The sequence below is a fragment of the Pseudorca crassidens genome, chromosome 14, assembly GCF_039906515.1.
Source record: "Pseudorca crassidens isolate mPseCra1 chromosome 14, mPseCra1.hap1, whole genome shotgun sequence".
NCBI lineage: Eukaryota > Metazoa > Chordata > Mammalia > Artiodactyla > Delphinidae > Pseudorca > Pseudorca crassidens.
In genome coordinates, this window is record NC_090309.1 from 1,203,365 (window position 1) to 1,318,134 (window position 114,770).

The following is a 114,770-nucleotide window of genomic DNA, read 5'->3' on the forward strand; positions in this document are numbered from 1 at the left end:
GAGGATAATCTCTGTGAGTCTTCAGGATGATTTCCTCTGTGTATCAGTTTTCTGTCCTACGCCCCGAGCTCTACCCAGACCTCTGGCTACGTCACTCACCTTTGATGGCAAGAGAGCTCTCTGGGTGCGGGAACTATGGCAGCTAAAGTGTGTGTACATACACTTCTAGAAGGGGGACTTTTAACATATTAAGAAAACAGAACGATGACACGCTCTAACCTTGTTCCCACATGAACGCCAATTTATTCCAAAGAATTTTCCTAAAACATTTTTACAAAACGTAACTCCAGGCTCATTAACCCTGAAAATTCCATCGTGTACATTAGTACCACCTTAGCTGAATGGAAAAAATCCACATTCCACAGCTTCTACAGGTTCCATTTTAAAGGTTAAAAGAATTTTTCCATTTTTCATGATAAATGATGCTACTCATAACTTTACTTGGTCGTTACTTTGGTGATTTTTACAGTCTTACAAGTAGCAACACATAGGTAATACCTATAAATAATAATGAGCCAGCCTAAGGGTTTGTACTGGCGGCCAGGGAGCTGCATTTTGTTAAACCCAAATTGAACAGAGTTGAATTCAGGTTAATACAGAGAAATGCGTGCTCTGGATGTGTCGTCCTTTGTATTTCTTGAAGCATCAGATGAACTGTAAAGAGTTCAAAGAGCTTCTTATTACTCCTGTAAGAGAATGAGCACATTAATTTAATTACACACTTAGGAACAGTGAGAGATACGTTATGTGTAAGTGTGGGGAAATGGATAACTAAAGGATTAACATGCCAAGACAAACAAAATAGCTTGTATGAAATAGGCCTAAAGTGGAAAAGTATTCAAGGAGAAAAGAGGATATTTTATCATCCTGAAACGTGCACCCTATTCACTACTGGAGCGGACTTTTCCCTCACAGCCGGAAACAGTGAAATACTTGACCACCTTATTTTAAGTAAGCTGGGCTTTCTAACGCAGCAGAATATTACCTGGCCTCTTGACTTGGCTCCAAAATACCTTTGCAACCATCCTCTGTAGAGTGACCAATCAGTAACTTCACTTTCGATCAGTGAGAATGACACCTGGTAGCATATTTCCCATTTCCTTGTGTACATCCATCTGTTTGCCTCTCCAGTAACCCAAGTGACCACCACCCGATACAGAAGGGTTTACAGATTTACCCTGAGACTTGCTTGGGCGTCAACTTCTCCCAACTCCTCATTCAAGCTTCGTTCTAGTTCTTCATCTACGTCTGAAATGAACATGGACTACAAAACAGATTGCCAGCCGTAAAGCACTCTGGCCCAAGGACACAGTTGCACTGGGCACTACTTCAACAAAGCCCAGGGATTAAGAGCTGAGAAGGAATTAAACCTAAGTGACGCCACTGCAGCCTTGTGCCACCACAGAGGGTAAACTGGCAACAGGCCTCCTCGAGAATTTACTGATTACAAATCGAGACGATCACAGCCAGTCGGCCTGCAGGCAAAGGAAGACAACGAACTGACAAGTTTAGCTGATACCAGAGCTCAACTCATAAGTTGGTGAGTTGCGTATGAGGTTACAATTTGACAATAATTCCCTACAGTGCGGTACGGTGTGCGACACCAAACAGAAGAGACGGACCTGCGGTCACACAACCACAAGGAATTTCAGGATGCGTTGTATTCACCATCCCTGCATGCTGAGGCCTGGCGAGACACCCAGGTTCGCTGCCATGGAAGTCACAGGCGAGGGGATGGGGGCGGGGCGGGCAGAGGAGCTGAACCAGCCCAGCGCTGCACTGTCATAAAAACGCAACGGACAGAAGGTGCTCAGAGGTGCCTCAAGGGAAACACTGGCATATACAAGACTCCAGGAAAACACGGCTTAAAGCCTATGTCCTTTTTTTATAATTTATAAACTGGTTTTACCGATGTGTGCATTGGGGAAAGAATATGAAAAGAAAGCCCTCAATTCTTGCAATAAAACCAAACCAGTGGCAGTAGCATGCCCATAAGAGTTTGTTACCAGCATCATTTAAAATCTTTTCTGCCTGATTCATTCTCTTCCCTAAACTCACTGCAGTCAATAATAAGGATCTACAAAATAGATTGTTTTATTCTCTCCCTTATTTTCACCTGTTGTGTCGCAGAACACCAGTGTGCAGGAAGCTGTTCGAGGGTTCACTCTGTCCCTAAGCGTGTGGTCTTGGATCAGTGTTAATATTCTACACACTTACTGGAAACTTTGATTTAGTCATCACAGTTGAGCCACTACAGGATTCGGAAACATCTAAATGACCACAGTAAGATACGTCCTAACAAAAAATGTGAGAAACACGAAATTCTTACTTGATTTTGGACAGTTTCTGTAGGATGATGCTGAGCTTCTCTAGGATGTGGAGGTCGAGCTTCGGGCCCCGGAGCAGCACCGAGCAGGTTCGGAAGAAGAGGGAGCAGCTGCATACCTGCAGGAAGGGCTGCAGGAACCCTGCGAGACAGGCAGGTCTGCGGTGAGGGGCCAGAGCGCCTGCGGATGGGCTCACCAACACTGAACTGGGTGTTCATTCTTTCCCCTCCTAAACTATGGGGAAAGTACCATCATTTGAAGAATTAAAATACTACTGGCTCTTGTTGAACGATGCAAACCGAAGGTAAGACCATTTCCCCTGGTGTCAAACTTCCATTAAGCGGAATCTAGAAGAAAGTCCGTAAGAGGAGGCTGTTTAAATACTTAGCAGTAAGAAATTCTGTTGGGGTAGTAATTCTTTAAAAACCCTAAATTTAAGAATTTCATTTATGTGCTAATGACAACTTACATAATCGCTGAATAGGAAAAAACTTTTTAAAGCATAAAAGCAAAAGTGGGAAAGATTCATAAAAGAAAAGATTGAAAAATTTTATAAGGTAAAAAACTTTAAATGTCTATGTAAAAGAAATGAGAACAAATTAAAAGGCGAAAGCTCTAAAAAACAAAACAAAAGGGAAATGCCAAACTTGGTGGGGCGGGAGTTGGGGGCAGAAATCTCCTCGTAATATATTTGCCAGAAGAATTGATATTTTACTATAAAAAGAGCTCCTATAAATCACTAAGAAAAATATGGACCTAATATTGTTAGAAATGAGCAAAGGGTGCAAGCAAGCAACTCACAACAGAACAAAAGCAGTAACAACATTCAGCTCAGTGCTGGTGTAGTGAGACAACTGCAATTTGCCAGATTCCTATGAAGAGACTGAAGTGTGATATCCTTTGACTCTGACAGAGACGTATACAAAGGTGCATGAAAAAGAGCCCCTGTAAAGTCTGTAACCGTGGAAACTGAGAGCTCCACTGAACAAAACTGTGTGAAAATGCTTTCCAAGGTGTAAGTCACTTAATTTGTAATTAGGGAAGCTTGGACAGAAACAAAAATCATACAATAACATTAAACTGTGGCCTTTAAAACAGTTAAATTCCCCTGTAAAACTCAGGGGCTCCCAAAATGGAGACAGAACTTTATTTCCAGCACAAATCAGTGACTAAAGGACGTAAGAATAAGAGAAGTCTGCGCTCATCATTCTTTTTGAGCACATAAGCACAGCCGGAAAGACTCTATGCCAGTATTTTGATGGTGTACTGAGGAAAATAAACTATTAAGTGGTGAAACTGGCAAACCCCAAAATAACAGTCGGAGGAATGTTCTGGTAACAGGAAGTGAAAGCTGGTGCATGGAATCAAGGTTTGCACGGGACCCCGCGGTGAGAAGCTGGAGGGGAAATGCACACCTCCCCACGGGAGCCCACCAAGTGTCTACATGTGTTTCGATCTCAGACACACAGACACTTTCTGAAGAATGAACTTTAGGTTACGAGTATGGTGCACATAATCTGCAAATATATTAAAAATACACCCAGAGTTCAAGCAGCTTCGTTAAGCAATTGTACACCTTCCTCGGTTCAGATCCTGAGACCCGTGGTGCAAGTCACTCTCAACCGGAAGGCTGACCACTGCACAGCTGACGAGTGAGGTCTGGGGAGAGGGACAGCCCCCAGTCACTGCCGGAGCCACCTCGGGGGGTTCTCAACACTGCCACAGGCCACAGTATCAATGCTTTCCATTTAAGAGCCCGCAAAACACCTAAGCAAGTTATGATAGTTGTTTGTAAATTGCAAAAGTGTAAGAGAGTGCATCTCCCTTTATTTTGCTTTACTTTATGTGTAAATCAGGTCCTGGCATGAATAAAACACAGATATTTACAAGTAAGCACTTCCAAATAAAAGTGAACTTCCTTGTATGACCTCTGTAATGGAAAAAGGCCAAGACCAGGCAAAGAGTTTAATATACCCACATATTTTAAAAGTAAAGCTTATAAAGGTCTTTTAGAAGCAGAAGAGGTTCACTGGCCTGACTTCCAATCTCTCTTCTGACCTGTGAGACAGACATCAAACAAGAGAAAGGAAACGCAAAGATTCATATATGCATTCGGTTAGGTTTACCTATAAAAGGTGAAACAATATAGTCAACATTTTCTTCAGTACTACCGTGTTTAAATTAATTATATATTTTTTAAGCTTAGAAGAATTTCAATTTGAATACACGTGGCCAGTACGAGAGAGGAAAAGAAGAACCAAAGGCCCAAAAGGCCAGGTGACTCCTCTTCTAAACTTCCCTGATGTCTTCACTGATTAAAATGGGAAGATCAAAGTGCTTGAGAGAATTTCTCTCCCCAACACCTAGTCATATGGATCAAAAATTGTAAAACAAATGAAACAAAAAACCTCATTTACAAAAACCAAACCCACACACAGACAAAGGAAGGGGAGAAGTCCTCGTCACGACCTTAAAACTGGCAGCAGGCAGCCCAGGACAGAAGCATGAAGTTCCAGAGCAGGGCCTGAGCCCACCTCGATGCCCCTCTTCCGCAAGACACGGGGGAGGGGACACAACCTCGGGAATTCTCACCAACCCCCCCCCCAAACCTGCAGAGGAGCCACTGCCGCCTCTTCACTCCTCTGACAGGGAATCAACTGAAAACAAAGTCCCAGAGCGAACTGTACTGGGAACCAGCTGAAGCCAAGAGAATTTCTCTATGGGAACAGGACACCCACGCCTCCCACTAACTAGGTTAAATGAACCCAAACGAGATAGTTTAGCAGAATCTGAGAAGTGAGAACACAGCCCTGAGAATCTGGCAAAGAGCACGTCACCACCAGAGCCACCGGCTACAGGAAAGAACGGATACATTAGGGAAAAGGGCTTTCAAACTGTGGCACGGAAGGGAGAGAAAACCTGGGCTGGGACGAATGGTAGGCAGAGTGTGGAAGGCCCACCCCGTCCACGAGGACAGGGAACCAGAGTCATCAGAGACAGATGAACCGGTTTGCAAGGCAGAAATAGAGACAGATGTAGAGAACAAATGTATGGACACCAAGGGGGGAAAGCAGGGGGGTTGGTGGTGGGATGAATTGGGAGATTGGGATTGACATGTATACACTAATACGTATAAAATAGATTTAAAAAGAGACAGCACGTCAACTCGGTGAGCATGTTATAGCAATCAATCAACCACTCAGTCAATCAACCAATCAATCAGAAAGGGATATAGCACACACAAGGCAGAGTCAAACCTAAAAGAAAACACAAAAACAGAACAGTTTTCCGTAAGAGTTCTGAGGTCTCAGTTAACCTAATAACAAGGCTAGTCAATAAAATAAGAAAGAAAAGATGATAAACAGGATTTAAGAGAGAGAGAATCAAAACACCACCATTAAAGAAGTAATAAATTAAAACATCAAGAAACCGAAAGGACAGAGCTGAAAATTAGATTACTATCATAACAATCCGATCATCACAGAGAATGAAAACAAAAAAGAAAGGACCAGAAAGAAGCCAAGATATGGAAAACCATCAAAAAAGATCCATGAGGACAACTGGTGTTCCTAATGATATAAAGTTAATAAAAGAAAAAGATTACATATTATGTTATATGTGAAATGCTAAGTGGACACAGAACTGGACCTGCAGATCCAACGAGCACAACAGCAACCCAGGCAACATCCAAGGGCTACACCGTGGGCTTGAGGGAGGAAGCAGCTATCAACCACCCAGGAGAGCAGCAGGGCACCACTGCTGGGAAGGCCGGGCTGCCCTCTGGCCTCTCGAGACAGCCGCGAAGCACCACGTGCGACCCAGCATGAGCACTCAGACGGGACCTCCTTGAGTGTAGGCGCCCCGGCAGCGCTTCCAACACAACACGAAGCAGCCTCCACAGCACCTCCTAAACTGGGGGGTGCACACAGGCGAGGGAGCAAGATTAAGAGATCGTTCAGGGACTTCCCTGGTGGCGCAGTGGCTAAGAATCCGCCTGCCAGTGCAGGGGACACGGGTTCGAGCCCTGGTCCAGGAAGATCCCACTTGCCGCGGAGAAACTGAGCCCATGCACCACAGCTACTGAGCCTGCGCTCTAGAGCCCGCAAGCCACAACTACTAAGCCTGCGCTGTAGAGCCCGCGAGCCACAACTACTGAGCCTGCGAGCCACAACTACTGAAGCCCGCGCGCCTAGAGCCCATGCTCCATAACAAGAGAAGCCACCGCAGTGAGAAGCCCGCACATCGCAACGAAGAGTAGCCCCCGCTCGCCGCAACTAGAGAAAGCCAGCGGGCAACAACAAAGACCCAGTGCAGCCAAAAATAAATAAAATTAATTAATTAAAAAAAAGAGATCATTGAGAATTAAGAACAGAAATGCAGAGGTTGCAGTCAAAGGACTAATCCTGAGCGCTGAATGTGATTAAATGTAAAACTAATATAAAGCAAAGTAAGAAGAAGAAACTAGCATGAAGCAAATGTGCAGATTCTGCCGTCACAGGAAAGATACAAACTAAACGGCCGGGAAGTGGAGGTGGGGAGAAGGAAAGAGCGGTGGTGCCAGTGCCCACCTTCCACGGCTGGGTGTCAGCACTGCCTAAACCGAGCGGTGCAACCAACAGGGCACACTTAAAAATGGTTAAAATGAGAGATTTTATGTTGTATATATTTTACAATAAAAAAGGTAAAAATAGACAGACTCGATGTTTTTCACCTTCTTTCTTTCTTTCTTTTTTTTTTTTTTGCGGTACGCAGGCCTCTCACTGTTGTGGCCTCTCCCATTGCGGAGCACAGGCTCCGGACGCGCAGGCTCAGCGGCCATGGCTCACAGGCCCAGCCGCTCCGCGGCATGTGGGATCTTCCCGGACCGGGGCACGAACCCACGTCCCCTGCATCGGCAGGCGGACTCTCAACCACTGCGCCACCAGGGAAGCCCTCACCTTATTTCTTAACAGAAGAAGCTTGTGATCATTTTTGACCCAACTCTGCTTCATTTTTCCTGTTAGATTAAGCACGTCTCACTAAATAACGTGTGTAATGAGCCCCCTGTGTTACAGCATCTCCACCTGCCACCCACCCACCCGCCCCCCTCCTCCAAGGACACACGCACAGGACGGTGTCTGCAATTACATCCACCGAACACTGATGATGGGTATTTCCAAATGACAAGGTTTCTGGGGATTTTTTGGGAAAAAACACTTAATGCTCTCTACAGTTCTGCCTTGCTTGAATGGTTTTTTTTTTTTTTTTGAGTACTGAAAGTTCATTTATATTTAATTTTCAAATTGTGGTGAAACATGCGTAACATAAAATTTACCATTTTGACCATTTATAAAAGTGTAGTCTTTGTTAGTGTGAAGTGCATTCACGCCGTTGGGCAAACATCCCCCGACCCCCCCGCCCCGAGCTCTTCATCTTCCCCAGCTGACTCTGTCACCGTGAAACACCAGCCACCCCTCCAGCCTTTGCCCCCACCATCCTACTTCCTGTCTCTATACATCTGATGATTCTAGGGCTCTCACGTGAGTGGAATCATACAGGATTTATCCTTCTGTATCTGGCTTATTGCACTGAGCACAATGTCCTCAAGGCTCATCTAAGGCGTGGCAGGTGCCAGCACTTCCTTCCTTTTTAAGGCTGAGTAATATTCCATTGTGTGCAGACCACACTTTCTCTTGCTGCCTTCAAGATTCTCTGTCGTTGACTTTTGACAGTTTAACATCATGTGTCTCCGTGTGGGTCTGTCTCTCTGGGTTTACCCTGAACTTCACTGAGCTTTGGCATTTGCTTAGCTTCTTAGATTTGTAAAACCATGTCTTTCCTCAAATTGGTAAGCCTTCAGCCCTAGTTTTTCATATCACCTTCGTGAATTCTCTTAGCCGGATCTTCTGGATAACTCGCTGCAGCTTCTACACCAGCACTTGCTGCTTCCTCTCGCTCTTTCATGTTACGGAGGCAGCTTCTTTCCTGCAACCTCATGAACCGACCTCGCCGGCTTCAGACTTTTCTCCTGCAGCTTCCTCACGTCTCTCAGCCTTCAAGAACTGAAGAGTCAGGGCCTTGCTCTGGATTAGACTTTGGCTTAAGGGAACGCTGTGGCTGGTTTCATCTTCTGTCCAGACACGGAGACTCTCTGCAATCAGCAAGAAGGCTATTTTGCTTTCTTATCATTCCTGTGTTCACTGAAGTAGCACTTTTAATTTCCTTCAAGAGCTTTTCCTTTGCACTCACAGCTCGGCTAAGTGTTTGTTTCAAGAAGCCTGCCTTTAGGCCTATCTTGGCTTCCGACATGCCTTCCTCACTAAGCTTCATCATTTCTAGCTTTTGATTTAAAGTGAGAGACGTGTGAGTCTTCCTTTCACTTGAACACTTTGAGCCACTGTAGGGTATTAACTGGCCTAACTTCAATACTGTTGTGTGTCAGGGAACAGCGGCCGGCAGAACAGTCAGAACACACACATTATTAAGTTCACCATCTTCTAAGGGTGCAGTTCATGACCCCCCCCCAAACCATTACAAGAGTAACATCAAAGACCACTGATCACAGATCACCACAACAAATATAATAATAATGAAAAAGTGTGAAACACTGTGAGAATTACCAAAATGTGACACAGAGACAGGAAGTGAGCAAATGCTGGGGGAAAAATGGTGCCAACCGGCTTGCTCAAGGCAGCGTCACCACAAACCTTCAGTATGTTTAAAAAAAAAAAAGTACTTGGAAAAAGCACAATAGAGCAGGGTGTGCTTGCAAATGCACATATTTTTGGATACGAAGACTTTTTGGCTTTTTGCCAGTTTCCAAATTTCTATTACTTTTATAATAAAAGTAAATTATACTTGAAAAAAACGAGGTGTGCGAAATGTACTCAAACACATTGTTGCCATTCAGGTGTGTCACCTTGGACAAGACGGCTTCTGGGGCACACAAGAGAATAAACTAACAATACAAACACAAACTTAAATGTTCCATTCAAACTACGTCTGACAAGAAGAGGAAAGTATTCTTTAAAATAAAGTAACACTCATGTCCTTACACAGCTAAACCCAGATAAGTAACAGCTTTTACCACTGACAGGAAGAAAAAAAAGAAACCACCGAGTAGTTTTCTAAAAGCACATTGCTCAGGTATTGTATGATTTACATTCACGCCCGAAACAGATCATCAGAAGCCCTCAATCTAAAAATAACAGTGTGCTCACAATACGTATGTTCAGGTAAATCAACGCACAGCCCTCAATTTACACTCAAGGAAACGCGTCACAGCAGCTTTCAAAGAACTCTGCCTGCATAGCTAAGGGCAGCCCTCACGCCTGGGGAGCAGCGGGGCTGGGCAGAGAAGGGACCCTGCGGCCACAGGGGCCCAGGACGGACGGAGCTCCTACCGCTTCTCCACCTCCGCACCGAGGACCAGTCTTCTTGAACTTGCCACCCAGCGCCGGGAACCCAGTACACTTTCCCCAAATACTGTCACGACAGTCAGTAAACAAGGCGGCCACCAGACTAGGTGGCTCCAGTCCCCCCAGGTCACAGCCCACCAGACAGAGCAGAACCCAACCAGAATCTGAGAAACCGAACTCAAGAACAACGATCCTAACAGCCAAATAAGGCAAACATTATATTAGACACAAATACACAGGTGCTTCGCTTTGCTTCTGTGTCTTGCCTACAAAGCCCCTGCCTGAGGCCGGCCACCGGGCACCCGGCCTCGCGCACTCACTCCCAGGCTCAGGTCCCGTCTGTGGGCTCCGCTTCCTGAAAGGTATAATCAGAAATGCAACACAGGGAAAAGGAGCAGCTCCACGTGAAAAGGAATGACCGAAGCTAAATGCTGCTTCTTACAAGTCGAGAGCTCACCTGGGGTCCAAACAACAAGACAGCCAAAGCGAACCAGAGCACCCGGGCTCGGCACCCCCGTCCGTATCCAGGCTAGGTGAGGGGCCACCGCCCGCAAGTCAGAAGAGCGCGCTACCCCAGCACGACCGCCGGAGGGAACCGGGTCCCCACCCCCCCTGCAGGTGGGGACGTGTCTGAGGGCCCCGCTCCCTCCCAGCCTCAGGGACAACACGGGACACAGAGCGCAGAGAGAGGCGCGAGGACGGGAGTGACGCCGCAGAACGAATCCACACAACCGGGGCCCCCTGGAAACTGCGCCGATTTCGTGCAAATGTGGACGAAGGGTCAGGGGTGGGACTAAAGACGCTACCACACAGCATTTAGGGTATAAGAGGCACCAGGGCCTGACCCGCAGAGTCACACTGTCAGAAGAGATGTAACACTCACTGGATTCCACTGTCATCTGCAGCAGGCTGTCGACGACGCAGGACAGCAGCCCTTTGCTGGAAATCTTCAGGTGGCTCAGCACCACCGGGACAGCCTGGTACTCCAGGAACAGGCTCTTCCCTTCATCCGCCTTCAAGTCCAGACACAGAGAGTCAAACGCCTGCGCCAGGTAGTCGGCTGAAAGACAGGGCGTCAAACAGCGGCTGCGTCAGTGGTCCAGCTGGTAACGGACGCGGACGGCAGGAAGGGAACACCGCCACTTCCATGGATCCAAGAGGAAAGGAAAAACTGAACGACCAGAGGCGACAGGCTGAAGGCCAACGGGGAGGGACATTACATTATGACAGGGCAAAAGTCGTTCAGAATTTCCCTACTGTAACGCTTAAGTCACAATAAACACCGTTCCTTCTTTACATCAAGAAAGAAAACGATGGATGCTTAATAGGAAACACCACAAGGAATGTTGGTCCCCGTATCTGACTGTAACTACCGCGTGCGTCCACAGATCTCAACAGCATTAGCACCGTGATCTTGACAACGCTCCTGAGATTACATTTTCTTGCTACTGCTGCCACACGGTCACCTGTTTCAAAATTCAAGTTCATACAAATGTGCTCAGTGGGTTTTAAACCAGGGTTTCTGCCCTCTGATCCAGACCAAACAGGAGCCCCTCAAAGAGCCTCAGGAGACTGACCCGCCCGGAGTCTCCTGCGATGCCTCCACCGTGACAAATGGCTGGAGATCCGACCACAGCCGACGCAGGGACGGCACCTGCGGTCAGGAGCCCTGGAACGTTCTCCAAGATGTTCCATGGGTGACTGGGAAGCACTGATGTGACCGGGATCAACGCAGATGAGTTAAGATACTTCAACGGCTACAACGGTTTACACCGTGCTTTCAAATGTGCAAGAACATTCCAGTTTTCTAAAACTCTTTCAACACACTATTCGAAGCAACAGAAACTGTTCATGCTGTTCACGCACTAGTGAGTTAATTTTTCTGCTGAAAAGTTCTGTTTAAAGAAGGCTCAGAAGTGTTGTGAAACACACTGAAAATATGACAGGATCACCACTAAATTCCTGTCCTCTGGCCTCAGGTTTTGTCTCTTCTTTGCTGTCCATGCTACGCAAACTAAAGAAATAATTAGAGCCCTAATTACTAAGAATGAGAAGCTGCTGGGACTTCCCTGATGGCGCAGTGGTTAGGAATTCGCCTGCCAATGCAGGGGACACGGGTTCGAGCCCTGGTCCAGGAAGATCCCACATGCCGTAGAGCAGCTAAGCCTGTGCGCCACAACTACTGAGCCTGCGCCCTAGAGCCCGTGAGCCACAACTACTGAGCCCGCATGCCACAACTACTGAAGCCCACGCACCTAGAGCCTGTGCTCCGCAACAAGAGAAGCCACCGCACCGCAACGAAAGTGGCCCCCGCTCACCGCAGCTAGAGAAAGCCTGTGCGCAGCAACGAAGACCCAACACAGCCAAAAATAAATAAATAAATTTATTAAGAAAGAAGAATGAGAAGCTGGGAATAACCTGTGTGAAATTAAAACACGTGAATGAATTTTTAGAACTTAAGATCTGTGCCTCTGCGTCAATTTATAACACACTTCATCTTTACTTCTGGTAGCATCTGGCCCAAGGCACACTACTGCACTTAACTTCCGAGCTTCACAGAGCACTGCAAAGCGACCGTGTATGTAGGTCGGCAAAGCTGCAGCTGCTCTCCGGAGCTGCCGTGCTGAGGCAGGAGAGCGCTGACGGCCGCTCCCGGGTACAAGCACCACTACGCGTGCTGCCCTGCTGCATCTGACGCCAAGTCCTCTCCCTTCTCACTCGGCATTGCCTCAGATTAAACAGGCCGAAGGCTGCACGATACAGCAGGTTTGCAAACTTAAAAAGTAGTCCTTTATTAATTTGGAGGGGATACAAAGATGGTGTTTGGTTATTTTATTTTTATTTTTTTCGGTACGCGGGCCTCTCACTGTTGTGGCCTCTCCCGTTGCGGAGCACAGGCTCCGGACGCGCAGGCTCAGTGGCCATGGCTCACGGGCCCAGCCGCTCCGCGGCATGTGGGATCTTCCCAGACCGGGGCACGAACCCGTGTCCCCTGCATCGGCAGGCGGACTCCCAATCACTACGCCACCAGGGAAGCCCTGGTTATTTTTTTAAAGTGGTCTAATCTTTCGAGGGGAAATTAAAAGTTACCTCCTTACTTTAATTTCCCGAATAATGAAGATTTCCTAAAAACCAATTTAACCTCTAAAAGAGTATTCTAAAAAAGTTTAGTTACCAACTGTGCCAAACCTGGTTTCTTTCTATACACATGCTGTACTACTGAGTGTTTAAGAAACGTCCCGACGTTCAACAAGACCACGTTTTAGTCCTGATCAGAGGCCATCGGTGGGCGACGGCCGGCTCAAGGATCGGATCGGATCGAGTCTCGGCAGTGACTCCGCCTCTGCGGCCGGGCCCACCTGGGACTGTGACCGCAGAAGGCGGCAGAGACCTCCAGCCCAGCAGCCCCTGGTGCGGTGTAGACAGGTGCAGGCGAGGGGCCACATGGGGGAGGAGCCCAGCCCAGCCCAGCCTCCCAGCGGAGCTGAGCCCAAAGAACCAAGTGTTTACGTGGTCCATTTGAGCAGCGACAGAAACCCAACGGCATCCAACAGATCGATTCTGTCTCAGGGGAAACCAACCCTGAGCGGTTTAATAACAGCAAACAGCAATGACGGCCACAAGGAGAGTGGCTAGCGTACTGCTTAGGGGCCTGCTGGACGCCAGAACGCCGCGGTGCAAACACAGAAACGGGAGGGGCCCACGCTGCACATCACTGACGGGGCTGAGCCTGTGGCTGCAGAGCTGAGCTCTCACCTGCCGGTCATGCTGCCGCCTCCCCAGGCCAAGCCTTCCTGCCCCGGAGCACGGCAGTCACACCCCGCACCCCTCTAAGGCTGAGGGGTGACAGCATAATCACAAACACACAAACCTGTGTAGGTCGCGGGCCGAGAGCGGGTAGGGCAGGCCTACAGAACAAGCCCTGACGCACACATTAAGTCCAACAGGAGAAGGCTGTCCCTAAGACAGGTAATCCCATCACGTAAGATTCTTATCACTTCTTCTAATGCTCGTATCTTTACACGGATCAAGTGTAAAGATCAAGTGTGCATGCACAGAGAGTTGTATTAAAATGTTTCACGCTGATTCCCACACCTATGCAGTATCATTGTTGATGACGCATGACATTTCTCTGTCCTCGAGAAAGATCTGGCTCCCTTACAGTTTGTTCTTCTGTAAAAATGACAACCCCACGTCCCTTCTCAGGTTCCTGTGGGGAGGAACCCTGAAACCACCGAGTGTGGCTAGAAAAAGACCGGCAACAGCACGAGAACCCACCCACTTTCTCCACCAGCGCAGACAGCACACCAGCAACCTGGGACTTCGTTCCCTTTTGAACTGTTTCCTTACAACAAGTCTTATTAAACGTTAGCATACATCTTGGTGGCTCCTGAAACCAGAATGCACTTCAAAAGTGATCCTAAACTACAGCGCGATCAAAGCTGTACATGTCCCCTCCGGTGGCACATTCCCCGATCACTTCGCTTTGTGTGACGGGTCTGAGGTCGCAGCTCACAGTGAATGTCAGAGAGCCGCACAGCAGTGACGGAGGGCGCAGGCTTAGCCTCCACGTATCACCTGCAGGACGGGGGTGAGAGAATGCTGCCCCCTCGCCACCCTGCTGGAAGGGTCGGAGCAGCCAGTATGCGGCGCTTAGCCCAGGACAGCAGGCACTGTGTAGGTGTCTGCTATTACTACCTCTGATGGTCTCGGGGAGTCACACTGGAGGGTCAAGAGGTGGGCTTTAGAAAGAGCTGAGCTGAACCACGCTGTCAAACACTGCTGTGTGGCCCCGGCACAAAGGTCTAGGCTCTGTGACCTAAGAACCACTCAAATGGGGATAACCATGTTCAGACAACATACAAAGGGCTTGACATGACAGTGTCAAATCCACACCAACGATCACTACCTGCGTCGATTCTCAGGAACAATCTACCCACACTGTCCAGTCAGTGGAACAGGAAATCACCTTACAGACCCACATATTTTGGGGTTATTAAGCATTTAATATTATGTGTATCATCCAACACATCTATTCTCCATTGTCTCTACTAAATTTACCGATATTGTAACAGACACTTCTATTTTATAAGTAGGAGATGTCCTCTCACCAAGTCTACTGTTTAATTTAAGAGCTTTTCTTACGCTTACTTTTTTACTTTTCCCGGAACTTGCTGCAGCGCGTGGCAAGACAGCGTGTGCCTCAATCCCCTTTCCCCACACTTGCACCACCGCCCTTAACGGCGCTTCCTAGGTGCCCTCCTGCTCTCCTGGCTCTTCCTCGGCTTTCTGGCTGAGACCCAACGGCCCCCTTCCAGTCCTCAGGACCTCTCTGGGGCACCTGACAAGTGAAGGCTGACAGGGGACCAGGGGACCAGCTCCACAGGGGCTGGCTTATGATTCCATGTTCTTAAAAAACTGACTTGGACCAGGAAGCAATCAAATTCATTAATTCAGTAAGTGCACACGAAGTGCCAGTTGTGTGACAATTCGGGACTATTTTCCTATTATAAGGTTTTATATCAATATTACTCATTTTTATTATTACACATCACAGTTGTTTTACAATCTGCGAAGGCAAAGCCTCCGCCCCAGGGCTGCTATTTCACTTGTTTCCTTTAAATTAGCACACTCACTGCAAATATTCTTTCAAATAAACTTTTCTACTACTCTCTCAGCTTACACAAACCATACTGGAATTTTAATTGGTACCATTAGATGCAGCCACCTGGGGTGTCTTATAGATTCTAATAATACTCTTGGTCTTCCCGGGTAAGAAGAACGAAAGTCCTTTATTGCTGCCCTTTAACTTCGGCGATAATCTTTATCAACCTGTTCATTCACCCATTATTTACCAAATCTTTACTTATGTCCTGTTGTATTTCACAACAGATGAGGTTTTACAGATCCCATGTTAGATTAATATCCACATTTTTTACATTATTTTGTTTTGCTTACATGAACAAGATCTCTTTTTTTCACACATTACAGCTGCTTGTTACTGATGGTCACGGTAGTTACGCTCTAGTCACGACAGCAGTCAAAATCAACGGACTTTTGTGAATTTCCTCTGGAGCCCGTTTTCTGAAACCCAGATTAGGCCTTAGACCACTTGGGCTGCTGTAACACAATGCCAGAGACTGGACGGCTGGGAAAGGACAGAAGGTCCTGCTCGCAGCTCTGGGAGTCTGGGGTCGAGGTGCTGCTGGTTTGGCATCTGGCGAGGGCCCTCCTCCCCCTTCACGGTCTTCTTGCTGTGTCCTCGCGTGGTGGAGGCCTGAGGGAGCTCTGTGGGGTCTTGTTCATCTGGGTACCACCCTCACGACCTGAGCGCCTCCCAAAGGCCCATCTCCTGACACCACCTCCCTGGGGATTAGGGTCTCCTCAGGTGAACTTTGAGGGGGACACACATTCAGACCACAGCATACTGATCTCTCAGCCAGTTTCTCTGACTGTCAGACTTACACAGAGTACCCATGAGTTACCAGTTTTCTCTATTCCTTTCCAAGGTTCATTCCCACTTGTTTAAGGTCACCACAGGTGGTCAGCACGGCCAATACTGTGCTGCACAGAAGGGGGACAGGAGGCACCGAATCCCTTCCTGCTTATTTCTCCTTTCCATTCGCTCCATCGGTAATGAATACCACTTTGTATCAAATGACGCTATCATGTATGCTGACATGCGGTGGACTCTGGCTTGGCTAATACCCCTTCTCACAAACAACCTTTCAGGCAGTTACCACCCTATCTGTTAAGAAAATAAGAGTCACAGTTTGGTTTTTCCCTTAAATTCCTTATAATCAGGAGAATATACTTCAGAGAAAGTAGGCAAAATAATTGACCACCACTGCGCACTTAAAAAAACAACCAACCAGACTGAGTTATATAATTTAACAGGGAAGGAAGAAAGATGGTCTATTTATTGTTTGACTACATTGGTATCACTCACCTTAACACAAATTCTCATATTTAATAATCCAAAAAAGATAACTACTTATAGCTGTATATCAAAACTGTACTAAAAACGGCCAACTTTGATGGAAACATTTTTTTTTTTTGGCTATGCGGCATGCAGGACCTTAGTTCCCCGACCAGGGACCGAACCTGCGCCCCCTGCAGTGGAAGCGCGGGGACTTAACCACTGGACTACCAGGGAAGTCCCTGAAGGAAACATTTTTAATGCATTCATTTCCTCGTTCCCTCGTATACATCAAGCACCAGGCTGGGTGCAGGGTGTACAGTGGGCAACAAGGCGGTAAACTTACACACGAGTGTGGGGGCTGAGAAACCTTTTCTGTGAAGGGCCACGTAACAACTTTATAGGCTCTGGAGGGCAGGCTGTCTCTGTTGCCAGCTACTCAGCTCTGTTGTTATATGGCAAAAACAGAGACAACAGGAAACAAATGAACATAACTGTGTTCAAATAAAACTTTATTGACAAAACAGGTGGTGGGCCACATTTGGCCCATGGGCTCTAGTCCGCCAGGCCCTGCTCTAGTGGGAATCAGTAAACTATTAATAGCAATCTCAATACCACGCGGGAAACGCAAGGGCAGTGGCAGCAAAGGTTGCTATGGGCACGTGATCTAAGAGCATCAACAAGGGCCTCTGGGAGGGGCAACAAAGCCAACCCACCACTCATTTTTCTCAAATTCAGCAATTAAAGTAGTTTCTAACAGTGGGTCACAAGTATAAAACAACTTAAAAGCTCATTCTGAAAATGTAAAATATATTCAACTATAGTGTAAGAACTGCTCCACTACGGAGGATTCTCTTCTGGTTACTGACAAGAGATTATACCACAAGCACATCTGAAAGCTTACCTTGTGTGACTGTTTTGAGAACAATTAGAGTTGATAAAAATCTCAGTGGTAAACTGGAGCTCTTAAAGAAAGCAGCTGTCTTTGGTTTACTCTCCCCAGAATGCTCGAAAGAATTACCCTGAAGGCCCTTGGTCACTACTCCTTTGAATATGTCTTCACCCAGTCGCCTCAATGTTGACGTCATAGTCGAATGCTGTTAAAAACATGTACTGTCTTAGTACACTTACTCAGGTTCAGAAAATATGTATTTCAAATACTACAATCCAATATATGAACTAAAAATAAGCCAATCTTTTGCTAACTAAAAACAGATCAAATGGAGCTGGAAATATGCAAGACTGGAAAGCAGTAATTTTATAATCAACTTTAAAAAAATATTTATACTACATATTCCTCTAAAAGAAATGGGTACAACTAAGAAATGAGAAACAGTAATTTCCAAAGAATTAAATTAGGAGAAGCACTATGACAAGATTCCATTTCAAAACATCTAAGAGCAGATCGTGAGAGAGCTCTGGCACAGAGCAGTCAAAGGAACAAGGAGAGGCTTGTGGGGTCTGGGCTGCCCGCCTCCACCACTGCCGAAGAGCCCAGCATCCCCCAGTGCCCGCTCACACTGATCATCTAGCGCCTCGCTGTTTCACAGCCCAGTCAGATGGTAAATGTCACCACGATTGCGATACATTTTATCCATTTCAGAAGAAAAAAATGCTGGGTTAGAATCATGGACAATTCTCAGGGCGAATCAACTCAAACAAGAAAATGAGCAAAACAGAAATGATGGCATATTAACTCCCTCTAAAACAACACAGGCTCTGACGGTTTTCCACAAATACGGTAAGAAGCCAACACAGGAAAAGCATTCAAACTGCTGCAGATGGGAGTGCTGAAGCCACACTCAGAAATAACTTAAAATTCCCTTTGTTATAAACCCGTATCACTGACTTTTGTAACGGCTTCCCCCATCTTCTGAGGATTTCTGACCCATCTGTACCCAGATAAGCACTGATCTTGCAATGTGGATAAAAAGCATCAGCTCTAGAATTTCTGCACATAAAATCAGAGGCAGATATACTGAGATTTTATGAGTGTCAGAGGCCAACTGATGTGGTGAGTCGCACAAGCAGTGCCACCTAATTCACATATATCATCAATAAGCTTTTGATATCATTAGGAAGAGATAATACATTTGTGCTTTAAAGCCTCAGCGTGAAAAGGTAATAGAAGAAAATATTTCAAAATCCTACTCAGAATAATGCATTAGGAAGACAGGATTAAGGGAATTTTGCTTATGTCTAAAAATAAGCTTTTTGTTTTCCTAAACGTGTGTTGATACTACTTCCCTCTAAGTGGAAACAGAAGAGAAACCAAAGTCTCTGCTGAAGAACGTGATGTCTCACGCACCTGTGCTCAGTGCGGCTCAGGACCCGCCTACGGGGGTCGCTCGCCCCAGGACTTCACCCATATTTTATAGGACAGGTTGCCTTCTCTACTATAAGGCAAAAAACATGTCAAAAACAACTTTGACCCGCCCCCCAGGTTAACAAACTTTTTAAAGTAGAAAATAAGATTTCTGGCCACAAGACTGAGCAGGTATTACCTCCCCCAGTCTTCCTGCTCTGAAGACAACTAAACCCCCTGGACATTGTACAGAAAACAAACACCAGATGACTGAAAGGCGGACAGAAGAAAGCAGGCTGGCTGGGGCCCCAAACACCCAATACGGCTTCAGACTTCCCAGATCTGGAGCCGAAAAAGCGGCCACCAAAGGATAGAGAATGCCCACCCTAACGCCAAGCGCTGATCTCTGGCCACAGGGCGGCAAAGGGCAGACCTGCGAGACAAAAAACGTGCAGACAAGACTGCGCTCCAGCCAAACACCACAGAACAGCCCGTGGCCCAGCCCCCCAAAGCCAGCAAGGTCGTCAGGAAGGCGGGGACTCCCACCCCCGCCAGGCGGAACGGCAGCGTCGGCGGAGGCCACGTGGGAGCCGTGAGGCGCCCCCAGCCCCACGCCCACCGCCTCCCATGGCCACACCGGCTGGCGGGGAACCAGGGCTTTGACTGAGGAGGCCCCTCGTCTGCAGAGCAGCGCCAGCCAGGCGAGACAAAATGTTTACTAACATCCGGAGTCTCGTGACACAGTGCCGGGATGTCCAGTTTCCAACAGAGAATCACTAATCACACCAGAAGGACCTCAAACTGAATGAAAAAGGAAAACCAGTACTTGCCAACACCAACATGACAAACACGCTAGAGGAGCTGTGACGAAATGAGAGATTACAGACATTTTTGAAACAAATGAAGAAAAAAACAGAAAATCTCATCAAAGAAAAACAAAGTCTAACCAAAGAAAATGTAAAGAAGAACCAAATAGAAATTTCATAACTGAAGCCACGACGACCAGGACAAGCCCTCAGTGAGCTGCCTGAGCAGCAGAGCAGAGAGCAGAGGGAAGGGCCAGCGAAGTGGGAAACACAAGAACAGAGACTGCCCAATCTGAGCAGAAAGGGGAACAAAAGAAGAGACTCGAGAAGCTGAGGGACCGTCACAAAAGCTGTGACAGCAACAACAATCAGAGCCCTGGAAGGAACAGCTGAAGGGGCGGCGGCTGGAAGCCATTTGCAGAGGTTGAGGCAGCTGAGCAAGCCCCAAGGAGGACAGACCCAGAGACCAACGAGACACAGCGCAGCCAAGCTCATGAAAACTGAAGAAAGGGAACAAAACCAAAAGCAGTGTCAGAGAAATGAACATACACGGGAAAGCAATTCAAATGGCAGCAGACTTCTTAACAGAAACCACAGAAACTGACTAGAAGGAATTGGCACAACATTTTTCAAATGCTGCAAGAAGAGAACTGTCATGCCCAAATCTGAAATCCAGTGAAAATATGCTTTAGAAATGATGGGGAAATCAGAGCATTCTAAGATGAAGGAAAAGCTTCTGCACAGCAACGGAAACCGTAAACAAGATGAAAAGACAACCCTCAGAATGCGAGAAAATATTTGCAAACGAAGCAACCCACAAGGGATTAACCTCCAAAATATATAGACAGCTCAGCAACTCAAGAGCAAAAAAACAAACAACCCAATCAAAAAATGGACAGAAGATCTGAATAGACATTTCTCCAAAGAAGACATACAGATGGTCAAAAGACACACGAAAAGATGCCCAACATCGTTAATTATTAGAGAAATGCAAATCAAAACTACATTGAGGTATCATGTCACACCGGTCAAAATGACCATCCTCAAAAAATCTACAAACAATAAATGCTGGAGAGGGTATGGAGAAAAGGGAAGCTTCTAACACTGTTGGTGGGAATGTAAATTGGTACAGCCACTGTGGAGAACAGTATGGAGGTTCCTTAAAAAACTAAAAATAGAGCTACCATATGACCCAGCAATCCCACTACTGGGCATATATCCCGAGAAAACCACAATTCAAAAAGACACATGCACCCCAGTCTTCACTGCAGCACTATTTACAATAGCCAGCACATGGAAACAACCTAAGTGTCCACTGACAGAAGAATGTGGTATATGTATATACAATGGAATACTGCTCAGCCATAAAAAGGGATGAAATCATGCCATTTGTAGCAACATGGGTGGACCTGGAGATCATCACACTAAATGAAGTAAGTCAGACAAAGAAGAACAAATATCATATGATATCGCTTACATGTAGAATCTAAAAAAAAAAATGATACAAATGAACTTACTTACAAAACAGAAACAGACTCACTGACTTAGAAAACGAACTTATGGTTACCAAAGGGGAAAGGCTGGGGGAATAAACTGGGAGTTTGGGATTAGCATATACATACTACTACATATAAAACAGATAAACAATAAGGACCTACTGTATAGCATAGGGAACTCTGCTCAATCTTCTGTAATAACCTAAATGGGAAAAGAACTTTAAAAGGAACAGATACATGTATACGTAGAACTGAATCACTATGCTGTACACATGACAATAACACAACACTGTTAATCAACTATACTCCAACATAAAATAAAAATTACATTAAAAAAAAAAAAAAAAAGACAAGACAGTTTGTCATCAGACTGCCTAAGGGAAGCTCTCCAAACAGGAGAGACGGAAGAAGGAGCTTTGAGACATCGGGAAGGAAGAGCACGGTGAGCTCAAACACAGGTGAGCAGACAGACTTCCCTGCTCATCTTGAGGCATGTTCGACAGCTGAAGCAAAAGTGGTAACACTGTGCAGTGTTAGATTTGTCCTCAAGAAAACTACTTTACCAGAGCCTAACCTACTGGAGTTTTATCGGAGTCCAATCAGCCTAGGGGAAGGGAAATGACACCCAACTCCAGTGAACTCTACGCTCCTGCCCCACCTCAGGGGCAGAAGACCCGAGAAGCACCTGTGAAGTTCACAGGCCAGGGACACGCGCTCCCTGGAAGACTGAGACCTGATCACACAGCCAGAGCACTCCCCTCCACACACCTGCCACCACAGCACTGAAGGCCTATCTGCAGCAGCTCCGGGGCACAGTGCGGCACGTCCAGGTAGCAAGGAAGACACGAGGCACACAAAAGGCAAAGCACAGTTTGAAAAGCCAGAGCAAGCAACAGAATCAGACCCGAATACGGTAGGAATGCTGGAATAATCAGACTGGGAATTTGAAACAACTATGATTAACATGCCAAGAGCTCTAATGGAAAAAGGAGACAACACAAAAGAACAGACGGATAAAATAGGCAGAGAGATGAAATTCTGAGAAAGAACCAAAAGGAACACTAGAGATGAAAACCACTGAGAATGGAGAAGAGCTTTGCTGGGCTCATTAGTGGAATCTACGGGGCTTCAGAAACAACCTCTGAGCTTGATGATACCTTCTACAGAAACTTCAGAAACTAAAAAGCAAAGAGAGGGACTTCCCTGATGGCGCAGTGGTTGAGAATCTGCCTGCCAATGCAGGGGACACGGGTTCGAGCCCTGGTCCGGGAAGATCCCACATGCTGCGGAGCAACTAAGCCCGTGAGCCACAACTACTGAGCCCGTGTGCCACAACTACAGAAGCTCACGTGCCCAGAGCCTGTGCTCCGCAACGAGAGAAGCCACCACAATGAGAAGCCCATGCACCGCAACGAAGAGCAGACACTGCTCACCGCAACTAGAGAAAGCCCGTGTGCAGCAACGAAGACTCAACGCAGCCACCCCTGCCAAAAAAAAAAAAAAGCAAAGAGAAAAAAAAAGACTGAAAAAATGGAACAGACTATACAAAAATTATGGGACAACTACAAAAAGTGTGACATACAGGTAAGGGGAATACCAGAAGGAAAAGAGAAAAAGAAACAGAGTACTTGAAGCAACAATAATGACTTGAGAATCTCCCTCAAATTAATGTCAGAAACAAAAACACAGAACCAGGAAGCTCAGAGAACACCAACTAGGATAAGTAGCAAAAGAAAAAATAAAACAAAACACTACACCAAAGTGTATCATAAACTACAGAAAATAAAAGCTAGGGACTTCCCTGGTGATGCAGTGGTTAAGACTGTGCACTTCCACCGCAGGGGGCACAGATTCAATTCCAGGTGGGGGAAGTAAGATCCCACATGTCGCGCAGCTGGAAAAAAGAAAGGAAAGAAAAGCTAATGAAAAGAATCCTAATAGAAGCCAGAGGAGAAAACAGCTCACCTATAGCAGAGCAAAGATAAGAATTACATCGAGGTTCTCTTCAAAAACCACATAAGCACGAAGAGAGCAGAAGGAAATATTTAAACTGTTGAGGGAAAAAACCCCGCCAACTTAGAATTCTATATACTGCAAAATTATCCACCAGAAATGAAGCGGAAATAAAGATTTTCTCAGATCAACAAAAACTGAAGGAATTTGTTACCAGTAGACCTGTCTTGCAAGAAATACTAACAAAAATTCTTTAGAGAGAAGGAAATTATATATCTTGGGAAACTTGGATGTGCATAAAGTAAGAGCATTAGGGAAGGAAGAAGTGCAGGTAAAATAAAAACACTTATTTTTCTTATTCTTAATTGGTCTAACAGATAACAGTTTGTTGAAAATAATAGCAACAATGTATTCGATTATGTATGCATGTGTGTGTTTATATGTGCATGTGTGTATAACATATATACACACGTGTGTGCGCTTACGTATAGGGGTAATGAATGACAGCAATGAAACACAGAAGGAAAGAATTAGGAATATTTTGTTCTAATAAGGTACTCAACCACTAAAAAAAGTTAAAAAAGTAGTACAATTGACATGCTAAAAAGGATGGAAAGTAGACTATCATATGTCCAGTTAAAGCCACAAAAGAAAGGAAAAGAGCAGAAGAACAAAGAACAATGTCAACAAACAGAAAACTGACAACTTGGGTAAATATTAACCGAACAGTATCAATAATCACTCTAAATAACAACAGTCAAAACACATCAAATACAAGAGACTGTAACAGAAGATCCCTATACACTGTGTACAAGAAACCCACTTTAAATCTAAAGGCACATACAGATTAAAAGTATTCAACAAATGGATAAAGAAAGATATACCATGCTGACAGTAATCACAAGAAAGCTGGAAGAGCTTTGAAATCTTACTTTCAGACAAAACAGGCTTCAGAGCAGGGAAAGTTACCAGGGACAGGAGGGGCATCACATAGTGATGAATGGGTCAATTCTCCAAGAGGGTGTAACAACACCTTGGGTACGGTGATCACTTTTTAGATACAACACCAAAGGCACGATCCGTGAAAAATAACTGATAAGCTGGACTTCTGCAAAAGTGTGTGCAAAAGACACATCTGATACAAGACTGTTATCCAAATATACAAAGAACTCTAAAAACTCAGCAATAAGAGAATACACAACCCAATTAGAAAGTGCACAAAGGACCTGGACACCTCACCAAAGAAGATATACAGACGTCAGGCAAACATAAGATGCTCCACATCATATGTCATCAGGGAGACGCAAATTAAAACCACCGTGAGATACTGCTACACACTATTAGAAGGGCCAAAACCCAGAACACAAACAACACTGAGTGCCGGCGAGGATGTGAAGCAACAGGAACTCTCATCACTGCTGGTGGGAATGCAGAATAGCGCAGCCACTTTGGAAGACAGCTTGTAGTTGCTTAAAAAAAAAAAAAGTATATTCTTACCATACTATCCAATAATCATGCTCCTTGATATTTACCCAAAGGAGTTGAAAACTTATATCCACACAGAAACCTGCACATGGATGTGATAGCAACTTTATTCATAATTGCCAAAACTTGGAAGCAACCAACATATCTGTCAGTAGGTGATGGACAGATAAACTGTGGTCTATCCAGGCAATGGAATATTATTCAGGGCTAAAAAGAAAAGGGTTATCAAGCCATGAAAAGACAGGGAGGAACCTTAAACACATATGACTAGGTGAAAGAAGCCAATCTGAAAAGGGTACACACTGTATGGTTCCAGCTCTATGACATTCTGGAAAAGGCAAAACTCTGCAGACAGTAAATGGACTGGTGGTTTCCAGGAGTCAGGGGTTGGGGGAAGGCAAGAATAGGCACAACACAGAGGATTTTTAGGGCAAACGATTTTTTGTATCAAATTATTCTGTACAATGACGGTTACATGCCCTGATACATTTGTCAAAACCCAGAGAACGTACAACACCGAGACTGACCCTGATGTGAACCTCACACTGTGGGTGATGATGACGTGCACGTGCAGATCCATCGACTGTGACAAAGGTCCCATCTGGTGGGACGCTGGTAGTGAGGAGGCTGTGCATGTGTGGGGGCAGGGGTTTACGGAAACACTCTGTGCTCCATTTCGCTGTGAACCTAAATTCGCTCTAAAAAATAAAATCTATATATTAAAAAAGCAACATAAGAAACCTTCATGGTGATGAAACTCTTCTGTTACCTTGACTATAGCCATGTCAGTATCACGGTTGTGGTACTGCAACTAGTTTTGGAGTATGTCACCTTTGCGGAAATGGAAACAAGTGATCGCTCTGTTATTTCTTATGAATACAAGTGAATCTACAACTATCTCAAAATAAAAAGCTTAATTTTTAAAAAAGTACTTGCAATTAGACAATTGTTAAAACTGAAATGTTAAAAACCCATCAGTAAATGTTGACCAAACGAATGGGAGAGTGGCAAGAATGCTACTTTTCACTAGAAAGTGGGTGCAGGCTGGCAGTGCACACAGAGTGGTGCTGAGTGGCGATCTGAAGACAAGAACAGAGTACAAATTATCTGAAGAAAAATGAGAAGACTCTTCTGGAAGGAAGATAAAACAAAGTTTCACTCAATTCTGTGAGTCTAGCCTTTTGAGGCTGAGAGCAAGCATTCAGCCGACCTTTCTCAGAAACCATCACGTGAACAGCAAAATCAACAGTGACATTAACCGACCAGCTAATTTCTATAACTTTGGTGAGACACATAGTTAAGGTCAACTGTGTGTATGTGTGTGTATGTGCTTGCACGTGTGCACGCGCACACGTGCTCACGTACTCGCTCATGTGCGCCACGAAGGCAAAATATTTAGGAAATCCTCAGAAAGCCATTTTCCCTAAACCTCAACCATCCCACTACTTAACCACCAGTCCTGCACTTACTAGTTTAGCCGTGTGCTTCCTGAGCTCCACAGGACCAAGAGTAAGCTACCCGAGCACTAATTTGTTTTTCTCCATTTTTAACCAAATGAAAGCTGTAACAGCATTTATCAATACTAACTGGGAAAGTAACATTTTACAAACCTACTACAACTCATAGCACAATTGGTTATATATGCACGTCATATTTGGATTAAATAACCCTTACGTGAGCTGGTAACACCTAGCCTTCATTTTATAAGATGCTGGAATAATTTTCCCTCTTTGATTAGGTTATCCTAATAATCACTGTTCCATTTAGCTAGTGTGTGTTTACTGGCATAAAGACAAAAAACCAATTTCTGTTACCTTCAGAAGAATATGAAAAACTATAAAATAAATAATGAGGCGGGGGGCGGGCAGTTGGTTTCAACAATAACCTAACGCAGTGAAACTCCTTATTACACAATTCTGAAACTCAAAAGCAATGTTACACCCTGAATCCGATCTACAGCATTGAGAAATAGGATAGTAAAAGAGGAAAGAAGAGAAAGTGGTGAACAAAGCAATGGAGGCGAGGAAAAGTCCCGAAACAGAACAGGACGTGTGGGGAAAGCTGTGCGAGAGTAAGATCAAGAGCAAAAGGGTTGTACTTGCAGACAGACTCCCGTTCACCAGTTACCTGTGTTCCGGCATCGAGCTGCCTTAGAGACCAATATATAAACTTTACAAAAGGCTCGTGAAGCTTGGCATTCACAAAAGGCATCCACTGTAGCTGCTCTGTCATCACAGGCAAAAGCTAAAGATAAAATGATGGAAAATACAAAAACACACACTATTTTTAGATGCCTGAAATCAATTACCACAATTTTCCAAAAATTATCTTTTTCCAAAAGAAAAAAAAGAGTTCTCTAACAAAAAATCTTCACTTTAAAACCGTACGTAACACAATAAGGAAATATGTACTTGAAACATTACGTGTCTACGCCCTTGACCCAGCAATGGCACATCTAGGATTTTAAGACTAACCTATAAAAACACACCCTGAATCTTAAATGGTTAAATAAACTTATGGTGCATATATAACCATTAAAAATGATAATGGCATCTATATTTATTGCCATGGCATATTCTGGGGTTATAAAAGCAGGTTACAAAAAGTGTAATAAGATTCCACTTACATAAAATATGTCTGTATGAATTTATATTGAAAGAGATAAGATATTTTTAAAAAATATTAACAGTGAGATTTCAGTAACTGAAGTGATATTTACTTTCCTCTTTATATGCCTGTCTTTCATAAATATCTTAATTAATGTCAACTTATAAAAATAATGCAAATCTTTAAAAAAGGTATTTATGAACGCTGCTTCAACAGTATGTCATTTTGCTGAAAGATTAAGACCATAGCGATACATTCTAGTTCTGTGAAAAATGCCAGTGGTAGTTTGATAGGGATTGCATTGAATCTGTAGATGGCTTTGGGTAGTATAGTCATTCCACAATGTTGATTCTTCCAACCCAAGAACATGGTATATCTCTCCATCTGTTGGTATCATCTTTAATTTCTTTCACCAGTGTCTTATAGTTTTCTGAATACAGGTCTTTTGTCTCCTTAGGTAGGTTTATTCCTAGGTATTTTATTCTTCTTGTTGCAATGGTAAATGGGAGTGTTTCCTTAATTTCTCTTTCAGATTTTTCATCATTAGTGTATAGGAATGCAAGAGATTTCTGTGCATTAATTTTGTATCCTGCTACTTTACCAAATTCACTGATTAGCTCTAGTAGTTTTCTGGTGGCATCTTTAGGATTCTCTATGTATAGTATCATGTCACCTGCAAACAGTGACAGCTTTACTTCTTCTTTTCCGATTTGGATTCCTTTTCTTTCTTTTCCTTCTCTGATTGCTGTGGCTAAAACTTCCAAAACTATGTTGAATAATAGTGGTGAGAGTGGGGAACCTTGTCTTGTTCCTGATCTTAGTGGAAATGGTTTCAGTTTTTCACCATGGAGGACGATGCTGGCTGTGGGTTTGTCATATATGGCCTTTATTATGTTGAGGAAAGTTCCCTCTATGCCTACTTTCTGCAGGGTTTTTAAATTGAGTTATTTGTAGTGAGGTTGATGGACTTAGAGTGTGTCATACAGGGTGAAGTAAGTCAGAAAGAGAAAGACAAATACCGTAGGCTAACACATATATATGGAATCTAAGGGGAAAAAAATGTCATGAAGAACCTAGGGTAAGACGGGAATAAAGACACAGACCTACTAGAGAATAGACTTGAGGATATGGGGAGGGGGAAGGGTAAGCTGTGACAAAGTGAGAGAGTGGCATGGACATATATACACTACCAAACATAAAACAGATAGCTAGTGGGAAGCAGCCGCATAGCGCAGGGAGATCAGCTCGGTGCTTTGTGACCGCCTGGAGGGGTGGGATAGGGAGGGTGGGAGGGAGGGAGATGCAAGAGGGAAGAGATATGGGAACATATGTATATGTATAACTGAGTCACTCTGTTATAAAGCAGAAACTAGCACACCATTGTAAAGCAATTATACTCCAATAAAGATGTAAAAAAAACATGGCAAGAAAAGAATGTTTGAAAAAAAATAATAATAAAAGCTAGGATATAGAACCATATGTAATTGGACCCCAGATGTGATAAATAAGGTATAAAGATAAACCTCTGAGTCTGGGAGGACATATATGACCTACGCACTCCTCCGGAAACACCCCACCCTGGCTTCTGTGTCACCAACTTCTCCAGCGACACCCAGCTCTCCTCTACTTCTCGGGCCACTACCATTCTCTCCTGCTGGCTGGTCCTCATTCACCTGACCATTAAATACCGGAGTTCCTCGACTCAGTGCTAGCCAGTCCGGACTCACAACCCCCATGTCCACACGCCCAGCTCGGGCCTCTCCGCAGAGCCCCAGCCCCCGGAGCCACACCTACACCCACACCCACACCCACACACGCACTCCAGTGTCTGCAACTCAACTCATCTAAAACTACCTTACCGACAGTGGAAGCTCAAACCCAGATCTCGTGTAGTATTTCCTACTTGCAGTGAACGCGACCAACGTTCATCCCGGTGCAAAGTCAGGAGCCTGGGTGCCAACCCTGGGAGCCCACCTTTTATACGGGATCCATCACCAGTCTCGTCAATCTTCCCCCCTAAACATTCTCTAGACGGCCCATTTCCAGCTCACAGCCACACTGTCCTTCCCCTGAACCACCTGCGTTTCCTAAGTGTCCTCCAGACCCACTCTTGCATCTCTTCGACCCTCTTGCCGCATCACAGAAGACACGACCCTTTCAAAGCATAAACCTGATGCTATTTTCTCCTGAAAGCTCTTCATTAATTTCCTCCTAGTCTTAGTTATTTTCTAGAATGAAATTTCAAGCAAAACTGAAAAGTTACAGACATCCGAAATTGAGTACTTTTGTGGATGAACAGAATTTGATAACCACCTACTCTGTTAAGGTCATAGTCACAGGAACATTTTGTATTCTTAATTCCCCCACCCTTAAATTACAGTATTTAAAACTGGTGAGGAAGGAAAGTCTTCCGTTGCAGAGAGAAATCTTTCAACTGGGACCACACATAGGTATACAAGATAAAGTACACAGAACTATGTATAAAGTGCTTCTGTCACAAACAAAGTACATAACACGGGGAAGCACGCAGGAAAATCAGAAGTGTGAGGTTACCTGGGGAAGGGAAGTGAGGGGAGGGGGAGGAGGCGGAGTGTCCCAGGTCTACGGACCCAGGGGACGCCAGGAGCAAGAGCGCCTCGTGCGGGCCTGGTGTCCTTCCTGCCTTTCACGGCGGCGGTGGTGAATTTGCCGGTAATCGTTTTAGTGAGATATAATTCACACACCATACGAGTCACCCATGTAAAGGGTACAACTCAGTGATTCTCAGTATATTCAGCGAGTTGTGAAACCATCGTGAGAATCCGTTTGAGAACATTTCCATCACCCTCCCCCCCAAGAACCCTAACCGTTAGCAGGCATCTCAGCATCCTGTCCTCACAACCACTCGGCTACTTTCTCTACACTGATCTACACGGTTCCAGGACTTTCATATAAATGGAATCACACAATATGTGGTCTTTTGTGACTTGCTTCTTTCACTTCCAGTATTTTCAAACTTCACTCACGCTGTAGTATGCATGGATACCTCATCCCCTTTTACCACCAAGTTACATTCCACAATCTACATACACCATTTTACTGAGCCACCTGTCAGCTGACGGGCATCTGGGCTGGCTCCACGTGTTGGCTATCGTGCGTCATGCTGCCATGAACATTCGCGTATGAATCTATGTGCGCACACGTCTGCGTTTCTCTTGAGTACACGCCTCAGAGTGGAGCAGCGGACTCGTTTGGTAAATCCACGTTTCACCTTCCAGGAACTGCCGGGCTATTTTCCAAAGTTCCTACTACACCTTTTTACATTTTCACCAGCAGCGCACGAGAGTTCCGATTTCTTCACATCTTCGTCGATGCTTGAGATTCTCTGGCTCTTTTATTTTAGCCATCCCAGGGGGTGTGAAGTGACAAAACAAAGGGACCCGGATTTGCATTCCCCAAATCACTAACGTTGCTGAGCCTCGTCGGACACGCCTATCGACCATTTGGGTGAGTGTTAGAGAACCGTCTATTCAGGTGCACTGAGCATTTTCAATCAGGCTGTCTTTAATTACTAAGTTGTAAGGTCTTTTTGTTTAAATACTCAAGATGGAAGTCCCTTATCAGATCTGATTTGAAAAATATTTTTTCCATTCATTGGGTTGCCTTTGACTCTCACGATAGTATAGTTTGAAGCATAAAAGTTTAAAAAAAAGTTTTGACTCAAACTTCACTTTTTTTTTTTTTTTTGCGGTACGCGGGCCTCTCCCACAGTGGCCTCTCCCATTGCAGAGCACAGGCTCCGGACGCGCAGGCTCAGCGGCCATGGCTCACGGGCCCAGCCGCTCTGCGGCATGTGGGATCCTCCCGGACCGGGGCACGAACCCGTGTCCCCTGCATCGGCAGGTGGACTCTCAACCCCTGTGGCACCAGGGAAGCCCCCTCTTCCTCATCTTCAAAGCCACTGAGGATGCGAGGATGCACTGAGTGTCTCACCTACTCTTCTGCCTCTTTTGTCTGGCCTGAAGTGCTCACGTGATTACTGGACCCACCCAGATCATCCTGATTAATCTCTACTTGAGGGTCAGCTGATTAGTAACCTTAATTTACTTTTTCCATGTAAATGTGACACATTGACAGGTTCCAGGGCTTAGGTTATGAACATCTCCGGGGCCATTATCCTGCCTAGCACAAAAAGCATTTAGAAGAAGCTTTTTAGGTAAGGATGAAAACCGGAAATAATTTCCTCAAATGAAACCCTGGCCTGTATTTATTAATTCGTTAAACCAAACAAACAACTTTAGATATCCACTCTTCAGAGTTTTAATGTATTTCTTGTAGAATGCAACCGTCAATCTCTAATGACAATTTATACTGACTGGAAATCCTGAGTATCGATATCCAAATTAACGTCTGTAATTTAAGAAAATGGTCATTGCTCTTTGTTAATGAGAAGCCCCTTGAAAATACTATTTAATCCTTCATGACAAAAGGCAAAATAAAATTATTTTAGTGGGATTTGGATCCTAAAATGATGTGTATCAGGAATTGTTCCTATCACTGATTATCTGCCTAACTCTGATACACAATTATTTTGCCATTTTTGGAGTAGGTTTTCAATTTCTGGTCTGCCTTTAAAAAGAAATTTCCATCATGTTACAAAAAATATAAGTATGAATTAATTTTTTTTTAGTATGAATTAATTTGAATTAAGTCTGAAATGAATCTTTTTAGAACTATTGGTATAATCGACTTTCTATCAAAAATACTTTCAATATTTTTTCTCTTGTAAAATGTACCACTCTTTCAATCTTCGTGTCTACTGAGTCATATATTTCAAATTAAAAAACAAACCTTCACACACTTCCCCTGAATATCATTTCTCTGAGAAGCAAATGTGGGTAGTGCCTTTTCACCATCCATTCCAGATTCTTCATGTTTCAATCTGCTAAGGTGATGATCCGAAATCCAGTCCATGAAGACAGTTAAAAGTTCATAAACTTGTCCATTAAGTGGTACCTATATGCAAAAAAACTAAATCAAGCACTTCTTTCAATTCACAGCCTCCTAAAACTTCAAAGGCAAGTTTTAAATTTGGTAAGTGATTATGGCATAATTTATCTAAAACACTAAAACATGTATTGGATGACAAATCTTCTCCAAATGAAAGAAATTCCAAATCAAATATCTCTAATTAATATTAGAAACATGTTAAATGCTGGTTGACAGAAGGGGAGAAACCCACCATAACAAGGAAACTGAAAGAACTGCACCTTATAACCAAAAGAGAGAATTTTCATTAAAATTCTTTACCCAAGTTTGATAATGGAGAAGAGTAAAATTGGCCTTAACTCAAGAGCATGAGCCACCATAACTAACAGATTTGAACAAATTTAAAGGTCTCAAAAGCTAAACAATTTCCACGATGAAACTTCATATCTTCTTTTTCCTTTACACCGTAACATTCTATAAATAGGGTATGAAAAATTTTTCCTGGAAATCCTGTTCTCTGAGAGTCCACCAAAATGGGAGGAAAACAAGAGCAAACTGCCATGAAAAAGCTATAAATTCAACTAAGCTGATTTCCGTGTTCCTTCAAATCACTTTCAGTCACTTCAATTCAACATTTATCACACACTTCAACGGGAGCTATGCTAGATTTAATTTTAGACAGAGAAATACAAAAGCAAATTAATAAAAAGGCAAAATTAAGCAGACAGCAATCCACAAAAACAGAATCAGATGAATGAAAACAAAGTTATACTATTCTGACCAAGAGTCACTTTTAACCTTCTCAATTTTCTTCAAATAGGAACTTTTGATGAAAACTGCAATCATCTTGACTAACCTGAGTATAAATCTCCACTTTTTCCAATTTACTTTATTATTTGTTTTTAATTAAAAAATTTTTTTCATGGGACTTCCCTGGTGGCGCAGTGGTTGGGAATCTGCCTGCCAATGCAGGGGACACGGGTTTGAGCCCGGGTCTGGGAAGATCCTACATGCCGCGGAGCAACTAAGCCTGTGCGCCACAACTACTGAGCCTGTGCTCTAGAGCCCGTGAGCCACAACTACTGAGCCTGCATGCCACAACTACTGAAGCCCGCATGCCTAGAGCCTGTGCTCTGCAACAACAGAAGCCACTGCAGCGAGAAGCCCGTGCTCCGCAACAAAGAGTAGGCCCTGCTCGCCGCAACTAGAGAAAGCCCACGCGCAGCAACAAAGACCCAATGCAGCCAAAAAGAAAATAAACTAATTAATTAAAAAAATTTTTTTTTCCACAGCCAGCATCCATGACAGGAAAAAGGAGGTGGGGGAGTTAAGTACGATCTGTTCCAACCACTAAACCCTCTGCGCACAGCCGGGGCCTGGTAGAGGTGAGGGCAGGCGGGGCGGCCACAGGCTAGGGCAGCCCCGTTGGGAGTGCAACGTGGGGCCCAGGAGGGGTCCCTGCAGGTCAGAAGGGGCCCCTGGGCCTGGAGCCCCCGGGAGAGCCACGCGGCCGGTGCTGCCACCCTTGCTGTGACTGCCGTGCTCCTCCTGGACGAGACGCGGAGGCCGGGCCAGCGATGCTGTGGGCTTGGCTCCCTATCCGCCCCACGTCGACAGTCCGCCCCGAGATGACCTCCCACCGCAGGTGCCGGAGGGGACACAGGCCGGGTCCTCTGTGCTCTCGGCAGCACGGCCCAGAGCCGCGGCACCTCCCTGCTGACACCCCGCAGCACCGCCAAGCGGGGGCCCCAAGAGCTTGGCACAAGCAGCTCCCCCAGGCCTGGCCCTGCGGACGGACGAGGTCCCCGGCCTTCCGTCGAGGAGGTCCCGTGCGTGGACCCCTGCGCAGGGCTGGAGCGCGGCGGCTCCTGCTTGATCCGCGCCGGCCCGTCACAGGCCAGACGGTGCCCGTCCCACGGCAGCTCCTGCCTCTGCTGCTGGGGCTCCCGTTGCCATCCTTAAACAAGGCCATCCGCCCAGTTCACTTTATGAAAAACTACAGCATTTATCAAAACCACTGAAGCCCAGTGAGGTATCACTACCCACCCACTGCAAAGGTCAAAATAAGAAAGACTGAAAACACCAAATGTTTTTTGGTGCCATAAAAGCTGACAGCAAACTTTTTAGCCAAGTTGTCACACACATTGCTGGCAGGAGTATGCATGGCGTGACCACTCTGGAAAACTGGCAGTTGCCCCCCAAATTAAATATACCTCTACCTTATGACCCAGAAATTCCAGTCTTGGCTATATTTCCAAGAGGAATGAAAATACATGTCTCTAAAAAGCCTTATACATGAATATCCTTAGCAGCTAAACGTTTTGTTTTGTTTTTGCAAACAAAAGCATATCTGAAATATTATAGCAATACTTTTCTACAAAGAAATTATCACAGTGAATCCTTTCACACTAGGAAGAATGTTTGCTAAAGGGGAAAAAAAATAAGGAAGAGAAAAATGTCCTGGCATTCCAATGGAGAAATCATATCATACCTTATGAGGTTTTGAAACTGGTACTTTTTCCTGTTTTAAACTTTTTGCTTCGTGAGCGGCGTGGGGATTTCCTTTCAATCTCTGTATTGTCATAAACTCATACTTCCTCTGTGACAGTACATATCCGTGAATTAAAAGAAAATTATATTAAAAGTGAGAAAGTCCAAAGGCAGTCATTTTAAATTTCACTTGTGTCTCAAGAGAAGAGCAGGTACCTTACCTGTAAATTATCTAAACGAGCTTGAACTCTCTTAGCCTGAACCTCCAACTTCCTGTTTTCTTCACTTACTTCATTTAACTAAGGTAGGAAAACATTAGATATTTCAATAGAAACCTCAAGCCAGTTTCCTACTGAAGTTTTCCCAGTGTACCATCTTATCTAGTCTGTGTTACCAAGCAACATAACGTAACAGACAGAGGTAGCGTCCATGATTAAAGATCACAGCTAAAACCACCATTTGGTCCTAAAACATTAAGAGTTTCTAAGAAAGTTTACTTCATTCTATGAAAAATGTGCAAGTCTCCTAACATCTTACACGTATACATTTTAATAGGAAACGTCTTTTAGTTGAACTTTTTATTGAAGTATAATGTAAGTACAGAAAAGTGTACCAATCATTAAATATCACCATAACGAATTACTGCGATTGGAGTAAATGTATCTGTTAATTTAGGAAAACTGACATCTTTACCATATTGAGTCTTCTCATCCCTGAACATAACATAGCCTTCAACTTACTTCGGTCCTCTTTAGTTGCTTTTAATTAACATTTTGCACCCCTCAGTATGCATGTTTTATACATGTATAATCTCTTTAGATTTATTCCTGGATAGCCAATGCTTTTTGATGCTACTACCCATAGTAGCTTTCAATAAACATTCACTACTTGATTATTGTTGATATACAGAAATACACTTGATATTTCATATACTGAACTTATACCCAAAGATTCTCCTAAATTTGTTTAATTCTAATAACTTGTCTGTATGCTCACTTGGATACTTACTACATCTGTGCATAATCATGTCATCGGAGGATAATTCTTATTTCTTCCTTCCCGACCCTGACTTTCCTCTCCTCACTGCACTGACCAGGACTTCAGCACAAAGTTCAACAAAACAGTTAACAGTGAGCACCTTTATCTTGTTCTGATCTCAAGGGAAAAGATTTCAATAACGTACATTAAGTGTGATTCAGAAGTTGGTTTTTTTTTTTTTTTTTTGTAGGTACTCTATGAGAATTAAGTTCTCTTCTATTACTAGTTATTATCTTTGGGCTGGTGCTGAATTTTAAATCAAGGAATTATACGATTTTTCTCCTTTTATCAGATGATGTGTTAATTTTCAAATGATAAATGACCCTGTATTCCTGGACCAAGTCCACTGAGTTGTATTATACTTTTTGTGTACCTCTGGATTCAATTTGCTGATATTAAAAATTTTTGCATCTGTACTCATGGGAGACTGGCTTGCATTTTTTTTTTTTCTTGTAATGTTCTTGACAGGTTTCGTTTCAAGGTTATGCTGGCCTCATACAACAAGAAAGGGAGCATTTCTCTTTTTCTGTTTATGTAAATAAGGTACATGATATTTCCTCCTTAAAAGTTAGCCAATAGTCTTATGCTCCTTCTTTGAAGGTAAGGTGTCTTATTTTTCTCTGATTTTATCTTTATCTAAAATCTTCATGTCTTAAAATAGCGTGCTTATATGGTTTTCCTCAATATTTACCCTGCTTAGGGTTCACAGAATTTCTTAGAATCTACAGGTTGGCATCTTTCACCAGCTTTGGATATCACCTCTTCACATATTACATTTTTGCCTTATTAACTACTTTTGGAACTCCCGTGTTAAACTTCTTCATTATGTCCCACATGCCTCTCTTGTGAATTTTCCAACCTTTCCCCACTCCTATCAATAGGTTCAAACTCGTAATAATGCACACTTCCCGTCACCACACACTCATCAAACACACGCAAGATTATCAAGGATTATATCCACCTAAGAGACAGGTATGGGCAACAATGCACCTATACTAGCAGTTAAAGAAACCCTTCTCAAAAAAGAGCGCTCGCCTGAGACTGTGATGGGAAAAGGCAGTCTCTCCAGGATAAGGAGGCTTCCAGACAACCGTGAGTCAAGTTCACACGCTAATTGTGGGAGGTTAGACCTGATTCAGAGAAGCCAGGTCATCAGGTGAAGTGAGAAATGGGGGACCTAGTTATCACTGCCAAGGGGAAAGGTCGTAACAAGTAGTGAAGAGCACACAGCTAGCCAAGGGATTCCAGGAGCCCAGTTCTCTCTCAGAGTACGAGCTCACCAACATGTTGGAACCCACGAAGTTCCCCAGCCCAAGGCCTTAACCACTAAAGTGACGAGCTTCACCTGCTTCTGCTCATCTATGCGTCCCTCCCCACGAACACACACAATCACTCTCCTGTCCCTCTTCCACAGAGCCCGTCACTTTCACGTCTTTCAGGCAAAAACTGGCAAAGGGAAGTGAAAAAAAAAAGTACAACTCCTAAGAATTTGGTGTAACTTGAGTATTATTAAGCACGGAGCTAAACCACAGTACTTACAAACGTAAGGGTAGTGCACCGTGACACAGTGGGCGTGAGCTCACACTCCACTTACACACGTAAGGGCAGTGCACTGTGACACAGTGGGCGTGAGCTCACACTCCACTTACACACGTAAGGGCAGCGCACCGTGACACAGTGGGCATGAGCTCACACTCCCCAGCACAGGATCAACACATCACAGACACTCCAAAAACAAAGAGTGGTGTGTTACAGCAGGTGCAAGAACAGCACAAAGCTACAAACCAGCACCTAAAGTACCCAGGTTAGCAGGTTTTCTTTTGCTTGTTTTTAATCTAGTCATTGCTCTTAATAGTTTAAAAAATTTCAAGTTGTCAAACGTCTCAGCTGGTTGTCAGAACAGATGATGAGAAACCAAGAGCTTAATAATACTTTATTTATATTTGGAAGTATTTTATAATAAAGGTAACAAATAAAGATAATCAAGGTTTTCTCTAGCCAGAATATGTTCTAAGATTTTGACTTACAATTTGTTAATCTATATAGTTCTAAGAATGTCTTAGAATCTAATATAGATGAAATAGGTCTTACCTGTTTTTTTAAGCTATCATTCAATTCTTTCAATGCATCAAAAGAGGACCTTAGCCTCCTGCTTTCTTTATTTCTTTCCTTAAGAACTTCAGTTAAGCGCTCAACTTCTGCGTCGTGTTGCTAGGAGGGAAAAAGTACAGATTCTATGTCACTAATGCCACTGAACATAAATTAATTAAAAATTAAAACTCCTTGAATCACATGGACTTTAATCAGTGTATTTAAGCATAACGACTAATAATGCAAATGATTTATAAAAACTGTATAATCAACCAAACTAATAACAAAACATTAAAAGCATATGTTAAGTACCTATTAAAACATATTACACAAATTAATTAGCAATAAGGCTACTTTCTGTTTCTGCTCAGAAAAATCCACAACAGAAACACACTGAAATAATTTCTATTTGACATCATGGAATGATAAAACAATGAAGGATTTCTGATCCTTTTCAGAGACTAGTTAATTATTCATAGCTTTGTGAATTAAAATTTAAGGTTTAAATTACCCTTGTGGAGTAGAAGTAATATTCCACAGAACAAACTAATTTCTTGTTCTCATAAATTAGCTAAAATTGTACATCTCAAGAAACTTAAATACATAATAAAATTTCCTGAGACCCAAACTATTCGACTTTCCTTAACCAGTTTTATAAATGATTAAAATCAATTTCCCCTCTAATTCCATTTAAATGAGAGCACTTTTAGATTTAAATTGTGAATACTTATAGTTTCTTTCACCTTTTACTCTCAAATTGATGCGTAATGTATTAAAACAAGCAAGTTTCCACAGGAAATCAAGAAACTGAGTTAATTTCCTTCTTTCAAGTAATCATCTAGTTCCCATTAAAATAAAGCAGTTAGCTTTATACTTATTACAAGTAGCATACAAATCCAAAGAGCAAAATATCAAGGCTAAAACTGGATGGAGAGCGCTGAGAATCCAAGCATTCATTCTTTTGCCCTGTTTAAAAATCCAAGCTTGTGAAAAAAGTTAGCTTTATGCAACTTTATTACATTAAATGACTCCTTAAATAACTTAGGATATGGTCACATATACTATATGTATTTTAAAAATTAGATTAACATTCTCACTGTACAAATCTTCCACCTCCAGAAGAGATTAAAAATGTATGACGTGGGTTCCATTTCCAGAGGGATAAGCCCCACTGCACTCTGCCTCTCTTACGGATTACAACTAATTACAACTAAAAACCATACACAAAACACAAAAAGCAACTACCTAAGGAATGTCAAAGGGAAACAAAGCAGGGAATAGTAGAAAGGAGGGAAAACCTGGAGAAGAAACCACCAAGGGGCGGAAGTTTCCTGGGTTTCATTTTCCCTTGCAGTCTTGCCCCAGGGCAGGCCCCAGACACTGCTAATTGGAGAGAAACTGCTTTTCAGGGCTGGGAAACCAGGAAGAGGGAACCCCAGGAGCCAAGGACTGTGCTCAAATCTGGATCAGCCCTGAGCTGGCGAAAGCAGCAGAGCAAAGGGGCAGAGACAGGAGTTCAGTTTAGAAACAGCCCCACTGTGTGTAGGCACCTTAAAGACCCAGAGCATCACAGCAAAGGCTGAGAACCCCCAGCGGTGCCTGCATGACAGGCTCCAGAGCAACAGCACAGGCTTTGGAAACCGAGCGAGGGGGCACAGCCCACACGGTGAGAAAACACTCAGCCTCAACCCACTGGGCTCACTGCTTCAGAAATGAACACATACAACCAACATTCTCCAGAGTGTTATGAAAGGATCCAGAATCTATACAAAATTAATAATATCCAAAAGGTCCCAAAGACAATCCCAAACTCACCGCACATACAAAAAACCAGAAGAATGTGATTAGGTTTCAAGAAAAATGCCAACCCTTAGGTGATCTAGAGTGGTATTTTTAACTGAATTCCAAATGCCAATGAATGCAAATGGAAAGACAGAAATTCTCATGAGAAAAATTGAAAATAATTGGAAAATTTAGAACTTTAAAATGCCAGAAATAAAACAATTCTCTAGACAAGATCAACTGCAACATGGAAATGAAAGAAGAAACTGTGATCCCGTGATCAAATCTGAAGGGTGCACAAGAAAAGGACTGGAGAGAGGAACAGACTCAGAAACCTGCGGGGTGACAGCAAAGTGGGAGGGGGGGAGGGTGCTTGCTGGGGGGTGCGGGGAGGTGGGGGGGACGGATAGCTACGAGGAGCACGTGGGAACCCTGGGGGCCGGGACTACTCTTTTTCTTGATCACGGCGCCCATCGCGAGACTGCATGCGCTTTCAAAACAAATAGTAAATTCTCTTCTATATAAGTTGCACGTATAGTAACCCATCTCTCGATAGGAAACAAAGAACAATACCGTACAACCTACCTGACAGTCTCGATAAAAATATTTAATCTGAATATAAACATTAGGAAACAATCAGGCAAATACAGAGTAAGACACACTCTTTAAGACTACAGGCCAAAAGTCTTCAAAGAAAAGCCTCAGAAAAAGCAAAAATGGTGACGTGGATTGCTCTAGATGCAGAGAAACCAATGAGATTTGCCTGCATTTTGTCTAGTTCCTTGATCAGAGAACAAAACAAAAAGCAATAAAAGACAATTTGGGGACCCACTGGGAAAGTGAGCGTGGACTGTGAATGTATTTTAAGTTAAATTATATAATTAGCATGCATTTCCTGTTCAACGCTGGTGTGGAGAACACCCTCATTTCTGAGGCAATTCACAGCACAGAAGAAGGACTTAGGGTGCTGGGTCTTGATTTTTGCAACCCACCTTCAACTGGTCCAGGAAAAATGTGAGGGCGGGAAGGCTGAGCAAATGTGCAAATGCGAACGAGTAGGGAGCCCAAACCAGAGGAGGTGGGCCCTGCCCGCTAAAGTCAGCGCCATGCGCTTACCTCCTTCAAGGTCTGGAACCTTGTAAGAACCTCTTCTTTGACACCTTTAATTTTATTCAAGGCACTTTCATGTCTGAAAAGCAGCTCTTCTCTCTCAGCCAGAAAACGTTCTCGCTTTTGAAGCTCTTCAGCAAATTGCTGTTGTGCTGCAGTTCCACACTGCATAGAAAGGGCAGAGTTTAGTGTTTTTCAGAAGCACACGTACCAGCGGTACAAGTGAGTCTCATTCATTGAGATGGCAGCTCAATCGAACGGCGTTTCGGACGCATGGGAACCAAGTGAGCGCAGATGCAGCAACAACCAGACCGGCGTGCAGGTAACCCTGTACTTTGCAGGATCCACCAGTGAGATTCCACTGCAAGGACTCGAGAGAATTTGGGGCGCAAGCAAGGTGAGCACCGCGGAGCTCCCCGCGCCCGCCGGGATGCCCGCCACCCCTCCCCTTCCCATCGCCTGGGATGCCCTCCAGCCACCTTCCCTGCCCCGATGCCAGCTGAGCTCCCCTGGAGAAAGCCTCATACCTGAAGAGGCACTCCCGTGCGGCCCAGAGATCCTCTCCCACCTCCCCGCATTCCCCACGGTGCCTATGCAAACCTTCTCCACCCTCCACCCCGAATCCATCACCTCCTCCAGCCTCTGTGCAGGCAGCCGGTCTCTGCCTTCACGGGGGAACAGAAGAGAGCGCGAGGACGCAGCCTTACAAAGGGAGGCCGGCCTCCCACTGCCTCTGCCTCCTGGGGAGACTGCTGCCACTCAGTGCTCTATTATTTCCAACACTCCCATCGCATCAGAAATGAAATCTCTCTGGATCCCGCCCACTGGCCTCCCCTCCTCACAAACTTCTTTAAAATGTTGTCTACGTTTGCTGAGCCCTCTTGACATCCCAGTCACTCCTCGATGTACTGATACTTTCATCTGGCCTCAATCCACGTCCCCTACTGAACCAGCTGCCCAATCACTGAACCCGCAGGTCCCGCTCCAGCCCTGGTTTCACGCATCGCACACTCTGGTCCCCTCCTTCCTCGCCTCCCTGACACCACCTCCTCCGGGTCCCCTTTCCCCGCCACGGGCTCTACTCCCTCCACTGCCCTTCAATTACTGCTGCTCCTCAAGACTGGGGATTAAGCTGCTTTCTTCCTCCATACTTTCTCTGCTTGGTTCCATCCACCCAGGGGCTAAAAGCACTGCGCACGCAACTCACTGTTTCCAAACTGCGGTGCTCGGCTCTTTCTCCCAAGCTCCAGACTCAAGTCCACACTGCCTACTAACATCTCCACCTGTGTGCTTTCAGGTGGCACAAAATACTCATGTCCAAAATTGAAATCAATTAGCCATCAGGGGAATGCAAATCAAAACCACGAGACAGCACTTCACATCCACTAGGATGGCTAGAATCAAAAAGACAGAGAAAAACTGGAACCCCTGTGCAGCACTGGTGGGATGTAAAATGGTGCAGTCGTTTTGGAAAACAGTTTGACAGGTCCTCAAAAAGTGAGACATGGGCTTCCCTGGTGGCGCATGGTTGAGAGTCCGCCTGCCGATGCAGGGGACGCAGGTCCGTGCCCCGGTCCGGGAGGATCCCACATGCCGCGGAGCGGCTGGGCCCGTGAGCCATGGCCGCTGAGCCTGTGCTCCGCAACGGGAGAGTCCACAACAGTGAGAGGCCCGCGTACCGCAAAAAAAAAAATATATATATATATATATATTTATATGTGTATATATATATATATATATACACACACATATATTTCCAACTAGAAGAATTTCAAACAGAAATTGTCATTACATATACTTCTGCTTCCTTCTGTACTCCCACATAGTGGATGCTTGAGAAAGACGTGAATTACATCCTTTAGAGACAAAGAAGATAAAGGCCACTGTTCTGAATTCTGGTGAGAGCTGACAGGAGAACTTTTTACATATAGGTATTTAAAACAATGAATCTAGAACACCTACTTCAAAAAGCATACTTTACTAGCAAATTCTGTTTTATTTCTTCAGTAAGGATGGGATGGAAATAAACACTTAACTAACACAAAACGAAACAACTGTGTTCGTGTTTCCTCAATGTTCGGCGCTGACAACATCAACATTTCCGGACCCTCGGTTCGGCCTGAGGGCTCACCTGCAGTTTCTGGTGTATCTGGAGTAACTCATCGTAGATCTGGTTGACCTGACGTGGAAGCACACCCTGCTTGTTTGAGGCTCTGGACGCTGGGGAGCTGACACGTTTCAAAGGAGACTCACTAGCGTCACTGCAACAGTCAGTCCAGTTCCTTGAATCTGAGGCCAAATTAGTTGGTTCAGCAACTGCTAAGAAAATTAAACTTAAATTAAAAACTTAATTTATAGTTTTACGTATCCTCATAGTATTGTTAAAAAGTTTCAAGGACTATATGCAGAGAGAAAGAATGATATAGCAAACAGTGAACATTTAGAAAATTTGGATGAAGGCCACACAGGAATTCTTTGTGGTCTTTTTGCAACTTCTCTGTAAATCTGAGATTACTCCAAAAATGAGTGCGCGAAAGCACTTATGGATTAACTACCTAGGCCAAGAAATGGAAAGTTACCTCAGAAACTCCGGAGCACATTCCCTTCTCTCCCTTACACCAAATTAACCGCTAACCCAAATACAGTGCTCATCATTGTTTCACTTCTTTTTAATTTTTACTACTTATGTTTAAAAAATTATTTGTTTTGCCTGTCTTTAAACTTTATATAACGTCTGTAGTTAAATAATCATATAATTACACAACCTCTATAACCTCCCCCGTTAAATAACGCGTTCCTGTATTAACGATGGCGGCAGGTTCACCACCCTCCACTGCTTCACCTGTGCTGTGTTTTTTGCACACGGACACCTGAGCAGTGCTGCCTGCACAGAGGCCAGGCGGCCCTGCACCTGGCTCCTGGCGCCCACGGTGAGCACTCCCCTAGGGCACACGATCAGCAGCAACGCTGCAGGGTTGCCGGGTACACGTGCAGAGTCAACTGCATGGTGCCCAAAGCTAACCAGCTCCCCTGACAGCAGTGGAGGGCGAGGTCCTCCTGCTTAGCTCCTCGCCAGCATTGAGCTATCAGAACTCACGCTCTGCTAATCCTGAGCACAGTGGTTTTCCCTTGCATTGGCCTCCAGCTGGGGCAGCGCCCCGGCTTTAAGAAGGGCTCTCCCACAGTACTCCCCGTCTTGGACAGACTGGGGAGCCAAGACAAAAAGTAGGAACGTTTAAAAAGGAAAACGTCTCCCTTCCCTCACTCAGCAGACGCCCTTCAAGGGGAGACACCCTCTTCGGGCTCCCGTCCCCCCAGCACCGGCCTGAAGACTCCTTAGTTCTGTCAGCCTTTACACACACTCAGCACTTGTTCAGTGGTCATCTGTGGGAAAATCCACCGCACAGCAGGAAACACAAGCCGGCAGTATTCTTCATGCTCCTCGCACACTGAGACGAATGATGAAGAGGACGGAGCAGCGAGTGTCCTGTGTGTGCGGGAGACACAGAGGCTCCCAGGGGCAGCTCGGTCCTGCAGCCAACAGGGGAGGGCACCACCCCAGCTGCCTCTTTCCCTGAAATCCTGGCAAAACTAGGATAGGCAGCCAGGTACACAGAGAGCAACTACTGGCTCAGGGCCAAAGGAAGCCAGACCTCAAGTGATCTGGACTATTTTCCTAAAATGTTTAAGGAATAGCCACCTACTACCATAATTTTACTCACTTCCTAACAAATACTGACATGAAAAAGAACTGAAGAAATTATAAAAATATTCAGTTGATTATTAAGCGCTTTTGATAAACTCTGAGAGTGTACAAATTCTACTGGAAAATCATGAAGTTTATTTTTTCTTCTCCTTTAGCTTAATGACAAGCGCAGTAACAAGCTCATGGCTTACAAAAATCCAGGACACAGAAATACAGACCCCTGAGAACCAGGGTTATTACTATGGGGTAAGCTTTATGTGCCCTACTCGACAGAGTTACTGTTTAAATGACTGTTCCAAAATGAGTATTTCTCTTACCTTTGTTTATCTGTTTAAAAGACTGCTTGTTTATTTCGGAGGTACTAACCCTATGATCATTCCCAATGAACTCTTCTTCTGTTTCCCGTTGTTTTAAATCTTGAAAAGAATCCAGTTCCTCATCTAGGCTTTAAAAAAAATTCTATCACAGCATTCTGGAAGATTTCTATAGCATTTAAAGCAGGTGAGACTGCTTTTCACATATTAACAGCGTAACAACTGTGAAAAACGTAACAAGTAAACATGTTTAAAAAAGCAAAAGGAAAAAATGTAAAGTACCGATCACTGATGCTGAAAACTCACTACAAAGATCCTTCTACACATTCAAACAGGCTCAACTGCAAACTGCACACCCTGTGGATGCTCCACACTCCTCCTCCTGACCCTGGATGCTGCTGTGCGGCAGATCTGACAGGCACTGCTTTCTCTAATTGTAACTAAGAGAAATAGTGTTGAAGGTGAGAAAACGGAACCCTGAAGTTCAATTAACTGACAGGTGACATAACCAGCAAAAGGTGAAGCAGAACTAGAATCCCAGGTATTCTCTCCAAAAAGATCATCTGAACGTTGACATTTCCAGACCAGTGCTGTTCAAAGAGAATATACTGCAAGTCACAAAAGATAATTTAAAATTTGGGGCAATTCCCTGGCAGTCCAGTGGTTAAGACTCTGTGCTCTCACTGTCAACAGCCCGGGGTTCAATCCCCAGTCGGGGAACTAAGATCTCGCAAGCCCCTCGGTGCCGCAAGAAGAAAAAACAAAATTCTAACAGCCACATTGAAAACATAAAAAGACATGAAATTTTAACAATATGCTATATTTAACCCAGTATATCTAAGACACTGTCATTTTAACATACAATCGATATATATATATATATATATATATATATATATATATTTTTTTTTTTTTTTTTTTTTTTTTTTGTGGTACGCGGGCCTCTCAGTGCTGTGGCCTCTCCCGTTGCGGAGCACAGGCTCCGGACGCGCAGGCTCAGCGGCCATGGCTCACGGGCCCAGCCGCTTCGCGGCATGTGGGATCTTCCCAAATCGGGGCACGAACCCGCGTCCCCTGCATCAGCAGGCGGACTCTCAACCACTGCGCCACAGGAGAAGCCCAATCAATATTTTAAAATAAGACATTTTACATTCTTTTATCCATCTTTAAAATCAGCTGTGTATTTTATACTCACAGCACATCTCAATTCAGACCAGCCCCATCTCAAGAATTCAACAGACACCTGCAGCCTGTGCTGGGCAGCTCTACGACTCCACCCTAGATCACAACTAGGGACTGTGGAAAAACTGTCCAATGTTAGAAATATTCACAGTCCACAAGCCTCAACTTGTAACTTGAAATTACACCCAGACTGCTTACCTTAAAGATGATAAAACCATCAGTTAAATATATGAAAATAATTTCCATGAATTCATAATTAACTTCCAGCAATTTTCTCTTTCCTTCCTCTATATTCGATCAACGCCATGTCCAAATCTTGACTCCAGATCAACTAGGTGACTTTGTGAGCGCCAAAGGAAACAGCAGTAACAGTAATGATGATAAACAGCGGTGCATCTGAGTGCTTCTCTACATACTGAACACTGTTCTAAGTCCTTTACATGGATTAATTCGTTTAATCAGAGAATGAAGCAATTCAAGCTCCAAAATATCGATCACGTTAACAGATACTTTAGGCACAACTTTCTTTTTTTCTCTCCACAATACCCCAACGTTTCATTTTGTATACATACACATCTTTATGGTTTAACGTTATTTCAAAATGTCTGCTCCCTCTCCATACCTAAGCACTTCCTTCTGCCACATATTTTTGACATTAACAGTATTCAACTTAGAACTTTATTTCACCTTAGCTTCCATTGTTTTTACAGTGGTTTTATCCAGAGTAAAATCTCTTCTGCAAAACTGCTGACCCCTCACAGCCCAGCACCACATCATACATATACTGTAGGCATTGATACCAGCTCCCTGGGCTGACTTCTTCCATCTCTCTCTCTGCTACCTGGAACACAGTGCTCACCACACCAGGAGACACAACGACACCGACTGAGTTAATACCGCTGCCTAACAAACTTATACTCATTTTTACCCTAATTCCTTATTTAATTAAAAAAAACAGGGGGAGCTTCCCTGGTGGCGCAGTGGTTGAGAGTCCGCCTGCCGATGCATGGGACGCGGGTTCGTGCCCCAGTCCGGGAAGATCCCACATGCCGCGGAGCGGCTGGGCCCGTGAGCCATGGCCGCTGAGCCTGCGCGTCCGGAGCCTGTGCTCCGCAACGGGAGAGGCCGCAACCAAGAGCGAGAGGCCCGCGTATCACCAAAAAAAAAAAAAAAAAGGGAGGTGGGGAGCAAGGTCTTCATTTGGGTCCTGGATGAAGAGCCATCTATCACACAGTGTAAGTAACTGCATTATGCCAGCAAACACGATGCTAGGTTTGTGCTTTTATCAAATTCTCAGTAACAATCACTCAGTTTCTCCAACCACTCAGCAGGCTCCTCTCAGAGAAAAGCAAACACACAGGCAGCCCCTGACCCTCCTTAGTTTCCCGAGATGCCCAGGGAGGCCCGAGCAGGACTCGGGCTACCTTGCCATCTGACGGTCCCACGCTTGAGGGCACCACGGGGGGATGCGGGGCCGCGCCTCCTCTCATCAGAGTAACATCTCAGCGACGGACCAGCTTCATCTCCACGTGAGCAGAAACCGAAGTCCTCTGTGAACAGGAAAGACGACTGCAGAGGCTGCTCACTAAGGTTAGATATCAACGACCTCATTCTCGACCCCGAAACGTAGGAGAACAAAGCTACGTACCGATTTCCTTCCTGTCTCCCTAATGCAGACTTCTAGAAAACAGGCATCAAGTCAGCTCTTCAAACAGCACTGCCGTTCATCACCGCCCCCCACCCCCCGCACGTGACGCCGTCAACGACGCGGGGAAGCAAGCAGAGCAGGTGCCTCTAACCCTGTTCTATGGGTCGGTACCTAAGGACCGCAGGCGGTAGGCGAACGCCCCGAACGTTCAGAATCCGCCCTCCTTCCACCTCGTCACGACATCCCGCCAGTGCCGAAACGTTCAACACTTTATTTCTCCCCTTTATGCACTTCAAGCATTAAACGCTGCGCAATAAACTACATCTCCTGCGGTGAAAAAAGGAGCGAGCGCCTCCCCAGCCGCGCGGACACCCGGCCCGCCACCCTACCTGGGGTGCAGGGAGGCCGCCGTCGCCACTCCACCACGTCCGGCCGCCGGCGCCCGGGCTGAAAGAGAGCGACGGAGCAGTGACCGGGGCGGGCCGGGCCGCCCGGCGCCCCCGCCCCGCACAACCGGCCTGATCCCGGGTCCCCAGCCCGGCGCAGCGCCCCCTCCCTGCCGCCCCGACACGCGCGCCGGGTCCGCGCACAGAGGCGGCCACCGCGGATCCACCAGGCCGGGCGCCCGCACCTTTCGGCTTGAAACCGGCTCGGACCCCCCGCTATGGGGCGGGACCGAGGCGGTTCCAACCCGCACGCAAGTCACAGCCGGGAACGCCTGCCACGCATCTACGCGCTGACGCGCACGGTCCCTCCCGCTCCCGATGCCCGCCGAAAGCACCCTCCTCACGAGTGCACGCACGCCGCCGCCGCCAGGGGCCCTGCCTCGCGCCCACGCTCCGACCCGCAGATCCGGCGACCCGCGGACTTGGCATGCGCCGACAGGCAGGGCAGGACCTCACCTCGGCGGGGCAGCCGCCCCATACGCCGTAGCGCCTTTTGAGGCGCTCCACCATCAGGTCCTGCCCGGGCGGCTTCACCACCCTCGGCTCCATGGCCGCGGCCGCCGTCGTCTCCCTGGCAACGGCGCGCGGCCGGGCGGGGCGGGCGCAGCGGATTTGCGCCGTGACGCACGGCGCGCCGCGCCGCCGACGTCTCCCCGACAAAAGCGCGGCCGCTGGCGCAGGTCCGTGCTCGCGGGCCGTGGGGGCGCGTTGCGGGCCGGTGCGCGGGTCTCTCCTGTTTTCCTTTCCTTCCCGAGGGTCGCGCCGAGGGGCAGCCCGCGCGGGTCCGTCTCATAAGCGCTCGAACCCATCGGAAGCAGCTGTGAGACACTAATCTTGGAGAAGTCGGTTTCGGCCAAAGCATCCGTTACCAAGCTTGTGAGTCCACAGTTGTAATCTTTAGGGCGCCTCCGAGTGCCTCCCGCAGCCTGGAATCCCTCGGGAAGCGCCCGGAAACCCGCATGCATTCACCCACCCACTCCCCGCCCCCCGCATACACACACACGCAAACACTCCCACACTCGGAGGGTCGGGGCCGTCCGCCGCTCCCGGCACACGGACCCCACATGACCCTCGCACTACAGGCGGTCAGCAGGTGCTGTCCCAGGACTGCCTGTTTCCAAACCCCAAACGGCGCGACAGCCCCACTGCCTCACTACCCGAAATGAGGCGGCTCCGCTGGAAAGAACCCCGGAGGGCAGAAGGCACCGCCGGCAGTGGTTGGAATACGCAAAACGTGCTCTCCCGGGGTGCTCTGTGGTGCCACACGAGTAAGCTGATGAGAACGTGCCCCCTTTTTCTGTCGAACTTTTGACACTAGCCATTTCCAAGTAAGTTTTCAGTGTATACCCAACTGGAAAACAGTCCTCTCCTTGGGAGCTCTGGAAATTAGGTGGCAGTTTAAGTTTACGGATCTTTTATCTCCTTACTTTGGTTCCAGAATGAAAAAACAACTAGATGCACAAGTAATGAATATTTTAAATGTCATGGCTGTTAACAATTGTCACTTTATTTTTGCTACAAAATTCACCAGAAAAAGGTACTGCAACAATCTAGTATAAACCAAATCTTTAACCAAAGAACATGGTATAGATAGACCTTTTTAAAATACTCATACTTTATCACAATAACTGCAAGGAAAAATTCAAGTTCTATCAGAACCAAATGCAGTTTGAGGTAGTAGAAACAGATGACAGGTTTTTTAAAAAGTCTAAATACTCAACTTACTTAAAATGTAAAAATTAATTTAATACCTTGGGAAGAGCACAGGAAGCTACATAACATTTTAAGGAAAGAAGGTACTCTGTTAGCTATACAGGAGGTGCAAGAATTTATAGAAGAGCACTTTGGTTAAGTCTCTACCCTCTGGCTCTACCCACTCACAAGTGAATCTTTATTCATAAATGAGCACACCAATAGTGAAAATTACCAAATATATTCCAAATCTGAAATAAAAACTATCCAAGTCATGGTCCCTTTATCCAAACAGTAAGTATATCCATGCAGGAAGTCTAATATCTTAGAAGAAACTAAAATTGCATATATCATATTCCTTCAATAGTTTGAGAAGGTCTATTGCTTTTAACAAGATCAGTATTACTCCATTTTAATACAAATATGTCAGGAGTACATAAACACAAGTACACCTGAAATACACCAGTGTTTAAACTTTTATTTCACACCATGCAAGGTCAATTATAACACATTAAAAAGTGACAACAGCTATAAGCTGCAATTTTATATTTATACATTGGAAATGTCCATTTTCAAAAGCTGAACATAATTACCATGTTGTCATAACAGCTAGGCTTCAATTCAACTGTTTATACAGGTAAAATCTACTATGAAAAACAATGATTTTATATCTGTCCACATTCTGTGATAACAATTCTTCGACTAACAGACCCTTCAGGAGAACCAAAGGATTCAATCTTTTTCACAGTATCCATGCCATCTTTAACAAACCCAAATACTACATGCTTAAAGTCCAAATGCTCTGCTTTTTTCAGTGTTATGAAAAATTGAGAATTATTGGTATCCTGGCCTCGATTGGCCATGGATAGTAAGCCAGGACTGGTATGTTTCACATCAAAATTTTCATCTTCAAATTTATCTCCATAAATGGACCGTCCTCCTGTTCCATCGTGTTTGGTGATATCTCCCCCCTGAAAAAAGATTTCAATTAACAGGAATCCCAAATAAAATGTTACAAATACATACAGAACTAACCACTAAAGGGTAGGTCCTCAACACCCAGCTTCTTTGAGAACGCAGTCTGAAAACTAAGAAACACCCACTTGTGAAAGAAGACAAACAATGAAAAGGTCTTTTTCCCACCCTTGATTTCCAGCAGGTTCAAGGCATTAAAAATACGAACCGTTTTAGGCTGAAAGTTCTTGTGGGGACAGAAGCTGGGGCTGTGGAAATGCTAAAGAAGTCTAAAGAAAATCGTAAGTAAGGAGAAACACCCAAATTCCCCAAGTTGGTGTGCTGCACTTTTTCTAGACACCCATTGTGATGTACACTTAAGACTTACTTGGCAAACAAAATTTGGAATCACTCTGTGAAAAATGGAGTTCTTGAAACCAAAGCCCTTCTCTCCAGTGCACAGTGCTCTGAAGTTCTCAGCAGTTTGAGGAACAATGTTTGAAAATAATTCCATGGTTATACGTCCCAGAGGCTCATCATCTGCGCAAACATCAAAAAACACCACAGGATTTGTCTCCTTTGCTCTCGGTGATACCTGTTCTTCCTGGGGTTTCAATAAATTCTGTTGACATTCTTCAAATTTTTTCTTAAAACCATCAGCCATTTCTTTAGTTTTAAATCTCACTGCAAGCTGTTCCACTTTGGCTTCTCCATCTATTAAACAACAAACAACACAGTGACCTTTGTGTTATAATAACTGTTATAAATTGTTTTATGTATTTGTTATCAATTTTAGAAAAATCCCCAAACCGGAAAGTAGCATTTGAGTGTAGAGCTCACCAGCATAATCTGAGGCAGTCCAAACTAAAGCATTGTTGGAAACATTCAAGGGTTTCAGTTCCATTGTTTTGGTGATGACGTGGTTTGCACACACTTTGAGCACCTGGTCTCTTCTCATCAGGACCCGGTAGTAATTCTTCATCGTGTGCCAGAGGATCTTCATGTCTCCAACCCCACGCTCCTTCCACTGACTGGCCTCTCGATCCCACCTGTAAAGTTTGGCTCTCTCTTTAAATAAAATTTCTTCATCTTCTTCTCCAGATTTTACTTCTACCTGTGACAGGACATGAAATTATCTCTAAGATGCTGCTTATAAAATATTCCATAACAAATTCCAAGATCCAAATTCCTTAAGACACTGGCATGAACAGAATTTGAAAACAGTTAACATCCTAGGATTACAAATACATCTGATTTGGATGAGGCAGGAAAAATCTGTCATTACACATTTTCCCCTTATGTAACATTCTTCCTCATTTTGGAAACTAAATACATTCTTTTACAAGAGAGGTTTCAAAAAAATGCTTGTTCTTAAATATTATCTACTGATTGAGGTTGAAACTGATAAAAGTAATTTGCCTAAAACAACATTCTTGTCCAGAAAAAGTACAATTTACTTTTTATTGAAAGGACTGTGGCAAACATGAGATTAGATGTTGGTTGGGTTTTTTTCTTTTGCCCCTAGAATTACGTTACTGAAAACAAACATGCAAAAATTAAGTTCTTCCCAAGGATTTCATATAGAATTTACCAAATAACATTTGTATGTAAATTTCTTTAAAAAGACTATTTGAGGGCTTCCCTGGTGGTGCAGTGGTTGAGAGTCCGCCTGCCGATGCAGGGGACACGGGTTCGTGCCCCGGTCCAGGAGGATCCCACATGCTGCAGAGCAGCTGGGCCCGTAAGCCGTGGCCGCTGAGCCTGCGTGTCCGGAGCCTGTGCTCCGCAACGGGAGAGGCCACAGCAGTGAGAGGCCCGCATACCGCAAAAAAAAAAAAAAAAAAAAAAGACTATTTGAACTTAAAGGCTGAACTTCTAATAAAGAGCTTCCATTTGAAACGGTCAATGTTCTGAAAGAAATGCAAACAAGGCCAAGCCCTACAAATCAAGCCCATGTCAAGTTTTAAACTTAAAATGTGAAGTTATTAGTAAGGTTTTCACTCTTTAATATTTACCTCTGGTAATGACACTATTGGTTCAAAATGGATATCTTCATTATGAACTACCTCTTCATCACTACCATCTTCATCTTCGCCAACTTTACTGGTTGACTGTGCTCCGAACACAGCTGCTCCAGTGTTTGCCCACTGGAAATTTTTATCTGATGAATAAATTAGGATACTTAAACAGTGGTATCTATTTTAATAAGCTCTTAATCCCAGTTAGATTACTTTATGAATGAATCTAATTTCCAATGATGTAACATACTTCTAATAAAAATGTTTAAACTTGTACTATTCTGGCAGATTAAACTCATGTGGTGAGTACACAGGACTTTTAGTAACATTTATGTCTAGATATACAGATAGGGTCTAGGATCATCTGAGCCTTAGGTCTTCATGATACTGAACTACAGAAGAACTTTCAGTAATGAAGCAGGTTCTTAATTAAAAGTACATACTTTGAAACTCTGAAAACCCAGCTCAGCTCCAAAGGTAGTTCATTTCATAAAACATTCTATCACATGAAAAATATAACTTTTGAACCTAAAAATGTTCTCAAAGAAGCCAAATCTGCTACTTCCATATTAGCCGAAGCAGACTAAACATGTTTATAACTTCTCTACCTCAACTTCCTCCTAAGGTAACTAGAGCTGGAGCTTAAACTTCTTGGCCAGGTGGCACTGCAGCCTTGGGAGAAGCTGACCCCCACTGTCTTCAAGCAATACTAGGCTTAACTTAGTTAAGGGGTGAAAAGGCTCCCCACTCCCACGCAGAGGAACAAAGACTTTTACTCCCCCTCACGGAGAAGGTGAAAACTAAAAGCTTCTTCATCCGCATCTCGAATGTGAGGACCCAGCCTGCTAATACATTCCCCACTATCCTAGAGGAAAGAAACCTCTCAACTCTTCATCACTTGCTGACAAAATCACTGCTCTCTAAACCTACATCTGATGCAAAAACTCAGGAGAAGGCAAAAATGTCACGGATCAGTTAAAAACAGCACCCTGAAGAAAGAACAAAATTAGTGTCTAAAGCAGTAACTCCTAAGTGAGGTTTAATGGGGAGAAAAAATTGGAAAAAAGAAAAAAATTATTAAGAAGATACAGCAAAAGAATGCTCTGAAACAAGAAGAGCACAATCTCAGGTTGTGTGGGGGGCTTCCTGAGAACAGTAACCACAGATCTACATGATACACAGGCGTAGGGCTCAAAAATAACTGGCTCAGGAACTCCCAAGCAGAAAAAAATTTTAAATTACCCCAATACCCTGAGAGGTATGGCAGAAAGTCTCAAAATTCCTCTGAAGCAATGGTTCTTAACACTGGGTGCATATTAAAATCACACCAACAGCTTCTGTAAAATACCAGTGCCTGGGCCGCAGGCCCAGAGAGCCCAACATAACTATCAGGTGTTTCTTTTTTCTTTAAAAAGCTCCCAAGAAATTCTAATATGAAGCCAAGAGTTGAAAACCACTGTTCTAAAGGGACAGGAGAAAGAACTTATACAGTAAGAGTATAAAGATGTGCACATCAGTAATATCAACTTAACAACAACTGTGTTCTAGATAATAGTACCTAGGAAGCTTCCACTCTGAGTCCGGGTTTAATGAAAACATTACAGAATCTCAAGGAAATAAGATAAAACGTCAAATCACGGACAAAGGGGAGCAGCAGATAAACATGTGTTCCTTGTGTTCTCTTAGTTTCCATATGAAATATTACACAAAAGACAGGGAGTGACTGACAGACCTGCCTGTGAAGAGGACTTTCAGGAGAAGACAGGAAAAAAAAGGAACAAAAGAAAACATGAAACAAAAATAAAATGAACAGATGAAGAAAAAGTAATCACCACAGAAATAACACATAACAGAAGAGGAGGAAAGGATTAAAAAAAAAAGACTCCTCGTAGCTTAAAACCAACCAAAACAAAAAGTTTAAGATCAAAAAGGTCCACACAATGCCAGAAATAAGTTTAAAAAACAAAAAAACATTCTGGTGAAACTGATTACCTTAAAAAAAAAAAATTAAATCCCACAAGCTCTTAATCAAAGAAGGCAAGATGAAATTCTAAAATATTAAAAAAACTTATAGTAGTGTGAAAATTCCCCATGAAAAGCTATGCAATTGATTCCAGGGGAATTTAGCTTCAAAATGCTACTCTGTGCTCACGAGCACAGTCTAAATTAAATAAAGCAGGCATTTAACACGCAAGAAAACCAATGATAATTTAAAGGAAAGTAATGACAAAAGCTGAAGATAAATAAAAAACATAAACAAAAGAACTGATAAAACCAAAAGCTACTTCTTTGAAAAGACAAAGCACAAATTCCTGTGAGATCTAAGAACAAAACAAGAAATGTAGTTTAAAAAAGAGCTTGGTAAATAATCTCATGGAAAAAGGAGTGAACGTCAGCAAATAATACTCAGGGCGAGCCTCCCACGTGGCATGAGTCTTGCCTACCTCACACTTCATTGTACAGTACTGATGGAGTACTTTGAAAAAGGTATACCAAGTATCAAGCAACCTAACACATCAATTTTTATTTGGCTTTTTATTTGTGGATAATTATACCTACTATACACTGTTGTATCTGTTGACCTATGACCCTGTGACTTCAGGCTACTTATTAATAAAAATAAAGCAACCTGACATCAGTGAAGCTATGAATTCCAACATAACGTAGCATCTGAAGGTAATTTCTAAAAGTTTTATATGGGTTTCCATAAATGACAGGAACTGTTCTGTTTTTTTTTTTGCTGATTGGCTAAACCCAGTGTTAGTGAAACAAGTAAAAATATGTGAGAGGGAATTCTGAATTAGATTATCATGTAAGTATGTATCTTCAACAAAATTTATTTGACAGTTCAAGCATCTTGTTCAATTTAGGTGGTGCTATAATCAGATACATGTAAGCTACCTTAAGAATGAGAAAATATGCTAATTTTTTCAAGCTTCTGAAACAAGGAAAAGGATTATTTTCTACAAATGATACCCAAATGGACCAAAAACAGAAAAAAATCACTGGAAAAGGTGGGAAAGCTCACCAGTTATAAATGAGCACAACCCTTATATTAAAAAGCACAATCAAGGATATTGCAAAAATAAAAAACTGCAAAATCATCTCCTTAAAAATTACTGATGCACATATCTTGAAATATTAGTAAATCAAAAGTATAACTAAAAGAACAATGTGCCAATCCCAAGGTTATTCCAAAACTGGAGTGACGGTTCTGCATTTCAGGATGGGGAAGGCTAGCACCATGAGTTACAATGAATGACGAGAAAATTCTTATGGTTATATTAATAATAGCAAAAATAACAATAAAACAGAAGCCCTTCCTTTATTACAACACTAGACAGCTGGAGTGCAGGGCTGGGGAAACAAATGGCCAGGTGAGTGACAAAGGGCTTGCTCCCCCCAGGTGTGCATATTTCTGTAATACAATCATTAAAACCGCTCCTCCTGATCTTACCTTTGGACCCAAAAGCAAAATCCCCAGAATTACTGGAAGCCAAGTCTGCAAATGACAGCCCTGTGCTACTTCCAAATCCAAATGAAACTGTTTTGCTTTCCACTGGCAAAAGGAAAAGAGCAATTTAATATTTCATTTAATACATGTTGAACATCAAAGCTTTACTCAGGACCCAAAGAGAATGGGGGTAGGACCTGCTGTACTACTGAGAGGTATGGGGTGGGATGGGGTGTGGAACATTTATAATCTGGTTATCTCTCTGAAGAAAACTTATAAAAGACATCCAAGTTCTGAGCTTCTTCATTGTTATTACGTTTTCAGGTACTATTCTCAATGCAGAATATACCAAGAGCATACCCAAAATCATTTTTTAAAAATGAGATGTAGATCTATGCTAAATCAGATAGAGAGCTATACAGTTTCTGCTTTACACAATCTAATATAATCTAAAACATTCATTCAAAGGCAGGATTTCAGGAAATAGCTAAAGATTTTTTGTATTCTCAATTGTAAAAAATAAGCTCATAAAAGCGAAATATTTCATGCCCCTTTATAAATCTCAAATTTTGTTTTAAGAAAGGGAGTTTCTGGATTTGCATTTAAAAGTCTATCGTCTCAAAATCACAGGTGTACCTTATGTAGTAATGCATGCCTAGAAGGTTTTTATAAACATGTATCAAATTGTACCTTGGCTTGTAGAATCTGCATCATTTTCCTTTCTAGTACATAAATCCACAGGTTTATCGACAGCTTCAGAAGAAATAGGTGGTGAACTAATACATTTGGTAGTAAACTCTGGTTCTTCAGATTTACACAAAAATGGTAGAGTCACTTTACTGCCATCCGTACACACACTGTCAGCTGTGCTAGTTATGCCCTCATTCTGGGATTTCTGCAAAGAGGAAGTAACAAATAACTATGACATTAAGTACTGATTGACAAAAAGGATCATATACCCTATTTTAAAAGAAACCGAGGACTTGGAGTTCTGGACAAAATGGAGTAAGCACACTTTTCTCTCTCCCACTCCAACTTTCATCCTACCTCTCCCAGCACCTACAGCTGAATTGGACTGAAACAGATAAAGCGACTAGAAGAAGCCTCTGAAAAGTGGATGAAAGCAGAAGGATTAAAAATCTCAAGACATGGGACTTCCCTGGTGGCGCAGTGGTTAAGAATCCACCTGCCAATGCAGGGGACACGGGTTCGAGCCCTGGTCTGGGAAGATCCCACGTGCCACGGAGCAACTAAGCCCATGCACCACAACTACTGAGCCTGTGCTCTGGAGCCTGTGAGACACAACTGCTGAGCCCACATGCCACAACTACTGAGCCCACATGCCACAACTACTGAAGCCCTAGCGCCTAGAGCCTGTGCTCCGCAACAAGAGAAGCCACCGCAACGAGAAGCCTGCGTACCACAAGGAAGAGTAGCCCCTGCTCACTGCAACTAGAGAAAGCCCGTGCGCAGCAATAAAGACCCAACACAGCCAAAAAATATATATATATATGTATATATTTATATATGGCCCACTGGTGAGGAGCAATGGCTGAGATGTAGGTGGCAGCCAGGCCTGGTGATGAGACCACGGACAACTTGGCCTCCACGGGCCAGCCCGTCGGGGTCCCCGCACCACAGCCGGAACCCAAGGAGGTGCTGGCCTGAGCCATGTGCCCCCGTACACACTGCTGGGGCGTGGGGGCACCTCCAGGCCACATGGCCCATCATCCACAGCTGCCTGCCCCCAGCCAATGAGGGCAGTCCCTGCCTCCTGGACACAACCTCCTCCCAAACCCCTGCGGCAACCATGGGTTCTGGAAATGGACTAGGCTGAGCCGACGAGGTCGTGCCTGGGCCCCTTTCCTGACCTGCTTCCTACCTGCCTACAGTGGGTGTCACAACAAGAAAGTACTAAACCTGGAGGAAGAGGGTTTCTGGCCAGAACTGCTGGATGGTGGCAAGAGATTTGAGATTTTTCTCTGACTGTCCCCCAGTTTTACAGAAAAAGAAAGCCCCTCACTATGGTAGATGGTCCCCAGGTGTAAAGACTACTGGAGAGACAGGCAAAGTGACCATCTGAAATTCTGGCCTTACCAAATTCACTTTCAATCAAGACACCACAAACTTCCCCCTTCCTAAGAGCCATCTCATTAGAAGATGTATTTATAGTAAACTTCTGTTTTTAACTTAGGAAAAAGAGAAAGAAAAAAGAACAAAAAAGACTCTCAAGACCTGAGAGGTAATCTTGGTGAGAACCCTGCGGGAAATTTTTCCTGCCCCCACCCACTAACCCACATCCCAGGCAGGGTACCAGAGCTGTCCAAAACTGCAGCTGCCGACGGCACAGATGGAAAAGGGTCCAAGAAAAGTCAACTCTCCTTGGCCGAGGGTGGGGAATGTCATGAAATGATCCGTGTGCTGAATGATCAGAAAAACTTTGAAAAGCTCTTCTAACAATGTTCCAAAAAAGGACAAATACTCTTAAGACAAATGAAAAGATAGGTGTCAGGCAAAAAAATATAAAGCACAAAAGAAAATCAAATGGGACTTCACAACTTAAAAATACAATAACAGAAATAAAAATATTTACAGAATGCTCCATCCAACTGCAGCAGTATACATGTTCCTCTCAAGCACGCATGAACATTTATGAAGAAAGACCACATTCTAGGCCATAAAACAAACTTCAGCAAGTTCAAAAGAACAGAAACCATACAAAGTATATTCTCAGTCCATAGTGGAATTAAACTAGAAATCACTAACAGAAATATAGCTGAAAAAGAATCTCCAAATATCTGGAGATTAAACAACACATTTTTAATACACATGTCAAAGTCTCTGGACACATTAAAAATACTATGAACTAAATAGAAGTGAAACTACAGCTTACCAAAATTTGTGGAATGCCAACAAAAGCAAGGAAGGGGAACTTTGTAGCACTAAATGCATATATTAAAAAGAAGATCTAAAATCGATAAACCTTCACCTTAAAAAACTAGAGAAAAAAGACCAGTATAAACGGAAGGCACAAAGAACTAAAGAAATAATGAAAAGCAGAGCAGAAATCAATAAAACAGAGAAAAATTAACAAGATAAAAAATGGATTCTTTGAAAAGGTCAATAAAATTTGATAAACCTCTAGTCAAGCTCACCAAGAAAACAAAATAGATGACATAAATGACTAATATCAGAAATGAAACAGGAGCTATCAACACTGATCCATGGACATTAAACGGGTAATAAATTTCAATGAACTTCACAAACACTGTTATGCCCACAAATTTGATAATGTATAGGAAATGGACCAACCAATTCCTCAAAAGACACAACCTACCAAAACTGACATAAGAAATAGATAATGTGAATGGGCCTATATTTATTAAAGAAAATGTACCATCAATTAATGTCCTTCCAAAAAAATAATGATAGTAAGTACCAGGCCCAGATGGTTTCAGTAGTAAATTCTATCAAACATTTAAGAAAGAAGTATTACCAATTCCTACACTGTGTTCCAGGAAACAGAAACAGAGGGAACACTCCCTAACAAAGTACGTGAAGCAAAAACTGATAGGAGAAAAACAAACATGCTCAGCAACACTCCTCTCAATAATCAATAGAACGAGCAGAAAAAAATTAGCAAGGATAGACTGGACTTGCACAACACAGTATCAACTGATTCGATCTATTTAGAAACCTGTTTTCCCTGCAGAAACAATAACGAATGAACTGTGGTACGTCCTCACAAGGGAATACCACCCAGTGACAGAAAGAAACACACTAACACTACACACAGTAACTGGGCCAAATCTCAAAGGCATTATGCTTTTGAGCATAATGAGTGAGTGTAAAAAGCTAGTATCAAAGGTTACACAAAGTATGATTCCATTCATGCTAGTCTGGGAAAGGCAAAAACGTAGAAACTCAGAAAACAGATCCGCAGTTACCAGAGGTTCCGAGCGGGGGAGGATCTGAACCGAAAGGGACAGTAGGAAGGAATTCTTTGGGCTGTTGGAACGGTTCTGTACACTGCCTGCCTGTGGTGGGGATTACAAGAATCCAGGCATGTGTAAGAACTCACAGAAAATACACACACAGGGAAAAGTGAATTTTCCTTATGTAAAATTTAAAAATTAATACAAATGAAAAAATCATTATTTCTTAATGACTGAAGCCCAAGAAAACAGTCCATTCTGTTCGTGTCAAATGATTTAGGCTAACACAGCAGTATTATTCATAATAGCCAAGAAGAAGAAACAACCCAAATGACCATCAACAGATGAACGGGTAAACAAAATGTGGTATGTTCATACACTGAAATATTATTCGGCCATAAAAGGAACGAAATACAGATAAATGCTACAATGTGGATATACCTCAAAAACTTACTAAGTAAAAGAAGACAGACACAAAGGACCACACATTATTATTTGTTTATATGAAATGTCAGAATAGGCAAATCTACAAAGCACATCATTGGTTATTCCAGGCCTAGAGAAGACGGGTGGAAATGGGGAAGGGTGGTGACTGCTAGAGGTTAACAGGGCTTCTTTTTGGGATGATGAAAATGTTCTAAAACTGACTGTGGTAAATATACAAAAACCAACTGAGTTGTACATTTTAAAATGGGTGAATCATATCACAATTAACGTTACCCAAAAAATGTAGGCTAGATTACTTGGGAGAGGGGAGTGCGTAATCCAGCGCCTAATACATTCGCCACCTAAGAGTCCATGAATGAACAACTCTTGTAGACAAATCAAATACCGTATCCCCAATGCTGAGCACAGTGCCAGCTCACACTAAGCACTTACACATACAGTACACTTAGGTGTTTTATGCAGGGGATGCCTATCTGAAGATCTCGCATAGTCCAAGATGAATCTGAGTGTAAAACAGGAAGGGTGCATCCTAAGAGGATGTATATCTACACCCATTACACAGCACATTTCAGCTTTAATGGTTGTTAGTTCTCTGTTTCGTCTCTGTGTATTAAAGGGTGCTCTCCAAAATTACAATTCATCTTGGCAATTTTTTTTCAACCCTTATAATGATTTATCACGTTTAATTTCTGTACCAAAGGTATTTCTGAACAGCTCTTAGGACCGCTATTTAATGAACATTATGAGAGTGTTACAGGATATTTTACAAAAAGATTTTAAGTTATAACAATGATAACACAATAGTCACTCAAATAAGCCATTTCAACGCCTATAAACAGCACAGTTCACAAAAAACTGACAGAAGGTACCAAGTCCTGTGTGCACCACAGGTGGGAAAAGAATAAACAATGTACAATTCAGTCGGTGCATCAGCATAGAGATTATTTTTCAGTGTTCTAAGTTTTGAAAAACATAAATTTTAAATAAATAATTAGTTTTAAGTTTTGCACACAAAAGAGTGAGGCCAAATTTAAAATGCATTGTTTCAATTTGCATAACCCAACTTTATATTATGACTGTCCTGTATTTGCTGAATGAAAGACTGGATGCTAAAGCCTCCAGCAGGGAATTCCCTGGTGGTGCAGTGGTTAAGAATCTGCCTGCCAATGCAGGGGACAAAGGTTCGAGCCCTGGTCCGGGAAGATCCCACATGCTGCGGAGCAACTAAGCCCGTGCGCCACAACTACGGAGCCTGCGCGCCCAGAGCCCAGGCTCCACAATGAGAAGCCACCGCAATGAGAAGCCCGCGCACCGCAATGAAGAGTAGCCCCCGCTCGCTGAAACTAGAGAAAGCCCGTGCGCAGCAATGAAGACCAAACGCAGCCAAAAAAATTTTTTTAATAAATATTTAAATAAATAAAGCCTCCAGCAGCAGCAATTAGAGAAGATGATTAAGAAATATTGCATATTGTGTACTTCCACTGAGTCCAGGGAAACTGCTAAGGGATTTAAAATATACTTCAGATTTAGTATAGCAAGGCCGCTGATGGAAAAACTTCAGATAGGGCTTCCACAAATCTACTTGGTTATAAAAAAGGAAGTAATGTCTTTACATTAGCTGATGGCCACTAGCTATACGTGCACCGATGAATAAGCTGAAGCCTGTGGAACAGGCGGCATATCCTAGGTGGACAGCTAAAAAAGCAGGCCACCTAGACTCCTCAGAGTCAGACAGACAGTAAAGGGTAGTAAGTCTCCTACAGACTCAGGCCACGTGTTGGGCCACGTTTCTCTCTACCCACGTATCCTTTAAATAAAACACTGCATTCGTAACTAACTCCAGGACTCTGTTTCATTTTAACCATCTTTCCAACAATTTTTAAAAAACAGTATTTCTTGAGAGGCAAGGAACCATTCTGAATATGTCAAAATTAAGACTGTAAACAATTACAAGACAGGGACCTTGTCTTCTAGTTTCTGTGGAATACAAATTAAGACACCAAGGTGTTGATAGCTACTAAAATGACTACACCTGAGCTAAGAAAGTAACCAAATCACAAAGTTATTGGCAAAGCAAGGTATATAGGTCAGGGGAACTAAGTTTCAAATGCTGCTATTTCCTATCCACCCTGCCCACTCCACAATCAGTTAACTTGCAGAGAAAATGAACTACGTAACACCGTTCTTTGCAGGGCGTAGACCTTCTTAGGGACATCTGCACCGCCATGCTGCTGCCCTGACTCCCCAAGCCCAGCACACGCACCGGTTGCAGGGGTGCCTCCGGTCCTCCGGGCAGAACACGAGTCCTCCTCCTCTGGCCAGAGTTGCCTGAGGTGTCCGACCGCTTGCCAGACACACCCCATTATTACCACGTGGTGAGGACCCTCTAGCTTATCGCGTCAACAGAGGCAACTGGGCCAGAAGGAGCACACAGAGACGGTCTTACTTGAGCTTCCTGAACTTTGTGAAGCTCCGATTGAAAGTCTTCCCCACTTCCATTGTCCTCATCAGTGTCACTGCAGACTCCACAAAAAAATGTAGGTGGAAGCTTTAACGTATCTGCTTTTGCCTTTTCTTCAACTGTTGGTTTCTTTTCCCAAACAATAATGCATTCTTTCTCATTATCTGAAAATCCCATACAACACAAGGAAAAGCAAGTTAAGACGAAAGTAGATGAAGTCCAACTACTCCACAAACAATGGCCCTCAGTGTCATCTACAGATTATAGACCCAAATAACAAGACCCTGGATGCTGATGGAGAACCACCACCACCGGGAGCACAATGTTTTTCACTTCACGTTATTTTTAAATATTTAAAGTCACCAAGGCAAAACTGGTAATTACAGAGGTGACCAGATTGCAAGATTCCTTTTAAACAGAAACTTTTTAAAAAACATTGTAACTAGTAATTTTACTGTTACATACCTGTTAGATTTTCTTCTAACGGTCTACGTTTTTCTGAGTCATCCAAATACAGTTTTCCATTAAGCTTCTTGACAGCTGTGTCGAAATCTTCATCTTAAAGTATAATTTGATTAAATAAAAGAACTTCCAGTAAATTTCAGGAGATTTTCCAGCCAGGAATCTAGGAAAATTATCTCCAACTTCACACTTTCCCTTACTCCCCACATCCAAATAGCAACCAACTTTGCCTATTCCACACCCCGAACGCCTTGTCTGAGCTGCTCTGGCATTCTGGCTCCCCCTCCCATCTCCACTTCCCACAACCCAGTCCTCCACACCACTGCCCAACTGTCCTGCTGAGATTATTCTGAGCACGTAACTCCCCTGCTTGAAAACTTGGACAGGGCCCACAGAGCTTTCCCCAATAAGACCCTGTCTCTGCCTCACAGTTCCCCCACCCCCCTGAGACCCCAGGGAAATGAGAATTGCTTTCAGTCCCCTCAAAATGCCTGCCCTGTTCACGGCAGCCACCCAGGGAATGCTAATAAATGAATGCAGCTCTTTCAGTCGTGACGTCCACTGACTGCTCACACATACATTTAGGCTCAATACCGGCCTGCAGGGCAGCAGGGGTGGGCTCCAGGAAGCAGGCTGAAAGCAATTTCATCACCCCACTCACTACGAGGACCGTGAGCAGAACGCTTTAAAGAAACAGGAGACTTACCGTCCTCCTCCTCTTCGCTGACGTAGTCTGGCCTGTTCTTGTAACAGAAGAAAGTGGGAGGAAGCTGAAGTTTGCTTGCAAGAGCTTTTTGCTCAGGGGTCGGGGTCAGCTCATACACAATGAGAACATCGTCATCTGAGGGAAGATCTTCAGGCTTTTTCTTCTCTTCCACTGTAAGACAAATCAAAAAAATTGATAAAGACAAGGTGTTAAGTAATTAATTAATGTCAATATTCTAACTGAAAATAAAAATCATGGAACTTAATCAGCATGCTGATAAAAACACACATACTTTGATTTGGACACAGCTCATAATAACCATGAATTAGAATTAGAAGCCCGAGGTAATGTTCTATCAAAAACCCTTAGAGGACACAGAATCTACTTAATAACCAAAAAAAAAAAAAAAATCCTGCTTTTACTTACTGATCATTGAAAAAACTACTATTAACAGCTATAAATTAAAAAGGTATTTAAAAAGTGCAGCCACAATCATACTTGGAATACTAAATGGTTTAGCAAAATATCCATACATTTGCAATAACTGAAACATTAAAGAAGTCATAAGCAAAGATTAGTATAAATACAAAACTAAAGCAAAGCCAACTCGATGAGACCCTACAAGGAAAGTTAACAATTGCCAAGGATGGCGGGTGATTAAAATTACATCCAATTTTCTGTATTTCCAAGCATGATAATAGATAAAATTAAATTAAACCCGTTATCCTCTGGGTAAATAATCCTGTAGGAACCTAAGACAATTTCTATTAGCTGAAAGACCAAAAACAACAAAAAGGCAAAAGATGGAGAGAAAAGGAACTCTTCGTACAATATGTTCTGGTCTATAAAGAAGGATTTCTGGCTAAAGGAACTGATAAGAGTAAACAAACCATGAAGCATGCTCTGTACCAACTGGCACTGTCCAACATAGCCGCCTGACCACACTTGGCTATGAAGCACCTGCAGTGCAAGCAGTCCAAAGTGAGATGTGCTGCAGGTGTAAAAATACACACTGGGTTTTGAAGATTGATAAAAACAAAAAACAAACCAAAAAAACCCCACCAAAAACAAGGGGGAAAATATCTCATTATTAATTTTTTATACTGATTAGAAGTTGAAATCGTATTTTGGACATAATGCGTTAAGCTGGAGAGTAATAAAATAAATTTCATGTTTCTCTTTTTAGTTTTAAATGTGACTACTAGAAGCTTTTTGATTACACACAGGTTGCATTTTATTTCTACTGGATGATGCTGATCCAGAGAACAGCCCTTCTGCAATCCTGAACTTGACTTTCACCCTCCTTTGTTACAAAAACATAGCATTAATTCCTAGCCAAGGACCACAAAAAGACACTGTGAGATAGAGATTCTTGTTTATCAGACAGCCTCAAGTCTTCATCTCTACAGTCCTTTGAAACCATGACATTCTCAGACTTGAAACAGAACAGGACTCTTTGTCCTGCAGCAGTATTTTGGTAAATTTGCTCTCAGACCAAGGACTCTTCACCTAGGGCCAACAGAGTCTGTGTACAAGTATGTACCCTTTATAGAAAAAAGTCCACACTATTCACATAATTTTTCAAAGAATGAATCCTTAAGAATAAAGGCTAAGAGCTGCTGTAGCCAGTAGTATGACTGGTGTACTTTAAAACTGAGGGTCCCAGAACTCACAGGTTGTCATGTGGTCATTGTAGTTGTTTGACAACTTGTAACACAGCTGTGTTGCTCAAGATACATTATTAAACCCTAACAGTGAGTTTTCGTCTCCACAACCTGCTCCTGACCGTCTCTAACAGAGCCAGCTGCCAAGTACTCCATTACAGCACCAACGCTTTCTCCCACAAGTGGTCTGTACTACACCGGGAACACACCAGGATATAATGGTAGCTCTTATACGTGGGGCCTACTTTCAGACACAGCATCTTCCATGTCCAAAAAGAAAGCGCTAAAAGAAACACTCGGTTCCCTGTGGTACACACGCTGCTGCCATCACATGTGGACACTGGCAGACGATAAAGGTTAGGTAACACACAGGTCTTCATTAATCACAGTTGAAAACAGCACCTGATGTGCAAAACAGAGAAAGGGAAAGACCACACGGATCTACCTCAAAACAACGTTGTAGTAAAGCAATTATACCCCAATAAAGATGTTAAAAAAAACACAAAACAACGCTGTACAACATGTGAGAAAACATGACATCCAAGTACACGAGAGCAGCATTAAGGGGTCACGCCAGCATTCTGTCACATGCATGCTGCAGTGTTAAGCCCTTAACTGCACACAGCCAGTTACTCTGCTGAGGACCAGCAGCTGCTGAAAGACCGATGTCCTCTCACACTGCCAGTGCCAGCTCTGTACCTTTATTCTCAGGCTGGGAGGAAGGAGTGCTGCTCCAAAATGCCATTGGATTAGATTTAAAAAGGCTAAAATTAAATCCTAGAAAATAAAGAGTATTTCATTTTTGAATATATGGAGAATCAAAATGAATATAATTTTAAAATATAAAAGCCAGAGTCCATCCATTTACACCAATGTGGCCGTCTCACGTACCCATTTATCCCAAGGGCTTCATTCTTTGCTCATTTAACAAGTGGTGGCAAGACTGCCTTACATAAAATGTGAACATCTCAGTACCATGCTCTCTGAGTGACAAGAACATAAGGATAATAACCTGAAGAACGAACCTGCTCATGATTCATGCTCAAGGCCCTAAGCTGGACCCAGTCCTGAGCTGAGTCCTTGTGCTCTGCTCGGACAGATGCATCTCCCAGGAACCAACATCTCCTAAACAACTTACACACAAGCTCTCTGCTGCTGTTTGAACATTTGAACACTCACCAGTAAACTGCTTTAGGGAGGAAAAAATTCTGCACAAGTAATTTTTGGCTGTTCACAGAGCACTGTGTTTATGAGCCGACTTTTACTAAAACATTAGCCTGCTATAAAGAGTCCACACCAAGATAAACGTTAAAAAAAAAAAAAATGAGGAAGAGAGGGAGAGAGGGAGGGAGGGCGAGAGAGAAAAAAAGAAAGAAAGAAAAAGGAAGGAAGGAAGGGAGGGAGGGTGGAAGGAAGGAAAGAGACAAATTCTGCTTAATCTAAAGGCTAAGTGCTTACCCTTTTCTGGTGTTTTAAACGTGTGACTGGTTGAGGACTGCTCCTTTGGAAAAGCAGGAGAGGGGTTTTTGACTTTGCTGTCGGAAGACGGTGTGAGATCAGAGCTCTGCGACTCTTGGTGACCACCAGGCTCCGCTCTTTTTTCAGATCCACTCTGGGCTGCTGAACTGGCCTCACTACTGTTATTTTTCAAAGGTGCATTAAAACTAAATCCGAACAAAGACCCGGTAGCTGAGCTGTTGCCAAATGCAAATGGTCTTGACTTTTCACTGCTGAAAATGCTTTTAACAGACTCAGAGCCAAATACAAACTTTGGAGGTGAAACCACTGCTTTTGTTGTTGTTTCAGGTGTGCCAGACACCCCGCCAGCTTCTGAGGTTGCACCTGCCACATCATCACCCTGTGCCGAATCCGTCCGTTCTCTGGTGGTTTCCTCTAGCACAGCTACGGCGACTTTGCCGCATGGTGACTCTCTGGGAGTAGTCGAACGAGAAACATGAGGTGTTATCAAAAAATCTTTTTCTTGGGCTAGTTTTGCTTCATCAAATATTTTCTTAAACGAGTCTGCAACATCCTGTAGTTTAAAACGGACAGCTAAATGCTCTACTTTTCTTTCTCCGTCTGCAAAATCACATGCGGTCCACACCCACACTCTTTCTGTCCCTTTCATATTTTGCAAAGTCATGTCTGGAGTTATTCTGTGGTTGGCACAAAGCTTTAATACCTGGTCCCTTCTCATCACTATGCGAACTTGCTTATTATCATAATTCTGTAAAATCTTTATGTCGCCAATGCCTCTTTCTTTCCACTGCCCAGCATCTTTATCATACCTATAGAGTTTGGCTCTGTGACTAAAAACAACTTGTTCATTTTCCTCACCACTGGACACCTCGACTAGATCAGGCAAAGGGACGACAGGTTCGAAGTGCTGTCCATCTCTCTCCTCCTCCTGAGTGACATCAGAGTCTTCATCCGTGCCCACTGAGGCCCCACTCTGATTTAACTTGGCAGCAGACTTAGACGGGCTCAAAGCAGATTTAAAACTGAAGTTAAACCCGGTGGTTGACTCACCGAAGCGGAAGAGATTTTTCCTCACGGGGCTGCTGGCCAGCGGGGAGGCGTGCACTGAGCTGCTACTCACGCTGTCGTCCAGAGCGTCTTCCCTTAGGTCATAGCTGTCCCACTCGAGGGTGGGCCCGGCGGCCTCAGGACTTGGCATGCCACTCACGGCCGCAGCACTGGCAGCTCCTGCTCCTGAGCTCTTACTCTCTTCGTCAGTGACTTTTGCTTGATCATTTGTCAAAAACGTCTTGAAATCTTTTAATCCGCTCTTCATCTCTTCCGCCCTCTGGATTAGCTTGGCAGCTCTGCCAGTATCCACAAGCTTATGGGGAGTCTGCAGTGGAATATCTAACAGAAGTCGCTGGCATTCCTCAAATTTCTGTTTGAATTCTTCAGCCAGCTCGGGTGTTTTGAATTTTGCTGCCAGCTGCTCTAGTTTGGCATCGCCATCAGAAAAATCACTAGCCAACCACATCCAGGCCCTGTCCGACCCGGAGAGGGGCTTCAGGTGCATGGTGGTGGTGATCCAGTGGTTGGCACACACCTTCAGCACCTGCTCTCTCCGCATCAGCATTCTCAGTTTACCGTTAACTTCATTTTTGAGAATTTTTAAGTTCCCCAAACCCCTTTCTTTCCACTGACTTATCTCAGCATCAAACCTAAACAATTTTACCCGCTGTGAGTAAAGAACTTTCTCATCTTCTTCTCCTGTGACAAGCTCCACTTTCTCAGGCATCTGGACGACTGGTTCAAAATGGATATCGTCACTGTCCTCAGTCTTATAGGCGTCATCATCCTTCTCAAGGTCAGCACAAGTGTCGGCTTTATCAGCCATTTTACTACTTTGTGAGGAGAATAACTTCTCTCCAGCACCCGAAAAGCCCTTGAAATTGGGGTCTTTTTTGCCAAACTGAAACCCTTCTCCTGAATTTGATTTTGCAAGATCTGCAAAGGTAAAAGTGCTGCCAGTTTGACCAAGAACCACAGCACTCCCGTCTTTCTGACCGCCAGCATCCTGAGCCTGACATCCAGCGTCATCTCCAAAGGGCTTTTCACTCTTCCTCCCCTGACTTCCCGGCTCCTGAATGCCAAATTTAAACCCGTCAGCAGACACAGGAACAGAAAAACTAAATCCTTCTTTTGTTGACTTAGAGTCTGTATTAGAAGAACTCTGAAATGTAAATGAAGGTGTATTTTCTTGATCCACACGCCCAAATTTAAATCCTTGTTCTGCACTGCCAAACTTAAAGGCTTTTTCTGAAAAGCTACTTTTAAATCCTGTTCCCACCTGACTTCCAGAAGAGTCATTTGCCTTAGTTGTTGAGCCCAAAGTGAAAGCTGAAGGTTCTTCTGCAACAGGTTTATGGGCTGGTTTAGAGACATCACAAGCCACACATTTTAAGGAAGAACTCTCATTTCGCACAAAGCAAACGCTGCAATCCCACTGTCCTTCCTTCTTGGTGAATATCCCTTCTAGACCACTCTTTGGAGCCTTGCTTGTCTCTGAGGTGCCAAACTTGAAAGAGGCAGGTGCTGGGACAGCAGAAGCAGGTAAACTCTGTTTTCTTGGATTCTGACAAGCCACACATTTTGTAGAACTTCCTTCATTTCGTACCAAACAAACGCTGCAATCCCACTGTCCTTCCTTCTTGGTGAACATCCCTTCAAGTCCACTGTTTGGAGCCTTGCTTGTCTCTGAAGACGCAGGTGCTGGAGCAGCAGAAGTGGGTGGATTCTGACAAGCCACACACGCTGCTGCACTTGCCTCATTTCGCACTAAGCACAGACTGCAATCCCACTGTCCTTCCTTCTTGGCGAAAACTCCTTCAAATCCACTCTTTGGAGCCTTGCTTGTCTCTGAAGCACCAAACTTAAAAGAGGCAGGTGCTGGGACAGCAGAAGCAGGAAAACTCTGTTTTCTTGGATTCTGACAAGCCATACATTTTGCAGAACTTCCTTCATTTTGTACTAAGCAAACACTGCAATCCCACTGTCCTTCCTTTATTGAAAAAACAGATCTGAAATCACTGCTGGCAGATTTAGGAAGATCTCCCTGGCCAAATTTAAAGGAAGGCTGCTGAACAAATGAAGATCCACTTTTGTTAGCAGACTTTGTATTCTGACATGCAATGCATCTAGATACAGTGGGTTCATTTCTTACTAAACAAATACTACAATCCCAGTGACCTTCTTTCTTTGGAGTAATCACTGCAAATCTATCTGGAGTATTTTCTGAGCCAGATTTAGGAGTGGAAACAGTTTCAACTAATGATGAGCTAAGGAGCTCTTTACTGCCTGGGTTTAGATTTTGGCAGGATACACATTTCTCAGCAGCTGCGGCATTCTTTAATGAGCAGCTGTTACAATGCCACCAAGACCCTTCTTTCTTTGCAACCTGAAATTCAAAGTTCATGCTTCCGGCAGCAGATTTGCCAATATCCTTGTCATGACCCGTGGGTTCTTTTATAGTTCTCGTAGACTGACTGGAAGTTGTGGCTCTGTTTGCTCCTGAGGCTTTTAACATGCTCTGGGCCTCTTCAAACTTGCACTTAAAAAGTGCTGCCTCCTCGGGTGTCTTGAATCTAATAGCAAGCTGTTCTGGTTTGGGCGACTCGTCTGCATAGTCCAGAGCGTACCACACAAAGGACCTGTCCGAGCCGGCGTTGGGCGCCAGGGCCATGTCTGGGCTGATGTAGTGATTCGCACAGATTTTCAACACTTGCTCACGTCTCATCAGTAGGCGGATTTTACCGGAGGTTTTGTGCCTTAGTATCTTTACGTTGCCAATTCCACGCTCCTTCCATTCTCTTGATCCCGCATCAAAACGATACAACTTGGCACGATTGCAGAAGAACTCTTCCTCGTCCTCCTCACCAGTTCTCACTTCAATCTTATCGGGAAGAGGCACCACCGGCTCAAAGTGAGGGCCGTCGTCGTCCTCGTCCCCGTGCGCACTACCCCCATCAGTATCATGACTCTTGTTGGCCGGCTCTGCAGTAGGCGTTCCAAACACTGATTTCCCTGGACCGTGGAAAGTAAACATATCATCACTGCGTCGAAAACCAGAATTCTTTTGCTGATTTGGGCCCATGTTTTCAGTAAATGAAATTCCAGGCACATTTTTGCTTCCAAAATTGAATGTATTTCGAGGTCCAATGGTCTGAGCAGCTTTTGTTCCACTGTAGCTATCTCCTTGCAATGGTTTGTCTGAAGTCAGGAGACCTAAAAGGCTTTCACTATTAGTGTAAGTCGTAGAAGGGGGCTGTGCCACAACCTGTGGTGAGGAAAATGTGAAGTCGCCATCATTTGATTTGAAATTTGAATTAAATTTAAAAGGAGTTGGCTGTGATGTACGCACAGGTGCTGCCAAAGATGGCCCCATGCCTTCACCTGGCACAGGCTGGACAAAATTGGTTTTTCCAAATTCCATACCCTTAGATTCTGCAGATCTTGAAGCATGAGCTGCAACTGGAGGTTTTGTAAAATAACCTGGTTCTGGTAAAGGTGGATTTGTGCTTGTCTGTTGAACATTGTAATTAAAGTAATCATCACCCCTAGGTGATAGAATTCCTGTTGCAGGAGACTCAAAACGCAATGGGGGACCATACATCTCTTGAGAGAACATACAAGCAGACGAACTCTGCACTGGTGGTGTGTGCATCTGCTGTGAGTAGGCGTAGATATGCTGCTGAGGTGGAAGCCTATTCATGCCATAAACTGGTCCCTAGGAAAAAAAAATAAAGAGCACATTTTTGTAGGTTGTCTATAAAACTACAGCTTAACTAGATACAATCCAATTCTCATAAACCTCAAGCATGAGTACACGGTAAATACATCACTAGGGCATACAGTACATCCTTAAGAGAAGACACTTCTACATTACTGCAAAGATACTTACAGCTCTAGTTCTCCTTGGAATATAATGAAAATTGCCTTAACTAATGACAGCACCTTAAAAACCTAATTCTCCTACAACAGATTCATAGAATAAATACCTTCCTCACTCCTAAACAAGGTATCCAATGATGTTAACAATGATGATGATGACAATGAGGACTAACGTTTGTTAACGTGCCAACTGGGCACAGTTCTAAGCACTGTACATATATTATCTCATCTTAATATCCTCGAACACCCTATGAATTAAGGCATTATTATCCCCATTTTACATATGAGGCAACTAATGCATAGAGAAGTTAAGAACTGAAGAGCCAGGGCCTAGAGGCACCCAAGCCCGGTGTCTCTGCCCGGCTCTGCTGGATGCCGGTCTCCGTGGACACTTGGTCACAGCGCCCCAGGCCTGCAACTTACACACAGCACTCCAGTGAGGACATCACAGTCCTGCTTCTGTCACGACCGAAAGACGAACGACCCACCACCACCCCAATTTAAAAATATTCTAGATGTTCACATTTATTGTAACATAGAAATTAACTGAGAAACATACTTCTATATCTGAGAGAAATTTAAAATATCTGTTATCTGGTGGGACATTTAAGTTTTAATGCTGAACTACTTCTTGAATTTCTCTGTAGGAAGCCTGGACAGTTAAAAAGGAGATACTTATAAATGTATAAATTATTCCTTTGTTACCTTTGTGGGAGTAACATTAGATGCTGGTCTGAGTAGATACTGGGAATTATATGCTGGTGACTGACTATAATACATTGAATGGCCAGTAGTTGCAACTAAAAAAAAAAAAAAGAAAAGAAAAAAAAAGAAAGAAAACACTGTTAAAAAAAGTCTATGCTGCAGTTAGGACTATCTAGGCAAGAACTATAAATACAAAAGCAGTAGAAATCAAGGAGAGATTAACTACATAGGTTTTTTTAAAATTTCTATACATCAAAATACATCATCATAAAGATTACCAAATGACAAACTAGGAATGACCGCTAGGTGTGACACAGGAGGAGTGAGAGCAGCAGCAGGGTGTCAGCAAGAGCAGAGTCCCCACAACAAGCACCACAAGGAGCCAAGACGAGCGGTGGGGCCGTGCCCTGAGAAAGAGGGGCACGACGGGGAGGCACAGTCGTGCCGCGTCAGAAACACGGGGGATACACTAGTCACAGGAAGGACTTAAGGAACCAAAACGCACGTCATGGCCTCAGGGCCACATTTTTGAAGTGAGCCGTGAAAATCTGCAGAATGACATGGCTGCATGTTTTAAACTCAAGCTGAGAACGTTCAGGTCAAAAGTCACCTAACAAATTCATGCAAAGGATCTCACAGGTAACACAAAATGTGTTCCCTGGCTTAATAAAAAGGGCGCAGCATGACTGACACTCATGCTGGTGTCCAAACTATCTGCTCCATCTGTTTTGTGTGTGTGTTATCAGGAAACCAGCAGCTAGAAGACACTCATGCTGATGGTAAAAACAACCAACAATCATTTACTTGATCTGTTTTAAGAAAGTTTTAACAGAAAACAAAACAACTTAAAGATCATTTATACCTTTACACAGAAGAGGAAGCAGAAATTGTGACCCAAGAGGTGCTGGGCAGCTGACTGTGGAAAGCCCTAAAGACCCAGTAAAGGCGAGCCAGGCTGTCTGTCCTCTATGCAGTTACCAGAGAAACAGAGCCACTGCAGAGGCCCAAGCCTGAGCGTGGAAAACTAACGGGCTGCCTGATGATGGCTACCATGACATATTCTGGGGAGAAAACAGGCAAAGAACACAGAACAAGATGATGGATATAAGCCAAGAATCATAAAGTCTGAAACTTAACTGGTGACTTTATCAGGGATAGTGAAAAAAAGTACTAAAAACATCCTATAGAAAAAAGGCACCCAATGAACAGATAACTCATGAAATATAAAGGATTATAAAGTGTTGAGCATGCCTAGTACTAAAAAAACAAAAACTTAAAAGCTGGTATTATTTTTGTTTTTAAAAATAGGCAAGGTTTTTATAAACTGGTAATGGCAAACACCTGGCAAGAGTGCAAAGAGATAGGCACTACCAGATACTGGTGGTAAGAGTGTAAAACCAGCACAGCTTCTCAGGAAAGCAATTTCCCAACACAAGAAATTTTACAAAACCCTAAAATCCTAGGACTGTGTTCACAGCATTATTTACAATAGCAACAACTGGAAATTTAAAAATAAGGGAATAAAATCTGCAGAGCTTCCACATGATGGATACCTTGTATTCATTAACAGTACTGTCAAAAAAATGTTGAGTAGAAAACTGCTCAGAACTTAAATATTTAAAAACAGGCTACTCGTCTCCATACAACGTGACAAAGTTCTCTAATATACAAAGAGAGAGGACCAGAAGGAAATGCTCCAAAATGTTAGCAGAACTCTGTGTGATATGGTTAGTGTTTACTTTTCTTTACACTGGTCAGTACTTCTGAATATTTCTTTATTATAAGCTTATTGTTTTTTAATCATCTTCTTTTAAAAAGACAACGACCATCTTGGCACATCTGCACCTTCATTAAGAAAAACAGTCTGTGAACACAGGAATGGGAATCAGGAGACCTGAGCTCTCCTCTCAGGGCCACAAAGCTGCCTGCAACTTTGTCAAATAGTCACTTGGGGTCTCCATTTTTCTCACTTGTAAAATGAGGATGTGCTGCTTCTACCCATTTCATAGAGTAACTGCAAGAATAAAATGAGACAATGTGAATGTTATGCTTATATGTGTGTGTAACAACCAGAAGACCTGTTATGCCTGTACAAAGAAGAAGAAAACAGAACTTGTGACCCACAGGTGCCAAATGATGACTCCACACAGCACTCGGAGAGCCAAGGAGAAAGCCAGCCAGCTTGCCTATCTTCTGTAGTCAAGGCTCTACACAGTGCACACGGTTTAGGTAAACAATGTTTAAACTCTGACTTCTCATGTATTTATCTGTGACTTACATATGACATTTAGTGAGTTTGACTTCACAAAGATTTTTCTATTACTTTGCACGCACTTGGAGGACACTGTTATGAGAGGACCATGAGTTTGCCTTAAGTATGGCCCTATGGACCATCACACAAATGTGTGAAACTAGGCCACACCATTCTGAATCAAAACCAATTAATCTAATTACCAACATTTCAGGAATCTGTCTCATGTGAAAGAAGCCTATTTTCCCCATCACTCTGGCTGGCTGGGGACAAGTGGCTTTAAAGTTATAGCACTAGAGTTCGAACCCCGGCTCTACCAATAACTATCTGTACAATAATGGGTAAGTTACCTAACCCTTCCAAACCCATTTCCTCATCTAAAAAATGTGGATTCATGATGGTACCCACCACTCTGGGTCACTGTCATTAAATAAAATTACATACACAAGCACCTTGGTACACAGACAACCACAGGAGACACAGTCCGTACCCTTTGGTTCATTAGGTGTTTAATGCATATTCTAAGTAAATGCCTAATGCACACCACCCACACACAAATGCTCACAATAATCATGTGATGCAAAGTATTACTTCTAGGTTTCAAACAAACTGGCTCAGAGAGGTAAGTTAAGAGAGCACAACCTAAAACTCCAGTATGCTCTAGCTCCACACTCTTTCCTTCTATATATGACCACAGTATTTCAAAATAAAAAGTTTCCCAGGACTGTCATACCTCTCAGTATGTCATCAAAATAATTCCCAAGACGTTTAAGTTCTAAACTAGCCATCTCTTAATGAATAACGCTGTCAGTTAACATTTTTTCAATCATAAGGCATAGTTCCAACTCAGTCTCAGCTCCTCTGAGATGTGCATTAAAAGGTTCTTTAAGCCTTTAGCCTTTATATAAACAGGGTCAGATAAAGCTTGTTTTGTTTCTGCTTAGAGTTATAGAAATCCTGGTAATACCAAATACAGCTTAAGTAACATATAGGCAGACATAGACAGACATGTATATAGATAAATGTATACAGACAAGGTGATTTCACAAGTTACCTGTTCAAAGGAGGAGAAAGTACAGACTTCACTAATACCTGGGAGTATCCAGTTGCCAACTCACCTGTTAGTGGGGCCCCATGAAAATTCTGTGACCCCTGATATCCATCAGGCACTGAATCTGGTCCATAATTCTCTGTAGGCCAACGATGAGGGGACCCTGAGTTACCGCTATTTAGTTTCAACTCCTGCATTTCTTTCTGTTGGAAGAGGAAACAATTTTAAGCAATTATATCACGGCAGACACAGTGCTAGAGCAAACTTAATACTTGATGATGCCTTTTAAGAGATTCTATACTCCAGTAGGATCTGAGTACCAGGTGCTGATTTAAAACATGATCCTTAATTGTCAAAGCTTGTTATTTGCTCCCATTCTTTCACTCCTTAGTACCATTACCTAATTCATTCATTCTAGAGTCAGCTCTAACCTAAACAATGGCCTCATCTCCCTTTCCATTCTGCATTGGCTTAAAGTAATCTTTCTAAAGTTCAGCTATAGCCAAGACACTTACCTGCTCAAAAAAACAAGTACCTACGAAATGAACTTCTTTCTCTGACACTGCCAGTGCTCAGCAGCATCGCCCCAAACGCCCTTCCAGTGCCTCACTGCACCTGCTCTGCTCTTCAGTCCACCTGGACTGCTCTACACCCCACATTCCCTCCCAGACTAGCCTCCCACTCAGCCGCATACGCGGTGCCAAACACTGCCAACCTCTCAAGGTAAAGCTCAAATGCTCTACTGGGAAAGGGAAAACTGCTAACACTTGCTCGGAATATATTACCTATAGTGTACTGTATATATTATGTGTATACAATGACACATTCCAGACAATTTACTTACGCTTTTAGCTCTTAATTCTTACAAAGTTCCAAACCGGCAGACATAATGCCTTCCAATGACAGCTAGTGGTCAGCAATCAGATCCATCACTTTGTAGACAACCAAATGACAACGCCCTCCCCAACCCCAGAACCTACAAAGCAGACACTTTTCAGGAATAGTAAAATTAACAAATGAGGTCAGAGACAAATCCAGAATGTCTGCTCTCTTCTCCTAGAAGTATTTTAGAGGGAATTCCCTAGCAGTCCAGTGGTTAAGACTCAGAGCTTTCACTGCCGTGGCCCCGGGGTTCAATCCCTGGTCGGAAAACCAAGATCCCACAAGCCGCACAGTGCGGCCAAAAAAACAAGTGTTTTAGGAAAAGAAATTTTCTGAAAACTGTAACTCTTGAGGTGAAAAATATCTTGAATTTTCAAACTAAAATTTTCCCCGTTCGTCTATCTACTGTGTCTAGTCCAGATGCTACACATCCAAAAATAAGAAACTGATGGAATCAACTGCAAAGTTTTACTGGTCACTACTGGTATCTGGACCATAGATTTAAATATGCAATTAAAGCTATAAAAATAATTTTAAAAATTCAAACAACTAGAACATATGATGAAAACCGGTTTCAACAATTCTCACTCAACTTTACAGATGAGAAGCCAAACAGACAGAAAGACAAGGAACTCCCTGACCCGAGATCATTCATCAATGGCAGTTAGTACTAGAACTCAGCTTTCTAGGCACACGGACTAGTCCTCCACTACTAGTGCTTCCAAGAATACAATGTTGGGTACCAGAAACCTACATGGTAAGTACGTAATATCATAACAAGCCACGATCATAAAAAATTAACATACAAAATCTCTGTGCAGGGACTTCCCTAGTGGCACAGTGGTTAAGAATCCGCCTGCCGATGCGGGAGACATGGGTTCGATCCCTGGTCCAGGGAGATGCCACATGCCGTGGAGCAGCTAGGCCCGTGTGCCACAACTACTGAGCCTGTGCTCTAGAGCCCTTGAGCCACAATTATTGAAGCCCATGCGCCCTAGAGCTCACGCACTGCAACTACTGAGCCCATGTGCTGCAACTACTGAAGCCTGTGCACTCCGGGGCCTGTGTGCTGCGACTACTGAGACCGAGTGCTGCCACTACTGAAGCCGACACACCTAGAGCCCGTGCTCCGCAACAAAAGAAGCCACTGCGATGAGAAGCCCGTGTACCGCAACGAAGAGTAGCCCCTGCTCGCCACAACTAGAGAAAGCCCGCAGGCAGAAACGAAGACCCAACACAGCCAAAAATAAGTTTAAAAATTAAGACAAAAAAACTGTGCAAATTCACAAGTGCAAAAAATACAAATAGTATTAAGTCTCACAAATTGCTGACAGCACTGCAATAGTCACACACATACCAATACTTCCTTGCTGTAACTTTAGAAATATGAATGACTTAGTTCTTGTCAATGAGCGTGAAACAACTTACCTGTACTTCCAACTTCAAAGAAGTAAAGCTCCTTTGAGTGTTATGGTTAAGGTCATTTCCATAAAGTTAAAATAAAATCATGTTCACATAACTATTTCTTTACATAATTAAGTCAAATTCATATGAAATATTAAAAAGATAAAGAGGCCTTTTGAAGTTTAGACCACTTGTGAAGTCCTAGATATAAACTTAACATACACAACCACAGTCAGTCTGAGACAAACTCACACACCAAGGTATGAAGAGTATATTTCACTAGTTCAATTCAATCACCTGGGAACCTCCTCTATGCCAGAAACAAGGCTATGTTTTGGATAGAGGAGTCTCTACCTTTGAAAGATTCGTATCTAGTGGAGGACGCAGACACTTAAGTAGTTTCAAAAATATGCTAAGTGTAGCACTTCCCTGGTGGCGCAGTGGTTGAGAGTCTGCCTGCTGATGCAGGGGACGCGGGTTCGTGCCCCGGTCCGGGAAGATCCCACATGCCGCGGAGCGGCTGGGCCCGTGAGCCATGGCCGCTGAGCCTGCGTTTCCGGAGCCTGTGCTCCGCAATGGGAGAGGCCACAACAGTGAGAGGCCCGTGTACCGCAAAAAAAAAAAAAAAAAAAAAAAAAAAATATGCTAAGCGTCAAGATGAAAGCACGTAAAACACAGTATGATTCTACAGTCACATGGCAAAGGAACATTTTGAACAGTTTTAGAAATAAGTGAGAAAGTGGACAAGGAAGGCATCTAGGAATAAGAGAGGCACAGTTTAGAGAAATCAAGTGATTTACCTTAATGGCCTCTACTTGTTGGCAGATCATTTTCAATAAAGAATTTTGATCTTCTGCCCATGGAGGTGGTGTTTTGGGAGAATACTGAAAAAATAACAACAAAAAAGTACTTAAAACATTTAGAACAGAAATGTATTCCACAGTAGAGTGACTCATTTCTTCCCCACTTACCTTGTAACTTTTATTTGGTGATAGAGAGTATTTGGTGGGAGACGGTGTAGAATGTTTTATTTCTGAATCTGCATTTCGCAAAGAACCATTTCTATAAAGAGGCCCTCCTTCACTGAAGTCATCGAGCTCCTGCATGACTAAATTAAGCATCTCTTTTACAGATTCCAGGGGCACGGGCAACTAAAAACAAAAGGCATGAATCAATGGCTTTAGCCTGCAAAATTACCGAAGTAGAACTCTCTCTAAAATAAACACAGATTTTTTTTTCTTACTAATTTACGTTTTTCACTTTTATGTAACAAGCACATTATACTTTATGTAACAACAAACATGAAACTGCTGTGTAATCAAAGGCTTCCAACCCTCAAGTCCATGCTGTTTCTATCCCTCGTTAGCCACAGTAATGGCAGAGCAATGTTAACTGGGGAAGCTTTTCCACGTGAACAAAATTAAGTTACTGACGTTTACTGATTTTTTTTTTTTTTTCGGTACGCGGGCCTCTCACTGTTGTGGCCTCTCCCATTGTGGAGCACAGGTTCCGGACGCGCAGGCTCAGCAGCCATGGCTCAAGGGCCCAGCTGCTCTGCGGCATGTGGGATCTTCCCGGACCGGGGCACGAACCCGTGTCCCCTGCATTGGTAGGCGGACTCTCAACCACTGCGCCACCAGGGAAACCCTAACTGATTTTGAACATGAGGAGAAACACAGATGTTGGAATGCACCAAACATAAATCCTAATCCAAGAGCAGGAACACAAACTAATCAACAAAACAGGTGGAAGGTTGAATGTAGTTAAGGTTAATACCATCACAACAGCCTCAAACTGCTGACAGCTGGGAAAAGGTAGTTACATCAGATGGTCATGATGAGAGAAACGCTCTCAAGTAGTCGGTGACATGTTTAACTGTGAAGTCCGTGCAGAAACAGTCCTTAGGTGGCAATATTTGTTGATTTCATTGCCAAGATAACAAAAATAAATGCATACCTTGGAAACCTTTTCTAATTCCCTAACAAGCATTTTTTGTAAGAGTATAAACTTAAGTGCCCAAGTTTAAAAAAAACACACACACCCCACCCCCCCAAACCTAAGGCAAAATAATGCTAATTAAATATTTAAACACCCTCCATTTTCCGCATTAATAAGGCACCACTAAACATTTTTGAAATTACCAAAATATAAAACCAAGGCAAAAGTACTTATCAAAATAATAAGAAAGTACAAACAACCTGCAACTTACTTTCTTAACCACTGAGAGATCTGAATCACTGTCATCTAAAATCTTTATCAGGTAGTCTCTGGTCTTTCTCAGGTAATTTTTGCATTCTTCTTGTTCTTCAGAAGAAAGTGCATCATTTTCAATGTCTTCTGCTTTTCTGTGAAAAATCTATACACAGAGTGCTTTTATGAAACAATTATGTTTTAAAACAAAAACCTTTTAATTCAAGTACCACACAACTTACCAGTGCAAGATTCCAATAAGAAACGACATTATTAATAGATTCAAAAGCAGCCACAGCATCGTCTATATTTCCATTAACTGCATCCAATATAGCACATGTTATGTGTGCTTCCTCTTCATATTCACCCATTTCAGATGCCTAAACATATTAGATAACTTTTAGTCAAATTGCCTCTACCCAGAATATCAAACCCAAATGATTTCCCAAAGATTTTACACGATCTAATGAGATTAGCATCGCAGTACTCTCTTCTGCCATACTGTATTTGTGACAGCTAGTGGACTCAGAAAACAAGACTTCCATGAGATAGCCAAGCAACAAATTTAAGCAGTTTATACTCCCACTTCTTTGTTTATAAATTGGAAATCCACATTTCCAGTTAGTTCACAAAGGGATCCTCCATTACCTGAATGTCTGCACTATGAAAATGTTTAAACAGAGGGTCAATAGGTTCAGGGATACTGCTCTTCTTTTTAAGTATCTTCAACAATGGCAAAACCTTCTTCCAGTAATGAACACTTCTGCCTATGTATTCTCGTTGATCGTAAAAAGAATTAAGACCACTGCCCTAAAAAAATACAAAGTTAGAAGAGACACAAACGATCAGATCCAAAAATTCATTTATAGATGGTCTGAACAACTGGTTAAAATTTCAAATCAAGGCAAAATAGAATCTCAAAAGCCATATGCTCACCTTTCCAAATACTGGAATAACTAACCACTTTAATACCAGTGATCATTCTAGAACCAACTTTTACACACTTTCAATGACACTAACTAATCAGGCAGCCCACTTTATTTTTTTAAAGTTGCTATTTTTAGACAGCCGAAATCTGCCACTCTTATAGGTGCCACAGTTTGGTCAAAGGGCTAAACTAATCTAATCTTGCCACAGAACAGACCTCAACTACTTAGCAAGAGATAATGCCCTTACCTACAGAGTCTTGTGCCACCAAACACGTAAAAGAATCTTCAGGCTGGACAATATTTATCGTAAGGTAAATAAGTAATAATAACAATGACTAATACTTATGGAACATTTACTGTGCCAGGCACTGTTCTAAGCACTTATGTATTAACTAGACTAACCACTCTGTGGCAAGATTAAGAAAATACGTTTCACCTGACATAATATGAATAAGCTGTTTTTAAAACTGAAAGGCTTTCAATGTAAAATCTGTGATTTTAAAAAATGACAGTAATGTTCTTAAAAACTGCTTCCACTTCAGTGAACTCACCGTTTTCTGAAGGCACTTTGCCCAGTGCACAAGTAGAGCAGGCTGAAGGCCATGTTTTTCCTGGCCCCTTAGAGTGTTTATGTCATGCTGAACTAGAAGTCGCAATTTTGCTGAGGTTCCAGGTCTAAAAAAAGTTGTATTTAATAAAATTGATTTATAAACATGCAGTTCAACACTTACACGTATGTAAATCATCACATGATAATTAAAAATTAAAACTTCACATGAGAATTAAAGTCCCTAGGCAATAAGTCAAAGGAGTATTCTTATTTGACTACTTACATTGCTTTTCTGTGGATTAGATTACAAACTGCATCCCACCAAGATTTCTGTCTTTCTGTGCAAAGCTGTTTACACACAGGAAGTGGCAAGCACAGAGGCTGATAGAAGCTGTAGTGAGAATTACACTTCTCCTTTAATTGTAAGTGGCTGGTATATATTACTCCAAGTAGAAATACCTGTTTTTATTTAAAGAAAAATCAATTTAAGTAGAAAAAAATCAAACAATACTCATAATGTTTAAGTTGTTAAAATCTCTGCTTACTTCAAGATCTAAAATACATATTGATTCAGGTGCATTTGTTTCAAGTCTTGAGGTTTCCTGGGGCAAATGATGAAAAAGCTGTTTTAGCCATTTTCGAATCGCAGGTAAGGCAGGCAATGAACTCCACTGTAAGCCAAGCCAGGTGAGGTGCTGAAGACTACCATTATGTGCTCGAATGGCACCTGAAATACAAAAAAAAATTGGCTTGAGGTTTTGGAAATCTTTGCGTCCCATCAGTTTTGCCAACATAAACAACTGACTCATAATAAATGTACCTTAATTTTATAACTGCTTTTCTATATCAGAGCACAGGGGAAATCTATGATAAGCAAAGTCTTATGTTCTTATTAGAAGTATTCAAACTCCATCTAGGAACTTTAATAAAGACAGTTATAATGGAAAACGTTCTTTTGAAGTCCATCTAAGAAGAAAAAAGAGCCTCACTAGAACTCAATAGAACAAAATCTACTGACAGAGGTAAAATAAAGAATAGCCACCAGTAAGAAATCTTGAAACAACAGATTTTCCTTTCAGTGAAGAAATATTAAAACAATGGGATACCACTACATTAGTCCATTAGGATAATAAATAGATCTTTTCCTCTACAAGAAATTCAATACTAAGAAAGTTATGGGCTTCGGAAAGCATAAATAGGCACAAGTTTTCTTGTAATATGGCAATCTGCAAGAGACTTAAACACGCTCATCCACTTTATCCCAGTAATTCTGTTTTTAGGAATCTCTACGGGATAACTGAAATGGAGGCACTTTATAGTAAAGTTTTCATCAGCATTTTAATATAAGTGAAAAAACTGGAAACATCTTCAATACCCAACAATAAAAAGTGGCAAACAAATTATGGCTACTTCACTAAAAAGATCACATTGCCACTAAAAGTGATAGTTAGAGAGACAGGATGAGAAAGAATTCATGAGACTAATCATGTGTACAGTATAAACAACTATTTACAAGAAAAACATATGCCACCACTACAGCTACCCCAACCCCTCATACTACCCCAACCCTTCAAAAAACTTGCAAGGAATATAGGAAAATATTAAGTCATTATTTCTGGGTAATGAGATTATGGGCAATTTATTCCCCTTGTTGCTATTATTTGTCTCCTAGTATAAAAGGATTAAAATGCAAAATGTTTCCTTAGAAAGATACAACTTACCAACATCATATCGAGCCAAATCCTCAGGATCTGGTGCTCGTACATCAAGGTTTCCAATATCATCGCTACCAAGGAAAGATCTATCCTTAGGTGACTGACTAGAAAACAGAGCATCATATACAGCAGACTGCCCACTTTCATTGGCAAAGGATTCTACAACCTCTTTTAAAAAGTCTTGCTTGTCACGACTTAAGTTTAGCAGCATATGCCCTGAAAAACAAATTATTTCCATCATTTAAAAAATAGATTGTTTTTATTCATCTCTCTCAATAGTTTCATTCACATACCCTAAGGGGAAATAACATGACTATCTCAGACCCAGCCCTCCAGCCCAACAACCACAGCTGGACCCAAAAGGGTGCTGATGTGAAAAATGAATAGACTACAGTGTAACAGTATCTGTATCTACGTACTAGAATAAAAGGAAAGAAAAAAATGTGTGCGAAAAATACCAAAAGGATTTCCATTTTAGATGGAAAAGTGTGGGATTCAAGTGGCCACAGGAGAACAGGACCAAGCTCAAATTTTCTGACCTGATAAACCTAACTTCTAAACCTGGCTGGTCAGAATCATCCTTTAAAAAGCTTAAAAATTTTCTTTTTTTATTTCCAGGCCCCACTCCCAGAGATTCTGATTCCACAGATTTGGGGTGAAGAATCTATTTTAAAAAACGCTCCTTGGATGAAGTTCTAGGTCACATTACAACATGGATGCACCTTGAAAACACTATGCTAAGTGAAAGAAGACAGTTACCCAAAGACCACATTTTGTATGATTCAATTTATATGAACTGTCCAGAACAGAGAGATATAAAGAGGCAGAAAATTAGTGGTTGCCTAGGACGAGGGGGTCTGGAGGAATGAGGAGTGACTGCTAACGGGTACGAGGTTTCTTTATGAGGTGATGAAAATATCCTAAAATGAAAACTGCTTCTTAGAGAAACATTTCCCCATGGAGTCTTCAGTTCACTGCTTGATTCACTGCCTGCGTGAACACCTGCAAGTTTCTGCCTTAACAAAGCCAGATAGTCTGTAACAGACCTTTAGGATCCATCCCAAATAGTCAAAACTGGGAATAAATCTAAAAATTCCAAGAGCCTAACAGAATGTGAATATATACCTTCTATCTCTGTTACTATGATGTCAGTTCCTTAAGAGAGAGATCCAGAACTTTTTCATCTTTATATCCCCCATAGTAATGTCTTAAGCAACTGATGAGTAACTTATTCTTAGTTTAGGAAGTGCTTTAAAATATTCTGGATGGAGGGACTTCCCTGGTGGCGCAGTGGCTGAGAATCCGCCTGCCAACGCAGGGGACAAGGGTTCGATCCCAGGTCTGGGAAGATCCCACATGCCGCGGAGCAACTAAGCCTGTGTGCCACCACTACTGAAGCCCACGCGCTCTAGGGCCCGCATGCCACAACTACTGAGACGGTGCACTGCAACTCCTGAAGCCCATGCGCCTAGAGCCCATGCTCCGCAACAAGAGAAGCCACCGCAATGAGAAGCCCATGCACCACGACGAAGAGTAGCCCCCGCCTGCCACAACTAGAGAAAGCAAAAAATAAAATAAACATAAAAAAAATTTTTTTTTAAAAAAGGAAAAAAAGGGCTTCCCTGGTGGCGCAGTGGTTGAGAGTCCGCCTGCCGATGCAGGGGACGTGGGTTTGTGCCCCGGTCCAGGAAGATCCTACATGCTGCAGAGCGGCTAGGCCTGTGAGCCATGGCCACTGAGCCTGCGCTTCCGGAGCCTGTGCTCCGCAACAGGAGAGGCCACAACAGTGAGAGGCCCGTGTACCGCAAAAAAATAAATAAATAAATTTTAAAAAAATATTCTGGATGGAGGCTCTAGCAGCTAGATTAAGGGGGGGGAGGGGGGTAAGCAGTTTCTCTACCCGGGAGCAAACAATATTTGTTCCTTTTAAAGAATATACAATTTCTTATCATTCTTTCTGTATCTCGCTCCCTAATCCAATATGGCAAAGAGAAACAAATGATTATGACAAATTATCTCCTGGACAGAGAGAAGATACTATCATAAGATGTGCCCAAACAGAAATTTTCTTTTCTTTTTAAAATAAAATCAGTTAAACATTACTATTACCTGATTGGCTCAGACGATCACAGGCCATCATTTCCAGTAGATTTTGTCCAGCTTCTCCTTTTATAAATTTAATCTTTGGTCTTGGAACCTGATCATTTTAGAATCAAAAATCTTAATTTAGTGATACTCACATTTTTAATAGTAAGATGTTCCTTTCTATTACACTGTACTTTTTCGATAAAGAATGAGCAGTTAGCCAATGTTAAACAGAGTTGGAAATCTAACTGCAAAACACTCGGAACCAAGAAATTTAGATAATCTATAAAAGATGCCTACGAAGAGCACTTCTGAGAAATTACTTTCTACTAAAAGCACATTCAAGTTACAGCTGGGGAGTACTTGGTTAGAGACCTTTTCTACCCTGCATAAACAGAATGAGAGCAGTGGAAGAGATGACAGCTCTCCATGATCTGGCGCTGGGGGGCCCATACTTGGAAATGCCACACTGTGGACAGCACATTTCCAGAGAATAATCTGAGATACCACTGGGATAACTGGGACAACCAAGAGAGTAAAAGGGCTCCAAGCCATATCCTATGAAGAAGAGCTGGAACAATTATGAATAAACAGAATGGTGAAAAGACGACAGCTGCATTCAGATATTAGGAAAAGTATCTTGTAAAAGAAGGGCTAGACTTTTTAATAGCACTAAAAGGAAAAACCACCACCAATGGGTAGCAGCTTGAGAAATATTTTTACTCCATATAAGGAAGCACCAAGAACCAAATTATCCAAAAACGCAACAGGCTATCTTGAAAAGCAGCAGATGTCCATCACTGAAAATGTTCACTTCCAGAAAACGAACACTTACTGGAGATATCCTAAAACTTAACTATATGGATGGTGGGTGTCTAACTGCTGTTAAACCTCTAATGACTTTCTTAAATTGGTAGTGGGAGTATTTGATACAACCTCTGTGAGGCTAGAAATTTGGCAATAGCTCTAAAACTTATAAATGCATAGATACACTTTGATCCTGCCATTCTTCTCTCAAGAATTTATTCCACCCGCAAATTTTCACATGTGAAATGGCATAAATTACTCGTTGCAGAATTATTTTGAAGAAGCATAACAAAAAAGTAAAACCTGGTATCTTGGTTTTAGGGCACTGGTTTAAAGAAACCCAATCTATGGTACATCCATAGAATGAAATAACATGCAAACGTCAGAACAAATGAGGGTGCTGTACTCATGCTATGTTTTCTGGGCTGATATGGAAATATCACCAAGATATATTTCATGGAAATAAAGCAAAATAAATAGAATGTACAGAATTTCTTCTTTCTGTATTTTCTAAGAGTGTGTGTGCATAAAACATTTCTTGAAGAAGTCATAAGAAACGACATTAGTTCCTCCAGGGAAGAGAAGTAAATGACTAAGGAACAGACACAGGAAGGAGTTTTCACTGTATATTCTTACATGCCACTACAATATGAAACCATGTGAATATAACCACCTTTCCAAAGATAATTTTTCAAAATAAATATATTACTTATGAACCTAAAAACTTCTGATTTTGAATTTTAGAAACATTAGTTTGACCTATGCTTTTACCCAGAAGTTTTTTAAGCATGAAGCCAAACTTAGTCATCTATAGATAGATGTTGAAGACCACAGAAAATAAGAAACAAAATGTGACATAATTCTTTTTGCTTTCAAACTGACCTCAATTCATAACACTGGCACCTTTTCCAGAACTACTCAACCACTATCATTTGGGACTAGTAAATTAGTTATGAATGTACTCAGTCACATCATCTCAAATCAACATTTCCTCATCTTAATTAAAAGGTTTCAAAAGACGGAATTCCCTGGCAGTCCAGTGGTTAGGACTCGGCGCTTTCACTGCCGAGGACCCCAGTTCAATCCCTGGACAGGGAACCAAGATCCCGCAAGCTGCACAGTGCGGCCAAAAAAAGGTTTCAAGAGAGAATTTGCTTAACTAGCTGAAACACAGACACGCAGATCTTCAACTTAGGATGGGGTTATGCCCCAATAAACCCGTAAGTTGAAAATATCCTAAGTTGAAATGTATTTAATACACCTGACCTACCTTCAACGTGCTCAGAGCACTTACATCAGCCTACAGTCGGGCAAACTCATCTAACGCAAAAAGCCCATTTATTGTAAAGTGCTCAATATCTCATGTGATTGAATACTGTACTAAAAATGAAAAGCAGGACTGTTCCTGTCTGGGTACAGATGGCTGTAAGTCTTCATGGTTGTGTGACAGATGGGGGGTGCAGCCTGCTGCCACTGCCCAGCGTCACAGGAGAGTATGTACCACGTATCGCCAGCCCAGGAAAAGATCAACATTCAAAGTACAGTTTCTACTGAATGTGCAGCACTTTCACACCGTTGTAAAGTTGAAAATCTATAAGTCGGACAATCGTAAGTGGGGGACTACCTGGACTCACTAGAACTACAGCAGTCCCCTAAGCAAGGGTCTGAAAACCCTACCATTAAAAAAGTTAGCCTCACGCAATCAATTAAGAGGGAGATTTAGTTTTTACTATTTAAAAAGGTCAAAGTTTAATACAATAAACTAATGAATACAATAAAAAAGAAACAGACTCACAGATATATAAAACAAACTAGTGGTTACCAGTGGGGAGAGGGAAGGAGGGAGGGGCAAGGTATTGGTGGGGAGTTAAGAGGTGCAAACTATTATGTATAAAATAAGCTACAAGGATATACTGTACAACACAGGGAATACAGCCAATATTTTACAATAACTATAAATGGAGTATAATCTTTAAAAATGGTGACTCACTATATTATATACCTGTAACTTACTCAATACTGTACATCAACTATGCTTCAATTTTAAAAAGGCCAATGTTTAGGATGGTTGACTGTGTGTTAACTTAAAAATACACATTTTTTAAAAATTTAATACATTTTAGTTTCCATTAAAAATAAGAGAACTGTCAGCTACTTGAGGATTCTATAAAAATATTAATCATAAGTACCTTTTAGTGCTTATATAAATTAGCAAACTTCATTAACTTCACTAATTTTCACTAAAATATATTCCTTACGAACCAAAATGCTTCCACTGAGCACACCATAGCACTGTGGACCACATATCAACAGGTTTTTAAAAGATCTAGGTAATATGAACTAGAAGGAGGAACATTCTCTAAAAGTAATTCTATAGTGAACCCCTTTTTCTTTCTCTCAGGCAAAAGATTATTCTCCAAAGCTAACAATAATTTTTACAAGCTGGGCTTAATTCATTTTTTGGAAGACTGCTCATTTCTTTTCACTTCAGAATTACTAGAAGCTCACTAAAGAAAACATTAAAACTGCAAAAATGAATTAGGGAAGGGAAAAGAGCCAGCATCTCATCATCTAAAAATAATGGTTAATATTTTGGCGTATTTTCTTCATGTCATGTTCTATGTATAAAGAAGTTTCATGTTTCCAAAGATAAGTAAGTATACTGCTATACATTAAACATACTATTAATGTTGTATACATGTCACATACGCATGTTTTCAATTAACATGTTGAAATGCGGGTGGTAAACACATTCTTCGATCATAGCTTACGCAACCATACCCCAAAATTTACTTACTTAGTTTTCGTCCAAGTTATGCCTATCTTTTTGAATCAAGTTTTATCTATACTTGAGACTATTTCCATACTACAGGTTCCCAGAAATGGCAAAGTAAAAAGATCAAATTCTTCAAATTGATCTCCCAAAAAGCCATAGCAATGCCAACTGCCACCAGCAATGCATCAATGTACCTGTTTCACCAGCCTCACCAGTACTGCATAAATCTTGTTACTCTTCACCCATCAAAGTAACTATTTCATTTTAATTTTACATATTTACCCATATTTTCATTACGGACCAGGACACACCTCCATGTGAAATACAACAAAGTCTCACTGAAATGTCAACTGCATGCAAAACTGGGAGTGGATTACCTGAAAGGCTATGAGATAGCACAACGCAGCCAGCTCAGAGAGCGCTCGCCACTGCACGTCACTATGCTGACCCATCTTCAAAAGCAGAGAACCAGCATGCATGTAGAAATGTCCTCTCACTTCGAAGAAAGTAGCCGAGAGTTCATCATTTCCACCCACACAAGATTTCACAGACTGAAGAGCACTATCAAAACTGTAATATTAAAGTATTAAACACACATTAAACTACTGCATTGTAAATAATCAGTTTCATTATTTAATTCAAAATAAAATAAAACTATTTCAAGCTTCATCTTCCACATTCTAACTCTTAATAATCCATATTGTTTTATGAATTATAAATCATGTAGCGCTTATTGTTATTCCACACACTTCCTATACTTCAAGCTTAACCTCTAGAACGTCTTATTCCAAAACATCTTCTCCATCATATGGTTTTGTTATTTAATTCAAAGTTGAAATTTCTCAAATTAAACATGCCATTTTCAAATTATAATAACTAAAATATGTGCATTATCAATACCATAACTGCTCTTCTTACTATACACATAACTAGAGATAAATAAATTATATTTCTCACTATTATTTGTAATCTATGTATTAATGCTTTTGAATCCCCCCGCCCCACCCCCAGTCCCTGGTGCCAAAAGGGTTGGGGACCACTGCCCTAGAGGGTCTTAACACCCCTCCTAGGGATCCATGAAGTTAAAATTATTTTTTAGTACTACTAAAAAATTGTCTCTTTCTCCTTTATTTCCTCATGTAACCAAGTTTTTAAGTATATAACCACACCAAAATCAAAAAAACATAAAAACCTAAATATTTTCTAAAATGACCTAAAAGTTCAATTTAGTTTTTTTTGGATACTCCCTTACCCTACCCATGTTAAGACACTACGTACTTCCTCAAGAAAACTAACTCTACACTTCAGTGAAAAGAATTACTTTTCAGACAAATGGAGAGTGTAATAAACCAGGGAATGTCAAACTTTTCCTATAAAGGGCCACATACTAATGTGGCTTTGCAGGCACACCACCTCTGTCACAAGTGCTCAGCTCTACCACTGCAGTGTGTAAGCAGCCATAGATAACACATAACAACGAGCATGGCTGTGGCCAGGAAAACTTTATTCATACAATCAGGCTGTAAGCCTTGTTTGGCCCACAAGCTCTAGTCAACCCCTGCTCTAAACTAACACACAAATCCAAGTGATGTTTCTGTTCAGCGGAATTTATTTTAATCAAGTGGAGATACTGGTCCTCAAAATTAAAACGTGGAAAACAGAATAACCATGTATTATATTTTAGTTATCTTGTTGCTAAGCTAAAACATTGCTTTCTGAAATATCAGTCACGTTAACAGCTTATACTAGAATATCTGACAAGAAGTTTATTCTCTGATTTTCAATCAAGATTGTATCATTTTTTTTGAAACAAAATATGGAACAGCAGTTAGAACATTCATTTTCAGGCTCAACTCTTTACTAAGTATGCCAAAACTAAATATTTAAATATAATTTAATAAAGCCTAAGCAGTAATACAGTTCTCTAGAAATCAAAGTCACACAAAACCAATTACAATATCCCCACAAAAGAAGATTCCTTCTAAGTAGTTCATTACGTTAACTATTACCTCTGGATATATTACAGAAAAAATAATGCTATTAAGATGTTTAGACCAATGAACAGAATTACCACAAACAGAAAATCTGTAGCTGACACCGAAGTACTCTCTCCGTAGGTCAACATACCTCTCCAACAATTCCCTGCTCTCGTGCACATCTCTCGTGGACAGCGTGAGAAGCATAAGGTTAGCATAGGCTAGAAGTAAGTCCTGATTGGTTGCTCGCCAGTTACTTTTATCAGACTCCAAACACTGTGAAGATTCCAGATATTCCTATTTTGCAAAAAGAACTCCAAGTTACAAAACTTTATCATGTGTTACAAAACTGAGTGCTTTATGCCTACAAATTCCTTTGCCCATTCCTATGCTGTAAAACCATGTCGATTTTAAATCAGCCTATAAAAACACCAAAAAATATATAAACATATTTCTCATATTTATTTCTCCAATCCACCCATTATAAATTGAAATCATGGTAGCAAAAATCTCACTTCACAGCTGCTATACATAAACGTAAGAAATTTAGGTCTTGGAAGGCAGCGCTTAAATACAAAGGGATATATGGTAACTGTCCATCAAGAAGTGTGAGACCCAACAGTTTTTACCTACCTTAAGGGTCTGTACAACACAGGAATTCCACTCTAAACTTGAACGCAAGACTATGTTTCTCTCTGCCTGGTGGCAGTGGGCCACAGCATCCTTCAGTCTATTGTTTGAGCGATACAGCTCTACTAGTCGGATGTTCATGTGCACATCATCAGGTCTTGCATAAAGTTCTGACTGAATCAAGTCGAAAAGTTTATTCCATCCATCTTCACCTTTACAATCTAAAAGCTGTTCCTATTTTTAAAGAACCGTTAATTAGAGAAACATCTGTGCAACTTTAAACACATCATGGCTCCTATGAGCATCATCCCACTGTGTCTGGCTTTAGTAAATTCCCACTCTACCTACCTCATTAGCCCCTCAGAGTCACTTCCAGCCCAGAAGCTAAACCTCAAGAAATGTACGTGGGGAGAAACACCTGGGATGACACAGCAGCAGTGGCTGCCCATGCTCACCTCAGAGTGTGCCAGGACGACCGGCCTGCGTCCCTGCACACTCCGGTCACTACCAGACGCCTAGCCTCCCAGGAACCCTTGCACCAGGGTCCTCACCCTCAATGTGCTCTGCATCTCCCTAAGGCTGACTCATCTCTGCCCACTCTGCTCCCACTGTGGAGCTCCTACTGCTCTGCCATCTTCTCAAAGTCTTCACCTTCTGGCCTTTCTGAATGGAGTCCCATTCCAAGACAGCTGCCATCACTTCTCTGCTAGCCTACGCACAAGTAGAGGAGGTGGGGGTCTCCCAGCGTCACCACCACATCCCTGCTCCTAACTCTGTTTTCTAAAGGACTTGCTATCCGGCTACTCCTGCCAGTCCCCCCTCATTAGCAACTGGAATAGAACCGTCTTCCTTTATCCCTAACAACTGCCACTGTCAGTGGCAACTGAGAAGTGCAAAAGACACACAATGGCCTGGGCATTCTGCTCTTTAATGACCTCATCTCCAGTGCTCCACACTCCAGCCTCAGCCATCCATTTGGCCAAATCTGTATTTTGATCAAAGCGCTCAGACCACCACACCCTCTCATTTTCCCACCTCACAGGGGCTCACATACCCTCACTGCCACATCTCTTTGCCTCTACCACCTGAAAAGCTTTCAGTACACTGACATCACTAAGTTTTAATTTTCCATGAAATACACACATACACTTTCCTTCCATGTCAAGCTGAAATGCCACAGTCCCAACATCCACAATTACTCCTTACTTATAGATGCCTTCAATTAACTCTCTCCACCTTTCCTGGAGACCCCGCCACCTGCTTCCTCTGCGCCCATACATGAACAGATGAACAAGTGAGTGTAGGGCATTCGGGAATTTGGGAAATCACAAGCAAGCTAACTGATTTACTTTCATAATCTCAAACTGCCAAACTGGTAATGCCTAGAAAAAATAAAGCCCTATTTTACTTCTAATAAACTCACTTTCTCCATTCCCTGAAGAGTTCACTTCATATTCCTCTTTCCTCCAACTCTCACTTTCAACTTATGATCACACCTCATCCCCCGCAGAGAAAATGGAAGCCATCACCCCTAAGCTCCACTCGACCTTCCTGCACTCACCTCCCCACCCCGCCACCTCGCAGACCATGCTCGCCATTAGTGCCCTTTCTCCCTCACCAAGCTCTCTCCTCCTGGATCAGTTCCGTAACTTACACTTGGTGTGTCTATAACTGCAAAAAAGCCCTAGACTTCAATTATATGTTTAAAAATAAATAAGTAAAAAATCAACACCATTATGGATGCTTTTCAAAAATTCTACTCTCGGGACTTCCCTGGTGGCGCAGTAGTTAGGACTCCACGCTCCCAATGCAGGGGGCCCAGGTTTGATCCCTGGTCAGGGAACTAGATCCCACATGCATGCTGCAACTAAGAGTTCGCATGTCACAACTAAGGAGCCGGCGAGCTGCAACTAAAGGAGCCTGCCAGCCACAACTAAGGAGCCCATAAGCCGCAACTAAGACCCGGTGCAACCAAATAAGCAAATAAATAAGTATTAAAAAACAAAAATTCTGCTCCCATACCCAAGAGAAAATGCCCTCTCATTAATAATATTGAGTAGTTTTGTTCATTAAAGAAATGTCAAAAAGCTATTTACTGTAAGTCAGCCTTAAATTTTAGGAGAAATAGAATTACTTTGCTAGATAGCTACAAATCTCATGGATTTCTATCCAAAAGATGGGGGGGGAATCTGACATAAGATTTAGTTTTAGACAACACTGTCTTTAAAGAGTCATTAAAGGGAATCAGGATGCTTTAGAAACATTTAACTTTGGTTATACTGCAAGAAAAATAATCCCCTCCCATTTATACATGGTCCATAATGTCACAATGGAATGGATTGTCATGGCCAATAAGGAAATTATGTTTGAGGCATAAAACAAAGATAATAAGGTAAAGAAATCTACACACTGAAACCTAACATTTTAGATTAATTTTGTTTGTTTGTTTTTGCAGCATGCGGGCCTCTCACTGTTGGGGCCTCTGCTGTTGCGGAGCACAGGCTCAGCGGCCATGGCTCACAGGCCTAGTCACTCCGCGGCATGTGGGATCTTCCTGGACTGGGGCACGAACCCGTGTCCCCTGCATCGGCAGACGGACTCTCAACCACTGCGCCACCAGGGAAGCCCCTAGATTAATATTTAAAATCCAGGTGCTTATCACAGGGAGAAAAACTTAATGTTACTAGTATTTATCTCTAGGGGTTTTTAAAACACTTTTGATTTAAAAATCTGTGCACAATTGCTCATACCAGGTTTGTAATCGCTAAACATTGGAAACAACCGAAATTTCCCTCAAAAGTAAATGGTTAAACTGTGGAACACACCCATATGACAAAATACTACTCAGCAATAAAAGGAAGGAACCAACTACTGACTGATACACACAACCTGAATGGGTCTCAAGGGCACTGTACAGAATGAAAAAAGCCAACCTCAAAAGGTCACCCGATGCCTGATTCTATTTATACAACATTTTTAAATTACAAAATTATAAAGACAGAGAACAAATTCACAGTTGGCAGAAGTTAAGGACGATGGGAAGGAGAGGTGGATGTGACCACAGAAGGGCAAGCATGAAAGACGCCCTGTAGTGATGGGGCAGTTCTGTCTCTTGACTGCAGTGCTGGTTAAGCAAATTTACACACATGATGAGATGAACAAGAACTGAACACACACTGCACCAACGCCAAAATCCTGGTGTGATATTGTATTATAGTTACATTAAGAGGTAACCACTGGGGAGAGCTGGATGAAGTAAACTCAGGACCTCTCTGCACAATCTTTACAACTCCCTGAGAAAAATCTATAATTATTTCAAAATAAAAAAGTTAAAAAAATTCTATCGGAAACATGTATAAGTCGGGATGGAGGGGGTCCTGTTAAAAACAATGTACACTGGGACTTCCCTGGCGGTCCAGTGGTTAGGACTCAGCACTCTCACTGCCAGGGCCCAGGGTTCGATCCCTAGTCGGGGAACTAAGATCCTACAAGCCACCCAATATATTGGTTACAACCCAACATACACTTAAAATTCTGTTTGCCTAGTATATTTGGAAAGACTTTCTCCAGAAGAGTCACTCAGTGAACTATATTTTACTCAGTAAAGAAAAGCAAGCAGAATGAGTTAATATATTAGCAACAAGTTTCTATCATTTTTAGAAATTACCTATAATATGCTAGAGAAACTGTCTTTTAACTTTTGCTTGAAAACCTCACTATCCCATAACACAGTCCTTTCCAAATTTAGATAACAGTTCTTTAAAAACCTTATAACTCTGAACTGCCACCCTATGGGTAATTTTCACCCAATGAAGCAAAAATTTCATATCAGATAGAAGTCAGTATAATTTCAGCTCCACCATCTAGCTAACAAACCGTAAAATCCCTAAAACATTAATCATTCCAAAGGGTAAATGAGATGCCATGTGTGAAGCAAACTCGTACCTAATGAAAAAGCATATTGTGATAATGTATGTACTGTGAAATGGCTTCCACAGTAAGTTAACGTCCATTACCTCACCCAGCTACAAATTACTTTCTCTTGCGATGAAAACTTTTAAGACCCCCTCTCAGCAACTTTCAAATGCACAGTGCAGTACTGTTCCCTATAGTCACAAGCTGTACTTCACATCCCCAGAACTTATTTATCTTATAACTGAAGGTTTGTACCCCTGTGACCCCCTTCACCCATTTCCCACACTCCCCATCCCCACACACACCGGTTTAAAGGTTACTACTGAAATCATTTAAACTCCAAATATTAGAAATAGCTGTGTCTTAAGTTTTCCCCAACTGCTTTTATTATATGCTTTCTTTTGCTTAATTTTTTACCTTTAGTTTATAAATTGCAGGACTTCCTGGAAAAAGTTTAGCTGCTCTTTCAACCCAGTATTTAGCTCTTCCATCACTAACATCATTTTTACAGAGCAATTCTGCAATCTTCAACACAAGATCTTTTTGTGTTGGGTTTAATTCCACTGAACGCTGATATCAAAAAAGAATTAAGAAATTAGTAGGATTCCTAAAGTCCATACACTCATACACAAGAATTAAAAATTTATCAAGTGACTCTATTAAAACTCTATTTCTAAATGACAGCATGTTATTTCAAGGCTATTAAAGTGTCTGCAAGTTTTCTGAAGATGAATTTAAAAAAATTATCTTTTTATTTGGTAAACGCAAAAAAGAAAAGGAAGAGAGGGAGGGAACCACACACATAAGAACAGCATTTCTGATCATGGTAAACTTGAAATTTATAGGTGTTAATCTTCTTTTACAATCGCTAATCTCTTAATGATAAAATACAGCATTCTTTGGGCTAAGAACTTCAAAATCTGTTTCAAGCTGTTTCACTTAATAGTACGATGATACCAGTGCTTGTTTTCAAGACATCCATAAAATATATGTGAATTATTTATTACATAAATTAACCTGGGCATTATGTGTGTTTGGCTATGCGAAGGCTATGCTTTAATCTTATATAGTTTACCTTGTAACATTCAACTGCTTTCTCTATGTTTTCCTCCACTTCGTAAAGAAGGCCGAGAAATCTGTGAGCTTTGGGATCCCTTTCTTGTACGTTAATGTATGTAGATATATATCTGTTTAAAAATAACAATAATATAAAAACAATCTTTAAATTATCACATTTAGAACTGCATTTAACTGCTGAGAGAATATCTTAAGCCCAGCAACCACTAAACTAATTTATATTGTTATTCTAATTCTTGACTACCATTATTTAAAGTAGAATATGCAGATAACTGAAAAGCATCCACAGATAGAAATAATACTTAAACACAAACACATGTACAAAGTTGACAACATACTCATTTTACCATTAAATGGTACATTTACCAATTTTTTTTTTCTAGTGTTACCCATTCTTAAGAAATGAACATATAAATTACCTTTTTTCTATTATTACACTTTGGGAATAGCACTAAGTTTTGCACAGACATTAGAAAGTGATTACAATAAATCTTTAAACTATCATAATGCAAAACACTAAAGAGCAACAATTTCCAAATAACAACTAAGAGAACGTATTCACCTTTTAAACAAGAAAATAACATCTAACGGGACTGTACCCAGCTAAAACAGCACAGAAGAAAAATCACTCACTACACCACCAAATGCCGGTGACTTCCATTCTCTAACTCAAGTGACAACTAAAAATAAGCATATTCTAGGTCCAGTGAATGTTATCACAGGAGATATTAGACCAAAGATCAACACTGGAGGAAAAAGTGTCATATTAATAAGGAAGAGGGTGAACAGGCCCAATGCTGCCAGTTAAATAAAGGCGCTAACACTTTCCTTATCAGAATTTTCATCTTCCCGTCAATGCCTTTAATAGCCTGCCTCCCTCAGAATTTCCAGCTTTAAGTCACTATAAATCAGGAAATCAGACCACCAAGCTTCTTGGCTCTATGGTGAGACAAAGCCTCCCAGGATCACCTATCCAGTCAACTAAAGATCTTTTACACAAGCTATTCTCCTGCCCAGGAATTAGTTTAATTTTGTATTCATTGCCATTTTTTTCCAGCTGATAAAAGTAGCAGATATCTAACCAGGAAGAAATTAAGATATAGGCATGGTTCTCTTTTATTCTAACCCAGAACAATCTTTAGCGAAAATTTAATGCCAAACGATTTCTTGCCCTGGGTGTAAATAAGCAGCAGACATGCAGAAAGTATCATTCTAGACTCAACCTGCAGATGGAATCCAGACTAGTTCTTATCACCAATCTGAGTGATGAATCCCTTATTTCCAGGACATACTTAGGAAGAACTGCTAAAAAAACGTGTATTTATCCATGTCAAAGAAGAACATGAAGTTAAAGCACCGGTTTTAGAAAATTAAGGCATGTTTACAGTTTGGTACTTACTTTTTAGCAAGATCATATTCTTTAGCTTCGTAATACAGCTTTGCAAAATAGAATCCTTTCATTGACTTCTAAAAAAAATTGAGAACTCTTTTATTTATCATATTTTGAATTCTGCATATTTTTCACAAGAGCTAAAATCTGTCCTAGCAAGGTTAATATTAATATATTTGATTTTTGTTCACTTAAAAGATTAAAAAAAAAACTGCCTGTAGAAATGCACATGTTCTAAAAGTCCTGAGTCCATGTTTTCTAATTTTCATGAAACAAAAAAATTAATTTAAGAACATCAAGACAAGATGACATCAGAAATTAAGAATTTATATCAGCAAGAAACCTTAGAAACCGTGTGGTGCCCCTCTCACTTTACAGATAAGTAAACAGACAGAAGCCCACTTTTCTAGGGGAGGAGAGGTATACGACAGACTTCACTTCTCCTGCCGTGTGTAAGCCTTTATGGGGAGAGTACCAAAGTACTTCAGACCCATTAAGGCACTGGGGATTCCCTGGTCCAGTTACTGACCGCTCCACAGATCATTATTCTACACTCAAGGAGCTAAAGAGGCAGAAATAAAAATTGAACTCTTCTGGTAATAATCCAAGTCCACACCCTGGCTCTTTTATTTCTATAAGCTCCAAAGTCCAGCCTGCTGAGACACACCAGATGATGTTACACACATGTGACAGAAGTACACAGCCATCAAGCATCTTATTTTTGAAAGCTACATAAGGACACAAAAACAAAAATCAACATATACTAAGTGAAAAAGCAGCCTACAAAGCAATGTTTTCTTTTATTGATTTTATTCCTAAATATACAGGTGTTAGATTTGTTTGCTGTGCCTGCTATTCACCAGGCACCATTCTGGGCACTGGGGAATGGGCAGGAAATTAAGTCTCTGTCTTCATGCACAAAGGCTGCAGTTCAGGAAGGGTGACAAGCACAGAGGCAGGAGAGAGTGCTATTTTACAGTATTTCACCAATTATGTACAGTGCCCTGCATCTTCACAAGGCTACAATCAGATTCAGCCCGTGAAGCACAGGCACCCTAACGCTGTGCCTGTCCAACTGGCAAAGCCCCAGGAGTCGGTCCTAAGTCCTCTTCCCTCTCAGAGCATCTCATCTGGGATACATAATCCATCTCACCCATGACTACGCTGACTCTCAAATGTGTATCTCTGGCTCTCAGCTCTCCTGAGCTCTACACTTATGTGTAAAATATCAAGACCTGTCAGTTCTACCTTCTGTGTTACCTCAATCCATCCATTTTTCTGCATCTCTACTGCTACTACCGAAGTACAAGCCTGCTATGATCTCTCTCTGGGACTATCAAAACGACTGATTCCTTCCTGTTTCCCTCCCAAAATTAATTCGCCAAAACATAAGACAAACCACACTGTGCCTTTCTTTAAAATTTAAAATCCTTTTACGGCTTTCATTACATTTTGAAGATACCCATATTTCTCATCAAAGACTAGCATGACGTGGCACCTGCCCAGCTCTACAACTTTACTTCATCTGCCCCTTGCATACTATGGTCTAGCCTGTGACTAAAACCAGAATGCATCGCTCCAACTGGGGCAGCCGTGGGGAGTCTCACTGCTTAATTTAAACAAAGGCAACTGTAGGTATTGATGTGATGTGATTTCTGCCCAGTACATTCAATGTCAGGGTAAAGAAATTCAATGAAGGTAGTAAATAAACGGCAGAGTAACTATGAGTCTCTTAAGGTAGTCAGATGCCTTATCATCTAATTAGAGATTTACGAATTAACGACCAAGATTCTCACTAACCTAGTCAAACAACAGCTAAGGGGCAATGACTTGAAAGGATCGACTGACAAGGAGGACCATGTTAAGCACGACTCACGTCTGGCACATAAACAGATATGAAAAGTAGAGTGAGTGGAAAGCCCTCAGTGCCACTCACCTCCCTCCCCTCTACACCTTGGGGAGGCAGAGCTGGGTCCAGTACACCTGCCAAAAGCATAACACAAGTATATCCATCACATTAAAAGTGCAAAAGAAATAAACCACAAGATCATCTCAAATGCCACCAGAAGAAAAAAGCATGTGACAATATCCAACACTCGGGCTTCCCTGGTGGCACAGTGGATAAGAATCCACCTGCCAACGCAGGGGACACAGGTTTGAGCCCTGGTCCGGGAAGATCCCACATGCCGCAGAGCAAATAGGCCCGTGCGCCACAACTGCTGAGCCTGCGCTCTAGAGCCCGCGAGCCACAACTACTGAGCCCGCGTGCCTAGAGCCCGCGCTCCGCAACAAGAGAAGCCACCGCAATGAGAAGCCCACATACCGCAACAAAGAGTAGCCCCCGCTCGCTGCAACTACAGAAAGCCCGCACGCAACAACGAAGACCCAATGCAGCCAAAAATAAATAAATTAATTTTTTTTAAAAAAGGAATACATCGTAGGAAATTAAACCAACCAAAAAAATAGAGCAATTATTATTTACTCTAGGAAAAATAAAACTACACAATAAAGGTGACTTGAATGCAAAAATATTTACCTTACCGTAATTATATAAACACTAGATATTCACTTAACTAAAATTTACAAGAACAGAACTGAAAAAAGGAGGGGAAAAGTAAATACATCTGTGGACCGGTCTGGAGGAGAGGTGAAAGCCAGCAGAAAGTGTCTAAAATGAGGAAAAGGAGATAAAGAAATAAAAGTACAGTCGACCCTTGAACAAAGCAAGGGTTAGGGGCACTGACCCTCTACCCAGTTCAAGATCCACATATACATACAGTCGGCCCTCTGTATACACACTCGGTTCCTCCATACCCAAGTTTCCACATCCTAAGATTCAACCAACCGTGGATCGCATAGTACTCTAGCACATATTTATTGAAAATAAACCCACATTTAAGTGGACCTGTGCTGTTCAAACCCGTGTTGTTCAAGGGTCAACTGTACATATGTATGTTATTCAGAAGTATGAAATACAGATGTTAAGGGTAGAACAAACACCTAAGAGCTGTCAAGTTGCCTCTAAGGAGCAGGAAATCAGGGGTGTGGAATAAAAAGCCAACTAGACAGAAAACTAGGAAAACTAAATAGAAGCCATCTGGAAAAAAAATTGAAGAAACGTTAAGTGACATTTTCAACAAGAACAAAAACAGATGTAAAGGAGTAGAAAATGGCAGAACAAAAGATGAGGTGAACAAACGAAAGCACACTGGAAGCCTGGGAAGATGGGAGACTATGGACCCATCACAGCACCTAGAACTTGGACATCCTAGAAAGCCTGGTCTGTTCACACATGGCCAGTCTCTGCCAAACTGGGTACCAAGTAGATACCAATCTCTTCCTACTCTTCACAGCTGCTGTCTCTGCTCACTCCACCATCTCCCTCCCAACCTGTCCACAGCACCCTGTTTTGTCATTTCACTGAGACCCAAGTTTACAGAATTACTGTCACATGTTCCAAAGTTACGCACTTGCTAGTCAATATTCCACTGAAGGCCCCAGGTTCTAAAATCAATGATTTCTCCTTGTCTGAAGAAAAACATCTGCTCAAAACACTCTTTATAAATGTAAAAGAGGTGAGAGTAATAACCAACCCGTAAAGTTTTGTCCCCACCCTTATTCATTTGACAGAAAAGTTCCTTAGTTCAGAGAACATTCTAACTCCTGTCTAGACAGTGGTTCTTACTCTTTTGAGACCCAGGGTCCCCACTTAGAATTTCATAAAAGCTCTCAACTTGCTTTAGAAAAAAAAGGTACACCGTTTTCAGGGGTACAGAAACGTTCAGTGAGGTTCCGGCTCAGGCTCTGGTACATTTGCATTCATGAGTACGCCAGCAGTTGGGAATTACAGTCTGCATGTAAGCACCTGGTCCCCTCCTCCGGAGGGATGGGCTGTCCGCCACTCCACTGGCCCTAAGAGAAACTAAGCCACACCCACTGCCAATCCCGCCGAGCCACCTGTGTCCCCAGGACAAGTAGCTTTCATCTCTCCAGGTCTCAACATCCACAGGGTCGTCGGCAGTAACACCACACACACCTAGAACGTGGCTAAAGACACAATTACGGTGCCATTATATTCCTGACTGTCGCTCGGTTTTCGGCTTTTAACTTCCTCATGCATCTTTATTCGCTTAGGCCCCTGCCCAGAACACCTTGAACGACCGTCCCTCTAACAGCCACATCCGAGGGCTCACCAAACGCGCCGAGCACTGCCCTCAATGTTTAACGAAGACCCTCCTAAAGCTCCTGTCGGTACCCTAACGCCGCCCTACTGCTGAAGTAAGCTACACTGACCTCAAACCCCACAGCGTGTGCGGGGCAGAGCTGCATTCGACCCCGGACAGCGACCAGGGATCCGACCAGCGACTGGCGGATCCACGGTGCACCCAGCTCGCTATCTGCCTCCAAGGAGGAAAAGTACCCCGAGAGGCGTCGCCGGAAGGCCACAAAATCTGCCCCGGACACAAGGCCCGGGAGGAAATGCAGACCCCACCAGGGCTCCGCTGAAAAACAAAATGCCGGTAAAAGCAGCTGTGAGGAGCGGCGGGGTGTGAGGGGCGGCAGGGCGGCCGGGCCTCGGCGCGGAGCCCGGGCCGTGGGCGCAGCGGGGCCGCCTCCCTGGCCGCCCGGGCGCCGGGGACGAAGAGGAGAGGAAGTGGAGGAGAAAAAAAAGAAGGAGAAGGAAGAGAAAGCGCCAACGCCGCCGCCCGCCCCGCCGCCTCCCCGCCCCCCGGCCGCCGGCCGCGCCTCAGCGCGAACCATGGCGCCGCCGCCCACGGGCCCGCCTGGAGGCCGCGCGCCCCGGCCCGCTCACCTCCCGGAGAGACGGGGCGGAGCCCTGCACCGAGGCGATATACCGCTCCACGTCGGCCTTGTTGCGCCTCATAGCGCCGCCGACCAGGGTTCGCGCGCGGGACGCCAGCGCCTAGGCCGCAGCGGCTGCGGTCTCGGGAGCGCGGCGCCCAAAGATCCGTGACGCAGCGCCGTCGCCGGCGAGAGCCCGACGCGCCTGCGAGTGTACGTGCGTGCGTGTCGCGTCAGCCCTGTGCGCCGCGCAGGCCCGTGGGCGCCGGCGCGCGGAGGTGACTGCGCTTGCGCGGCGCGGAAATAAGAAGCTCGCGGGCTGTGTGACGCGGCAGAAAGTGCATAGCGACTACGTGGGCCGCGAGAAGCAACGTCCGTGAATAGCCCGCCCCACAGGCGCTGGAGGCGGACGGGGTGTACCCGGTGCTGACGTCACTCTTCGGCGCCAGTCGTGTGCGTCAAAGCGCTCGTTTTTGGAATTTGAATTTTTAGGTCTTAGCTTAAAACAAGTTTCATAAAATGTTTTCAGTAGGTTTTAGGATTAAAAAGATCACATCCGTGTATACAGGGAGTTTAGAATTTATGGTTATGGATAATTTTGATCCTTTTTTTATAGACTTAAAACAGTTTTATCCAACACATGGAACTAACCTGGCCTCTTACAGCCTATCCTTTTTGATTTTTCAATTTTTCCAAATTTTCCACAATGAGCAATTATTGCATTTATAAAGAGGGAAAATAAAACAGAACATTCTGGTTCTGTTTTATTTCAATCATATTGGATGTGAATTAAGGGTGGCTGGTTTGGAAGAGCCTACCTTGGGTAGTTGATCTTCCTAGTATTGGGTGGGCCAAAAGTGCCTTCCGTTTTTTAAGTAAAAATAAAAGACACATTTTTCGTTTTCGCCAAGAACTACATTGAACAACGTATTCACCCTTTTGTTCCACTACCTTCTGCCATTTTTCAGGCAACTTCGTAATCCCATCTTACCAAAACTTTTTATCTTTTTGAGCAAAGAACTGTTCAGGTGCCTTTTACAGTCTTTCAGGGAACTGAATTTTTTTCCATTAAGAGAATTTTCTAAAGACCGAAATCAATGGAAATCCCTAGGCGCAATGTCTGGTGAATATGGTAGATGAATCAGAACTTCCCAGCCAAGCTGTAAATAACAGTTTTTTTTTTATTTTGCCTGGTCATCAGAGAAACACGCAGTCTTGCGTTATCCTGATGGAAGATTATGTGTTTTCTGTTGACTAATCCGGACGCTTTTCGTCGAGTGCTGTTTTCAGTTGGTCTACTTGGGAGCAGTACTTGTTGGAATTAATTGTTTGGTTTTCCGGAAGAAGCTCATAATAGAGGACTCCCTTCCAATCCCACTATAGACACAACACCACCTTCTTTGAATGAAAACTGGCCTTTGGTGTGGTTGGTCATGGTTCATTTTGCTTGCCCCACAATCTTTTCCGTTCCACATTGTTGTACATATCCACTTTTCATCGCCCATCGCAATTGGTTTTAAAAATGGAACCTTTTTATTTATGTTTCAGTAGAGAATCACGTGTGAAAATATGGTCAAGGTTTTTTGCGCTTAACTTATGTTGAACCCACACATCAAAGCGATTCACATAACCAAGCTGGTGCAAACGATTTTCAACGCTTGATTTGGATATTTTGAGTATGTCGGCTATCTCCCGCGTGGTATAACATTGATTGTTCTTAATTATTGTTTCGATTTGATCGCCATCAACTTCAACTGGTCTACCTGACCGTGGAGCATCGTCCAGCGAGAGATCTCCAGCACGAAACTTCACAAACCACTTTTGACACGTTTGATCAGTCACAGCACCTTGTCCATACACTGCACAAATCCTTTTTTGCAATTCGGTTGTGTGTGTGTGTGTGTGTGTGTGTGTGTTTTCTGGTTGTGTTTTTACCTTTCTTGAAATAATAGAGCATAATATGCCGAAAATGCTTTTTTCCTTCCATCTTCAATATTAAACTGGCTACACAAAAATTCACCAATTTTGATGTCTTTTTTTAAATGCACGCTGATATGACAGCTGTCACATACAGTCTAACAAAATTGTTTCGAATGAAGTTAAAGACCACTAAGTGCTGCTAGAGGCACCTTATGGAAAAAAACAAAAGAACCTTTGGCCCACCCAGTACTTGCCCCAGGTCCCAGCTAATGATAGCTTATCAAGGGAGTGGTGAGGGGCCTGCCCCTCTACTGGTTTCCCTGGTAACTAATGAGCCCACCTGAAGTCAATTCCCCTATAACTGGTAATCCCTCTTTCCCCGAGGAAGTGGAGACGCCACCCTGTCCTGCCCTCGGTCCACTGCACACAGTGGGGTGTTGCTCCAGGATCTTGCTTCAGACGTGTAAGCTCCTCCATCCATTAAACTATCGATGTCTCTGTTGCTGACTCCGGGCTCTTCTGTCTTGAAGCTGGGCAAGCACAGGGCTTGTAGGCCTGCGGGGTGCAGCCCAGCAGCTTCACATATATTGACTCGTTTGATGCTTCCAACAACTTCGTGAAGGTAATGTTGTTTGTTATTATGCTCAAGTCGACAGATAAGGAAACCAAAGGAGTGGACAGGAAAGCAACTTTGCCAAGCACACCTGGTAAAATTACTACCTTTAATCTGTTTTACTAGAATATATTGAAAAGGAGTAAGCCAAAGAAAAAACCTTGAGGCACTCAAGAGGCTTTTCTTAAATACATTTATTAAGCTTTGAAACTTCAGTTTTCACCAAATGGGAGGATGAGTCTGTCCTGCTGGGCTTTAAAAATAGACATTCTTCTCCAGGAAGATGTCCATCCTAGCCCACATCTTTTCCCAGCATGGACCAGATCCATCCCAACTTGTTCTCACAAGTAATTATCCTTCCCCCAAATCACACAGCTAACTGTAATGTTCTCTCCGAGGACCACCTTACCGGTGGGATGGATTCCACTCTAATGGCTGCATCACTCATGTTGATGCATTACAATTTAATTCAAATGAGAGTTGAATCCATAGAAATATCACTTATGACGTCTTTCATCAGCCACAGTTTTACCTGATTAATCTGAGTCCTCAACTTCTGAATTAATTGAACTGACAGGCATCCAGCATTGATGCTGATCAAATCAGGAGCTTTTTCATCTCCTCAAGTCCACCTGTCCTCTGCGGCTGCTTACCATCCCTGGCAGACACCTTGTCTTTCATGTAATCACATGACTCTTCCTTCAGAATCACGCATGCCGTCAGTTCATCCCATCATTTTCTCAGCACTCTTATTTTGTACGATTCCACAGTAATCCTAAACTACTCGTAGGTAGCACTGGGAATATTCTCATGACATTTTTTTCTCTTTTTTTTTCTCTTTATTTTTTTCTCATGACTTTTGAACTTAGTAGACACGACGAGGTTAAAATGTTCATAGAGAACCTCAGAAACAGGAGGAACCAACAGGACTGCACGTTGCCACCGATGCTATCTTTTGTTCTTGGACATAATTAAGTTTTCATTTAAAAACTTTTGCTTTCATCACATCTGTAAAAATAGAGGCTTTTGTACATGCTACTCTCAATGTCTGTACAACCTAAACTGCCTTACGGTGCAGAAATGGATCCTTCATCCATGAGATGAGGAAGGATTTAGAGCTATCACATGATAGCACGACCCTGCCTGGGATCACGCAGGCAGAGCTTGCACAAATCATAAATTAAGAAATGTGTATACACACGTATGTATATGCATTTGTATGTGTACATCTATATGTGTATACATATAGGTGTATGTATATGCACGCACATGTGTGTTTGTATGTATGTGTCTCTGGAAATTGAAGTCCCTAAATCAGTGCTGTCTAATATAATGTGACCCAACATGGATTTTAAAATTTTCTAGAAGCCACACTTTAAAAAATAAGAAGGAACAGGAGAAATTCATTTGAATAGCCTTTTATTCAACCCAGTATATTTAAAACATAATTTCAGCATGCAATTAATATGAGCAAATTGTTAATAAACTATCTTACATTCTTTTCTTTGTACCAAGCGTTCAAAATCTGATCTGTGGAAATTGAATCTGCGTTTAGATTTCATAAAATTTAGGGTTGAAAAAATAGATTCATATACCCAAGTTGTCCCGAACATACTTAGAAGTTATCAATAATTGAATTGAATAGCAAGTTTTAAATTTTAAATTAATTAAAATTAATTAAAAATCCAGTTCCTCAGGAGGACCAGCTACATTTCAATTGCCATGTGTGTCTGGTGTGTTGGATGGCAAAGCTCTCATAGTTTTATTGACGTCGAACTTAGAAAGGAAAGAGTTGTGTTGGAAAATAGATACTACTTGTAGCAGTCAGTGTGGCTGACAGAAAACTACAGAAAAAAAAACTACAGCGTCCCAGAAGGTAAAACACAGAGCTTTAAGGAGAGAATAATCAACAGTGTAAAATGCTGCAAAAAGATCAGGAATGATGACTGAGGAAAACTCTTTAGACTATAAGTTGATTTTTGAAAGAAATGGTGCAGGCAAAAAGCAGCCTGCAAACGGTTGAGGGATTAGGTGGTGAAGAAATGAACGCACCTAAGTGATGATTACTGTCTTTTTATTAGGGAAAACTGACGTTGGTACTCTTTGGTAGATAATCACATAGAAAAATTGCCCATTGTGGGGTGTATAGTTTCATGAATTTTAAGGCATGCATAGATTCATGTAATGACTACCACAGTTGGGATACAGAACAACTCCATCATTCCCCAAACTGACTCACACGACTGCTTTAGAATCACACCCTCCCAGCACTGATCACTCCCCACACTATAGTTTTGTCTTCTCAAGAATGTCTTATGGATGGAATCATACTGTGTGTTTTCATACTGGCTTTGTTCACTCAGCATAATGCCTTTGAAATTCATCCAAGTTTTTGCGTCCTCAATAGTTCATTCTTTTTCATTGCTGAGTAACATTCCACAGGTGAGCGGACCACAGGGTTATCCATTGACCAGTTGTAGGGCATGTGGGTTGTTGCCAGTTTCTGGTGGTCGTGAAGAGAGCTGCTGTAAACATTTTTTTATCAGTTTTTTCTTCAATGAACACAAGTTTTCATTTCTCTAGGGCAAGGGTTTGCAAACTATGGCCGTTGTGTGGACTGGCTGCCTGTTTTTTTTTTTTTTAATAAATTAATTTAGTTGTTTTTGGCTGCGTTGGGTCTTCGTTGCTGCGTGCTGGCTTTCTCTCATTGCGGTGAGCGGGGGCTACTCTTCGTTGCGGTGCGCGGGCTTCTCATTGTGGTGGCTCCTCTTGCTGTGGAGCACGGGCTCTAGGCGCGCAGGCTTCAGTGGTTGTGGCACGCAGGCTCAGTAGTTGTGGCTCGTGGGCTCTAGAGCGGAGACTCAGTAGTTGTGGCGCACGGGCTTAGTTGCTCCGCGGCATGTGGGATCTTCCCGGATCAGGGCTCGAACCCATGTCCCCTGCATTGGCAGGCAGATTCTTAACCACTGCGCCACCAGGGAAGTCCCTGGCTGACTGTTTTTGCAAATAAAATTCTTCTGCAACACGACCATGCCCATTCGTTTATGTGGTGTCTTATGGCTGTTTTGTGCTGTGAGAGTTGAGTAGTTAGTTGTGACTGAGACCTATGTCCTACAAGCCTAAAATATTTACTCTCTGGTCCTTTAAGGAAAACTTTGCTTATAAGTCCTCTAAAGAAAGACTCAGGCCTCCAAGCCAGAGTCTCGCCCAAGCCTCTCACCTCCTTCGTGCCACCTCCTTGCCTTTCCGGCATCCACCTCTCCCACGCCCTCTTCTCTGTGTGCCTCAGTCTCCTGCCGGAAGAAATGGGTTGAGCCCCAAGGAGGCTGAGGAGGGATGGGGGAGGGCCTGGGGTGGGTTCTGCCCACCGCCCACCCCAAGCCATAGGGGCTCTAGCCAGGGCCTAGGAGAGGAGGGCGCTGGCTCGGGGCGGGGGGGTGGGTAGCTGCCCCCGTTACTGCTGCTGCTGTCTTGCTGTAGTCACCTGCCCCGTCCCTTCCCTCTTTCCCACTGCTGTCCATGGTGAGGAGGGAGGTGCAGTCCCCAGTTCCTACCCCGCAGGGCTGTTACTTGGTTTTTAAACGACTGGTTGGGATAAAATCCTAAAGAAATAAAACTTCCAATGGATTAAAGAAAAAAAAGACTGAGGAGTGGGACTGTTAGGTCCTCTAGTGGGTGTTCTGTACAGCTTTACGAGAGGCTGCCGAGCTGACAGAGTGGCCGCCTCAGTGCTGCGTTCCCACCAGAGGTACGGCGCCCTTGTCAGCACTTGGTACTGCCAGCATTTTTAAATTTAAGCCATTCTAAAAAGCGTGTAGCAGAATTTGTCATGGTTCTGTTCTAGCCCCTCACAGGTAATATTGCTGGACATTTTTTCATAGGCATATTTGCCAGCCATATATCTTGTTTGGTAAACTCTGTGTTTTACTTGTTGCCCATATTTTAATCCGGTTGTTTGTTGTGATGAGATAAAATCTACATTTTAAGGCAGAACAAGAAAATTTAAACATCAAGTTCTCTGTCTGTGTCCCCTGGGCTTTCCCCCTCCCTCCCTAATGAGCAGTGTGCATCTGCATTACACATTAACCAGACCTCCTCAAAGATGGGAGTGCCTGCTCGAAGGTAAAGAGCTTTCCTTTCTCCTTTCTTCTGAGCTAGCTAGCAATGTGACTTCTTGAAAGAACCGTGCTCTTTCCCAGCTCTGCAGGGGGTCATGGTGACTTGCACCTGGGCTTTGTATCCTCGTGAACTTTATGCAAAATAAGTAAGTCATTTTGATTTACGATCCTTTGTCTTGAAAACTGTTTAGGACTGTGCCTTCGACATCTAACAGGTAGAACAGTTCTCAGATCTTCCGAGAGTCGGCTTCCCAGGTTATAATCCTCAGTTTGGCTCGAGTAAAATTTCTTTTTTTTCCTTCTTACCTTGATTGTTAATTGAATTTTCATCAACAGTTGTCTCACTGTTGAGTTTTGAGTGGACTTGAGGTATTCTGACTGCAAGTCCTCTGTCAGACATGTAACTGGGAAACATTTTCTCCTAGTCTATAGTTTATTTCATTCTCTCAACCGTGTCTTCCACAAGGCAGACATTTTTTGATAAAGTGCAGCTTATCAATCCTTTTGTTTTCTGAATCATGCTTTTGCTGTCACATCTAAGGACTTAGGACCCCTGGTCATGAAGGTTTTCTTCTGTCTTACGCTTTATATTTAGATGTAGGACCCACTTTGAGTTGATTTTTTCACTAAGTGGAAGGTTTTTGTCCAGAGCCTTTTTGCCTATGGATGTCTAATTGCTATAGCAGTATCCTTTTCCATTAAATTGCTATGGCCCCTCTATAGAAATCAAATGACCATGTTAGCATCTGTGTCTGGACTCTCCCTTTTGTTTCACTGATTTATGCATCGAACTTTTTACAGATACCTCACTGTCTCGATTGCTGCAGCTTTATATATGCCTTAAAATCAAGTAGTGTGATTCTTCCAACTTGACACTTCTTTGTCAGAATTGTTACGTTCTAGTTCCTTTGCCTTTCCACATCCATTCTACAATCACATTTTCTGTATCTATAAAATATTCTGCAGGAACTTGATTGTAGACGTGTTCAATCTGTAGATTAGGGCAGAGAGCATCACCATCTCTACCATGTCTTCCAGTCCACTGCATGGACCAGTTATTCAAGGTCTTCAGTTTCATCAGTGTTTTGTGGTTTTAAGTATACACATCCTGACATGTTTTGTTAGGTTATAGCTATTTCATTTTTCATAGAGCTGATGTAAATGTTATTTTTTAGATATCAGCTTACAATTGTACATTGCTCATATAGAGAAATACAACTGATTTTTGTCTGTTGACCTTGTATCCTGTGACATTGTTAAAACTCACCTATTAATTCAAGGAGTTTTTAAACATTTTTTTTGTAGGTTACTTGGGATTTTACACATAGACAATCATGTTATCCAATCTGTATGCCTTTTATTTCTTTCTCTCGCCTTACAGCATGGTCTAGGAATTTTAGTAGAAGTTTGAATGAGACAGGTGAGCGAGGACATTTTTCCTTGTTTCCAGTCTTAAGGAGAAAGACTTTCACCAATAAGTACAATGTTAGCTATAGGTTTTTTGTAGACGCCTTTATCAAGTTAAGGAGATTTCCTTTTATTCCTGGTTTGCTGACAGTCTTTATCATGAATGGACATTGAAATATGTCGAATGCTTTGTCTGTATTAGTTGATACGATCATGTAATGTTTTAAGTTGTTAATATGATTACATTGGATTTTAGAATGTTAGGCCTGCCTTGAATTCCCAGGATATACCCCACACGGTGGTGTCGTGTTTTGCTTGTTTCTTTTTTTTTTAAAGATAGAGAGGGACTTCCCTGGTGGCGCAGTGGTTAAGAATCTGCCTGCCAATGCAGGGGATGCAGGTTTGGTCCCTGGTCTGGGAGAATTCCACATGCCGCGGAGCAACTAAGCCCATGCGCCACAACTACTGAGCCTGCGTTCTAGAGCCTGTGTGCCCCAACTACTGAGCCCGCATGCCACAACTACTGAAGCCTGTGCGCCTAGAGCCCGTGCTCCACAACAAGAGAAGCCACTGCAGTGAGAAGCCCGCGCACTGCAACGAAGAGTAGCCCCAGCTCGCTGCAACTAGAGAAAGCCCGCGTGCAGCAACGAAGACCCAACGCAGCCAAAAGTAAATTAATTAATTAAAAAAAAAAGGTAGAGAGAGAGAGAACATTTTATTCTTTCCATAATGAGCAGCAGCAGTCAATTGAGCTTCACATTCTGGGTCGGACTTTTAAGTATGATTTGTTTTTCATAATGTATTTTATTTTTAAAAAAGGAAGCACAGGGGCTTCTCTGGTGGCGCAGTGGTTGAGAGTCCGCCTGCTGAGGCAGGGGACACGGGTTCGTGCCCCGGTCCGGGAAGATCCCACATACCGCGGAGCGGCTGGGCCCCTTGAGCCATGGCCGCTGAGCCTGCGCGTCCGGAGGCTGTGCTCCGCAACGGGAGAGGACGCAACCAACAGCGAGAGGCCCGCGTACCGTAAAAAAAATAAATAAATAAAAAGGAAGCACAGGTGTATTTTGAGAGAGAAGTAAAATATAGAAAATGCAAAATTTGTTTTGACAATTGGTATACCATATTTTGAAACAGTATAATTATTTAAAAATACAGCATAGCCAACAGCCTATAAAATTTCTTTTGGCATTTCATTTGGTAAAGTAGGAAACCTTTCTTAAATAAAAGTTAGCTATCAACACAGTCCATAAGTTAGATTGTATGTTTTTGGGTTTTTTAAAATATTTTATTTTATTTTGGAGTGTAGTTGATGAACAATGTTGAGCCAGCTTCCGGTGTACAGCTAAGTGATTCAATTATACATATACATGTATCTATTCTTTTTCAAATTCTCTTCCCATTTAGGTTATTACAGAATATTGAGCAGTATTTCCTGTGCTATACAGTCGGTCCTTGTTGGTTATCTATTTTATAATTTTTTATTTTTTGATATTGCTTTTTTAAAGTTATTTATTTTATATTTTAGCTGCATTGGGTCTTTGTTGCTGAGTGTGGTCTTTCTCTAGTTGCGGTGAGTGGGGGCTACTTTTCGTTGCGGTGCGTGGTCTTCTCATTGCGGTGGCTTCTCTTGTTGCGGAGCACGGGCTCTAGGCGTGCGGACTTCAGTAGTTGTGGCGCACGGGCTCAGTAGTTGTGGCTTGCGGGCTCTAGAGCACAGGCTCAGTAGTTGTGGCGCACGGGCTTAGTTGCTCCGTGGCTTGTTTCTTTATCGTGGTAAAATACACAGAACATCAAATTTACCATTTTAACGATTTTTTTAGTGTATAATTCAATGGCATTAAATACATTCACAGTGTTGTACAGCCATCACCACTATCCATCTCCTAAAGTTTTTTAATCATTCCAAACAGAAACGCTGTACCCATTAAACAGTAACTCCCCATCCCCCCGTCCCCATCCCCTGGTACCCTCTACTCTATGTCTCTAATGAATTTGCCTATTCTAGGAACCCCATAGAATGGGAATCATACATTATTTGTCCTTTTGTGCCTGGCTTATTTGACTTAGCCTTATGTTTTCAAGTTTCATCTATGGTACAGCATTTTTCAGAATTTCATGACTTTTCATGGACGAGTTTGTATTAACCTTTTATATACTACTCAATTCAATTTGCTAATTTTTCTTGAGGATTTTGCATTTAAGTTCACGAGGGATATGGACATTTTCTAATTTCCCTTGACTTTCTCTCTTTGATCCATCGATTATTTAGAAGTCTGGTGTTTAACCTCCAAGTGTTTAGAGATTCTCTTGTTATGTTGGTCTTATCGACTCCTGGTCTACTTGCACTAAGATCAGAGGACTAACTTTACATGATTTTAGTTACTATTTTTAAATGGATAAGGTTTGTTTTATGACCCAAGATACAGTCTACCTTGGTGAATCTACCATGTGCACTTTAAAAGGATGTGTATTCTGCTGTTGATGGGTGGAGTGTTCCACAAATGTCTATTAGATCCACTGGGCTGATGGTCCTGTCCGGTCTGTGTCACTATTGATTCTCTGTCTCCTAATTATGTCAGTTACTGAGGGAGGAGTATTGAAGTCTTCAGCTATAATTTTGGATTTGTCTATCCCCCCCTTTAGTTCTGTCAGTTTTTGCTTCATGAATTTTGAAGCTCTGGTGTTAGATGCAAACACATTTAGGACAGTTGTGTCTTCTTGGTGAATTGACACTTTATTATTGTGTGATGTCCTTCTTTATCCCCGATGATCTTCTTTGCTCTGAAATCTACTTCGTCTGATACTAATATGGCCACTCTAGCTCTTTTGGTTAAAGTTTCTATATTTCTTTTTCATCCCTTTACTTTTGATGTATGTATGTCATTATAAAATGACAAGAAAAGCTAAAGCTAGTTTCTTGTTCAACATATAGTTAGGTATTGTTTATCCACTCTGACAATGTCTTTTAATTGTTACGTTTAGTCCATTTATATTTAACGTAATTATTGATGTTTAGATCTATGTCTCCTATTTTATTATTTGGATTCTGTTTATTCCATTTTTAATTCCTCTGTTTACTCTTTTCTGCCTTCTTTTTGGTTATTTGAGTATTTTGTATAATAATATTCTCATTCCGTTTTGATTTATCTATTGTTTTTGAATATCTCTTTGTATAGTTGTTTTTTAAATGGTGGCTCTAGGGCTTCCAATATAGATAATTATTCACAGAGTACTCAGAACGAATACTTCACCATTTCAAGTAGAATGTAGAAACTTTATGGCCATATAGATAGCTTTACCTTCCC

General features: G+C 42.6%; 2 protein-coding genes across 20 annotated transcripts; both read right to left on the minus strand.

The window, feature by feature from the left end:
• Positions 1-215: 215 nt before the first annotated feature.
• CCDC138 (coiled-coil domain containing 138) lies at positions 216-48,681 on the minus strand. 17 transcript variants are annotated; one of them, XR_010934296.1, is made up of 17 exons: positions 48,527-48,680; positions 48,014-48,071; positions 47,401-47,526; positions 44,798-44,920; positions 42,906-43,093; positions 40,781-40,939; positions 37,883-38,002; positions 34,975-35,052; positions 34,755-34,862; positions 32,126-32,290; positions 26,816-26,932; positions 25,216-25,386; positions 17,548-17,740; positions 10,608-10,784; positions 2,330-2,468; positions 1,178-1,248; positions 548-686 (listed from the first exon to the last, which is right to left on the minus strand). XR_010934296.1 is itself a non-coding variant. In XM_067703976.1 (16 exons), exons 1-16 carry the CDS (start codon positions 48,617-48,619, stop codon positions 521-523), a joined length of 2,178 nt encoding a protein of 725 aa, XP_067560077.1. In that variant the 5' UTR covers positions 48,620-48,679; the 3' UTR covers positions 216-520. The 17 variants fall into 17 exon arrangements, 16 of the variants coding, with proteins under 16 accessions (XP_067560077.1, XP_067560076.1, XP_067560086.1 ...); XM_067703976.1 differs by lacking the exon at positions 1,178-1,248 and having other exon boundaries at positions 216-686; positions 42,906-43,090; positions 48,527-48,679; XM_067703975.1 differs by lacking the exon at positions 1,178-1,248 and having other exon boundaries at positions 216-686; positions 48,527-48,679.
• Positions 48,682-50,220: 1,539 nt separating this feature from the next.
• On the minus strand, positions 50,221-103,585 carry RGPD4 (RANBP2 like and GRIP domain containing 4). Of its 3 annotated transcripts, none has more exons than XM_067703972.1 (30): positions 103,418-103,585; positions 98,614-98,681; positions 97,213-97,324; positions 96,555-96,707; positions 92,226-92,456; positions 91,744-91,889; positions 89,994-90,186; positions 86,058-86,145; positions 83,955-84,164; positions 82,779-82,960; positions 82,517-82,692; positions 82,235-82,358; positions 81,403-81,564; positions 80,997-81,134; positions 80,774-80,920; positions 79,536-79,715; positions 79,365-79,448; positions 76,346-76,481; positions 72,977-73,071; positions 67,322-72,107; positions 66,563-66,640; positions 64,200-64,370; positions 63,497-63,589; positions 63,017-63,195; positions 56,879-57,083; positions 56,192-56,293; positions 52,732-52,877; positions 51,557-51,830; positions 51,105-51,430; positions 50,221-50,733 (listed from the first exon to the last, which is right to left on the minus strand). In XM_067703972.1, the coding sequence occupies exons 1-30, from the start codon at positions 103,487-103,489 to the stop codon at positions 50,428-50,430; spliced, it is 9,363 nt and encodes a 3,120-aa protein (XP_067560073.1). In that variant the 5' UTR covers positions 103,490-103,585; the 3' UTR covers positions 50,221-50,427. The 3 variants fall into 3 exon arrangements, with proteins under 3 accessions (XP_067560073.1, XP_067560074.1, XP_067560075.1); XM_067703973.1 differs by lacking the exon at positions 103,418-103,585 and adding an exon at positions 102,898-103,052; XM_067703974.1 differs by lacking the exon at positions 66,563-66,640 and having other exon boundaries at positions 103,418-103,584.
• Positions 103,586-114,770: the final 11,185 nt, after the last annotated feature.

What these genes read in the sequence shown, in the direction of transcription:
- CCDC138 (XM_067703975.1), bottom strand. Translation starts at nt 48,619, where the DNA reads ATGGAGCCGAGGGTGGTGAAGCCGCCCGGGCAGGACCTGATGGTGGAG. An exon ending in AGATACACCAGAAACTGCAG is followed by an intron (nt 40,940 to 42,905) that starts GTGAGCCCTCAG and finishes CTTTCTATGCAG; the next exon opens with TGTGGAACTGCAGCACAACA. An exon ending in CAGTTTCAAAACCTCATAAG is followed by an intron (nt 32,291 to 34,754) that starts GTATGATATGAT and finishes TTTTGCATATAG; the next exon opens with GTACCACTTAATGGACAAGT.
- RGPD4 (XM_067703972.1), bottom strand. Translation starts at nt 103,489, where the DNA reads ATGAGGCGCAACAAGGCCGACGTGGAGCGGTATATCGCCTCGGTGCAG. An exon ending in CTAATCCACAGAAAAGCAAT is followed by an intron (nt 82,359 to 82,516) that starts GTAAGTAGTCAA and finishes AACTTTTTTTAG; the next exon opens with ACCTGGAACCTCAGCAAAAT. An exon ending in TTCATAGTGCAGACATTCAG is followed by an intron (nt 81,135 to 81,402) that starts GTAATGGAGGAT and finishes TAATATGTTTAG; the next exon opens with GCATCTGAAATGGGTGAATA.